General features: G+C 40.8%; 1 protein-coding gene and 1 non-coding gene across 2 annotated transcripts; one reads left to right on the top strand and one right to left on the bottom strand.

Annotated features, from left to right (window-relative positions):
• The first annotated feature begins 5,048 nt into the window (after positions 1 to 5,048).
• Positions 5,049 to 5,156, top strand: LOC113938776. Its single transcript, XR_003524983.1, has one exon. It is a non-coding gene; the product is annotated as a U6 spliceosomal RNA (small nuclear RNA).
• Positions 5,157 to 43,736: 38,580 nt separating this feature from the next.
• SLC9A4 (solute carrier family 9 member A4) lies at positions 43,737 to 109,621 on the bottom strand. The gene is made up of 12 exons (XM_027623685.1): positions 109,366 to 109,621; positions 103,094 to 103,557; positions 76,729 to 76,988; positions 75,353 to 75,570; positions 72,259 to 72,461; positions 71,597 to 71,683; positions 68,160 to 68,230; positions 63,014 to 63,175; positions 57,556 to 57,652; positions 52,847 to 52,978; positions 51,513 to 51,600; positions 43,737 to 44,092 (listed from the first exon to the last, which is right to left on the bottom strand). The coding sequence occupies exons 1-12, from the start codon at positions 109,619 to 109,621 to the stop codon at positions 43,737 to 43,739; spliced, it is 2,394 nt and encodes a 797-aa protein (XP_027479486.1).
• Between the last annotated feature and the right edge of the window lie 28,648 nt (positions 109,622 to 138,269).

Below are 138,269 nucleotides of genomic sequence, written 5' to 3'. Positions count from 1 at the left end.
CTATCATGAGCCTCACTTCCTATGGTCCTAGAGAGGTGATATTATAGGATTTTGGCTTCTAGGAGAGACAAAGAAAACCTAGAAATTAGCCATCAAAGGGAAAAAAAGGATTAAGTCCATTTATCTAAAAGTAGTGGCTAAGCTGTGTTCACAAGAACACGTTATGTGGCTTATATTTACATCATTCTTCATTTTTAACAACTGATGTGGCTCACTGCCTGAGCCATAGTTATATTGTGAAGACAACCAAAACATATGAAATCTTTTGGCTCATTCACCTTGTGTATAGTCTACTCAAGGTAAGAGGTAGTTTACTCTTCAGAAATGCCTGTGGTACAATCTAGCTTTCACTATTTAAGAACCAGTTCTTATAAACCTGTTTTTAAGACCTGATGTTTACTTCACAGACATCAAACAAAGTTGTAAAACCAGTTCCTCTATTAGGCTGTACCAAGAAGAGCCTACTTCTTGTCATTAGATTATGTAGTTGTCTCTGTTAAGTGGACCTACACTCTTCTAATAGTACCTGGGTTCCACCTTTTATAACTAAATTGCTCCTGTTGGGTTGATAAGGATGCTTTATCATAACTTATTAATTTATTTTATCTTTTAAAGATTTTATTTATTTATTTGAGACAGAGAGAGAGCTAGAGAGAGCACAGTCAGGGTGAAGGGCAGGGGGAGAGGCAGGCTCCCTGCTGAGCAGGGAACCCGATGAGGGACTGGATCCCTGGACCCCGGGAGCATGACCTGAGCCGAAGGCAGACATTTAACCGACTGAGCCACCCAGGCACCTTCATAATTTATTAATTTAAAGACATACTCATGGGGGAGCCTGGGTGGCTCAGTCAGTTAAGGGTCTGCCTTCGGCTCAAGTCATGATCCCAGGGTCCTGGGATTGAGCCCCGAGTCAGGCTCCCTCCTCAGCAGAGAGTGTTTCTCCCTCTCCCTCTGCCTCTCTACCCACTTGTACTCTCTCTTTCCCTCTCTCTCTCTCAAATAAATAAATCTTCTAAAAAATAATAAAAGTATACTCATGTTTTCCACCAACATCTCAGGACAGTGCTTCTGTCCTGAGATGTGTTACACTCTGGGAAGTGGGAATCTGCTTCATCAGGCATGGTTGTACCTTGATTCAAAAGACTGTGGTTGAAATTTACTATTTAAAAGTGTATCTCTTAATTAGATGCCTTAACACATAAAATGTGATCCATACGGATTTCTTTCAAAATGCTTAAAGTATCATGGTAAATTACCATACATACAGGATATGCTCGTAAAGTACTGGGCATGGAGAATAAGCAAATAAATTAATAAAGTAAGCAAATAAACTCACTTTGTTCATTGAAGTCACCTGAAAACAAACATAAGAATATCAACAAGAGATTGAGCAATGGAATGAACATTGTTATGGAAAGCCCATTTTTATTTCTTTACTATTGACTAAAAAGTATTATTTTTGAGAAGCTGATCAAAAAATAACTAAAATTCTGAATTTCTCAATCACATTTAAGAAAATTTTAAAAATACAAAATAAGGAGTTGGTTTTGAGCAAAACAAACCCAATATCCTCAAATCTCTTGTTCCATCGTCCTTCTGGCAGGTACTGCCCTTGACTAAGGGAGGCAAGGTAAAGTACATTTTTATTCTGCATAGTTAAGGTGCAAAATATCCCCACCTCCCTTGAGAAACAGTATCATACAGTATCATACCTAAAACATTTTGATGAGCACTGAATATTAAACCATTATATGACACTACATAAATTGATTGAATAAAAGTGAATACAAATACATACTCTTCAATTTTTTAATATGCTAAGAGTATATCACAGCATTGACAATAGGAAAACAAATATTTGGATTTATTTTTAAATTCAAAATTCTTCTGGTTGTTCTTCACTGAAGGGCCTTAAAGGTGAAAAGGTAATCAGGTTACCACCAAAGGATATGAGTCTGGCATGTTCTTGATGTCTCCCCTCCACCTGAGTGAATCAAGCCAAACGTCTGCTTTCTTTTTATGTGCTCCCAAACACTGGTGGAAAACAGCAAGGTCATTAAGATTTGGGACATGATAAATTCACAGTGCCCCACCACTCCTGGGACCTTAATGCTGCTAGGAGAACAATTAAGTTTTCTTCATTTTCTCTCCTATTTTTTTTTTCAAACCTTGTCTACTTTCCTAAAGAATAATACTTCACCTCCTTCCCATACCACTCTATCCTCCTTGAAAGAAAGAAAGAAAGAGAGAGAGAGAGAAAGAGAGAGAGAGAAAGAAAGAAAGAAAGAAAGAAAGAAAGAAAGAAAGAAAGAAAGAAAGAAAGAAAGAAAAAGAAAGAGAGAGAAAGAAAGAAAGAAAGAAAGAAAGAAAGAAAGAAAGAAAGAAAGAAAGAAAGAAAGAAAAAGAAAGAAAGAAACCATCAACAAGAACTCTCTCACTTACACCAGATCAAGCATTTATTTGCTTCCATACCATCTCTTTCTCTTCTCTTACTGAAGAAGGCCTTGATTCCTACCTAAACTTTGTTCTTCCATCTGAGCTTCCAATGTCATTCTCTTCGTCTTTTAAGGAACATCCCCATACCAATTATTCCCTTGCTCTTCGCTATTCAGTCTCTTCATGCAAGTGGGCATGAACATTTCCTCCATAGTCTTCCTTCCTATGGCTTTGGCTGCGCATTCTTAGCCTCCCAGGCAAGAGATCCTCGCACCCGTCCACCCTTTCCTGGTTGACCTGTTGACTGATACTCTTCCCCATTCTGCCCTCCTACTTTGTGTATTTCCCATGAGCATTTTTACCCTCTCCCCTGGTGTTCAATCCTGACAATACTTGTGACCTGTAAATCTACCATCAGCCCTAAATTCTCTACTAAACTTCAGGTTCAAATTTACTGCTATCTGGAAGACAATACCTCCCAGGTATCTCACAAGTGCTAAAAATAAGACAATAGGCCCCAAACAGGGTCCCTTATGCTAAGCCCCATATCACCAAACCAAGACTTAAATTAATTACAGTTCTAGTTCTCCCAGAAATGGGATCTTAAACCAGTTGATCAGGAACCATCTCATCAGCACTAATTAGGTAATCTTCCAGAGAAATCTCTGTCATCCCCCAAAGGAAAGTAACCTTGCCATAGCCTTGCCCCTGTTAATGTGCCTCTTCTCCATCTTTGTTCCAACTCCTTTCTGCCCATATAAGTCTTCCATTTTATACAGTTCCTTGGAGCTTCTTTCTGGCTTCTAGATGGGATACTACCTGATTTGAATTAATTTTTCCTCATATAAACTCTTAAAATATTTAATATGCCTCAGTTTACCTTTTAACACAGGTAACTCAATATTTTGGAATAAAAGTTATCTGTTCCTCCCATCAACCCAGTGTGACCCTTTCCTCTAAGTCTTATTTCATTAAATGTAAAATCATCTATTTGATGAGTCAAGAAATTTGGGTGTTATACTTGACTTCTCACTCTCCCTTCATCCTACATAAAATCAAACTCCAAGCCCCCTCACTGGGACTATAAGATGTCACTGGAATCCATCCACATCTCTCTCCCCCTGCTGCCTCTACCCCTGATTGTTGGACTGTCACCTCTAGCTTAGACACTGTAGTAGCTCCCCTGCCTCCTGCTTCTCCATGTCTTTGATGCACTCTTCACTCCTTGGCCATAGTCACCTCTCCACTCAAACTCTGGGCTGCATCTAACTACTTTCACTTCCAAGTCAGGTTGCCCTCCATCACCTCTTGCACAGGCTACTACACCTCTTCTCCACCTTTGCCTTTTTAACTCATGTGTATTGGTCAGGCTTTAGCTTAGATGTCATTTTCTTTGTAAAACCTTCCTTCACACCAGGATTCTGGGGAAACTGCCCTTCCACTGGATTCCCATAGCATCCTACTGAATGAACTTTCCTACTCAGTTGTTCTGAACTTCATAATTTCTTTTTTTTTCTTTTAAAGATTTTATTTATTTATTTAACAGAGAGTGTGACAGCGAGAGAGGGAACACAAGCAGGGGGAGTGGAAGAGGGAAAAGCACACTTCCCGCAGAGCAGGGAGCCCGATGCGGGGCTCGATCCCAGGACCCTGGGATCATGACCTGAGCCGAAGGCAGACACTTAACAACTGAGCCACCCAGGCGCCCCTGAACTTCATAATTTCTGCCTGTCTTATTCACTGTTGTGGTTCTAGAATCTAACACACAGTACCTGGCATAGATAAAATATTCTAAATAATTATTAAATAAATTCATGAATTCACAAATGAATGGTTGTAGGACTAGTTGAATACTAAATGGAATAAATTGGGCTGAAGGAGGGAAATCAAACACTCAGCAAGACAGTGAATGAGGGCAAAATATTCTGTGAATTATTCCTAATGTCTATTTTCTATCATAAATTCTTTAAAAGTGCATTTATAAACTTGTGACTTTTACATGTTTGCAACAGATTTCATTAAGTCCCTTTCTTCCCTGCTCCCCGTATCTATGCCATTTGTCAAGTAATTTTGCAAAGGTCGCTAACTGTGGGCAGGGCACACTTCTCACTTCAGCTCTGGTTTCAACCAGGACAGATGCTTTGGTCCACAGGTGAAAGTAACACAGTGTTTGTCTGAGTCTCAGACTCTCGAGGCCTTGCATCTTTCTATTGGTCCTTTTGTGCCTCAGCCATCGCCATTAGAAGAATATGGCTGTGCCCACCTACTGATTCCAGGAAGAGAATATGAGACCCATGGAGCAGAAAGAGCCCAGCCAAGACACTTCAGCTGAACCCAGCCTAGATCAGCTGAGCCCAACTGACCTCTACCCTTGGTTGCTATATACATATGCTTATTGTTTTAAGTCACTGTGTTTTAGGATAGTTTTTTATACCAAATTTTTATGATGGCAATAACTGCCTGGCATATTTGTCACTTGAATATTTGGGTATAGCTATTCCAGAGAATGGTTATGATATGTACTTGCCCCAGCTCATTAAGAAATAATAGTTTGGGAAAAAATGTTTAGAGTACATATATCTAACTAAAGAGTTGAATCCAAAATACATAAAGTGCTCACTTCGGCAGCACATATACTAAAATTGGAATGATACAGAGCAGATTAGCATGGCCCCTGCACAAAGATGAATGCGAATTTGCAAAATACATAAAGAACTCATAAGAAAAAATACAAACAACCCAATTTAAAATAACAGAAAAAAAGCCCACACTTGAACACATATTTTACCAAAAAAGTACACAAAATAGCCTATAGGCACATGGAAAGGTATTCAATATCATTAGCCATCAGGGGATGCAAATTAAAACCACAGTAAGATACCATTTCACACACACTAGGGGGGCTGTTATCAAAAAAAAAAAAAAAAAAAAAACCCTGACAAAACGAATGTTAGTGAGTATCAGAAGCAACTAAAAGTCTCATCTATTGCTGGCAGGAGTATAGAAATGTCCAACCATGCTGGAAAACTCCTTTGCAATTTCTCATAAAGTTAAACTTACCCCATGACCCCAAAATTTCACTTCCAGGTGTTACACCAGTAGAGTAGTATAGACTTTATGTAAAGTAAAGAAGTAAAGACTGTATGTCCACAGAAAGACTTAGAGAAGAATGTTCATAGTAACCTTATCCATAACTGCCTCAAACTGGAAATGACCCAAATAACAATCAACAGGTGAATGGATAAACACACTGTGGCAAACTCAAACAGTGAAATGCTTCTTAGTAAAAACAAATGAACTATTGACATACACAATAATTTGGATCAACTTCAAAAACATTATATCAAGCACCCCCACTAAAAAACACAAATTTTATGATTCAATTTATATGAATTCCATACAGGCAAAACAAGTCTATGTGTTAGAAACTAGTGTTTCTCTCTCTCTCTCTCTTAGTGGAAATAGTGCAAAACTGACTATAAAGAAGCTTGAAAGGATTTTCTGGGGTTTGGGAGAATGTTTTCTATTTCCACAGATAGTTAAATAGGTGTATATGATTAACAAAACTCTTCAGAACAAATATTTAAAATCTATGTATTGTATGTAAATTATGCAGCTACATCCTTAAAGATTGTTCTGGCCAAAGGGGATGGGGAGAATATATACATAGATGAAAAAGAAAGAGACACACACATACAGAGAAAGAAAGAGAAATAATCAAAACTTAAGACTACACTTCAAGTTGCAGTGTTTTACAACCATTTGATAAGGGAAGATGCTCTCCATACACACAATTTAATAACAAAAAGAAATCGTACTTTCTACAGGGACCATTTGGTGTTTGTGAAAGAATGGCTGCTACAGATGGTCCTGAGGTAGCCACAGTGAGATCTCCTGAGGACCCACGCTGCAGTAAGAACACTGAAGCCCACAGAGAACACAGGAGACCACAATTTTGGCACAGCAAGACATTGCTGTACAAGGTAGCATGTGATAGGCAGACCCTTGAGGCCAACATGGCACTTTCCTGCCTAACAGTGCACACACAGAACTGTCAAGATTTCAGGCGTCCTTGAATTGAATGGCTTTCTCCTGGACTCTATACCGGACAGAACATCAGACCATGCGCATCTAGAGTACCTACTTACTCAGCAGATATGTTTATTTGGTACCGTCTTTGGTGCCAGTGTTGGGAAGGGACAAAACCTTTTCCCCTCTAGCTTCCTAGGTTTTCCAGCTGGAGTCTGAAAATAATCTGACAAAATTCAGATGAACAAGAGAAAAACAGAATTTATTAACATGGACAGCATACATGCACATGGGAGATACTCAGTGATGAGTGACTCAAAGGGGTGGTTTGAATTTGGGCTTACGTGGCTTCTTAACAAAGAAGGACAAATTTGTAGGGAAGTGACAAGACACAGGGAAAAGGGTTTTCAGGCTTCTAGAGGAAGGTGACTACATGGGAGAAACTAAGAGAAAAAGGAGGGCCATCTTAGCAAAGTTTGTTTGTGCAGTTTCAGTTTGGTGCCAGGTTTCCATCTTCTCCTTGGCCATAGAGCTTCCTTGGGAGAGGGCACTTGGGGCAGTTTTCATTTTCAGAAGCTTCCGCTATGAGTCAGACAAGAGAAGCTCTGAGAAGCCTTCTTTCTGCATCTCTTGATTCTCCTTATACCAAAGCTATATATCTGGGGGTGGCATATTCTGATCCTCCACACTAGCTAGTAAGCCGAGATGAAAGTATTTATTTTTAGGGCTAAGTCCTTATTTTTACTAATCTTGGAACCCGGAGATCAACAAACTTCAGTTCTCCTCACTATGTTCCATGTGCCAAAACTGAATACCACTTCATACCATGGTATAACAGTTTTGTTTAAAAATGCACCAGTCTTTAACGAGAGCTGATAATACTGCACTCTAGATGGGTTCATGCTAATCAATTTTTTTTGTAATTTAGATTTAATACTTTGCATAATACCATAGATGAATTCCTGAGGAAACTGTATATGTCATGATCAAATCATGTTCATGCACTGGAAAGACTCACTATTTAACAGATTCAGTAGAGGAAAATTAGATGGGACCTCTCTCTATACAATTGTGCCAGCGTCCCTGATTTCAAGCAGAAGGAATACATTGATTTTCTCCAAGAGGAAATGGTTGCATTGGAGAGATAGCTGGGGCTCAGGGCAGTAAAAGCTTATGTTCCAAACCAGACCATGGCCACAGAGCTCTGGAGTGTTGTGTGGTAAGAACCACAGTCACAGCGCAAGCACCAAATACTCACACAGCAGCTCCCACCAAGACAGCTGTGGCTTCAACCAGCGCCCTCACTCTTGGGTCATTCTCCTAAACATCAGCGTCCCCCAGAATTTCCAAATGTCCAAAGGACTGTCATGGTACCCCCTGCATGGGACCCCTTGCTTTGACCCCACAGTTTTCATAGAGAGATGTGGATTCTACCACCTACCCCAAAGACGCAGGAAGGTACAGTTCCCCAAAGGGCAATCCTTGGGTGCCTGGGAAAGGTGAAAAGGACTGACAATGGGGGCTGGCAGCCCCAAATTGACAAATGTCAACTACAATTTTGTTCACAGTTGAAGAGTTTCAAGTTGATTCAACATGAAGATATGGTTTCTTTTACCTATAAGACTGGCAAAAATTAAATCATCCACAGTGAGTATTATTACTAAGAGTGCTGGAAAGCAGTCTACCCTGAGGGTTGGCATGTAAACTGATAAAATTTATTTAGGGAGCAATTTGGCAATTTCTATCAAATTTCACTCTAGGTATTCTCTTTGAATCCACAGTTGACTTTCTAAGACTGAAAAGCAATCCTTTTTTTTTTTCGTCAAGTGTCTTTTTATCACTAATTAATGCTTTAAAATGCATTTAGAATATTTTACTAGGTTCTCACATTCCACAGGATGGGTTGGAAGCTCTGTTTTAAGATAATTAATCTATGTCAGTGTCCAATCATTTTATATGACACCAAACCCAGAAAAAATAAATAAGTAAAATCACTGATATTCCACAAATTGTCTGTAGGGGAGCAGTAATCACCTGCCAATACAGTAGACTTACATGCATTTTTAAGTAAAACCTCTTCTAGTTCTTAATGACCCTGAAAAGGATTTTCCCATCAAATATTTCAATTTTTAAGCTGGGTGAATATTTCTCCCCTAGATACTCAAGAGTTCTAAGCTATAGCACTGATCTTGCCCATGGCTGGTGCCTGAACCCTGTCATACATTCTGATCAGTATTATCAACATGCACAGATGTAGGGATTTGCATTTCTTTCTGAGGCCTTCACCCTGAGTTGTCAGATTTTGCAAATAAATATACAGGGTGCTGAATTAAATTTGAATCACAGACAAACAATGAGTAATTGTTTAGTGGAAGTATGTCTGGCTTGTTTATCTGAAATTCAAATGAAACTGGGCACCCCATCCAGAGGAGTATCCTAAGGAAAAGTCCTATGAAACTTTGTATTAAGATATTGTTGAGGACATTGCTTGTTCTATCACTTAGTTTCTTTTTCACAAAGGGACCAAGCCTAAGTGTTTTTTTTGTTTGTTTGTTTTGTTTTGTGTTTTTGTTTTCTGGTCTAAATACCAGGAAGACTTGGTTGTCTTCTGTGAAATTCATTTGTTTTTATCTTAGAGAGTCTGTACAGGAATACTTGACCAGGCCACTCTATTCACTGTGGCTGCTAGCAGGTTAAAGCCACATTTGTGGCCCATACGCGTGGAAGAGAGCACATCGATACCGTGTTTATGCATATTTTTAGCCTCTTTTCTGGCTCCGTTTTCTGGCCCTATCTTTAGTTTCTTTTATTCTGTTGCTTCTGCTTTATTATTGTTATCTTCTTGGGTTTTGTATCATGTTTAGCACTCTTTAAAAGTCTTGGGGACAGGGTGTGTGAAGAAAAATAAATAGAGTAAACCTGCAGTCTTACAAAAATAGTTTGGTAATTTGATATGGAGTTCTTTGTTTTGGATTCCATCTAAAATGGTTTTGTGATGAAAGGTTTATTTATTGCTATTAGGAGGTCTACAATGTAGGCCCACTATGAAGGTGATCCCATGGTCGAAGCCCCCAAAATGTCAATGGAGTGAGGATCCAGGGTGTTTTCATTCTTCAGGGAAGAAAATGTTCTAATTCTTCACCTGGCTGTTGTATACTCTTTCCTTTATTACCACCTCTAAAGTTATCATTTTGTTCAAAGAAGATTTGTGTTAATATCATATTTCTATTCAAGTAAACAGCCTACCTCCTGTTTTTTCTTTAACCTCTAAGTTATCAGTATGCAGATAAGCAATTTTATACCTTGTTGTTAGAGGGGGAAATAGGGCCACTGTCCATATGGGATGCTTTATGTGTAGCCTCATCCGAGAGCTGAGTTAATTAGGCAGAAAGTTAATTGATTCAGTGGGTGCAAAGGTTGAAACTGAACCCTGAGTTTAGAGCTAGAGTCTCCGGGTTAACTTTTAGCTGGCTGACCCCCAATAGCGTAAGTGTTTATGATTTGGTGATAGTATTCCCATTTGTATTTGCTTCAGAGGATCACGTTTTCATTTTTTTAATTGATTTATTTATTTGAGAGAGAGAGAAAGAGAGAAGGGGGGAAGGGTGGAGAGAGAGACGGGGAGAGAGAATCTTAAGCAGACTCCATGCTAAGCCCAAAGCCTGACTCAGGGCTGGATCTCATGACCCTGAGCATGACCTGAGCCGAAACGAAGAGTCCAATGCTCAACCAACTGCACCACCCAGGAGCCCCTAGGATCAAGTTTCCTTGCCTTTAATTTCTTAACTAGTTATCACCTTGACCATGGCATCAAAAGCTGTCTCTTTCATTTCTTCTTCCTTCTGAGTTTACGCTAAGTATGTATCAGTACACAAACAGTAAGAACAAATACAAACTAAAGGTAGGAACAGTTAAAAAACAAAACTACTCTAAAGCACTGTGACTTTGTCTTCTAAAATGCAGTACGAGATTTTTTTAATTGCCTTGATTAGAATGCCTTGGTGACTCGTGAAAAATCGATCCATAGCACAAAACATTTAAATCTTTGAATGCTCAAAACCCAGTAAAATCATTTAAAAGAGTGCACTTAAGCTTGTGCCTCTGGGATATGGACATGGAGGAAGAAAAAGATTCAGACAAGTTAAAAAAATGCTGGGCCAGGCTACTTACGGAAACAGACCAACCGTGCTTTTCTGCTTCCCATTTGCCCTAAGCTCCTTTGATATTATTTCCCCCCTCAGTTTTGTCCAAGACTGGGACTGCCTCACATTTCAACCTCAACTTGACTGTTGTTACAAGAACTCCTTTCTGGAATGCCTTACTGCACTTTCTGGTTTCATCAAGAGAGGTCACTGTGGTACTGCTACTAATAACAGCCTATGCAGCTGGCAGAACAATGCAAAAATGTAGTCAGTCAACAACCCCATGTACCGGATGGTATCAGGCACTACGGCCAGGCAGTGAGAACAAAGAGGTGCATAAAGGAGGTGGTCTGGATGGCTCTGGAGAGTAGAAGAGTAGGAATAGAGGATGCCGGGAAATATGCTAAAACAGTGAATGTGTGCCAGAGCATCAGTGGCAAAACCATCATTTGGTAGGTGTTCCTTTACCTGCATTTATGTTAAGTCTTAAAACCGAAGAACTACTTTTTAAAAGATCTGATTAACTGGCATCATGTTTATTCTGTATTTCAAAATACCTTGTAGGCATGTCTTCAAACAAGCAAGTAAACAGACAAAACAAATCCTCACGAATCTCTTTTTTTGAGAAATAAACTCACATGTGTTATTACCTTTTTACAAACAGAAGTCGCTACACAGCAGATAACAATGAAACTCTATCCACTACTTTCCCCTAAAGCAGTGAGGTTGAGGCTCTTGATTGAGGCGCTTTTAAAAACCCCCGCTGCCTGGGCTTCATCCCAGGCGGATGACATCAGAACCTTTGGCAAGGGGGCAACATTAGCGTCTATTAAAGCTCCAGGAGACTCCAATGTGCAGCCACGACTGAGAGCCAGTGCCTCAGGATGTCCTCAGCCCCAGTCATCAAACTGGGTTCTTGTCCAACACTGAAAATGAGATTTTATAAATGATTTTTTAAAAATCGATTTCACGGAAACTGCTTGACAAATGAAGGGCCATTGGGTTCTAAAATTTTAAATATTGCACAGTAGGGCTGTTGCCAGTTTGTTGTAAGGAAATGATGGAGCTGTGAGCGGGTACCCTTTTGAAGGCTGCCGCAATTATTTGTGGGTCATGTGAAATGAGTTTTATGTCAATATAGTAGAAGCTGTTTTGTGTGGTTAAGTAGTTTTGCCTGGTTAAATAAGCAAACAAAGGTGGACTAGGGAAAGGAGCAGGGTCTGATTTGCTTTATGCTCCCCAGATAAGTGGCCTCCCTTTCTTTTGGTTTGGTGTAGAATGGAAATGGTCTCGCCCATCTCCACCCCTGGTTTGTAATTAACAAAAGCTGACTGTTAAAGAGACCTTGGTGCATGACTGGATTTTTATGACTTCTCTCTTAATCCGTGACTCTCCTTTGCATTGAAGTGAGCTTTAAGCTATGTAAACACTTACTGCATGATGAGAATTGGTATTATTAAAAAGATTGTTTGGAACATTTAGTTTATTGCAATCTGTGGTGATGGTTTTTAATGCATAAAAATTGCTAAAATATTTTTTTCCGCCACAGTCTGGACACAGTATGTGAAGAGTAAGAGAAAATAAAAATGAGTAAACTGAAAAGTGTTCAACTCCATTTCTAGTGAAAGATCTCAAATGAAAGCAATAATGAAGTTCATTTCCTCTATTAAATTATTTTTAAAATTGTAGTGTATAGTACAGATGAAAATATGAATGGAACTGGTATATCTGTCCATTGCTGGAGACCACGTAATGTGGCAGAAAATGTTTGAAAAATAATTTGACAATACTTATAAGAGCTTTAGAAATATCATACCCTAGGGGCGCCTGGGTGGCTCAGCGGGTTAAGCGTCTGCCTTCAGCTCAGGTCATGATCTCAGGGTCCTGGGATGGAGCCCTGCATCAGGCTCCCTGCTCAGCGGGGAGTCTGCTTCTCCCTCTCCCTCTGCCCATGATTCTGCTTATGTTCTCCCTCTCTCAAATAAATAGATAAATTCTTTAAAAAAATTCATACCCTAAGTAATAGGAATCAAATAATATAGTACACAATGTTCTTAATATTATGGTTAAATACTATGAAAGAGTAACAAATTTTATAACATATGTGATGTTCACTGACAGGAAACTCTACCTTATAAACTTGAAAATGGGTAATCAGGGAAGTTAAGTCACTGAGACATCAGAACCAGTCCAAATTATAGAACCACTTTTAAATATGATAAATATAATAATATATACTATAATATATAAAATATATAATATAAATATAACAAATAGAAAAAATCGTTTTTAAATCCACACAAAGTAATACCTTTCCTGGTGACAAATGGTAACCACACTTACTGTGGTGAACATTATATAATGTATACAATTGTCAAATCACTATGTTGTGAACTGAAAGGGTAGTAAAGTAATACTTTTTCCTTTTTCTTCCCCAAATATTTATTTATTTATTTGAGAGAGAGCGCACGAGTGTGCGTGTGTGTGCGCGTGCGCGCACACACACGCGCGCAAGTAGGGGGAGGGGCAGAGTCTTCAGGTGGACTCCTGCTGAGCAGAGATCCCAGCAGGGGGCTGGATCCCACAACCCATGAGACCATGACCTGAGCTGAAACCAAGAGTCAGTCGCTTAACTGACTGAGCCACCCACGTGTCCTCAAAAGTAATACTTCTTAAAATTAAAATTAGGAAATAGAGCAAGAGTGTATGTTTATTTAAATATCCACAAATGAAAATGTTTGGAAAATAACTGAATCTAAATGCCTAACAATATACTATGTGAGATGTTATATCTATATATAACATATTATTGAGATATGCAGATGTGTTAAAGCCATTACTTTTATAACTTAAAAATGATCTGTGAAGCAACATAACAAAAGCTCATGCCACACATGTGATCAGGAATGAGTCGACACAAAGCTCAAGGAACAAAGATGAGTTACTTAACATCTGGAGCAGGGTGAGAAAAAGTCAAGCAATATGCAAGCCTTGCTCTAATACAGGTGACGGTTAATTACAGGACTTGAGTTGCAGAGACAATAATTTATGTTGGGGGATTAATAAGGCTCTAGAAAGAAGGAGGGGGCATGTAAAATGAGATCTGAGAGGACAGTATCAGCAGGCAGGTGTTTGTGTAAAGTTGGGAGGGTCAATCAAAGGGAGAAATACATGAGTGCAGAAAGCATGTGGGGGAAGTATAAATAAACTATTTTCTTAAGAAAAAAATAGCTCATACCTTCTTACTCAGTAATTAATTAATTAATTAATTCATTCATTCAATCTACCAATATTTATTGAGCAGTTACTTGGAACTTATACTTCCAGGTGTTCTGGTTATAATGGTGAAAGAGACAGTCCCTGCGTTCATGGGGTTCATATTCCAGAGCATGAGACAGGGAAGAAGCGCTTGATTAACAAAAGTGCTATGAACTTATATTGGGTACACTAATAGTGGTTGACTCTGCTTCCAAATATTTATTATTACATTTAATGACAATAATAACCATATGAAGTAGAAATTCTGTCAGGCTCCTTTAGTGTGCTGGAGTTACAATCTGGATATTAACACCCGAACTAAAATTGCATCCTGTAAGTAAATTTCCAACAGAAGAATGTGGATCAGCAGGAGGAGGGATTAATACTTCTTCGAAGATATATATAAACCAATAGTTATTCATTCATGAGATTTTGTGCCCCTCCCATTGCTGTCCTTTAGGATTTTACCTGGACCTTGAGATTTAGTATAAAGTCCTACCTTCCATATTTAAGAAATTCATTTCAGGTGCCTAGGTGTCTCAGTTGGTTAAGTGTCCTCTGCTTTCAGCTCAGGTCATGATTCCAGGGTCCTGGGATCCAGCACCAAGTTGGGCTCCCTGCTCAGCAGGAAGTCTTCTTCTCCCTCTCCCTCTGCCCCTCCCCCCTGCTTGTGCACGTGCTCTCTCTCTCTCTCTCTTTCTCTCTCTCTTTCTCTCTCTCATATAAATAAATAAAAGCTTTTTTAAAAAAAAGAAATTCATTTCATTTAATGAAGAACTATTTGCTTGGTACCTATGATATGCTGAGCGTGCTGTTAAGCCCTCAGGACACAGTCAATAAATCCTGCTCTCTGTCCTCAGAGAGCATGGAATCTAGTGGAGGAGACCAAAGACTGAGTAGATCAATGCTGATAGTAATGCACCCCAAAACCAAATCGAGGAATCAGGACCAGCTTTCTGAGGGAGGTGTTATTTGAGCAGGGTTTTGAGGGGTGAGTAAGAATAAGTATGGCATGGTAGAACACATTCAAAAGGAAGGGCACAGTGAAAATAAAGGCCTTATTATTTATTAAGCTCTTATACTGGATGGCATTCATTTTACATGCATTAATTAAATCTCAACCTTACAAAGTTACAGAGGTCTTACCACTATTACCATTGTCTCTATGTTAAAGATGAAAAACCTGAGGCACAAATCTGTTAGGTGTGACTCTAGATCCTGATGTTTATCCTTAGGAACTAAGTAGACTATTCTACCTCTCATAGTATCAGGGCCATTTCCCCAACCCCAGTGCATTCTATTGGCTATGCTGTGCTTAGTTATCTTCTGTTTGCACGTATGTTCTATCCCCCAACTATACTAGACATTCCAGCTGCACGCCATGTTTCTTGTTACACCATGCACATTACTTTACACATGTGCTGAGGTTTCATTTGACCTGCTGACTGAAGAAGAAATGTCTGGTTTCAGCAAACCAGTAAATTTTTTTTTTTAAAGTAAAGGAAAAAGAAATCCCTTTGGGAGAGATTATACCGGTCTCTTTCAAATGTTAGAGTCATCTGAACATATTTAATTTTCTTTAATTATTTCTTCATATATCCCACATGCACGAATGTTTCAAGAATGTTCTTTAAATCTTTTACGTGATTTATTTGCTAATAACGAGTTGTCTACACTTAATCCATAACCTGTTGGGTAATCTTTTTTTTTTTATCTTGCAAAATGATCTCCTTCAAACTGTGCTAGGTGTTTTTCTCTAGGAGGTAAGGCCACATTGTTTTTCTCTCACGTACATGTTTTCTGGTGACTTTGAACCGAGAAGCCAGCACTCCGTGATTTCTATGGTGCCAACTGGTTCTCAGACTATGGCCCTTCTGGGGAATTTTTGACTTCCTAGATATACAGACTGTAATTATTTCTTTTGTCTCCTATGAAACCTTCTGTGCTGTTTTTAATGTCTGCAGTTTCTTTTCCAGATCTGCTATGTTTTTCTTAAAGTGTGGTAACCACATTGCAGGACATACTTCTAGGTGGTTGTTTCCTCAAGGGTAGGAAGCTTATCCTAGAGAAATGAGGCCGCAGCAAGTGAGAATTTGTTTGCCATGTGACCAGCACTCCCCCTAAAGTCAGGACCTAACTCAAAACCAGGGACTCAAAGTGTGGTGCCCCAGGGCTTAGCTTCCCTGGGAGGGGAGGAGGTGGCACAGGCAAAGGGGACAAAGGACAAAGGGAGCTGAGCACAAGCAAGGCCAGGAAAGAGGGTGAGCATCCAAATCAAAATTAGCTATGTAGTCCTGCAGGTTAAGTGAACCCTGTGGTTTACCCAAGATCAGATTCGTTGTGAATTTCCCAAAATGCAGATTATTGGGCCCCAGCACAGACCTGTTGGATTATCTGGGGGAGAAGTGAGGGAGACTGTGCAGAAATCTGTGCTTTGGACAAATTCCCCAGGTAATTCTCATGCACAATAAAGACTGAGAATCATTAAGATAAAATGTTGGTACAACATTTTACAGGTGATTACCCTTGCTCTTAAGAAAACATTTGGAGTGTGCAAATGTGCAGGAAATAACCTTTTAAACCTTTCTATTTGTCCAATTGCTTCTATTGAAAGACCTCCCTGAAAAGAAAGGCAATTTAAAATTGCATGGCAAGAACAAGATAGCACATTTTCACTTTCTTTTCAACTAAGCTTAAAAATACACTCCTACGTGCTTTCTAGTTTTTACTTCAATAGATTGCTTAAAATGGTTGCTCCAAGTCGGGGCAAATTCAGCTATAGCACTAGTTCAGACCAATTTTTCTTTTGGTCTGGAGTCATACACAGATCTGAGCACGTCAGATTTCATTTTAAGAAGGCCTCCTTTCTTAAAGTGAGTGAGAGGGAATCCTCCTTTTCCCTACAAACCTTTTTCAACCACTTTGATACCTGAAATTAATTTTCCTCCAATGAGGCTTTGAGGACAGTTAGATCTGAGAGCTCTAACACACCAAAATGTCAGGTGCTTCTTCTGAACTTGCCTAAGGAGGCATTTTGATAAAGTAAAGGGGGCAGGGTGAGGCCTGGAGGGGAGGGGTTGAGCAACAAGGAGCTGGATCCTTCAGAAGACCTTGACCCCGTCATCAATTCCCAGGACCAGCCCTACCCTGTCACCACTTATTTCCCCCAAGGGTAGGGAACAGCTGTTTGGAGACAATGGCTGGTGCTCCCAGAAACATAGCCATTTGTAGCTGAAGGACCCACTTGCTTAAAATCTGGCCCCTTGTGTAAAAGAAACAGAGGAAAGATTGTTTCGCTTTAGTCAGATAGTAGATCAAACCAGGGAAAACTGGTTAGTCCATAAAAGCCTTTCAGCCAGTCTATATTTGCTATACAGGAAAAGAAAGGCATTCTATTTTAGCTACTCTGTACCTCCTCCCCGAGCTGCCTTAATTAAGGGTCACTCCAGGATTTTCAGAGTTTTCTTTGGTGGCTTCAGAAGGGAAAGATAGGAGGTGGCTTTGAACAAACAGGAACCTCACCCATAAAGCCAATCTCAAATTTCAACCTCAGTTCTTTTGCCAGCTAAAGCATCCATATAGAGAAGGGAGTGGGCCGTCATGCCAGGGAATTCACCCTTAGGGAAAGACAAAACCCCAACAAGCAAGGACTAACAAAAGATTATCTCGGAAACAACACTTCACCCTGGCTTTCAGAGCGAAACACACTCTAGGTCTTAATTTCTTATCATTGAAGATAACAAGTCCAAATATTGAGACCTGGATCCCTATGGTGGAAGCGTACAGCATGTACTTCGGGTCTAAGACTTTGTGTTCTCCAAACTGTAGTCAGGGGTCAGGTGAAGTCTCTCGAATACTTTCTGATGACCCCCCAGATCTCCTCTGGTTCTCTCAGTTTACAGCCTGGCTGTGCTTACCCATCCGGTAACTCTGGATGATTCTTGGGTGTCACCTAGTGAATCTGTCCCCAAGCTCCCACACTGCCATCCCCAAGTCTGAAGGCATTTTCTAGGAGGATTTGAAGAGCCAAATGGAAATTCAAACAGGCAGAAAGCTTAACAAGAGATTAGCTCACAATAGATATGTGAGTTTGGGTGCCCTGCAGGGCAGTACTGTGCATGGAAAAGCTATTCAGAGGTTTACTTTGGTTTTTAAAAAAAGTTAATACAGGCATTCCCTGATTTTCGAAAGGTCACAGTGTGTCACCTTGCTTTAACAAAAGACCTACATTAGTACCTGCTTTCCCTAACCCAAAGAAATCCAGAAAGGATTTTCACTTTTACAAAAAAGGCCACAAAGTAAAAACAGCATTCATTGTTTGTGCTGCAGGCAGCCACTGTAGATGCAGTGCGCACCTGAGCCCCCTTCCCCAGGAGCCACACTCAGCATCTCAGCATCTCAGCATCTCAACATCTCAGCCTCTCAGCATCACACCGCCAGAGCTCTGACCTGTGTCTGTGAGCATTTGGGCTTTATCTCAACTTGTTCTGTGCATCTGTTAGCAAGATGGGTGCTAAGGTATCAGAAAAAGCCTAAGAGAGATTATTTTTGCGGTCTGGGAATGCTCAAAACTTTTTCCATATAAATGAATAGTAACTGTTTCTTCACTTTATGCCACTTTATGCCAGTCTAGGAGAGATTTCATGGGAACACTCTGCTTTGGGGTAGCAGAAGAAATTTACTAAAGTTACAAATTTAAAATTCAAACACAGCTATTTTTCTAAATTTTTAAGGTCAGTCCACATTTGATGAATCAAACTTATAATTCCATGGCTCTTTGTAATCTTACTAAGATGGCTAGTTAAGAATCTTGGGACTATTTCAATTGCTTAAATATTCATCTTATACCGCATTTATAAGGCTAATCTGTTGTCTGTATCAGTTGAAAATCTGAAACAATATAAATACATAAAGTATCAATCATGCACAGGTTTCTTAATTCCAAGATATCAGTACCAAAGATTAGAGCTTACAAATATTTTCTATATTAAGTTGTAAGTCTTCCCATCATTGAAAGATAGGTATCCGTTAAGGGAAGAATTATGGCATTTCACACAATTTGGGAATTATTTTCCCATACAATTTTAGGCGGTACCTTCTCAACTTGGTGAGCTTTTTTCAAAAAGATTTATTTATTTATTTGAGAGAGAGAGAGTAAGAGAGAGAACATGAGTGAGGGGGCATGGGGTTAAAGGGGGAGAGAGAAGCAGACTCCCCACGGTGAGCAGGAAGCCCAAGTCTGGGCTTGATCCCAGGACCCTGCGCTTGATTCCAGAACCCTGCGATCATGATCTGAGCTGAAGGCAGACACTTGAGCAACTGAGCCACCCAGGTGGCCGTCAACTTGGTGAGCTTCTTAATGACTAGGGATTTTAGGCAGGACTTGACTGATCCTTATCTCTGACCCTAAGAGTTGTTATACCTGACTGTATCTGTGGTGGCTGGATTGATGACTCCATTAGGCAGAAGGAAGCTGTCAGGTAGTCTCAGAGATAGAATTAATTACACGGGGACTAAATATTTGGGAAAGAGCCCCCCAGATGTTGCACTATAATGCAGAGGGCTCATTAGATTGTATGTTTCTTTGGCTCTTAAGATATTAATATTTTTCCATTGAACTCTGAAGACCTACAGACCTGATGGAATGCTCCATTCTTTTTAAAATTACTTCCTCTTTCTTACTGATATTAAATGATACCTGCTTGAATATTGACTCTCCTGTTGTGATTTTGAGTACTTGATCATAATTTTTGCAGTCATTCTGTTAACACTGAGATCAACTTCAGAGTGATGTTGAAAGGCTGCCTGGAGAGCTATTTGATGCAGATTCATGGGAACATACCTGGATCATAAACTAGGCAACTCCTCTGCTAAGGGCTGAACAACTTTTCCATGCACCTTAGCTGGTCATTTCTGCCCTCATTACCTCCCTCCCCGTACGATCCTCATTCTTGCCAGAAATACCTGTATGAAATAATGCAGGTAATAATGAAGGTCATATAATAATGGAGCTCAAAACACAGAAGAGCCCCCACTATTTGGATGGGGAGGATGTGCTATATTCTGAAAAGCCAGATAGATAATAGGAAGTGTCCATTGGGAGCTAAAATTTCCTGCTCATATAATCAGAAAAGTAGTGTTTGGGAGATGTCCAAAGATGGGGTAAAAGTTGATGGTAAGATGTACTTCCAGTATGAAATGGAAGGAAACAACAGTTAAGCAACTAACCAACCAATCAACCAACCAAAATTCTAGCAAAAAATAAAAAGTAAAGTAAAACACTAGTGAGGTCCATCTCAAATGACTGAATTATTTCTGGGTTCCAATCCTTATCCTGCCGCTCACCGATTGTGCGATTTTAGGCAGGTGATAAGTGCTCTGATCCTTAGCTTATTTATTTGTTAAGTGGAAACAAAACCAACCTCCCAGACAGAGACGTATTTCTCACTAGGAAGACTTGTCCCATGCTTAGAACACCAGGGAAGTGTTTAAAACAACCCCAAATTTTGCTTTGTTAATGTGACATTTGATACTTCAAAATAAAAATGATTAATGTGTTATTAAGAAATCATAATTCTGCTGCATTTCCCTACACACATTTTCTAATTAGTTTATTTTAATTATCATCTTGTGTTCACCAGAATTTTGTTTTCTTTCTGATCCATGAGGCCATTAAAGTCCATTACCCGGCTCAGTTCCCAGAGTTATTATGAGAATTATATATGTGTGAAAATTAAAAGTTTGGTAAATATAATAGGTGGCTGATAATTTTTAATGTGAGGGGGACAAAAAGTTAAAGTAAAATAAAAATTTCATAGTTGCTTTACTTCCTCTACCTGCTGGGGAAAACTTTGTCTTTGACTAATGGCATTCAGGCCTCCTTCAGCTTTACCAGCCTTATCCAATAGATTCCTGGGGAGGAAACCTTAAAAAGGGAAAAAGATCACTTGTTGCAGAGAAGAAAGATTCGATATCTAAAGAAAAAGAGAAAGCGTGAAAAAAGAATCTAGACCTTGCATGCATTTGAAACATTTTGGTATCCATTCCTTTTGGAATAAAAGGATGACTTTGGATACCAGCACACTGTGGTGAGTCCTCAGAGTAAGAGAAAGATGTGAAATTATTTTTAAAAATGGTTTAAGGCATTTGTCTCAGAATTTTCTTCATATCTAGCCTTTTCACAAGAGAAAGGTAAAGAACTAAATTGCTTTCCAGCAATTTGTTTTACTGGATTACTAATCCATCCATTACTGGATGGATTGTTGTATCTTTCACCCCCAAGGCTCTGGTGGAATGAGTTTGAGGTCAGAAGAAGCCATTTTGGCTCTGTGCTGGTTATATTATCATTATAATCACCAGCATTATTATTATTTAATTCCAACTATATAGAGAAAAGTAAAGGGTATCATGGAATCCATGTAAGCAAAGAAAGTGAGTTCAGCAACGATGAACAAGGCCTTCCAAATCAAAAGCATGTAAAACATGGTATAAACGAGTTCAACAGATGTGCTGAGCACCTGCTTTGTCTCAGGCATGGTGATAGAGCTTGCAAAGTTTATAAACAAAGGTCTCTCTCTCTCTTTTTTTAAGATTTTTTTTTGAAAGACAGAGAGAGAGAAACAGAGAGAGAGAGCAGGGGCAGATAGAGAGGGAGATGTAGCGAAGCACACTCCCTCCTGAGTGAGCCTGATGTGGGGCTCCATGTAGGCTCGATCTCAGGACCCTGAGATCATGACCTGAGCTGAAATCAAGAGTTGGAAGCTCAACTGACTGAGCCACCCAGGAGGTCTCTCTATTAAGGTCTCTCTTTTAAGAGGATCACAGTCTTGTGGAGGAAATATTCAAACTTCCTGGACATACTAGATACGAAGGGTTATCATACAGAAAAAGCGTAACAAAGTTAAACTGTTACATACAGAATGGAATGATTCACTGTGAATAGAAGAATTAAGACCAAATTCATGAAAGAAATAGAATAGTTCAACCGAAACTTGAGGTGCAGATTGGATTTAGATTGGTGTTGCTGAGAGAGAAGGGGAAAGTTGATGACTTCATCTTGGAGCAGAATATGCTTGTGATAACATTCTGATATATATGAGTAAGATAAAATTATATATATCATATATCATATGTCTGTGGTGAACACAGATGAAAATCCTAACAGAATATCAGCAAAAGAATTCATCAACATTTTAAAAGATAATATGTAACAACAAGGTTAGTTTACTAGCAGCACATATAGTTGGTTTAATACTAGGAAATCAAGTAGTATAATTCACCACATTAAAAAGTAGAAGAGAAAAATTCCATGGAAAAGTTGATAAAATATCATTAATCATAATAAAAATTTCTCACCCATATAAGGAATTTCTGTAATCTGACAAATGAACACTGAGATAACTTATTCAAACACAGTCTAAAACCAAACCATCCACAAGATCACTGGATACAGTAGTAATTTAATTGCCTGAAAGAATAAAACTCAATATTATTTGGAGAAAACTAACAAAATACAGAATCTCTACCACATATCATCCAAAGTGTCCAAATGTTAGATACCCTAGGATGCAGAAAACTATGCCTCTAATCAGAAAAAACACAGTAACAATAGAAGTATATGTAAAGATCTGAAATTAGCAGACAAGGACTTTAACACAGCTATTATAAATATGTAAGGGATTTATGGGAAAAAAGGGGCAGATTTTTGAGCATTGATAATAACAACATAGAAGGAAAGCTATTAAAAAAAGAAGTGGAAATTATAGAAATGAAATATACATTAACAGGGAAAAAATTATAGTATTGACCTAAGGAGAGAGGATACTGTATAGGAAAGGATCACTAGGCTCTAAAACTGGTCAACAACCATCCAAACTGAACTTCAAGAGAAAAAAGAATGACACACACATACAAAAACAGGCCTTCAATGACCAGTGGGAAAATATGAGGCAGTCTAGCATTTGTGTAATTGGAACCCCAGAAGAAGAAGGTATTTTCCTCAGAGAAAATATCTGAAGGAATATGGCCAAATGTGTCTTGAATTTGGGTTAAAAAAATCAACATACAAATCCAAAAATCTCTGTGAAATTAAGCAGCATAAAAACAAAGAGAAACATACATAGTAGAGAAATCATAGTAAAACTGCTTAAAATCAGTAATGAAAGGAAATTCTTAAAAGTGGATAGAAGAAAAAAAGACATATTAAATAGACAAATACAACAGTGAAATTATGGCTGACTTTTTATTAAAAACAATGGAGGCCAGAAAACAATTGAATTGGGTCTTTAAAGTGCTGAAAGGAAAAACAACTGTCAACCTAGAATTCTATGTCCAGTGAAAATATCCTTACAAAAGAGAAACAAATGAAGACATCTTTCCCAGTTAAACTAAAATTAGAAAATTTGACTCCAGGGATGCTAACCATAGAAAATATTAAAAGTTCTTTAAGCTGAGAGGATTTGATGTCTGATGGAATCTTGGATCCATATAAAGGAATCAAGAGGGGGCACCGGCATGCTCAGTCATTAAGCGTCTGCCTTCAGCTCGGGTCGTGATCTCAGGGTCCTGGGATCGAGCCCTTCTTCGGGCTCCCTGCTCTGCGGGAAGGCTGCTTCTCCCTCTCCCACTCCCCCTGCTTGTGTTCCCTCTCTCGCTGTGTCTCTCTCTGTCAAATAAATAAATAAAATCTTTAAAAAAAAATAAAGAAATCAAGAGGACAGGAAATCAAGACAGTGATATTGGCAATAGGGAGAGATAATAACTCAGTGCAACAGAAGGGAGGGTCCAGGTATAGACCCACACATATCTAGTCAGGGATTTGTGATTTCCCTATTCAAGATCAAGTAGGTTGAAGTACAATCTGGATGCACTTATAAATTCGAAGCTACGGAGTTACGGAGGCCTCACCCAAAATGTGAGCACTGGACATTTGGAAGTGCGAAAATAGATTTTAGTGAGAAGCAACAACGTCATTATGTGGGACAGGTGGAAGGTAAGGAGCCAAGAAAAGCCTTTTTCAGAGTTTGCCCAACCGAAGACTCCTTCCCTACCACAGTGTACCACATCTTTTACTGGAAGTGGTTCTATCATTCTCCTGGACAAAAGGACTCCATTGAATTCCAGTTTAGATCGGAGAGTCTTGTTAAAAATGACAGTGTATTAGTTATCAGTATTCTTGAAAGGCCAAAGGAAGTTTGAATGAGGTTCATATTTTGCTTGGAAATGATCATAGCAATTAACATGTGTTGAGCAGTTATCACTGACAAGCAGTACTTTAAACACTTTCCAAGACTTCTGTTTTCATTTCCCAACAGCTCATATGACCATTATTTTTGAGATGAGAAAATGAAGATCAATTACCCAACACCATAAATCTAATCAATATAAAAGCTAATATAAAAACCCAGGTAGTCAGGCTCTAAAGCCTATAATCTTAACCACTATCTGCCTCCAATTCATGCAATAAACACTTTCACACCTCCTTTCCTTGGGACTTATTTACCCACATTTGATCATTGCAATTCTTGTTGCATTTCATACTTGGCATACCATTTTCAGATAAACCCCAGCAGCCATAATGTTTATGGATCTGTGGAAGCTATCATAAGATTGTGTCCCAATGTACTCTAACTTCCTACTCTACAAAGGCTGTGTGTAATTGGATTATTTGCAAAATACTGAGGCACAAGTTCTCTTGACATCACATTAATATTAGAAACACCATTCTCATGTTCTCCAACCTCCTTTAATAAACACTTCCCCACCCTGTAACTCAACCTCTGGGCTTTCCTTGTGACCAGTCTGGGCAAGGATGAATTGCTACATTTTCTGAATACGGGTTGTTACCCCTCTCTTTCTGAGTCATGTTTATCATGATTATTTCTTGGTTTCCTTATTCTCCTTTGTATGAGATATCTAAGTTTCAGAGAAACTCATGCTCATTTTCTTATCTTATACTAAACCAAATACTCTCTCAGAAAAACCTACAGAATTCTTATATTTAACCAACATGAATGGATAAGAACTTAATATATGTGACCTTATCTGAGCATGTTTAAGGCAAAGCTGAAAATCATTTTGCTAAATGTGTTAGCTACTGCACCAGGCTTTAGAGAAATAAAGATGAGTAAGACTTGGTAATTGCCCTCAAGAAACTGCTGATTCAGTGGTAGACTTGTTAATGGACCTTTGTTTAACATTCCATGGATTTAGGGGGCGCCTGGGTGGCTCAGTCGCTTAAGCGACTGCCTTCGGCTCAGGTCATGATCCTGGAGTCCCGGGATCGAGTCGCACATCGGGCTCCCTGCTCAGCAGGGAGTCTGCTTCTCCCTCTGACCCTTCCCCCTATCATGTCATGTGCTCTCTCTCTCTCTCATTCTCGCTCTCTCAAATAAATAAATAAATAAAAAGACTTAAAAGGAAGAAATAAAATATCCAATATTTAAAAAAAAAAAAAGCTTTTAAAAAACATTCCATGGATTTAGACAAATGCCAGAGAAGAAAACCCAGCCAGAGAAGCAAGAGGCCTGACATCCAGACCGAGACCCTACAACTGCAGAAACCACATCTCTATATATAATGATGGAATGAATTGGCCATTTGTAAAAATAATAAATAGCCATTGAATGTCCATCATGCGACAGACATTGTTTTAGGGCCTTTAAGTATAATTTTTAAAAATCACCACAATCTTATGATTACTATTATTACCTTTATTTCATAGATAAGGAAATTGAGGCACAGAAACTAGGGTAACTTGTTCAGGGTCACCCATGTGTCAGGAGCAGAATTTGAATTTTTAACACCAAAATCACATGTCTTTACTAACTGTGTAGTCTCAGGCATGTTATTTTCTTAAATGTCAAACAACAACAGTATTTGGTCAACTTCAAAATAATAATACAATTAACTGAGTAGCTATTATATTTTTAAGCACAATTTAGATTCTAAAAATAACAATAGTAAGCCTTGCATTCATTTGTGTGCAACATTCGGGCCATATATCAAGAAGCCTAGCTAGATATAAATAGATCTATTTATTTCTTAATCTGTTCAGTAATTATTGACTAACTATTCTGGTTTAAACTCTGTCCTAGTTAAAGCCAGCAGATATATCCATGCACATAAAACTTTTAGGCCTCAAGAAGCTCATACTACAGACAGAAGAAGCAAACAATAAATACATAAATAAGCAAATAGATGAAGGTGACTTACTATGGTATACTCTGCTTTTCTACAACAATCACCATACGGTAAATGGTTTTTCATGTTGTAAAGATGTAATGGATCTTTTTATTTTATTTTTCAACACTTGAGGATATATATCATCCTTTGAAAAGCCTCTGTATGTTGGAATATATTCCCATGCTGTGATCGATATCTTCCTTCCTGTGTCATAGACAGAATTCAATATGCACTTCTTCTAGCTGTAACACAGGTGGATGTGGGCTCCTCCAATCAGGTGCATTGCCACTGGATTTGAGTTGGAAAGAGCAAAGGAAGTTGGCTCTGTGAATACTCCTATTTGCTGATAAAGGTGGAGGTAAGGCGTCTGTCTTTTAGGGATTGTAAAGTCCAGTCCCTGATACAAAAGGGCAGCAGGGCTAATAGCAGTGGGACTACCGTGGGCTTCCTGGCATCTGATGTCTGCTAGCCATGATGGCCGCAGCAGGAACAGCAACTTTTAGGCATTTTATGTGGACATTTAGGCCCAGACCCATCTCTCCTTCTCTCCCAATGATACTATGAACTACTGTATGCCAGTTAATATATTCCTTGTAAACTAGATAGTGGATTCTGTTACTTGTGACTGATCCTTAACCTATTCAATAATTGTTACCAGCAGTGGGTGCAGGGAACATGCCTTCACTTAAAGGAGAAGCTAATAAAGGAAAAGCCTGGCTGAAATAGAAAAACACTGATGAGAATAAGAAGATGAGAGTCTGGTAGTCCATTTCACATAATGCTGGAAAAATTTCTTTGTCATCAGCACTCACCCGGAATAACATGCCCAGTGCAGACAAGGCCTTGCAGGACCGAGTGGGTGCTGCCTTAGGGCAATGGGGGAGACACAAGGAACACAATACTAGGCGGGTTGCTGTTTCCTGCTGTGTGGGAGTGTGTAAAGGAAGACAAGGTTAGGCTCAACATTTTAAATTCTCTTAATACAGCAGAGTCAGAGAACCAGAGAAGTTTCTATGATCGTCCTAAGAAAATGTTTTGGACCTGAAGACCTATGGGGTTAATATAGCTAAAAATTGTACAGACTCCTTGACCATGTTAGGATACAGAATTCAACTGAGTAAATTTCAAAAATCTTATTGGCTTTATTCAATGATTCATGAGTCAGGCAGCATCCAGTCTGGCAGATGGAAAGGAGCTCCAAGGAGCTGTACAAATGAAAACTTTTACAGGCTGAAGGGAGCAAGAATAAGGAAGTTATATTAGGCAAAAAAGTAAATTGGTTACGGTAAGGTTACTTTCCTTTAGGGGATGGTAGGGCTCCATCAGGCAGATTACCTAATTAAGTGCTGATCAGGGAATCCCTGATTGATTGGTGTAGGATTCCATTTCTGGGAGAGCTGAAACTGTAACTAAGCTAAGTCTCAGTTTGGTGATATGGGGCTTAGCATACATGTCTTTGAAAAACACTGTAATGGCCGTTTCCATAGACGATAGATATGTTTGGGAGATACTGACTTTGAGGTGGACTTCCAGATTTCAGTGGATGATAAACTCTTGAAATGTGCTTACTAACCACAGGCAAGGTAGCTGCAATTACTGTAGTCATCAGATTGGTTTCTGTGGGTATGAGAATGGTCTGATCTTCAGAGATCTTTGGCAGTCATTGACTAATGATTGGCTTCCCAGGATGAAATAGCAAGGAAACCTTCGAATATCTGTCTTGATCCCTTAAAACTCTGGGTCTGTTAACCAGACATTGGCTTAAATAACCACAGTAGATTCATGGCCACTTACCAATTTTCAGATTTAACTCAGTTCACAAACCCAAAGCTCCTTGAATAAAGGCGAGACCAGGTACTGTTGAGCATCCTGTGAGCATCCATTCAAGGTAATGACCACTTCCTGGGGCAACCCACATCTAGTGATGGGTCCTACTGGAGGTAAAAAGGCCTGGCCCCCTTGCTTTAGTTCAGGTCATCTCTCAAGGGCCATCTCAGCTTAAGAATTCCCTATGAGTTTGGCAGAGACCTTTGATGCAATTCTATCACAGGTAAATCTCTCCTTCTGCTTAATCCCTATCTGCTCTTAGTCCCTCACAGGTGTTCCTGAGAACACCATCTACTAGAATTCCTGCATGCAAATCTGCTTTTCAGAGTCTGTCTCCCAGGGAACCAGGCCTAAGACAGTGTTCCTGAGAACACCATCTATTAGAATTCCTGCATGCAAATCTGCTTTTCAGAGTCTGTCTCCCAGGGAACCAGGCCTAAGATAGTTGGTGCCAGGATTGGTCCCAGGAATCAGACTCAAAATGAGATTTTGGAACTGTATCACCCATCAGTTAGCAATAAGGACCTCATATACAATGGTGTGTGTGTGTGTGTGTGTGTGTGTGTGTGTATAGCCTTTGATATGCTGTTATTGTACAGTTATTAAAACTTTCATTGGTCATGTACTGGGACTATATACTAGTGGAAGGAGATACGAAGGCAGGTGCAATAGCTCAGGTGTTTCAGGGACATATGGAAGTAGTAAATATAAGGAAAATGAGATTAGATGGCTATTTCTGAATGTCATTAATGAATTAGGAAGAGGTAGTGAAATATGAGGGTGATTAATTACCAATTTAATACAAAATATGAAGCCAGAAGCCTCCTCAGAAGCCTATAAAGACACTCTTATCTCCTGTAGTTGGAGAGCAGAAAAAGCTAAGGATCAGACACAGAACTTAGTAATATAAATAGCAGAGTTCCACAGGAGTTGAATTCTCAATCCCAGTAATTCCCAAGATCAGGGTGCTGATTAGCAAAGGTTGGTCCTGAGACATCAGGGTTAATGAACTTAAAAATCTTGAATGGCAGATACTCTGAATTTCTGGGCCTATTGGAATGGCCCACTGTTCTTGGCCAAACTCCTGCACTCCCCTACCTTTGGCTGAAGATGGTGTTGAGGTCTCTGCTTTGCAAGACTACGTGTGCTCCTTTGTGATCTACCTTCATCTCTCCTCCTGGCCACTAACTAGTATTAATTCTTAACATTGCCAAGCTGCAGGAGTGCTAGGCCTGAGAAGGGGGAAAGTGACCACACTCCAAGTAAGCAGCAGGGCCTAGACCACATGCACTGCTAGGAGCTGGTGGAGTATGGATGGGACCAGGTCCTAAGGGTGCTGCATCAAGGTCGTGAGGGGTACAAAAAGTTTGATAAAAGAGATTTATAAATATAGGCACACTCTCTCGTGATTCAGGATTTAACACTCCAGCAAGAATTTTGGGAGATGGTACTAATATGCTAGGTTAGCTTTTGAAATCCCAGAGAAAGTGATGTTCCAAATTAAGTGAAGTAAAAATACCCAAACTTGTATGGCAAATGATAAAAAGGGGGGGGTGTCAAAAGGCTCAAAGAATTGGCAACGTTTGAGTGGATCCATCATGAAAAGCCAGAAATCCACCACCAGCCAACTTTGTTCTTTGTTGGAGTTTCTGGAAGAGACCCATCTACTAAACAATAAAGAATGTACTGTTGAGAGGACAGCAGCAGCACTGAGAAGCTCAGTAGTCATTATCCTTTATAAGGAAGCCTGATGGGAGGGAGACTCACTGATGGCAATGAGAAGGAAAAGATCCCAAAGCAGGAGAGACAAGGTGGAAGAAATGTGATGAGCATGAAGATTGGCAGGCTATGAGTCTGACCTGAAGAGCGCTACAGAGGAGGTAATTAGAAGGGAATCTATCTTGCCTTTGGGTGTGATAGGTGGGTAATGAACAAAGGTACTCAATATTTACAATCAAATACCAAGGGATAAATGATTCAGGAAGCTGTCTACATTAGATTCCTATTGCTGCTGTAACAAATTACCACCAATGTAATGGATTGAACAAATGCGGATTCATTCTCCTATAATTCTAGGAGTCTAAAATGGGTTTCATTGGGTCAATATCAAGGTGGTGGCAGTGCTAGTTCTTATTGTAGGCTCTAAGGAAAAATTATTCCCTTGCCTTTTCCAGCTTCTAGAGGCCACCTGCATCTTTTGGCTCATGGCCGCTTCTTCCATCTTCAAAGCCAGCAGCATTGCATCTTCAATCTCTCTCTGACTTTGACCCTCCAGCCTCTCATCTCTTCCTCTGAGTCTGACCTTCCTGCCTCCCTCTATAAAGACCCTTGTGATTATATTAGGTCCCCCTGCAAAATCTCTTTAGCCATGTAAGGTAACACATTCACAGATTTTGGGGATTAGGATATGGACACCTTTGGGGTCATTATTCAGTTTATCACACCACAAATAAACATGACAGTACTTGCCAGCTTTCAAAATTGAGCCAGATTTCAGAACTAGAACCCAGAGACCGAAGTAGAGGCCAGACCCCCAGAAGGAATTACTTTGTAACCCTGGAGCAAGTATATATGGGATGATTTCCTAGTCCTTCCCTAAAGGGACCTACAGCCATTTACTCAGAGAACCATCACTGAGAAAAGAGGGACACTCAGATGTTTCAAGGACTGTTGGACAAAAGGGTTTGATTTGACTTTAATACCCAGAGATCTGAAGGATCATTATGACCTGTTAAAGTGTGTATATACAGGAGCAATATAATAAATTGATTCTTCACCCATGGTCAGCTGACTGTGGGTCCATTGTCCTCAAAGACCCACCCAGTGGTCATTTCCCTAGTCTCCAAATGTATAATTAAAGTGGACATGTTTGGAGGTTGGAAGAACTCCACACCTTTTCCTTGACCCATGGGGTAAGAGCTTGGAAAGCCAAGGTCAATCCACATCCCCACTGTGGCCAAGATATTAAATTAAAAACAGTATTGTATACCTTGGTAAATGGCAGAGACTAGTTCCACCCTTAAAGACTTAAGTGATATGGTGAGTGTAGTCCCAATAATATTTCCATTTAATTCACCAATCTGGTTCCTATAAAGAGCATATACATACTATAGGTTAATAGTGTATTATTGCAAATTCAAACAAATAATTGCCCCAATTGCAACTGCTACTTGTATGTGGTACTATGCTAGAGCTGGTAACAGGGACTCAGGTACAATGTATGTGGCCACCCATCATTGAATGCATTTATTTTCACCCCTATCCAGAAGGAGAGCCAGAAACAACTTGTATTCTCATGGAATGGACATCAGTATATCTGTATGTTTTTGCCCCAGAGCTATGTTAAATCTCTAACCCTCTGTCATAATCTGAAGATAGCTGGGCCTTATGAACTTTATATAGAACATCATAATGACATCATTCTAATGGCTGGATGAACAAGAAATGGCAAATGTTTTTGGAAGGCTTGATAAGATGCAGAATTTGGAAGATAAACAATATGAAGATTCAGGGATCTGCTCCTTCCTGAACATTTTATGACCCAAAGATCTGGGACATACTGAGGCAATCCCTTCCAATGTGAAGGACAAAATGTCGTGTTTTGTACTTCTCATCACTATAAAGCAAGCCCAAGATCTGGCAGACCTCCCTGGGCTTCGGAGGCAGCATATTCCACATTTGGTAATGTTTCTCTGATCCAGTTATCAAGTAAAACAGAAGGCTGCCAGCTTTGAATGGGACTCAGGTCAGAAGGGCTCTGCAACAGCTCCAGGCATTGGTATAAGCAGCCATGCTTACTTGAGCCATCAGACGTAGTGGACCCTGTGGCGTTAGAGATATCTAGCAATAAAAGGCGCTACATGGAGTTTATGGCAGAATTGTGTAGAAGAATCACAAAATCGACACCTGCAATTCTGGAGCAAGGCCATGCCATCTGCAGCACAAAATTACACATCCCTTTAAAGCAGCTTTAAAAATTTTAGCATGCTCCTGGGATCTTATAGCTTCTGACCATGAGACAAAGTGACTATGTTGCCAAACTGTCTATTGTGAGCTGAGTTCTGTCTGACCCAATTGAACCAGCTTAGGTAAGCCAAGCAACAAACAAAATACCAGATTGGTATATCTGGAATCAGGCATGACAGGGCCAGTGGGCACACATAAACTGCACAAGCAGGTGGTGTGGACCCTTCACCTCTAGGAATCTTTAGTCTAGGGATAGAAAAGACTTCCTTCCTTTGCTAGCCCAAGGGTATTTCACCATCCTCTGTTGATATTCCTAACTCTGTCTTCACCCTTCTAAATAAATTCTTCATTGAGAAATCCTTATTTACCAACATTTGAGGATTTCATGGTTTCTTGATAAAACCTTGATGAATACAAGAAAGAATAACCTGCCTGAGACTACTGACCTGAGAAACCTCACTTACCTGGAGGACCCTTGAATTTTCATTGCAAGAGTCACCTATTCTCTCATGCAATGTATATCTTAACAAGACATCAATGCTTCTTGCTATTTCCTGGTCACCTAGCCTTATCAGCATGTCATCAAGGTAATCACCAATATATTTTATGGGATGGTAAAATAACTGAAATCCCTGTAGTTGTAATTTATGTGTTTGTCGACTCATGCCTTCAATGCTCAGGCAGTTTACAAGTCTGCCATAACCTTTATTTCCCACTTGTGTTGGGATTTAAAGATAGCCAGAGGTAACCAAAATGCTCTCAGGTCTATCCTGCACATGTGTGAGGACTTGTAAATCCCCAGGAATATGTTATAGCTTTTTAAAGTTTCTATGGATGCCTCATTTCTCAGATTTTCCTTTTAAATTGTTGGCTAGTTATTGTTTGCTGTAGCTCGTATCACATAGCCTTAGGCAGCTGTGATATTAAACCATTTCTGCTGATTGTTTTTGACAAACACACCAAGGATAGAGTTTTTCTCACTGAACAAGCTCTGATTCAGACCAAATAACACAAGGCCTGTGAACTGGACTTTTCCAAGGAGCTGTCAGATAATCACAATTCGCTGGTCATGGGGCTTTTTGAGAATAGGAGTAAGTCATACAAAACACCACAAAACCTGCCATCTTTACCGAGATCTAGTAGTTTTTCTTGGATAAAAAATCTTCAGATTGTTGTGAGCTTTCAGCCAATTGTCAGAGCTCTGAAGTTAATTTGGATAATTTTGCCAGTGTTTTCATTGTTTTTATGAAGGAAAAATTTATGCAGCTCCTCCCTCTCCCATTCTCTAGCATGTATTCTGGAAACGAATTTGTTTACCTTGCTTTGCATCCTTCTGAAAGTCATACTATTTATTTATAGTCATGATGTTTACTTATTTATAATCACAAAATTATGACAACATATGACAAAACCCCATATTTTATAGCAAAAGAATTAATACAGTATGCTGAAACCAACAGAATTCACTAGTTTTACCATATGCCCTACTACCCAGAGTAGGGCATAGTCAATTGAAGACTTGGTTATGAAGTCAGCTGGGAGAAACTCCCTTGTGAATTTGGGTAATAGTCTTAAGAAGATGTGGTATGTAGGCTGAACTAAGCACCAGTATGTGACTCTGTGGTAACTGTAACTTGAATACATGGGTCCAGGAATCAAGGATAGAAGTGGGATTGGCTCTTGTCTCTATTAAACTAAATGCAAATATTTTGCACTTGTTATTGCTATACTTGCAAACAAATATGTATTTTCTATTCTCATGTCTTGTCTCTCCTAATATGAATTTTCATTCAAGTTTAATTTAAGGATGAAACTGGGTCATATAAGAACTAGTAATATTGTTTAATAGGAACACTTTGTTGTGGCTGTTTTGTGTCATAGAAGAAGGATCATATTGATGTTGAGTATCTGAGAGAGAAGGGGAGGTACTATTTTCCATTTTTATGGCAGCTCACTATCTTCCAAAAATTTTCATATTTGGGATGTGTTGTCATCATGGAGATACTGTGCTCCCTTTCAAGACAAATTTCTTTTTTTTTTAGAAAGAGAGAGTGGGCGGGGGGAGGGAGGGGCAAAGGAAGAGGGAGAGAGAAACTTAAGCAGACTCCATGCTGAACACGGAGCCTGACATGGGGTTTGATCTCACAACCCTGAGATCATGACCTAAGCTGAAACCAAGTCAGGCACTTAACCAACTGCACCACCCAGGCACCCCTCAAGAGAACTTTCTATAGGGGACATAACTCATTGACAGCCTCCAGTTGCCACACCTTTAGATATATCTTGATGTTCATACCAGTCCATATTTCCCTTGGGATGCTCTCACCCAATGAATGAGCACAACAGGTATATTTGAAAAGTCATTTTTCTGTATGATGAAAGATGGCAATTCAATTCATTTTTTTTTTTCTGACGGGCTGCCAGTTGTCTCATGATCATTTATTGATAGTATGTCTTCAAGTATGTGTGAGTTCATTTCTGAAGTCTTTCAATGTTGTCCTATTGGTCAATGTATCTATCCTTTCACTAATACTATGATGCCTTAATTGCTATAGATTTATAAAAAGATTTGAGATCTGATTTAATTAGTCCTTCAAATATTCTTCCTCCTCCTCCCCTTTCTCCTTCTCCTTCTCCTTCTTTCTTATTCTTCTTCTTTCTTCTTCTTCTTCTTCTTCTTCTTCTTCTTCTTCTTCTTCTTCTTCTTCTTCTTCTTCTTATTCTTTCTTCTTCTTTCTTCTTCTTCTTTCTTCTTCTTCTTCTTTCTTCTTCTTCTTCTTCTTCTTCTTTCTTCTTCTTCTTCTTCTTCCTTCTTCCTTCTTCCTTCTTCCTTCTTCCTCTCCTTCTTCTTCCTCCTCCTCTTCTTCTTGTGTCTTGTCTATCTTGAGACTTTGCACTTTCATATAAATTTTCAAATCTTTTAAATTTAAAAATTTTAAATCTTGATAAGTTCCATATTGAACATGCTTAAGTTTTTATTTAAATTTTATTAAATATATAGATACATTCAGGAGAATTACTATATTTATTATGTTGAATCTTCCTATCTGTCCTCTCACTTTACTTGGGTCTTCATTAATATCTTCCCCCAAATCTAGTACTTTTCTCCAAAGTGATCTGGAACACTATTATTTAAAGGAAAAAAAAATTAATAATACCAAATCATGGTGTACATATGAAATAACAACACATACACTTTCCCTGGATAAACCTAGGGTAAGGGTAGTTATTTATTTATTTTTTTATTAGGGCCTGCTAGGTGCCTTGCCTGGGGTTTTACACACATTATTTTATTTATTTCTCACATCAGTGGTAATATTATTGTTCCCATTTTGTATATCAATAAACAAATTTCAAAGAGTTATAGTCGCTTGTCTAAGTTCCCACAATTTGAATGTTACATGGCTGTAACTTGATACCACGTTAATCACACCCCTAAATCAATGTTTTTTCCAACATATCAAATGAAATGAACAGTCTGAATAATGAAATAGGAGAAAACTTTGTAATTTTAAGACAGTTTTGCAAAAGTTGGGAGTAGCTTAAAAACAAACATAGAGATAATTCATGGGTAAGAGTTTTTTTTTTTTTTTAAGATTTATTTACTTATTTTAGAGAGAGTGGGACAGACAGAGAGAGTATCCTTGGTGGGTAGGCGAGGGGGAGAGGGAGAGGGAGAGAGAAACTTGAGCAGATTCTGCACTGAGCACGGAACCCAATCCAGGGTGGGATCTCCCGACCCTGAGATCATGACCTGAGCTGGATGCTAAACTGACAGCACCACCAAGGCTCCCCTCATGGGGCAAGAGTTTTAAATAGGCAATAAAATGAACTATACCCTAAGATATTTGCTGTCACAATCAGTAATAATCAAATGAAGGCCACTGCTAATCTCGGACTCATGAGAATCAGCTGGATCAGTATACTACACAGATTCTTTAAGTGTCAACTCTATTGAAAGCACAGGACAAAGGATCAGATTTGAATTAGTTGCAAATTTGAACAGTAGGCAATAATGTAGATGGGGCTTATCACCTTTGCCAGAGAAACTGGAACGTTCTGTGTTATACTATTTCCCATGAGTTTTTAGCATGGGAATTTAAGTTCACAATATTAAGGTGCAAAATAAAAAAAAAAATGTCCTTTTCTCTCATTTTCTAGATTAACTTGCTCCAAGCACTATGGTTTTAGGCTTTTGTTGTCTTTGAATTATTTTGTTGTCTCTCAGCTAATTTCAATTCTGTAAGTTGTAGAAAACTGATAACGTTGCAATCAATTGTCTGTAGACGTGCAAATGGATTCTATCAGGTGAAGAGACAACTGATTTCTCTTCCCACCATGTTAAAAACTTGTTTCATTTCTTTTTATTTTTTTTAAGATTTTATTTATTTATTTGACAGAGAGAGAGAGACAGCAAGAAAAGGAACACAAGCAGGGAGAGTGGGAGAGGGAGAAGCAGGCTTCCTGCGGAGCAGGGAGCCCTATGCGGGGCTCCATCCCAGGACCCTGGGATTATGACCTGAGAGGAAGGCAGACACTTAACGACTGAGCCACCCAGGTGCCCGGCTTGTTTCCATTTCTATTCATGATTTCATTTTAGCATTCCTGACTGCCTCTTAAATGTGTGGTATTTGGAATTCTCCTTTGAGACATTGGTTCCCTCATTAATTAATAAGTTAAATATCATCTTTACAAGTGTGCATTTTATTTTGGGGAGTCATGATGTTACCTCTTAAAAAAAGACTTGCCCTTTCACAGGATCTAGGTGATCTGACTCCAGGGCCACATCTTTCACCACAAAACTATGCCAACTCCTTCACTAGGGTACTAGGTAAAATTTATCACACACTAACTATATCAGACCCTCCGCTAACAGCTTGAAGATGGTAAATGTTGCCCAAGAAAAGTTTTACAAAGCCACAGAAAAGGATTCAGATTCAGGTCCATTTTACTCCTGTACTCCAGCTCTTAACCACTGTCTTAGATTTCCTCCTTAAGCCTTTTCACAGCCCCTCAAATTTTCAGCTTGCTCTAGATGGTTGCAGGGCTCCATACTTCAGAGTTCGCTGAACACTTGACCTCATTCCAGAGTCACACCCCCTTCATGAGGTAGGTAGAGTAGATGCTGTCACTCTCGATTTAGTGATATGGAACTCACTGGAGAGGTTAAAGGGCTTAATGGGCATCACCCAAGCACTGAACGATGGAGCTAGTACTCCAACCCAGACCTTCAAATTCCAAATTCTATGTTGCTCTGTTGGAGGAGGTGGCTGTCAGGTCACCCCCAGGAAGTTGGTAATGCCCAGCGGGAAAGAGTCTACTGCCAGGTGAATCTTCTCAGTGTAATCCTGGAGAGGCTTCAGAAGCTCTGGAAGAACTGACTCTGCAGTGTTAAACCAACATTTGACCACACTGCTCTAGGATATTTAGTTCTTACCACTTACCAATTAGGAACACATTAATGCAGCAACATTTCCCAAGGCTTTCTTTATAGCCAGCATTCAAAGAGTTTATGGTCAAGAAGGGAACGGTGTGGTGCACCAAGGCTTGCAAATAATTTATCAAATGTAAAGTTATCTTCTGTGTATGAAGGTTTCCTGAGTCTACCCTGAAAGCAAGGATATAATCATAATCCTATCTTTTTTCCCTTCAACAAACTCATCCTACATCCTCAAGCCATTATAAAACTACTAACCTGCTTGGAGGGACTCTTCAAAAGCTATTTTATTTCATCCTGCCTGCAAGAATTTACTCCAACTCACCACGGACATATTTCACTTTTCAAATATTCGTTTTCATTCTTGCAATATTTGTCCAGATATTTTTAACGAGAGCTGCCCGAAGCTCCATGTGTCAGGGAATGAAACTGCAGAAATTCCAGCTGTATTGTCTAAATTCAGAACTTGAAATTCAGCTCCAGGGTGTGGGTGGAGTACAGCAACCATTGTTTGCTAAACCCCATGCTCTTAAGACTGCTGGTTTGGACTGCACAGCTCTGTGTGCCTTTCCCGTGGGCGTATCCCTGGGTGAGGACCTGTCCTTTGTCCTCTTGTTTTAAGAGTATCTCCTTTTTGGAGGACAGAACATTTATCCTCTTTTTCTCTTTCTGATTGTTTTGTTAACTTCTGCATTTAGAACTCTGGAACATCCCCCCTGCCCATACACACAACCCCTTTGAAAGATGGCATAGTTAGATAATAGGGCTGCCTCCTGAAACAGGTCCAGGACAAGCACAAACTCAAAACAAGGGCAGCCTTCACCAGTGAAACAGTACTCCAACGAAACCCAGAGTCCTAGTTTCACTCGCTCTTAGTTACCCAGAAAAATTCCTGTAAGGAAGCAAAATAAATGAAACACACCGTGGGGCCTTCCTTCCTTTTCCACTGGTCCAGGGCCACAGTGCCAGGTGACCCCTTATTTTGAAAATTTCTGGCTTTATTTCTAGTATTTTTGCTAGTTCAAAGATAAACTCCAATAGGAATAAGAATATTCAAATTATAAAAACCAGTTAAAGGATAATTCATGTTCTCAGTTCACTACACTTATTCCAAGACATAGACTCCGGAAGCAATGATTTGGCCACAGGCACTGTTAGCTTCAATTAGCACATGAACATCAAGCCAAAGAGAAAGGAAACTTGTGGTTGTGGCAGCAGTTTATAAACAAGACGAGAACCATGACTTGATGTAGTGAAGTGATCTCAAGAATTCAAATGATGGTGGTAGACAGTGAATTCATTTTTTAGGTGACTCAGTCAGTGTATTCTTTACAACAGCTATGAAGGTGTTGCTGTAGCCCAGTGGATAGAATTAGTGGCTTTAGAGTCAGACAGCACTAAATGTAAATACACGGCCATTTGTGTGCCCTTGATGAACACTTGGACCGACTGTGTGTCCTTGGTGAAAGCTTTTCTGAGACTCAGTTTCTTCATCTGTAAAATGGGGATAATAATCATAATACCAACTTCATGAGATTGTTATGATAATTTAATTTTTAAAAATGTGTATGAAAAGTTCTTAGTGAAAAGCCAAGCATGTGCTATGTTTCTGATTAATGGTACAGTGCTTACCAGGAATATATGTACCTCTTTAAATATTATATGAATACTTCAGTAGTCAGTCATTCTCCCAACCCCTCTCCACCCTCTGTTGTAAAAAACCAGATTTTCAAAATCACATCACCTTCCACTGTATTTATTTGTCCATTTTAAAGACAAGTTCCTTTTTTGTAGGATGGGGGTCCTCTGTTTCTTCCCATTGGATCTTTCCCAAGTGATAAAAAATTAAATTCTCAATTCTCCTCAGGGAGAAAGTTTAGGTCAATGGTTACCAACCCAATAGACCTGGTTTCCAAGATCTTTGTTGGAAGCGGGGAGACCTTGGACCTATTACTCAATCTCTCTAAAGCGGTACTCTTTAAGATGGGGGGACACCACATCTATGTATGGTAAAACATTTTGAATAGTGCCTGGCATACAGTAAGCACTCTATAAATGTTGGCCGTTATTACTGTTTTATTCAAGACTGATCTCTTAGGACACGGAGTGTATACCTTGATTTTAGGACCATTTTGATTCAAGATCTGTATCACTGTGTCTGGAAACAGTAGTGACCATCATGGTTCAGTTTACAATATGGCTCCAATTACTCTGTTGAATAAGCCCTAACTTGAAGAAGGCTAGGCAATGGAAATTTTGATTTCTGACCTGTCATACTCACTTTGAGCACCCTTGGCTTGGAAGCTTGTTAGAGTCTCAGGAAGAAAAAGAATTTATTAAATCAAATATTGTGCACAGATGAAACAACATATCACTTGCTAATTACGGGAGTGACTAGCACTGATGCAGGCATCTCTTTTATTCCCTGAGGCTTATGGCCCAATTAACAATTAGCAGTGACTGATGTCCTAAAAGGAAGCTTTCTGTCTGCGCTGCTGGGTTTTCTCAGGAGGAGTTAGAAATAAGATACTTGACAGAGTTTAGTCAGGAAAACAATAAAATTAAGGCTACAAGAAACCACCTGTACTACTTGTGGATAAAATATATTTGCAAAAACCCTAGACAACACCAACACATACACTGACTTTATTTATTAAAAAAAAAAAAACAATTTTCCCTAATTTTAGAAAGTTATGAAACACAGTAAAAACTACTTTTTTCCACACTGAAAGCCCTTAAACGCTTATTTCACTAGTTAATATTTATAAGTTAAAAATAATCACTCTTTCAGAGGGAAGCACTCTTACAAAAAAGACTCCAAGCTGAGGAATTAAACCCCATTGAATATTTCTCCAGAACAGAGAAATTTTCCCTTTCTTCACTGGGCTCCTGTCATGATATGCAGAGGTCGGCCTTCTAAATTCATTGTCTCTTTGAGAATAAACCATGCTTAGGATTGGACACCATGGTGACCATTCCCCCCAAACAAGAAAATACAATGATTTTGAAGTAATGACAAAAAAATTAAATAAGCTTTGCTGGAAAAACATGAATCCATATCCAGACCTGATCTCTGGTTTTGCTATGGATTAATGGATAGCCCCAAGTATCCTCTATTATGTCATTCAAACGGCCTCTCAGAAAAGTCTCAGATGTTTGTTATTTATACTTCTTCATGTAATTAAATTAATGTATGCCCTCTGTCATGAGTACATACATTTTTGCTCTTACTGTAAAACAAGCACTAAGCTGAGACTTTTATAAATATTACCTTATTTAATCCTTATCGATGAGGTAGGTAAAATAACTACCTTATTTTATCAATCAGTAAATTTCAGCTTGGGGAAGATAACTAGGTTGCCCAAAGTCCCACAGCTAAAAGTGGCCTGACCTCAGAGCCTAAGCTCTAAACTAGCTATAAAAATCTAAATGATCTGAGTGGCAGACATCTGAATAGGCGAGGAAGTGTTCTAGGAGCTTCCCTGCAGGCTGAAATCAACGATGTAGGCTGAAGACCTGAGCAGTAGTAGTCACCTCTTCTACCTAGGCATGGTAATTCTATCACTGAATTCAAGTGGCAATTCTAGCTCTACTTCCCATGACCCTTTAACTTTTTCTCAGAAGAGAAGCACAGAAGTATCTGGCCTTCACGAGAGAGAAAAGCATGAGGGAAGCACAACAGAGTGTCCAGAATGCCATGCCCCACCTTGTCATAGCAGATTCTTTTCTACAGCCAATGTTTCTCTTTTAGCAGGATGATGAAAGACAGGGGAGGTCCCATAGCATCACGTCAGGTTTGGCCAGGGTGAGTACAAATATTTACCACATCCCAAACACCAGCAAACATGTGGGAAACCTTTAAGGTAGAAAGCTGCTGTATACGATAAATAAAAGGAAATGCTACTTTACCCAATTTCAGATTTTACTAAAACCTAAGTCCACTGAGGTTAAAAATAGGAACAGTTTTGAGAAAGTAAAAAAAAAAAACCAAACAACTTATGGAGGGAAAATAGGATTCTGTGGGTTGTTGTTTGCTTTTTCGAGGTTGAAGATAAAAGGGCAAATTCTGCTTCTGGTGGAGAAGGTGTGATGCTCAGTGGACCAGTAGCCGGGCCCAGGAGAACACCCTCATGGGATTCCAACCCCTCTCCGAGCTTTGTAGGGAACAAGAAGCAGAACTGTCTCAACACTCAAGAGGGAACTTTCTCTGCTACACTCCTTGGTGCCTGTTGGAAAAACTCATGATATGAAACCCAAACCCAAGAGCATTCTTGGGGTACCGATCACACCCTCAACCAATCCCCAGAGTGGGCTGTCGCCACCGGAACGAAGATCAGATCAAACTGCATTTGGAAACAATCCTGGATGACTGAGTAAAGAGGCCATTTCCACCATGAGCTCACCAAGTCTACCAGAGCTACTAGGACCACAAGGGCCCTCAACTTTCCAGGAAAGAACTCCAGGGCCACTTTCCTGTCCCAGGCAGCCAGGGTCAGACAGTGTCTAGATGAATAAATGGCCTCCAGGCCAATGACTCCCTTATGTTTTCTACCAATAAAAGGGGAGCATTCCCATCTATTCACTAAATCCCACCATCCCCTTCTCAAAGGGAAAACAGAAGAATTAGATAAATTCCACTAGTTCTTAGACTTTGCTGGCAACTGGGAAGGGGTCTTCACAGTTTGGATTTCTGTTATGTGGAGAATCCAGCAAGGAACTCAGCGTTCTCTACCTCTCAAGAATCGGCTTTGCATATGGCGTTGGAAAGGGGATTTCTGATGCCTCCACTCTCTGTATCCTCATCTACAGTTCGAAGATAATGACTCACTGACTCCCTGGCATAAAGTTTCTTCTGTTGCTTTGACTGCTTGTTTGTTTAAACAATAATAAAGAAGAAAAAAAACCCCAAAACTCAGAGATGCCTGGGTTTTGTATATACTTCTATCTCTTTGGGCTGACTACTATTATTTGGTAGTATATAATTTAAAATATTTAGACAACCTAGAAGCAACCTTATATTTCAGATTCAGAAGCAAAACAAAAAAGGCCACTGTTGCCCCAACATTTATAGATAATCTACCACGTACAAGGGCACTGTAATAACTAAGACAAAAAATGGATAAAAGTTAAAAAAATAGAAAAAGAGTAAAGCCAAGAGATTAAAAAAAACACACACACAATTGATGAGTGGATAAAATTTAAAATGAACAGACTATCCTCTCTGTCCTTCAGCTCGTGGCAGATGCACACACAACATGTGTCAGTGTAATTCCCAGATAAGTTCTGTAACACACCCAGTGCATTGTGGGGGCACCCAGGAGGAAGCGGATCACTTCATTGCTTCTGAGTAAGGGGATCAAGGCAGGTCTAGGGAGCTGGATGCATCAGAGAGCATCCTTTAAAGATGTACAGGATCAAATCAGTTGGGGATGGTTAGAGATGTCAAAAATAGCAATGATAAAGGATAATATGGTTGTTTATTATAGATCAGCCATTTGGCACAATAAATAGCACTTAATAAATATGTGTTCATCTACAAGTGGCCGGAAGAGTGAGAAAAGGAAAAGAGGGCAAGGAGGGAGGAAAGATAAAGTCATCTAGCAAAGTTGGTGAGCTAGAGTGTGAGGTTCAAGGTCAAGTCTGGGGGTGATGAGGATGGAAAATTAAATTGGGAAATAGTTTCCAACCCTAGGGCACAGTATCACAGCCTACAACTGCACATCTAATAAATACCTGTTGTTCATGTCATTGCTATTAAAGTCTGTTTATGTCTATTTTGTTTTTAAAATAAATATTCCAATTATAAAATAGACTACGAGCCCATTGTTCCACAGATTAATTCTCTAGTATATATCACATCCATTTATTATTGCTACTGATTAAATATAGCCATGTTATGGCAAATTTTACCTTTCCCCAAAAGTATAATTATCACATAGTACATATCAAAATGAAAATTGGATGCATTCTCTTGGGAGAGAGGACAGCCAGCTTGTGAAAGCAACAACTCACCACGTGACCTTGGGCAAGGCATCCTTATTTGAAAACACAGAGGATTGGGCCAGATGATTTCCCAGGCCCTTCCCAGTTCTAATTTGATTATAAGCTGCACAAGCATATAGTCAAGGTGAATCACTGACCAATCATGCTTGTATCTCAATAAATTTCATGGATCACACACTCTTAGGAATTTTAGTAATAACTCCTGCGATGATTAACATTTATCACTCACAGGGAATTCATCTACAGAGTACACCAACCAAGAATGTAGCAGAGCCTGCAAATTTGTTCCAAGTTGTTCTCCAAAAAAATATCTCCCTTCCTCTAATAGATGCATGTCTAATAGCTTCTGAAAAATAGACTCAGTAGCTCTCTTTGTAACTCTGAAAATCTTTCTTCCACAACAATAAGAAAAGGGACTCTTGAAATACATGGAGACAATCGTGTGGATGATGAAACTATTTTCGTTGGAGCAAAGGACTGTGAGACCTGTGGTGTTGCCTGCTGGGTCTGTGCTCCGCTGACCATCGGGACCCACTTGCGGAGGCCTCCTCCTCACTCTCCTCTCCAGATTCAAACTCCTCATCTACTGCATGGAACAGTGGTTTGGGCCGTAGTGCCTCCCTTCTGCCTGCGCCAACGTGCTCTTCTTGGTTTGTGTTTCTTGGATACCCGAAGTGGCATGGCTTCCCTCCTCTGGGTAAGCTCTTCATTGGGATTAGCTCTTGTGTCAGCTGTCTTTGTTGGAGTGTCCCTGTTCGAGGATGTGCTTTGAACATGAGGGACAGGAGTTCTGAATCGCTGCTGTCATTACCTAGGGAAATATGACAAGAGGAGGAAAGAACACGACTTAGGATCAGAGAGAAGACTCCATATCTGGATGGCAAGAACTCAGAGTGAAAGATAGTCCTTCTTGAGGTTCCAGATCTTACATTTGCCAGTCTGACTTTCCCTGCCCCAAGGAGGGCAGAGAATAGAAGTATATGTGCTGTGCTAGAAATGCACTGAAACCTGTGTATCAGCCTAGACTCCTTCAGGTAAGTAAGGGAGTGTTTTTTACAAAATCAGAAGAGCTGGCCACAGGCATTAGGCCATAAGGCACAAAGATGCTTTGTGTTGTCGAAGACCCTTGCTTAACTGAGGGTTCCATGGTAATTGTGATAGGAACATGGGAAGTTTGGATTTTGGTTGTTGTTCTTTGTTTTTGTTTGTTTGTTTGTTTTTAGATTTTATTTATTTATTTGAGAGAGAGAGAGTACGAGTGGTGGTGGGGGGGAGGGCAGACGGAGAGGGATAAACAGACTCCCTGCTGAGCAGGAAGCCTGATCCAGGACCCTGGGATCATGACCTGAGCAGAAGGCAGACGCTTAACTGATTGGGCCACCCAGGCGCCCCAGTTGGTTTGCTTTTTAATCAGTGGTTACCAGAAAGCATTAAATCTGAGTTTCATCCCTTGGGCCTTGAAAGAGCCAATCTTGGAGAAACAGGGGTGAGAGAGAGCTATAGCAGGGAGCCATGTGTGGCAAAACCACTGTGACTAGATGTCCTCCCTCCAAAGCAGGTAAGAGGTGGACAGATTTCTGCTGCCATGTAACAGTCATGATAGCGGTGGGGTGTCCACGTCTGGAGAACTCACTATGCACCTGTCACTGTGCTATTTTACACCATTTAAGCCTTACGACAAGCCTTGGAGATGAGTAAAGTTACCATCTCCATTTCATAGGTAAAGAGGCTGAGGTTTCAAGAGGTTAAGTGACTTTCAGTATTACAGTGAAGATGGGACTGCAGTTTAGCAGAGTCTGTCCAGCTGCATATCTGGTCTCTGCCAGACTATGCCTGGCTCCCTGATACATGCCATGTGCAGGTTGGGAGGCTACGCCAAGAGCGGAGGGAAGCCACTGGGTATCTACGTAACATCCTCTCTCAGATGACCTTCCAAAGACCTCATCCATGCCTAGGACATTGCCTTTTCCCAACTTCACTGTGCACACATCTTCAAAGGAGTAGTTTTCACAAATCTCACCTATTCTCATTTCTTCAAGTTTTAACCTTATGAATTTATTTTCCCTAAGACAAGTATCATATGATCTTGCTGATGTGAGGAATTTGAGAAACAAGACAGAGGATCATAGGGGAAGGGAGGGAAAAATGAAACAAGATGAAACCAGAGAGGGAGACAAACCATAAGAGACTCTTAGTCTCAGGAAACAAACTGAGGGTTGCTGGAGTGGTGGGGGTGGGAGGCATGGGGTGGCTGGGTGATAGACACTGGGGAGGGTATGTGCTGTGGTGAGCGCTGTGAATTGTGTAAGACTATTGAATCACAGACCTGTACCCCTGAAACAAATAATACATTTTATGTTAATAAAAAAATAAAAATAAATTTATTTTCTCTTTAAATATTCTCCTGAGAATTTAAGTATTTTAAGAACTTTACATTTAAATCTGAAAGCAGGATTCCTTTCCCACTCTTTATTCCCTCTTAAAAAGCCAAAACACAAAAGAAAATAAAAACCCCACAGCTGGAACTGATATGCACACCTGTATACAGAAGGCAAAATGTGTTTAGTCATCAGAAAAATTTTAAATAACCTGTTCAATAATGTTTTTCTAAATGTAATTGAATTGTCCTCAGAAGGTAGCCTGGAAGTTGTGGGGAGTGAGGGACAGGAATCAACTGCTTTGAATTAAAAAAAAAAAAAAATTAGTTCAGATTATTTGTCCATTTTTTCTTTACTTCCCTTTAATTTGTGCTCCATGATCTGGCCTGGAACAAGAGTTCCCCTTGATCCTTTGGTGCTTGGAATATTACCTAAGGAAACAATGGCCTGGATGCTTCTGCCCCCAAGAGCAGTCCTTTGGCCCATACCCTCCTGCCCCCTCCTAGTTTCCAACCCCTCCTTCTGAGCATAGCATATGCTACCCATCAGCACCCAGATTATAGCTGATGTTTCCTGACCATCTCTGCTTATTGAAAAGTAGGTTCCAAACACTAGGAAGAGGCTTGAGCAGGCAACTTGCAAGATTCCATGCAACTTAAATCAGTAGATGTGTCCAAAAGGGGAGGAAGAAGCCAGTGGAAAGCGGAAGAGGAAGGAGGAAGGGTGGGGGCTGGGCTCTGTCCCAATTGCACAATGTCCTGCAGGTCAGCACCCAGGCAGGCAGTTCCAGGGAGAGATCAATGGAGACCTTGCAGCAAAATCTGAACATCTATTCTTCTATCTTCCACTTTAACTTCTGGATTTAGGCACCCAGGGGCAGGGTGGAGGAGAAACAGGAAGTGCTTCTGCACAGGGCAAGGCAGAGCCTGATACCCAGGGGGTGACACTGGACTACCTAGTACAATATACACTGTTTAGAGACCTAGACCCTGGGTGCAACCGTCCCTCCTCCCTTTCCTCATGGTTTTGTTTTAAATCTGATAAAATTTACCATTTTAACCTTTTTTTTCATTGTCACCATTTTATTGTATAGTTCTGTGGCATTAAGTATATTCACATCTTTGTATGTCCATCTGAGACCTCTTTCATCTTCCCCAATCCACATGGATTTTCAGCCGCCTAAGAGCAGAGGAGGTCGGTGTCTAGGAAGGAGCTCTCTACTTATAACACCAAGTGAGCCTTGGCTCCATGCAAAAGAGCCTTGGAAGAGAATGTGGAGCCCCCCACACATCTAGAGTAAGGGATGCGCCAACACTGGAGAGCAAGGGGACAATGAGAAAGGAAAATGTTCTCCAAGTCACAGCCTGGTTAGCCAGAGACTGCCTGCTGGATGCCATCTCTCCCCCCATATTCTCCCGTAGAGGCCCTCTGGCCACTCCTTGACTTGTCCTGGTGCAGAAAGACTTCAAGTTTGGAGAGAATGTGGATTCAAATAATTGTGTCCAGAGACTCAGTGAGAATGATCTCAGTCTAACCCTGATTATTATAATGCTTTAAAACTTATTAAGGATAACCAATAAATTAAGTCCCACTTCGAAAGGATATATGCACCCCTCTGTTCACTGCAACATTATTTACAATAGCCAAACTATGGAAGCAGCCTGTGTCCATCGATTGATGAATGGATAAAGAAGGTGTGGTGTATATATATACAAAGGTATATTATTTGGCCATCAAAAAGAACGAAATCTTGCTATTTGCAATGACATGGATGGAGCCAGAGAATATTACGCTAAGTGAAATAAGTCAGTCAGAGAAAAACAAATACTACATGGTTTCACTCATGAGGAATTTAAGAAACAAAACAAACAAGCAAAAGGGAAAAAAGAGAGAGAGGCAAACCAAGAAAGAGACTCTTAACTACAGAGAACAAACTGATGGTTACCAGAAGGGAGTGGGTAGGGGGATGGGTGAAATAAATGAAGGGGATTAAGAGTGCACTTATCTTTGTTTTTAAAGATTTTATTTATTTATTGAGACAGAGAGATAGTGAGAGAGAGAACAAGCAGGGGGGAGAGGGAGAAGCAGGCTCTCCACTGAGCAAGGAGCCTCATGCTGGACTCGATCCCTGGACCCTGGGATCAGACCTGAGCCAAAGTCAGACGCTTAACCGACTGAGCCACCCAGGCGCCCAAGAGTACACTTACTTAACTTGATGAACACTGAGTAAGGTATAGAATTGTTGAATCACTATATCATATGCTTGAAACTAATACAACACTGTATCTTAACTATACTGGAATTAAAATCAAAAACTTAATAACAATTTAAAAAATAGTCCCACTTCATTTCTTTCCCTTCTCAGATTTCTAGGTTAACCACTATTTTTGCTCATCTAATAAAATTTTGAACTAGTTGTGCACATTTGAAAGAAAAAAATGTTCATTGGGCCAAGATTTCATTCCATGCCTAGACTGAAGTGTTGTCTTTCTTTCCAAGAACACCTCTATCTACCCACATCAAGTCTTCTTTGATGTTCCTCAGTAGTACTAATTATAATGGGTAATATTTCCTGCTCATTTACTTGATTCCAGGCACTGTTCTAAGAGTTTTGTATGCATTGCCTGGCTTCACCTTGGGGCAACACTGCTGTATGTGGGAGGTACCAATATTCTCTTTACAGAGAGAAAATGACAGCATGGAGAAGTCAGCTTTTATGTTTTCTTCAAATAAGTCCTAAATATATTGTCCTAGGATTTTATTATTATTTTATTTATTTATTTATTTATTTATTTATTTATTTATTTATTTATTTTTTAAAGATTTTATTTACTTATTTGACAGAGAGAGACACAGCGAGAGAGGGAACACAAGCAGGGGAAGTGGGAGAGGGAGAAGCAGGCTTCCCGCCTAGCGGACAGCCTGACTGGGGGCTGGATCCCAAGACCCTGCAATCATGACCTGAGCCGAAAGCAGACGCTTAACCAACTGAGCCACCCAGGCACCCCAGGATTTTATTATTTTAATAGAAAATATGAGTGAGATGCCTTTTAGGGCATATATTCAAAGAATAGGATCCTTTGACCTATTCATCTGATGAATGTTGTAAACACATTTCCAAATGTTAAACAACCCCCACTTCTGGAATAAATCCCACCTTGTAAGGTGTGGTATTTCTTTAATGTTCTACTGTATTTTGTTAATAATGCTTTATTTAAGATTTGCAATTTGTGCTCAAGTAAGATTGTTATGTGGTGATCCCCTGTTACAGGAGCATGCGATGTTGATGTCCATCATAAGAAATGACCGTGAGAATTTCATGTTTTCTATTCATTCAAACAATGTAAATAGCAGCAAATTATTTGTACCAGGAAAATTTTTGGAAATTAATTTATTATACACCCTACAATGGCACTCTTTTGTTTTGTTTGTTTGCTTTTGTTTGTGGATTAGCTCTTTTATAATGTAAAATGACACTGCTTTCAAGAGGGTGCTCTGGGAATAGATGGTTAGCTCAATGAAACAGAACTGAGAGCCGAGAACTCTCTCAGGGTAAGTGACTTTAAGCACAGCAAAGGTAGCATCTTATCCTGGAGGAAAAGATGGGGTTGGGACAGGTGCACAGCCATTGGAAAACAATCTGAAGCATAGCTCTGTCTTAATCTACACAAAGATAAATCTCAAAGGGTTGAAATTTAAATGGAATCATTAAACTAGTCAACTTTAAAAACATTGGGTAAATGGTTTTCTAATTTTTCTGTGGAAGATGGAGCAGATTTGATTAATCAGAATAAAAATTTCTGAATGGCGAGTATATCTAAAAACTAAAAGATAAATGTGAAACTGGAAGAGAAACCATTGGCAACAAACATGAGACAATGCATGCTATCCTTGTTATACAGTGTTCTTCCAATTCATTTTAAGAAAACAAACAACGGAATAGAAAAAAATGGCCAAAGGCAGAAACAGAAACTTCCCAAAAAGAAATACAGTTGCTTCTAAAAAATATGAAAAGACGTTCAACCTTACTAAAAACCAGACTCAGATGAAAATTAATATGGTATGTAAATTTTATCCTATCACATCAGAGGTCACTCAAAAGTCTGAGTGATGGTAAAGAGTTTGGCAATGACCTTTCTCACAGACTGTGGGTGTGAGGGTAAATTTAAATATGTGTAGTTTTTGACCCCCAAATTTTGCTTCCAAGAAAATGTACTAAAGGAATAATTGATTATTTGTGCAAAAAACAATCACAAGTGATCTGAGGTGCTTATTATATATCATTGCTCATATTACATATAAAGGCACAATACCTTAATATTTATTAATAAGGATTTAGTTAACTAAGCTAGGATTATTTTATATAATTGACTATTATTTACTCACAAAAATGATTATTTAGTTTATATCAATTGAATGGAAATATGTCCACAGTACATGGTTGAGAGAACTAGGCAATTTATAAAAATTCCAAAACAATGATGATACAATGATTTTGTGGATAACATGATGCTGTGTGTTTCTTTCTTTCTTTTTCTTTCTTTCTTTCTTTCTTTCTTTTTCTTTCTTTCTTTCTTTCTTTCTTTTCTTTCTTTCTTTCTTTCTTTCTTTTCTTTCTTTCTTTCTTTCTTTCTTTCTTTCTTTTTCTTTCTTTCTTTCTTTCTTTCTTTCTTTCTTTCTTTCTTTCTTTCTTTCTTTCTTTTCTTTCTTTCTTTCTCTCTCTCTCTCTCTCTCTCTCTTTCTTTTTCTTTCTTTCTTTCTTTCTTTCTTCCTTCCTTCCTTCCTTCCTTCCTTCCTTCCTTCCTTCCTTCCTTCCTTCCTTCCTTCTTTCTTTCTTTCTTTCTTTCTTTCTTTCTTTCTTTCTTTCTTTCTTTCTTTCTTTCTTTCTTTCTTTCTTTCTTTCTTTCTTTCTTTCTTTCTGTCAGGTACAGATAGGGTAGAGATCAGGATGGTGCAGAGAGAATTATAGAAGAATGCTTACCAGAATGTTCTATAGTGATTATTTCCTGGTGTTGGGGTTTCAAGTGCTCTAACTTTCTTATTTTATGCTTTTTTCTACTGATTGATTTTTGGTTTTATATCAAGCATGTTTTTAAATCAGAAGAAAATAAAGTTCCATTTTGAAGAATAATTATATTCACTCTTCAAAGATATAATTCTAAAATCCTATATGTTTAGCTTATTTGAATTTCCAATGTGTTTTTAAGTCTTAAAAATTTGGGAAAATTAAAATAGATAATATGGCATATTATATATTATCTATCACCTTTTGCTAATAGAAAATCATTTTATATATACATTTTAAAAGTAATAACGGCTTTTATTAGAATAGGCAGCTTCAATAATTCTAAGAATTCTACTTAAGAATTCGATATTAAGCGGGAAACAGTTAGTCAGTAAATTTGATGAAATTATTTTAGTAAAATTTAACCAATTTTGGAGAATCCTGCTAATTTTTAAATATTTCAAACATTCAATTTGAGTTAAAATTTTCAAATATTTTTAAAAAGTACCCATTTTACATCAGCAAATTATCTCCCCTGGGCTATATCTAGCCTGTTGCCTCTTTTTGTATGGCTTATGAGCTAAGAATAGTTGCTACCTTTTTAAGGGGCTGGAAAAAAAAATTAAAAGAAGAATATTTTATGACAGGTAAAAATGACATGAAATTCCAAATTTCAGTGTCCGTAAATCAAGCGCTGATTTAGATTAATAAAAAAGTTGTTTACTCTTTTTCTGGTCATGTAAGTACCTACATAATATTCTTGATTTTGCCTCTTGGCCCACGAGCTCCCAAACACTTGCCGTCCGACCCTCTACAAGAAAAGAAGAACAGCCAGGCAGGCAGGTTACCTGTGAAATCAGCAACCCTCGGGTCTCTTCTTGCGGGCTGAGCGTGGCCATAGGGAAAGGAGAGGTAGCGGATATTTTTGGTACCAGCCTGTGGATAACAAACAGAAAGGAAAAGCAGAGGTGAGTCTGCGATTCAGAGCCTCCCGTGGGGAACAGTGGGAGATACAGGCCCACACTGGGCACCTCACATAAGTTCCAGGCTCCTTTGCACTCCTGTGACTCTGGTTTAGAGACAGCAGAATGCTTCAGCCCTCAGTATGTGTTTCCTTTCCCTCTCATGATAAAATAGACCATTATGAACCCCTCACTTGACTTTATTTTGGAAGCCATTTGTTTTTTCGTAAGAAAAACAGAATTATGGATTATTGGGATATATTGTTATAGGAAAAAATAAAGAGTATTTAGTGCATGGCCAGGAGATCTGTATTCTATTCATTGGAATAATTATGATTAAGTGGGACAAGCCAATTAGCCTTTTTTATGCTGGAGTTTCACTGTCTGGAGGAAAGCGGTTAAAATGCCTGTGTTACGTTGTTCACAGAAAGAGTTTGAGGATAAAGTAAAACACTAGAAAGCACTTGTATTCTTTGCAAACACAATATGAATGCTATGTCACAATATCACTAGTAGGTTTACAGGTACCTCTTAATGTTGGCCCGTCAGATGTGTGCTTAAGGTAAGCATTCCTACAAGACCACAGGTTGAACACTTAGTTTGATTTTATTTTGAAAATGATAAATTGTGAAACTACAATGTTTGAACAAGGTCACTTAACCCTCTGCTCAGCCGGTTAGTTGTTATTACTATCCTCCTCATTACCATTACATTTTAGCCACTGAGACTAGGGTAGAAATTAGAATCTACTCCAGACGTAACTTTCGTCCAGAAGTTCCAGTGAGATTGGTTCGATATGGCCTCAAATAGAATTGTTCAGATGCACAGTGGGTAATATGAAGATGAGACTCCAGAGTCAGGGCAAGAACAGATCCTTTCCTAGATCTTCCTGGGAGAGAAGGAAGCTTCTAGAGCCCAGCGCCCCAGTCCATGGAGGCTCCCCTGGAATGGTCAGTACCTGGCCACCATGGCACTTGGTCTAGACTCACAGCCCGGGGAGTGTGTTCCTGTCGCTCACTGGATCCTGGAGGCGCATCCTAACCATGGACCCTAAGGCTCCAGACCCAGAGGGAAGTTGTCTCGTGTCCTGCACCCTCTTGCTTTGGTTTACTCTGGCTACAAGGTGCTGGTTTTGTGTAACTACCACTGGCAGTCACCCGAGGAGGCCCTGTGCAAGGGACTGTCCCAGCTCCCGGGTGCGTCTGCAGACTCCTCCATACCGGCTTTCCCCACGGCAGGCTGTGGCCTTTCCTCATGCTCTCCCTTAAGGTATTCTGGCGGCGGATCAGAATCTCTTTAGCCTGCTTCTCGCTTGTTTGGGGTTTGAGGTTGTATTTGTTGTAGGACAGGGTCTGCGGAAAGAATAGAATGTCAAATACGTAAGGACATCTCCATACAACCAAGGAAATATCACATACTAAGACTACTAGAGAAAAGACAGCGGAGAGGCCACCTAAGCATTTGCCTCAATTACAAAGGAGCAAGCGGTGGCCCCTGAGAAGAATCACGGGTGACAGAGGCCACCCTACCAGGACAGACCTGAGGTTTAGAGCCTGTGCCTTCTGGCTCGCACTGCCCTGCTGTCGCCCTGCATTGTCTCTTTAGTATCCTTGCAGTGGTCCTGCCCTGAGATACCCATGGACTTCAGCTGCCCCATACCCACACACTTTCCCAGATCATGTTTCTTATGCTTGGACAGTGGTTACTGAAAGTTTGGATCTAACGGGTCAGGAAAATGACAAAATTACTTTGGGAATTTCATTAAGGTTGCTATTTATACATTTTGCCAGTTAAAGCTACATTCAAAAAAATCAACCGATTACTATCACCATTATCAGTTCAAAAAGGAAGAGGGTTTTTTTTTTTAACCAAAATGTAGGAAGTGCATAATTGCTGATTAAAGAGCTGTCCCTCAAACTGAATCAATTATCTTTATAAAAAATTTTCTTCCTTATTCTTACCAGGCCAGTGATAACCTGTCTTGAACCATAGACCAAGCTTGGTCCTCAAATGTTCATAAAGTGCTTAACTGGAAACTCCTTTCTCCCTACTTTTCACTGTGCAGCAGTAAATATACTGGTCCCACTGGATACCAGATTCAGGACTGGTTAACGGGTATTGTATTAAGGATTTCAAATTCAATAGCAAAATAGCAAATACTCTATGTGTCAGGTGCCATGGTAGGTGCAGGAGTTTAAAAAAAATGGATAAATTTGAAGAATGGTCTTCAAAAGGCTCATGGCCTATTTGGGTCATCAAACAAGCATATTCTGTTATGTGCTTAGGAAGTGATAAGATATTGGGGTCTGCAGGGACTTACAGAGTTTAGGCAAAGGGCACTGATCCAGTTTTGGGTGGGAAAGGTGCATTGCACTGGACTGAGTCTTGAAAGATGAGTAGATGTTCCCTTCACGAAGAGGGAACACATGAGATAAGACATAGCTCTGGAAAAATGTGATGGGAGCTAGGAGGATCTACTGGAGCAGAACTGGAAATTTGTTTACCACAGGAGAATTTAGTACTTTATTCAAAGTATGGTAAGAAATGAGACAGGGGCAGGAGTGGGGGAGCATCCTAGGGACAACCTGCCAAGAGAAGAGACTCCATCCTCCAGACCAAGGGTCCCTTAAGTGGGTTGCACACACTATAAGAGATGCCAGAAGATGATCTCCAGTGTAAGGAAAAAATACCAATACCTATGTTTCCATTCATTTTTATAAAAAATAAAAAAGAAATTAAGCTTTCTTTGTACTTAATATGGAGATTTATAACAGACCCTTGCTTGGTCGATATAGGAGGTGGTCCAGTTCCCCACCAGAACAGAAGAGGGTGTTTGTAACAAGGAGGGGTTGACAACAGTGTACTCACTGGTTCACTGGTTTTTAGTTTATTGCTTGTGTTTTAGTGTATATATAGCCAGTCAAGTAGATTTGTGGCTTTCAATAGACAATTGTCTAAAAGAAGTTCCATAAAGAAGGTACGAGTTGGAGGCCAAGGGAACAATGAGGAATTTGCAAAGCCAACTTTCACCGTCTCCTGATAGGAGCTCTTTACCAGCCACTCTTGACAAATTAACCAATCTGATAAAAAAACTCTGGCAAAAACTTAAATTTTTGAAATATGTTTGAAATAGGGATTCTTATCCACCATCACTAATGATGGACCTCAACTTCAGTGCACTGTATACATGGAGATATTAAAGAATGACATATGACACTATCACAGAAAACATTTTTAAATTAAGTATTAGGATACCAAGACCAACTTTTACAACTTTTCATCAACGTTAAATTCGTGCAAAAGTGAAGTCGGTGTGCGTGTATGTTTATATATACACATGTATGTATGTGTGTCTGTACATATATATATACACGTATGTGTATATGTTGCTGGTAGGAATTTCCTACACCTTGACTTGAGGGCTCTACTTTAAGGAACACTTGCACCTTTTGTGTTCTGTTTCACCTCATATCACACCACCCATGTAATTATCCTTGCCTATCTGCAGGGAGCATAGTAGGTCCTATGTATATAATGTATGTGCAATTTTCTTCCCTCTGTTTCTTTCAGTCCAGTCCTTTAATGAAGGAACTGGTGATTGCTGAAAGACTGTATTTGCCCCTAGAACTTGAGCTCTATGGGACAAAGCTCTAGATGTACATTAAAAATCTGTGAAGAGAACTGAAATTGAATAAACTGTTTTACTCCTTTGAATTCCGAATGTGACCTGATCATTTGGGCCACCCCAGGGGGCTGCCCATCAATAATCTCTGACTTATCCTTAGAGTCTGAGCAGAGGTCAGTTTCTTCCCTTGTACAATTAAAGAGAGTGTTTCTCCATCTCCATCCCCAGTGTGTTGCAAAGAGCTTCTGCATCCCAGAGGGCTGTCCCACTGGGAACCTCTGGAGGCTAGCTCTTCAACTTGCCCAGTAGTGACAATCTGATACTGGACGTGCTGATGGGAATGGCTTCAAACAGAAGTGGCCAGAGCCCTCCCAGGAGCAACAGATCGGGCAAGACCAGCTCAGTTTCAGATCAGCTATGAATCAGGATCCCCCAGTCAAACCCGGCACTCATCTCACCCTTGCCCTGAAATGACTCCTGACTCTTCTGAGATGAGACTGTGAGAAATGCCCCAGCCATCAGCGCCACACCGTGTGAGGTCCAGTGACTATCACCCAGGCCAGAGACTATAGATGTCACCTTTTGTGACAGTCCTCAAAACTGTAGATCACTCACTAGAAACCAAGGAGATAGTCGTCCTGCATTGCATCTCTAGAGCAGGTTTTCTTTCAAGAGGGCAAGAGGGCCACAGGGCAAAGGGGAGTCACATGACCTATGTAAAAGATGAGGTAAGAAAGGAGACAGGAAGGGAAGGGCTGGTGAGGCTCACTCCGTCAAAGTAACAAAAAGTGGAGGTAAAAGCCATCTCAGGGGCTTGAAACGCCCTTCTGTTTATTATTTATGTTCTCCCCATGTGACCTTCCATGACCCATCTGCTTATTTGGGGGCAGTAAGAAAGGTAGATGTTATATAGCTTAGAAGGGAGAAATCTGGAGGACAGACGGCATAGACGCCCTCAGGAAAGAAGAAATTGTGGCTATCTGGGAACCTGAATGGAAGGAAAGAAAGAGGGAATCGGTAGTTAACCTCATTTTAGACTGAGTTGGAATCCCAGGATCTCCATCTCCATTTCTGGACATTTCCTTAAATTCAATCTTCGTCCACATGGGGAAAAGGCTGAGTTTCAGGCCACCTTTGAGCTCTGGCCCCTAAGAAGCCAGCCGACATTCTTCAAACCAGGAAGCTTTTAACAATTTATCTAACTATTTATCAGAATGTGATAGTCTTACTGAAACAGTTTCACTTGGAATGATTTGAAAGCTCTTGAATTTACTCTAAGCTTGCTATAATTGATGCTGACCTATATTCCTTCAGCAGGTGCAGAGCCTTTTGCTGACACATTCCCCTTAATCACTGACCTTTCCAAAACAGGAAGCCAGAGAACATTCACTTTAACTGGATCGGGTAAGGCTGGAGTCATGGAAAGAGCGCTGGGTAGGCAGTTGGAAGACCTGGGTTCTTAACTTGGATTTTATTGTGTGACCTCCAACAGGTCAGATAAACAACTTCTGAACCTCAGCCTCTTCTACTTGAAAGCAAGTAGACCTGATGGATTTTTTGGCCCCATCAAGACCGTGATCTATAACATAGTCACAAAAAGCAAGGCCCTCACAATGAATTTACTTAGAGCCATATCATACTCCAGCATTGGCATGTTCAACTGAACCCTCAAACTGAAAAAAGAAAACTCCTATTTAGATTTCATAAGCTTAGATGTCATTTGACTATATCAAAATTTCAGAAGGACTCACCACCGCCCCCAGGAATGTTCTTACTATTCACTTTCCACCAGTTCCCAAGTGGTAGTATAGACTCCATACCTTTTTCCAAAATTAAAAAATAATACGCCTAATATGTCTCCTCTAATACAGGTTTTCAGCATTTCAATAACCATCTCAACTTTCTAAGCTCTATTACAGTCAATCAGATTGAGCCTATCATTGGTGTCCTGGTGCCATCTTTTTCTGTGGTGCGGTGAATGAGCTCCACCACTTGTTCATCTTTGGAGGGAGAGGGAGACCTGTTGGTTCTGAAAGTACCAGGCTGCAGGGCTAGGGCAGCCTGACCCCTAGGGCCAGCAATTGGATCTGCATTCCTTTTTACACCGCTTGTGCCAATTTTTTTTTTTTTTTTTTTTTTTTTTTAGCAAAAAGGTAACAATTAACTTTCTGTTCTCCAAATCAAGCAGAAAGAAATGGTTTAGCCAGAAAGCTGCTTTAGAGGAGATAATGTGAACAAGAATGGATTCCTGAGTGACTGGTTCCAAGGCCAGGCAATGGGACAAGTCAGATGGCTTATACACACCCTTTGTCGAACTTGGTACATGTTGTGTGTCAGAACGTCCCTCATGGACTCCACATCTTCCGGGGAAAGCCTTCTGGTTCTGTGTGTCCTCTGGGCCCTGGAAACATCATTGGAGGGAAGCCAAGCATTATTCTTACATCCTGGCAAGAGTGCCGCAAAAGTATCTATATACATGTGGGAGTTCTAAGTTCCAGAACACATAGTTTAACATAATTTTTTCTACTGTTTTAGTATGTTCCTGTGAAATGTCAGTACATGTGTCTTGACTTCACATTTTGAAAATATGGTTTTCTTGCCTATAGCTTTTATGTGGGAATTATTCTAACTCACTTTTAAAAAGGGGTTTAAGGTGGTTACACACCAGTTATTTTTTCCTCCATATTTGTTATGAGCAGACACGTTGGTAAAATACAATAAAAATCAATTGCTAGAAAATAAATTTTTAAAAAGATACTATAAAATTAGAACCAAACGTTTTACTGTTAGATTAAATGGAAATAAGAGTACTAAGCAAGATGACTTGTGGTTAGGTCTGCACTCATCCCACTGCGACAGGTGACAAACAGCTCATGGACAACACCATTCGCACACCACATTTTGAATAGCACTGATCTAAGGGGGTATTAAAATTCTGTGAGTACCTTTACCTTGGAATTGTCCCTTTAGGGATTTTATCATTGGTTAAAGAATAATGGTGAGAAACTAGAATCATAATTTATGAGGACATTTAGACTATTTCTGTTCTGAAAGCCAGCCCAGCTCTGAGACACTGGGCACTCTGTGAGATTCTAGAAGCAGTTGACTGCTCCCTGCCTCCGCATGACCAGCTCCCCAAGGCTTCCTTCACCATGAGCCCGCCCCCTCCTCCCCCCCCCCACTGCGCCCCCAAATGGGTTTAAAAATCAAGTCATGTCCAGGTTATCAGTCAATGCACAATTGTCTTCTGAGGATTTCAAAGTCATGACACTGTTATGGGCAGAATTCTCATGTGACAGATATATTTGATTTCAATCATTTCAATCCAGTGGCAGGAATTTCTAGAAAAGGTGTCATTGTATGAATAATATATGTTCACTGTAGAAAGTAAGAACAAAAAAGAGAGAACTAAAGAAAATTAAATCCATCTTTCAATACTCTCACCTCCTGTAATATCTTGGTATAAAACCTTACAGAGTTGATTTTTTCTTTCCTCGCTGGAGCTCTTCTCAAGGCATAAAGGCACGAAGATGCTACTATCTGCTTGCAAAGGTCTTAGGATAATTGATCACAGAGATCAGTAGTTGTTGGTTTCAATACAGGCCACTTTTTAAGTATTTTTCCCAAACATTAGTAGCAACATAGCCATACAGAGCAAGGACATTTTGTGAGTACTTTTTGTACATTTGTAGGTACAATTGTTAAAATATTTTTAAGGACTTGGATACGGGGGATCACAGTATGCCAGAATTTATTTAGCAATCCTACCTGTAGACTGACTAATGCCCTTTCTACAAAATCCTTGAAATCAGAGTTTCCATATCTCAGAGCTGCAAATGTCAACACTATTGATATTCAGTTACCACCCTTGGTGATCTAAACATTATTATCAGGGCATTTCAACCTTACTATTTAAAAGTCCTTGAAATAAAATTTATTCTGATTGAGATACACCTACACATTCCCACAATCTGAACACATTCCTTTATTATGGTAGAAGCAATCTCTTGCTGAGCAGAAACAACAGCTAATCAAAAAGTTACATTTCCTATGTTCATAACGATATTCACAACCAAATACGAAAAAAACCATAAGATAATGTTAAAGTTAAACTCAAGTTAGCAGTAGGTCTAACTTGGCACTCTTCCCAGTTTGTAACTGGCCACTTTGGGAAAGACTAGACTTAATTAATGTTCATTCAGGTTGTTGGCTGGATGCGTAATACAGGGATCCCAAAGGCACTATCTCGCACTGATCCACGCTGAGAAGTGACAGCTATGAAATTATACAGAGGAATTGTTAATTTAGGCAAGGTGATACCTGGAGTTTTCTACATGCCACTTCATTAGCAAAATCATCCCTGAAATGATCATATTGTGAGCACAGGACAGATACAGTCCTTAGAAAAACTGAATGTTAAGAATCTCTAGGTAAAAAAAATAAAATTATAAGCTGAGAGATGCTTGTCACTGGAACATCCATTCAATATCCATAAAGGAAATTTCTGTCACCTCAAATAAAAGCCCTGTGATAATTTCATGACTATGAAAATCAAACTGGGAAAATCTGAATCCGAATGTATTTAAATAAAAGTTTCACATTTCTCTTAACTTTTTTTAATCAGATGCTATAATAATGTAAAAAGATGCTTCAGTTCTAAACACAACAAATATAAATATGAAATCTAGTAGTAGATGTTCTATTCATGTCATGATATGAATTCCTAAAAGATCAAATATTACACCCTGGTTCGTTTGAAAGAACCCATTCTCTTGTGACAGCTTTGCACCCAAAATCCATGAGAAATGTATGCTAAGGCAAATAAAAAATGTGCCCACTGATTAACCAATGGGACCCAACTGCTCTTCTCAGTGTGTGGGTTCCTTGTGTCTTTTTAGAGAGGTCACCAAGATGACCAACATTTAGGATGAGTGAAGAGTGGCGAAGGAGAGGGCCTGGCTCCGCACAACACAATGTTCCATTGTGGAAGTGAAAATGGCACCAGAATCTTCCTTCCAGAATCTTCGGTGTAAGAATGCATAAATGTAAGCCTTCGGTGTAAGAATGCATAAATGTAAGCCTCTACCTGCCAATGGGTGATCAATTAAAAAATTCTTAAACTACAATAAAGAAATTTGTGTTTTTTTTTAATAAATGACATGTTAAAATTATTTGGGAGCTTTTAAGGATGACGCTTTGAAGTTATATAGTGGTAGTTTGTTATGCTCCTAACTTTATACACACTTCAATATCTCTTTAATAGTAACCAAATATTTTTTAAGGGTTTGACATTTTAATCATTTGAGCCTTTATCGTCTGGTATTTCTAAAAGCTTACTACTCATTGGTAAAACGAGGTGCCTCTTATTTAAAATAATAATCCAAGTACACACTCTACCTATCCCCTAGGGTTGTTTTGAGGGTCAAATAACATAATGCATGCAAAAATAAGGGCATTCCGTAGAATCACCAACTGCACTGTGCTATCGACAACTTCTGGTGGTAGTGTTCTCCTGAAGTTCACAGAGTCTGGAAAGCTAACCCTCTTGTAGAACAATTGCTTAAACTTCTAAAGAAAAAAATATATGTGCATTTTGTTGTTATCATCTCATACAGAATAATAAAAAGCGAGCTGAGTACACACTTCTTTTTCCTATTATTGTATAAAGGTTTGTTTTGAAGAAATTAGCTGCTTTGATCTTGGGAGAGGAATTCCTTTTTGCTTGATGTCGTACAGATTTCTGATGAGATCAAATGAATGCAATCTAAGTACCATTAAACTTGTATTAAATATCAGGTAAAAGAATCTCCTCTCCTAGCCCAGTTAACTAACTGGTTTGGGCCGTTAGAGGAAAAAAAGGGTTTCTAACCTCGAAGGCTCTCTTACTAATCTTGAATCGATGTCTAAAAACTAATGAACTCAACAGAAAGGCTTCCTCCAAATAAAGCTGGCTTGAAAACTGCCTTGCGGTTAGAGACTGGGGCCGCTGCTTACGACCAATGCAACATAATACAGAGATTGCAAATATGTTCTAGCACATGACAGACTGAGTCTCATCTGAGATAAGCGCCCTTACATTCTTAGACCCAGAGCTCACAGAACTAGTAAGCAAATGGATTCAGGAAGTTCCTAATGGTCTAAAGTGCCTGAACCTATCCAGCCCTCCTGCAAGGCATTAACTCCCATGCACCCAGTGAGCAGGTCAAATGCCTGGGGACCAGAGGGGCACCTCTTATACTCTCCTAGCTCCCTAGACTTTACGATTGTATGTTTGTCAGAAACTTTTTTATTAATGCCATGACCGTGCTAGGGTATAAGCTCCATGAGGCCAGGGACTGTGTCTGTTTGACGCCCCTGGCACATAATAAGTGCCCACAGAACAGGGTTGGGCCCAAGATGATGCCAAAAAAGCTCAGTCAAGTAGGATGCAAATGCAATATTTTAGAAAACAAAGGTCAATGCAAAAAAGAAAACAATCCACGATGAATAAAATATCCACATTTTAAATAAAGACAGGATCAATAATACTGATTTTTTTCTTCTGCCTTAGGCTCTAATATGGCTCCGCATGGCATTACCAATAGATATTTGTTAGCACATTGCCATTTTCGCATCAGAAGTTTCCTTAAAGCAAGCCATACAATGGGCAGTACCAATACAAACAAGCAAACCACAGAAACAGTCTGATTGAGAAATAAGGCAGAAAGTTCTCTGTTTACACTGAGATGCCCTCAGGGACCCTACTTGAGATTTTTCTCAGGCCTCAGAAGAAAGGAAAGGGTGTTTCTGATTCATTAGCAAGTAAAGGATGCGAGATAACACTCAGGTATTAGTGACAATTTTATTGCTATCTGTTCTTAGCTCTTATCTCAACCTGCTTCTCAAACGTGAAGACACAATTGAAGCTCATGATCAATGTCTACCTACCAAGATGACAGGATGGAGGTGTTCCTTGCCCTAAATATGTTGTGAGTAATTTTCTCAATTCATAAACTGCTTTTTTCTTTTTTTAGATATTTTTTAATTTGTCAGAGAGAGAGAGAGAGAGTGTGTGTGCCCAAGCAGGGGGGAGGGTCAGAGGCCGAGGGAGAAGCAGGCTCCCCGCCAGCAAGGAGCCAGATGCAGGACTCCATCCCAGGACCCTGGGATCATGACCTGAACCGAAGGCAGACACTTAACTGATTGAGCCACCCAGGGGTCCCTCATAAACTGCTTCATGAAAGAAACCTGGGCATCCTTGGACATCCTTGAGGTGGGGGGCAGGTAAATTTAACTAGCCTACCAACCACCACACCTGTTACCACCACTCAACCCCTAATCCCGGGTAGCATCACAAGATGCTGACCGGGTTTCTCCTCATACAAGAGAGGAAGAGAAATAAATGACTTCCGGGAGAAATGCATATTATTATTAGTGTACAATTAACAAAATCAAATGAACCGGGGTTGAAGGGTAGAAATTAATCAAAAAGAGAAAGTCTTGTAAACTATGCCATCATTCTATAAATTCACTTGCCCCTCCTTCCCAAGGAAAGGTGTCATACAACTATAGCACGCAACTTTTGCTAGAAAATAATGTTCAGAAATGAGGTGAGCGTGGGCCAAAATACAAATGGCCAAGACTTAGGGCATCCTTTTCTCATGATTCCTCCTTCAAATCTCTGCCCCTTCATTCCTAGTATTATCTCTAAATGGAACGATGAGTTAGTGCCCCTAGGAATTCTGACACGGAAAGTCCAGATCAAAGAGCATATGGGACTTACTGGTGGGGTACAGAAAAGGCCGTGGAACTGAGGATCCCAGTTTCTACCATCTCAATAGCTTGTTTCATTTCCAGCTTCTTATACAAGGAGACAATGCTGGATTTGGGCTGGTTCTTTCGGATTAGGATTTTCCGTAAATATCTGTGATCAAACTTCTTAAACCTAAAAACAAAAACCAACATTTTGGACATCTTTAATCTCTGTACATGTTATGGAAGTATGTATTTTTCTTAAAACAAACTACTACCTCACTTTGTTCTGAACACCAGGATGGTGCTGAGAATTCAGTCTTGGAACACATTTAAAAAAAAAATCATAGGAAATATATATATATATATATATTTTAATAAAGAAAGAATAGCCTACTAGCCTGAATACATTGAAAATCAACTAGACAAAAGGGAGGGACAAGCTGCAATCAGGGCCGAAAGTATGCATAAGCAGGGAGCGGGGGAGGCCCAGCCCAGCTCAGCTCCAATTGTAAGAGAAGAAATGAGGGGTTGAGGCTTTTGAACAAATGTTCCATTCTAATAGCTCCTAACAGTGGCAGTGGCACTTACAGTAATACTGGCCTATTCAACCAGAACCCAATAAATTTAAATGGCCCAGTAGTTACAGTAGTTTCGCCCATTATGTTGCAGATCATTTTGATTCCTGACAATGAAGGAAGGGGTAGGGGGATAACCCCTATATCCTGACAGTCTGAATGATGGAGAAGCTGAATAGGCTAGGTGCTGATGGCCGCTGACTATTGTAACAAACCTCTGGTTGGCCCATTAGACTGAGCTGCCCGTCGGCATATGGAGCCTTCGGAGTCGGCCATTTGTTTGGAGTAGGAATTTTCAACACTTCCAATCATTTTACATTCAAAGAGTAATTTGTGTGCCTGCTTTATTTTCTGGAGGGGAAAGAACTCCCAGGGCTGCTGCCTTATTATCTGGTGATTGGTCTCCTGGTCTGTGAGGCAGAAGGATGCTTTATCAGTCAAGTCTCCTCCGGGGTCAGCAGGCTGTGATTCCTTAGGATCCGTGTTTGGCTCATGCCTTGCCTGCTCTTGCTCCAGATGGGTCTACCTCTCAGCCTTCTTGTTTTCTGCCTTTCTTCAAGAGAAGCTGTTGTTCCTGTTTATTCCTCAGTCCCCTGCATTGCTCCCCATCCATCAGGACTTCTCTGACACTCTTTACCTTGAGCTCACCTTGACCTTTACTGTTCCACGCTGGTGGGTGCCCTACGTGCCACCTGGCTCCTCTCGATGTGCCACCAGGTCATTTCCTCTGTGCCCACCACATCGTGATCTACACCTGCGTCCCTTCCAACCTCCCTAAAGGCTTCTTTCCAAATCTCTTCCTCTTCCTTACCTGCCCCAGAGGAATGGAAGCTTCTCAAGAGTCCTGTCCTCACTCAGCTTCCCCTCTCCATACCCTGGTATTATTTAACTGGACATTCTTCTATAGTCTATACATTTCACCTTGGCATTGTTATCCCCCTAGACTCGCTATCTGGAAATCTGAGAGTCACTTTTATTGTCTCTTTCCTCACCCTCTTCTCCCTATACCCCTGGCCAGTCCCCATGTCTGCCTCAGAAATACGCCAGTGCCCCTTCTGCTAGTTCCTCATCGCTATGATCCTGAAAGCTCTGTAGTTCATTGGAAACAGAAGGGGCACTAAAGCCAGACCTGAATTCAGTCAAGTTTCTGCTGTAGGTTAGTTGATACCCTGGAGCTGGTTTCTTCATCTTCAAAATGAGAAAAATAGTGCTAACACAGGAGATTCAGGAGATCATGTACGATAGAATATATGAAAAAGCTAGCATAGTATCTGAGGCTTATTTTATGTTTACAGGATGAAATTCTTATGTCCATGTGGATATCCCTTACAGGTCTCTCACACCCCACGGTATCTGTCTCAAATTCAGCTTCCATATCGCTGATGTTGTTTGCCTTCCAAAAGCCAAGTATGGTCATGCTACTCTCCTATTTGTTTATTTCTTTTTTCTTTTTTTAAATTTATCTTATTTTATTTGAATTCAATTAATTATCATATAGTGTACCAATAGTTGCTGATGTAGAGGTCAGTTATTCATCAATTGCATATAACACTCAGTGCTCATTACATTATGGGCCCTCCTTAATACCCATCACCTGGTTACCCCATCCCCCCCACCCACCTCCCCTCCCACAATCCTCAGTTTGTTTCCTATGATTAAGAGTCTCTTATGGTTTGTCTCCCTCTCTGATTTTGTCTTATTTTTCCCCTCCCTTCCCCTATGATCCTCTGTTTTGTTTCTTAAATTCCACATATGAGTGAAACCATATGACAATTGTCCTCCTCTAATTAACTTATAATACCCTCTAGTTCCATCCATGTCATTGTAAATGGTAAGAGTTCATCCTTTTTGAAGGCTGACTAATACTCCATTGTGTATATATACCACATCTTCTTTATCTATCCATCTGCCAATGGACATCTGGGCTCTTTCCATAGTTTGGCTATTGTGGACATTGCTGCTATAAACCTTGGGGTGCAGGTGCCCCTTCGGATCACATTGTTTGTATCCTTTGGGTAAAATACCTAGTAGTGTAATTGCTGGGTTGTAGGGTAGCTCTATTTTTAACTTTTTGAGGAACCTCTTTACTGTTTTCCAGAGTGGCTGCACCGGCTTGCATTCCCACCAACAGTGTAGGATGGTTCCCCTTTCTCCGCATCCTCGCCAACATTTGTTGTTTCCTGACTTGTTAATTTTAGCCATCTGACAGGTGTGAGGTGGTAACTCATTGGGGTTTTGATTTGTGTTTCCCTGATGCCAAGTGATGTTGAGCATTTTTTCATGTGTCTGCTGGCCATTTCTTTGTCTTCTTTGGAGAAATGTCTGTTCATGTCTTCTGCCCATTTCTTGACTGGGCTATTTGTTTTCTGAGTGTTGAGTTTGATAAGTTCTTTATAGATCTTGGATATTAACCCTTTATGTGATAAGACATTTGCAAATATCTTCTCCCATTCTATAGGTTGTCTTTTGGTTTTGTCAACTGTGTCCACTACTCTCTTATTTAAAAGTCTTCTGCTTTGAGCAGTCAAGGTCAAACAGAATTTTATAGCATTAATGACTGTATAGAGTTCCTTAGCACTGTGCCATAGAAGCATATCTCTGTCTTTCCAACTTGCCTCACCGTGTCCCTCTCTCTGTGTCCAAACCATGCTGCACTATTTCTTGCCTTTTCATTTTGAAATAGACTGCTGCTCCTGCTGCTGCTCAGCATGTTTTCCATTCTTTGCCTGGAGAACTCCTCATTTATTTTCAAAATGTACTCCTGTCTCTGTACTATTATAGTTCTAGCATTTACCTCTGCTCTAGGATTTCTTATATGGATCATCATTATTCATTCAGGCTCTTTCTCTCTTCTTTCCCCCAGGACCTTGTCTACTATATTGTGAGGACTTGGAATGCATTGAGTGTGTCTTACTGCTCTTGATATCTGCCTTAGTGTCTGGAAAATTTGGTATAAATTTGGCTAAATGGAATAATATTAAATGATTTTTCACTGGGTGAACTATAGGGTTTAGACTTAAAAAATTCACGACCTAGGTTTTAGATTGGTGGATATTTACATAAATTAAGTTCTATTTTAACACTATGAGGACTGTCCTTCTTTTTGCTTCATAAAAAAGAGCCCACTTAAAATGCAAATTGGTGTAGCCACTGTGGTAAACAGTATGGAAGTTCCTTAAAAAGTTAAAAATAAGACTACTTTACAATCCAGGAATTGTACTACTGGGTATTTACCGCCAGAATACAAAAAACACTAATTCAAAGGGATACATGCATCCTTATGTTTAAAGCAGCATTATTTATAATAGCCAAACTATGGAAGCAGCCCAAGCATCCATCGATTGATGGATAAAGAAGATGTGATATATAAAATAGAATATTACTCAGCCGTCAAAAAGAAGGAAATCTTGCCATTTGCAACAACATGGATGGAGCTAGAGAGTATAATACAAAGTGAAATAAGTCAGAGAAAGACAAATATCATATGATTTCACTCACATGTGGAATTAAGAAACAAAACAAAAGAAAAACAAAAAGAAGAGAAAGAGAGAGAGAGACAAACCAAGAAACCGACTCTTAACTATAGAGAACAAACTGGTGGTTCCCAGAGGGGAGGTGGGTGGGAGGATGGGGGAAATACATGACAGGGATCAAGGAGGGCAGTTGTCGTGATGAGCACCAGGTGTTGTATCACCCACTATATTGTACATCTGAAACTAGTATAACACTGCATTTTAACTAACTGGAATTACAATTTAAAAATAGATTACCCACAGACTCACAAAATAAATAAAACATAAAATTTAAAAAGCCCACCCAAAACCTCTCAGTGTCTCATTTAGGTGCCACTACCCCTCTCATCAGCTAGAGTTTTTAAGATCTAGTTTCTCTTGGCATCACCAACATCAATTTGTTGTCAAGCCCTAGAGAGAAAACTTCTACTGTTTGGTTAACTCAACTACTGCTGATTCTTACATTCACTAAATTGCTATGTTTAACTCCCAAACTCTCATCTTCCTTATCCTGAGTGCATCTCTCCTCAGGGCCATATAAGAAATATGCTGTAGACTAAAATTCAGGAAGAGAATGTGTTCTGAAATGTGAGATGTGGTGGAGAAGAGAGATTGTGGCATTTTTATAGAATCATGTAGAAAGGACCCTTGAAGGTCTTCCACTGCATCCGCCCTCCCCAATGGAGGACTGTCTTCCCCAGGATCCCTGATGATTCACCAAACTCCCTCTGTAGCCTTATGAAGTCAGTCATTCCATGGTTGAGCTTCTCTCTTCATCGGGAAACTTGTCCTTGTTTTAAACTTAGGTCTGACTTCTCTAATTTCAATCTGAAAATTGCACTAGTTCTCTCTGACACAACCTAGCCCAAATCTACAGCCTCTCCACCTGAGAGCTCTCCATTCACAGGCTGGGCATTCCCATGGTTTCCACCTGCCCCTTCTATGCCATGGCTCCCAGGCCCTTTATATCCCTGGTCCCATTCCTCTGGATTCTTTCTAGTCTTATGCTCAGTTTCCAATGTAACATTTTGAGGTTCCTCATGCCACAAATATCCTTCCTAGCCAGTGAAACCCTCTGCCTCCTTACTTGTCTCTCACTTGGTAGTGACTCCATTGCCCACACACATCTTCAATTCCAGCTTTCAAGTGATCCATCAGCTGCCAAACCAAATACAGGAAAATGATTGCTGGTGAAATGTTAACTCTAAAAGATACACAAGGAAAGCTAATACACTTCGGAAAACAAAGGAGGTTTTAATTTCCTGGAACATGTCCTCTTTTCCATCACTCTGTTCATGTAACTGAAACTTATAATTCCATAGTAATTCAACTTAGTTTCATGATTCAAACTCTGTTGATAAGCTCCTTAATAATGCACATAACTTTCAATGAAAAAGTATACCTGCCATTTGCTTTGAATAATATTTTTCTAGAATGATTTAGAAAATGTCTCATTACTGAAATCACACGACTGTAATAGTTAATTGTTACTTTTAATTTCAGCACAAAAGAAAAACATTGCCAGTATCCAATCTATAGTTTCTGAAAACATAATTCTACAGATATCCTATAATAATAATAATAACTAACAACAAAATTTACCTATTTGCCTCATTTTTTATCTGATTATTTTGTTTCAGTATTGCATTTCACTATCCAAGCCAATTACACTAAATAAATTTGCTTCACCTGAATCATTTACAGGAATTTCAGAAAAAAGCATAATCTCTTCAAAATTTATGAATTAGTCTTCATAATTTAAACTTGCAATCATTGAAGTTTATGCTGTCCTCTAAAATATTTCCAAAATAGACAAATACTAAATTAATTCTGACACATTTAATTTATGTACTTTCTACCAATAATTATAACTTTATTTGAGAAAAAAAATAAGAAAGGAGTAAAGTATCTAAGTTTTATTGTCTTAGGTATATTATTTAATTTCTAAAAATAGTGCATAGAGGGTATAAAGATAGAAACAAAAATCTTCAATCAGGTTAAAGCACTTCTTTTTTTTTTTTTTTAGGATTTTATTTATTTATTTGAGAGAGAATGAGCACAGGGGAGGGGCAAAGAGAGAGGGAGAAGCTGTTGAGCAGGGAGCCTGACACGGGGCTCGATTCCAGGACCCTGGCATTGTGACCTGAACCAAAGGCAGACGCTTCACCAACTGAGCCACCCAGGGTCCCCAAAGCATTCCTTATTTTAAAACACTTGCTCCTTAGCCCCATCTGTTGAACATTTTCAAATGGCCTTGAAAATTTTTGGTTTGGGTTTAGATGACTTTGGCCATAAAATCCAGGGCTGATTTTGAAAGACTTCATCAGTTTCTCCAGCATTAGAATCATGAACTTAGAGGGATAAAAGAAGTTTAAAAATTACCTGGAACAATCATCCCCTCAGGGCCTAAAGCTCCTGTACAGCAGCTATGCCAAGTGTCCCCAGTCACTGTTTATACACCTCCATTGCACCTTTGGGTGTGCCATAGGAGAAGCAATTGCCAGAATGCTCTTCATTAACTGAGCTGAAGTCTCTTTCCCTCTGTCTTCCATGTATTCCTTCTCATTTTTATTCCCTGGAGCCATACAGAATGGCATCCCTCTAATATTGTATTGAAGTTAAACCAACAGGTAGAAACCATGCTCAATTTCATTTTCATCTTTGTCAGAATTGAATGTTTTCACTGAAAACTGCTACTAGGCTATATCTGCAGAAGTAGTAGAAGTCTTTACCCTTTCCTAATGAAAAGTTCAGAAAAAGCAGAGGGCCCCATGTTCCATTGGAACAATGATTTCAGAGGCAAGTAGGGCAATTATGAGCATTAGTTACGGTGATCGTTTTTTTGAGGTGTTATCTAGGCAAGACTAGTCCCCAGGTATTATTAACACTAATCTAGATGTTGCTGTGAAGGTATTTAGCAGATATGATTAAAGTCCATATTCAGTTGTCTTGAAATCAGGAAGATTATCCTCGATAATCTGGGTGGGCCTAGTTTGATCAGTTCAAAGGCCTGGAGAGTAGAACTGAAGCTTCTCTGATGAAAAAGAAAATTCCAGTTGTGCACAGCAGCTGTGGCTCGTGCCTGAGAGTTCTGGTCTACCTTTCTTGAAGGGCTGTCATACAGTTTCTGGGCTTGCCTAGTCAGCCCCCACAGTAGGTAAACCAGTTCCTTACAACGAAGCTCTTAAAATATATCTCCTACTGGTTCTGCTTCCCTGTTGAACCCTGACAGGAACACTGCCAACTTGAACCAAATGGCAAGGAGAAAAGATAAAATGAAAGCGGGGGTTTGGACCCCAAAGTTCTATAGGCAAGAAACAGGCTGATCAAAGGAATAAGCTGAAAACACAGGCCATCTTTCATAAAAAAGAAAGGATGACTCCGAGAACCTGGAGTTGAGAACCCAGAGGGTGGAACCCATATTGGAGTTCCAGTCTGAGGGAACAGAGGCTGTTCCCAGGCCTTGGAACCAAGTAGTTTTCCCAGTCATTGGAAATGACTCCCTTTTCCTTCCATTTCCCCCTTTTTGAAAGGGAATATCTATAGCCCTTGTCCTATGACTGCCCTACCAGTGTGTTTTGGGAGCAGATAACTTGTTTCTTGAGTTCCACATGTTCAGCATTGGAGACGAGCTGTGCCTCAAGATGGATAATACTCAGAGGCTCAACCATCCCTGATTTAGATGATTGAGATGATGAGATTTGGGACTTTTGAGCTGATAAAATTTTGGTGAGGTTTTGGTCTTTGAGTTGACACTACAATGGATTGAGACTTTGGGGATGCCAAGATAGAGTTAATGTATTTTGCATGTGGAATAGATACGAATCTTTGAGGGGCAGAGAGCAGACTGATAGGCAGAATAATGCCTGAAGGTGTCCACATTCTAATCCCCAGAGTCTGTGAATATGTTAGTTTATATGCAAAGGAAAATTAAGATAGTAGTTGGACTTCGGGTTGCCAACCTTAGGATAGAGAGAATATCCTAAATTAGCCACATGGACCTAATATAATCATAAAGGTTTCTAATGTGGAAGAGGAAGGCAGAAAAGTTAGTATGCAGCATGAGAAAGACCTGAGTGGCCATTGCTGGTTTTGAAGATGGGAGGGGTCCATGAGCCAAGGAATGCTAGAAGCTTCTAGAAGCTGGAAGAGGCAAGAAAACAGATTCTTCCCTAGAAACTCCCAAAAGAAATACAACAACCCAGCAACATCTTGATTTTAGCCCAGTGAGACCCATTTTGAACTTCTGACCTACATAACTATAAGATAATAACTATGGCTACATAACTATAAGATAATAACTATGGTTTTTCAAGCAACTAAATTTATGGTAATTTCCTACAGCAGCAAACAGAAACTAGTACAGTTACTCTTATCTAGCTGGCGAGGGAAGAGACTCGTAAACACATCACTGTTTAGTGATATGTACACAGCATCTCATCATTTAGATGATAGATTACTCCTATCGGTGACAAATGGAGAACATCTTATTAACTTACTAATTATGACAAAGAGATAACTTACACGAATATGAAGCTCTTCATTGATGGATTCTTTTTTATTGGTCTTTTTAACACCCAGGTACCTGACCAGTGGGCCAATTGTGATTCCCTAGACCACAAATGACAAAATAAAGAGTTTTGTTGTAGTGAATATTGTCATTATAGAGAGAAAGTCTATTAGCAAAACTATTAGAGCTTCCAATTTTCATATCTTTGTTTTGTACTAGCATCTACTGGATAAATGCTCCAGTGTTTACTTTAGTTCTTGTTTAAGTCTTTTAAATTCTGCAATGAAAATAGGCATTACTTTAAAGCAGGAATTTAGTGTCATCCCTTAAAATAACCTCTCATTAGTTTGCTGAGAAAAAAACTCCAGCTAAAATAAAAACTCTTGCTATCCAGTACTAACTGGAATCTTGTTTTCAGTAAAACACACTAGCGTAACAATTGTTCACCTGCTACCCAGGAATATTTTGATTAATATGTTTTATTAATTAAAAAGCAACATATTTTAGAGGTTAAAGGATGAACACAAACATGACCTAGAAGTTTTTGGGAATTTAGTTTGACTATTGAGCATATGTTGAAAAATTAGATAAAGCATCCCTTTTTCGGTACTATACTAATTTAATACACCATCCTGAAAGAATCTACTTATTTCAGATATGAAAGAAATCTACTAACCTGAATAAATACAGTAAAATATATAACTACTAGAGTAGCAGTGACAAACATTTTCTTCCTAGGAAAAAGAGACAGAGGAAGCAAAAATGCAAGTGAAAAACTTCCAGCTCCTCGGACACCACTGTAGAAAATTATGCACTGGTCCTTGATGGAGAAGGGGAAAGTCCGAAACTGGTTACTGACATAGAAGAGAGCAAATACGCCTAGAAAGGGAAAATACGTATTAGAGCAAAGGGTCATGAATGAGTAGATATACAATGCTAGTGAACCCAAGTCGTGTGCATGTGCCCGCAAAACAATGCAACCTAATTTCATCACACCCATGATTGTCCATCCCAAACAGAATATCTTACACAACTTCATTTCTTGGGGCCTGGGTGGCTCAGATGGTTAAGCGTCTGCCTTCGGCTCAGGTCATGATCCCAGGGTCCTGGAATCAAGCCCCGCATCAGGCTCCTGTCTCAGAGGGGAGCCTGCTTCTCCCTCTCCCTCTGCCTCTACCCCTGCTCATGCTCTCTCTCTCTGTATCTCTATGTCTTAAATTAATAAATAAAATCTAAAAAAAAGACAAAACTTCATTTCTTGAGTAGTTGTGAACAGTAGTGCTTCAGGTTATTGGCCTCCCAGCTTGTGTGTGTGTGTGTGTGTGTGTGTGTTTAAAGTAATAAAATCTTGATACTTTTTGATATAAGACAGGGCATATACATTCTAATTTATACTCACAATTTTTGCTCTGCTTTTCAAAACTAGGTAAAGCAAGGGTATTACTTGGTGGATAGAAACATTTTTGTCACCTCATGTTCACAATGAGTAACCAAAGGAGGTGTATAATTTTAAACATAAGAGGACTCTTTTAGTGATTGTGGTCTCTGCTGGGTAAGCAAAATTTTTGTGGTTGGTTTGGTTCTTCTTGAGGTTCAATGCAAACAAGAAAGTTGGCAAGGGCCCAGAGGGGGGTTTCTTACTGTCAGTAAGTGGAAGGGGGAGGGTGGCAGAGCTTGTTTAAAACACAGAGGTGTGGGGCGCCTGGGTGGCTCAGTCGGTTAAGCGTCTGCCTTCGGCTCAGGTCATGATCCCAGGGCCATGGGATTGAGCCCCGCATCGGGCTCCCTGCTCCGCAGGAAGTCTGCTTCTTTCTCTCCCACTCCCCCTGCTTGTGTTCCCTCTCTCGCTGTCTCTCTCTCTTTCTGTCAAATAAATAAATAAAATCTTAAAAAAAAAAAAACACACACACACAGAGGTGTTTTCTACCACACTGACTTTCCATCCCTGAGTGGCCCACATGACCTAGCTTACCACCAATGCAGTGCTTCCTGGTGGGAAAGGCCCTTCACTAAAGCTCTGACTAAAGAGGAGGTTTTACTACAGAATAAAGCTCAGTATCCACGTGTGACTTCTAATCACACAGATTTCACAGCAAGCAACGTTTGGTGACAGGCACATGGATAACGTGAGAGATGGTAAAGTCTAAAATTTTTCATTTTGTTTTTTGTGTTCTGGCTCCTCCACATACCAGTCATGTGACCTAGGCTAAGGTTCTGATCTTTTCACGTACTCAGTCTCTCTGGAGGAGATAATGGTAGTATCTACCTCAGAAGGTAGATGGAAGGTTTACATAAATTTAATATCTATATATAACAGAAATCAGGGACTTTATGTTATAAGCCTTCATGAGTGTGAACTACTATTAGCCAACGAGTCAGGCTGGGCATGAGAAGCGACTGGGAGGGAGAACTGGATTCTGCCAGCTGGCTCTGTCCCTCACTGTGACATGGCCCAGTCAGCCATTCTCTCGATGACTCTCCCCTCAGCTAGAATATGAAGGAGTCAGGTTGGAATGTCACCAAGGGCCAACAATGTTGAGGTACCCACAACATTAATCCTCTCTTAGATGGTTTATACTACTATTGGCTGGGCTGAAGTTCAGTAGTGTTACTTCTCTTGACATTAGAGAGTATTAGAACTGAAGGGAACCTAGGAAATTTGTTCATGCCTCCCATTTTGTGGTTGAGGAAGAAGATTTTGAGTATAGCTAGTTATTAGCAGTGCTAAGATTTGATTTGAAATTATAAATTTATATTATTAAATAAGTTTCCTTAATTCTTTTCTCCCCTAAGAAAGTGAACAGGCACATATATTCAGAGCCAGTTTTATGAATATTTTAATATTTCTGCATTCTTATTATTCTTCCCAGATTTAAAACCCACCCTAAATTAATTTAGAATTGATATGTTCAAGGTAAGTTCTCAGTCATTTCCCCTAATTTCTCTTTAATTGTAATTGGCTTGAAAATATTGATCAAAGTCAATTAAGCAAATGCTTCAAATCCTGGTCAAAATCATTTTAAAATAAAACTGTTTCTAATCAAAAGCCAGCACATATAATGTAGTTCAGTACTTAATGTTCTTGCTAGCCCCAGAAACATAAATGTACAAGATAAATAAGCAGCCATTAGTCAAGACATCTCATTTTTTTTTAAAACTTAGGCATATTTTATAGGGGTAAAGTCAGTTACATTATAGAGTTGCCTTTACTGATTAATAATAAGAACTTTTAAAAATAAAGATTTACTTCCTGGTCCTTGGTTTTCTATACATCAAACTCAACGCTCAACTAAAACCACCTGTATGTTTTAAGGGAATGTTTTCTAACAGTACTTGCCTTACATAGACTACACTTAGTGAGATCTCACTTTTCCTATAATAAAAGTGTAAATGCTCACAGTGTATAATCTGTATCTGATTTAAGGTGCAAGAAGGTAAAAATTGACAAAGAAGTGAAGAGTAAGGGATAAATTTACTGAGTTATATTTACATGTGTAAATGTGAAAGTTCTCTGTTCAAATAAAAAAGAAAAACAAACTCCTTGCACCAGCCTTGCTTCAGTGCACAACCTTATCAGCCTCTAATTGCTCTGAACTGAGTGAGGGAGCACACAGACAACATTCCTAGTCACTACAAGGTGCCTATACTCCCCTAACTAGTAAAACCAGTTAGTGTCATTTCACTACTTAGGCTATTACATTGCAGAAAGGGATAAGAAAAATTTAAAAAAGCAACAGGCAGGAGCCTTTTTGGGTCCTGCTGTCTCTTACTAATGGCTCTCCAGATCTGGCAGAAGACCAGGGTGAAACAGATGAAGGCCCAGTTCCACTCATGGTTCTTCCCAATGGTGGACACGCCCATGAAGATGAAGATCAGGGTCTCACTGACGCTGCTCAGCATCTTCATGAAATACTTGATGGTCGTGTAGGATGTCTGGGACACATTTTCCTCTACATACTTTTTCATTGTTACCGCACAGGCCGTGATTCTGCAGAAGGAACAGAGTCTCAGGAGAAGCCACAAGATTTTGCCCCTCCATGAAAAACTCTGTACTGGAGATGCCACAGATACATAGGTCCTGTTTCTAACCAGAGAGAACATCTTCTCCATTCCCCTTTCCTTTTCCCCACAGGCTTTCTTTTTTCCTCTTCTCCCTCCCCAAAGGGTTTGCTCAAGTTGAGTGTGTTGGGAAAGGTGGGCATGGCATGGCTCTCTCAAAAGAAAATAGTATCAACCATGCACAAACCCAAAGCAGAACTGTTTCTGGAAAGAATAATCCAGCGAGGCTCTCATTTCCACCACCTGAGCAACATTTCTTACAACAATTTAATGAGATATTTTTCATTTAAAATGTTTTTGTTCTAGAGACACTAGCAAGTCTGGGGGAGAGGGGCAATTGAGGGCAGGGGAAGAGAAAAAACTGCCTCGTCTAAGTAATTTAGATCACTTTTCAGGTGGGACAATAATGAGAATCTAGATTTTATACTATTATATTTAATTAAAATAGGTATTTCTATACAGTAAAATTAAATATTTCTGCCTGAGTAGCTGGGTATGAGGATAATACCATAGAGAAAACAACATGACCCTATATAGCAAGCCAAGTTAAGAAGCCTCATTCCAAAATATAAGGAAGGATAAATATTTACAAATATTTTCATTAGGAAAAAAAATCTGGACTTCTGGTCTTATCCCATCTACCTAGTTTCATTCCACCCTGGTGTGATGTGATTTAAGGGAAATAGAAGAAGGCAGAGCTCAGGAATGAGAGTCCTTCATGGCATACTGCCCTTTACCTTTAAAATAATGAATTTTTTCAAGGGGAAAAAAAAAGCTATTGAAATGAGACTTTAACCTTGAACTTCTAGTTCTTCTATGCATCAGGTCTTCTGAGCCTTTTAAATTGACCTTATAATTGCTCTGCTCTGCTAAGGCCGTTCAGGAGAAGAGCAGATTCAAAGGCTGGGGAGAACATTTGTTTGGCAAAGCCCCCGAATTGGATTTTACAAAATTTAAAAAACCTGAATCCAGCAACACCCTTGCAGATTAGTGTCAGAAGTTCTGCCTTTTGCAGATGCTAGTCCACACCATGTGGTCCTGCATTCTCTTGTATTGCTATGAGATTTGGTCCTTGGTTTGTACTCACGCCAGGATGCCGGAGAGGTAGAGTGTCTCCGCAGCTAAGTAAGACAGATAACTGAACATGAAGACGATGAGTGGTTCGATTGCAGAGATATTCTGAGTGAAACGTGTGATAAACGCAGAAATGAACCCAAAAATGACGCCGAAAAATACTCCCCCAACCCCCACAATAATGAATCTGGCACATCCAGCCAAAATGTCGACAGGCTCTATGTCTTCAAATTTATGCATCTTTGTGAAGGCAATTAATATATTGTATAAGACCTAGACGAAAAGAAAATGAAAGAAAAGAAACATGAATTCGAAATGAGAAATATTTGACACACAGATTCTTAACTTTGTGTCTAGTTGAGTAATACACAACAGTGAATTACATGACCATAAATATTAATATGGCTAATACCTAACTTTAAAATTATTCCAAATAATTTACTCTTATTTGTTTACACTGGGTAAGAGTCTAATACAGCTTTCAGTCACTGAGCACCCACTCTGTGCCAGTCTCTTTGTGAAGCTGGGTCAGTTATCAACTTAATTTCCTCCCAGCTCCGAATGTATCTTTCAATACGGGCTCTATAATAAACAATGGAATGCCTTCAGCCCAATTTTTCTCCTTCAAGGGAGCCGCATGTTACAGCTCTCGGCAGAGGGCGCTGAAGGGACATTGCAGGGGAAAGGGGCTTTCCAGCAACTTCTGGTGGGAGGGGCAAGAGTCAGACAGGTGATTGGGAAGACTTCCGATAGGTCCTTTGGGGGGTGGGGGGGAGGTGCACAGGCGCTGGAGGTAGTTGGTCTGTAACCTACAGCTTTGACAGGAGATAACTTGTCCGTGGACCTCCTGACATGGAAAAAAGAAACCCTGGCATAGCCCTCGTGCAGCACGCCTGTCATCAGGGGTCCCCCTGAGCGGCCTTCTGTGTGGAAACCCTCTCTTCTCCCCTGTCCATGCAGCCTGCTCCTCGGAAGGCCCTGTGCCCCCTCCTAAGCCCAGGCTTCCACTGCACGCCTGGTGCCACCAACTACTGATGCCCTTTCCCTGCCTGCCTTCCTGAGGGTGGCCTGTTGTTTGCAGAGCAGCTCCAGACCAGCTCCTCTGGCTAAACCACACAGCTTCTCTGCTGCCCAGTGGTCCATCCACACCTCCAGGGAGATCTGAACCCCTTTCAAGTTTGTCCTTTAAGGGGGGGATCCATCCCTCAGCCTTAGGGTACCAGGAAGAGTTCTCATGTCTTACAGCTAGTCCTTTGTTATAGTTGATTAATTTGATATTAAATTTCTCTGTTTAATCTGTGTGGTTTCTCTCTCTCAGTTGGACCCCACCTGCTACACTTTGCATATATGTCATCTCATTGAATCCTCCAAACCACTCAAGCCCATGTGATACACACTCCCAATTTTCCTGCTATTTCTCTACTTATTTCAACATGTATAAGAAATTACGGTGGGGGCACCTGGGTGGCTCAGTTAAACATCCGACTCTTGATTTTGGCCCAGGTCATGAACTCAGGGTTCATGGAGTCTGCTTGTTCCTCTCCCTCTCCTCCTTCCCTCACTTTTGCACTCTTTCTCTCTCCCTCTCTCAAATAAAGAAATAAAATCTTAAAAAAAAAAAAAGAAAGAAATTACAGCGATCTAGGGATCACTACTTGATGTGCTTCTCAGCCCAGAACTGAGACCGAACTTCTGAAAAGTGGCAGCTGCCGCACAGTTAAGGAGACACACAAAACAGGTAAAGTAAGGTTTCTAAGGAAATTGAAGACCTTTGAGGATATCAGGCCCTGAAGAGTCCTGATAAACCACAGCATATACCTATTGGCCTTTGTTTGCCTATACTAGGAAAAATGGAAAAAAAAAATCAGAACAGGAGCAGAAGCTAAAACTCAAGGAAATAAGGTCAATGATTATCTGCTGTATGTGGTAGCACAGGAGTGGATGGACCCTCCAGAATAGTTAGGTCTCTACCCCATTCATTTCTCCCGCTCACACTCTGCTCTCACCTTACTTCTGGAATGATCCCCCACTCTTCGACCTGCAAGACTTGCCCAGGCCTGAGACTCCTGTGTGACTTTAACTTCTCCATCCCCAATTTGTCTTTCCTTACTGAGACACTCACCTGTTCTCTTCAGGGTGCCCTGACAGCGTTTGGATACTGGCTTTGGCTTCACCCATGGGGCTTCCCAGACGTACTGGCTGCTTTGTGTACACACCGACCCCTTGACCATGGTCTTCAATCGACCATTCCCTCCCCAGCCCTTTGCCCTGTCCTGCCCCCTCCAGATCGGCTCCGTGAAGGGCCTCTGCTGACCCCCAATGACATCATCTTCATGATTAAAGTTTGTTGTTCTCTGACAGAGATGGTCAATGAAGAAGCCTAGGCTGGCTTCTTGTTACATTCACAATCATAAACCATCAAGGTACATTTAAAGCAAAGCCCCACTCCATCTCATTTGCATTTTTTTCCTAAGGAGTGCCTCACATTTGTTTGAGTGAGGTTGTTCTCCAGTAGCAGAAATAGAACAAGCAGCTGGTCTATGGCAATGAGTGTCTCTGTTTATGGATGCCCTAGAGTCGCTGTATAAACTGTTAATACGCTTTGCTATCCATTTCTGTGTGGAGATCAAAAATTTTATCCAGGAACACTGGGTGGCTCAGTTGGTTAAGCATCTGCCTTTGGCTCAGGTCATGATCCCAGGGTCCTGGGATCGAGCCCTGCATCGGGATCCCTGCTCAGCGGGGAGCCTGCTTCTCCCTCTACCTGCTGCTCCCCCTGCTTGTGTTCTCTCTCTCTCACTCTCTCATTCTCTGATGAATAAATAAATAAAATCTTTAAAAAAAAAGAAAAGAAAATATATTTTTCAAAAAAAAATCTTATCCAGCTCTACACAAGGGTATATGTCAATTATATCTCAATAAAGCTGGAAGGAGAAAGAAAAAAAGTTAGGCAATATGGGATTTGCAACAGGTTTTAAATTTCAGTTGGTATATCTGAAAACATTTTCAGCAGAATTTTTTTTTAAATTTTATTTATTTGAGAGAGAGCGTGAGAGAGAGAGCAACCAACTGCAACCAACACTTAAATACTGGTCTTGGTTCTGGCCCCCCTTCCATGGTCTCCCACACCAAGCAGGGTGCACCTAATCTGGCCCCATGTAGAGAATTTCTTTCTTACAATGATACTGCAGATCTTTCTCCCTGCCTCCTTCTCTTGGAAATCCATTCTGTTTTTTCTTAATCTTGTTTGGTTCCTTAGCTGCCAAATATAGCTGCTCATTGGGAAAATGCTCTTGTCTGGCCTCACTTTTCCCTACAGAGCCTCTGGACTTGAATTTCCTTTCTGAATCACAGACTTGTATATTACCTTCTTTAGGATAGGGTTTGGGGCACCTGGGTGGCTCAGTCGGTTAAGCATCCAACTCTTGATTTGGGCTCAGGTCATGATCTCAGGGTCACAAGATCCTGCCCCAAGTCAGGCTCCACTTCCACTTCGGCGCTGGGCATGGAGCCTGCTTAAGATTCTCTCTCTCTCCCTCTGCCCCTCCATTCCCACTGCACACATGTGCTCTCTCTCTCTCTCTCTCTCTCTCTCCCCCCCTCTGCCCCTCCATCCCACTGCACACATGCACTCTCTCTCTCTCAAAAAAGATATTAGGGTTTTGCTACAAGATATTGCAAGAGTGGTGACTTTTCACATTTAGTCTTTGTATACCAACTTACACAGAAGGAAAGTTAAAAAGAAAAACTTCAATTCAAAAGATAACAATAGGTAGGGGAAAAAAACCCACAAATGTTTCTGTTTTCCTGGGAATTTGTTAGTTAAAAGCTGAAAGTCACTTGTTGTTTTTGGGTTTCCCTAAGAATGGGTCTTAAAATATGATGTTACCTCTGTGTATAAGGACTTCTCATGCATTCACAGTATGCCATTTTACAGCCTCCAATTTTGTTCCATTTAATTTTCCCTTAAAGATCCTTTTGGACTTTTTTTTTTTTTTGACTCTTTTATATTGCCATGATGTTACGGAAATGACAATGTGTTGTGTGGTTTCCTGTTCCTGCATGACCCTCACAGCTGTGAGCACTTACCTTTAAATGGAAACTTCAGTCTCTGCATCCTCTAGCCTTAGGAACGATAATACCTTTAGTAAAGAGTATTTCAAGAAAGAAAAAAATCTTATCCAGTACAGAATGGCTTTGGCTTTGGAATATGAGTTGGCAGAAAGGTCAGTCCTTAAAGTAGCTCGGTTGTCACCACTCCTCACGTAAGAAACTATATCACTAATGGACCATGTTGGATGGGGAGAGGAGACACAAGAAGGGCGTCCAGTAGCCACTCTGCTCACAGGTCCAATGCACCTCCCCTCCCCAGTGCAGCTTTGTCACATTGCCCTCTGTATGAGTTTCTTAGAGCTGCTGTAACAAAATACCCCAAACTTGGACAGCTTAAATCAACAGAAATTTATTCTCTCTCACTGTCCTGAAGCCTAGAAGTCCACAATCAAGGTGCTGAGAGGACCACACTCCATTGAAGTCTCTAGGAGAGGACAGTTCTTTGTTTCTTCTTGGTGTCTGGTGGTTGTTGGCAAGCCTTGGTGTCCCTTGACTTGTGGACATACCACTGTGGTCTCTGCCATCTTCTACATATGCCCTTCCCTCTGTGTCCCCTCCTCCATGTCTTCACATTGCCTTCTTACAAGGACACTAGTCATTGGACTAGGACCCACATCAATCCAGTGTGAGCTCATCCTAACTAATTGTATCTGCAAAGAACTATTTCCAAATAAGATTACATCCTGAGGTCTGGGTGGACATGAGTTTTGTGGGGAAAATATTCTATCCAGTACAGCTCCTATAACCAAAATGACCTTACAATGAATTAACTTGTATTATAGACTAGCAGATTTTCATTGTACATCTCAGGCTACAACTTGATTTTGAATTTCATAAAGTCCTAAACTGTGGCTTCCTCCGGATGGATCAATTTTATTTCTTTAGAGAGCCTAAGACACATGTTTTCTGCGTCTGGATTAGTTCTTGTTTTTTTAATGTGACTAACAACCAGTAACCCACAAGCTTAGTTAGATGAGGGATATAGACAGAAGACTGTAAAGAGGCTCCCTTCCTCTCTTAAAGAGATGTTTCTAGTGCATCATCTGGGAGAAGGAGAAGAAGCTGGGGAAGGTGAATAAGAAGCAAAAAGGGGTGCCTGGGTGGCTGGGTCGGTTAAGCAGCGGACTCTTGATTTCAATTCATGTCATGATTTCAGTGTCCTGGGATGGAGCCCTGCAGTGAGCTCCCTGCTCAGCAGGGGATCTGCTTCTCCCTCTCCCTCTGACACCTCGTGCTCTCTCTCTCTCTCTCTTAAAAAAATAAATCTTAAAAAAAAAAGAAGCAAAAAGCTTTGTGCAAATTGGCTCAAGCAAGGACACACATACTCTCACATGATGAGCACTGTACATTTGCACTCTATACATCTGTGCACTTAGGAAAGGGATTGCCTTAAAAAGAGAGAGGTTTGCTGAAATTTCACACTGGATTTGCTTAAGAATACACATGCTGATGCACAGAAATTTTAGAAAATATAAAAATACAAAGGAAAATTCCCGCAATTGTGTCCCAGTCCTTCCCAGAGAAAGCCACTCTAAATATTACATATAGATACTGTATATATATTTATAAATACATATGTAAATATTATATAAACACACACACACATATATATCCTTTCTAATCTTGCTTGTCTGTCTATCATCTATTTATCCATCCATCCATCACCCATCTATCAGCTATCTATCTACCTCTCCATCTGAGGGAATCAGGACCCCTCAGGTCTCTGACTACAGGTAATGAAACTGAGCAGCCAACTGCTGCACCTTGATTCCCATCGCTGTCCTCAGCCAAGTACCTGGTGTGGCAGGGCCCTAAGGCAGGCCCAATCTTGGAAGGTGCAGGACTCCTCTGATGGGTGTTCTTAGCCCGAAGACTCCCGCTGGGCTGGATAAACTCTCTCAGAAATGCAGTCAGACGGACCCATCTGGTTTCCCTTCAGCCCCCTCTCCTTCGTATGGGGTCACTCTGCACAATGGTCTGAGGCTCCCCATTTCTCCGAGCTCCTTCCCCATCTTCTCTCACAGGAGTTTCCCTTATACATCTTTTGTGCTCTAAATGCCCTTTGAATGTCTGGCACATGGCTGACCTGGACAACATCTACCAATCTGTCCATTTGAGTACCAAGCATATTTTACAAAACTGTTAAAATATTGGTCTCTTTTGTTTAAGCGAAGTGAGGCCAGATTTTGAGAAAAATCTTGGCTGAGTGTTTGAAAGGAAATTGTGACATAAGGTTTCAAAATGAACGCAAAAGAAGTTTAGTGGTTGTATCCCAACTCAGTGAGTTTACTTAGTCCCATTTTACCTTCGGCCTGACCTTGGAGCAACCCACATACAGATCCTAGAAGCATTGCATGTTGCACCTTTGCAGATGTGCTCATATTCCAAGGAGTGAAGCCAAGATGAGGAGCCAGACATTCCACAAGGCCCCAAAAAGGCAGGTTTGAGTGAGTGTTAGTGGGAATTTGACTCTCAAATCCAGAGGAAACACAGGAGATATGATTAAGACTCAAAGATTTGCATGTTGTTGCCACAAACAAAAACTCCTCTGCATAACTCTCCAGGTTATAAGGAGCTACCCAGTCTGTTCCCAGGGCCTGGGAAAGTCAGTTGGGCCAGCCCTGTCCTGGACACCAGTATGCACTGCCAGAAAGATGCCATGCTAGTTTGAGAAGCTAAAGTCGTACCTATAATTTAAGAAGACTACACTTACAGACACAGTCCATATGACTACATGAAAAACAATTCTTATCTTTCAAATTACATGGCTCTGGATGTCATTAGAGTTGTAAAAGATTTTCTTTGGACTCATTTCAATCACAATCATGTGGCTATTTCTCACATATTGGAGGGGAAATGTCAGCCAATGCTAAATCTCATACATGTCCGTGGCATTCATGGAAACAAGATTAGATTTACTCTCTTCACTCCGGGTGGAGGTGCAGTATTGTGATATAACAAAAAATATGGATTTATTGTCTTTGTCCCTAGTACCTTGCACAGAGTTCTTAAAGACCTTGCCATTTCCCGAGTGAGAGGAGCATCCTCTGTTATTCCTAATAGACCATTTCCAACCACAGCTGAGTTTCTGCTAATGAGGTAACTCTTGCCTGGGTCCCAGAGAGCTTCTGGAGGTGGGCTGGTTGCCAGAGGAACCAGCCAAGTGATTAGAGGGGTGTAACTTTCATCCCCACCCCATGACCTGCAGGGGGAGGAGAGGGGCTAGAGATTGAATTCAAGAACCAATGGCCAATGATTTAATCAATCATGCCTATGTAATGGAACCTCCAGGAAAACCCTAAGCTACCAGGGTCAGAAAGCATCCAGGTTGGTGCCAGGAGGGTAGCATGCCTGGAGAGGACATCGAAGCTCTGCATCCTTCCTTCTGTTCCTTGCCCTATGCTCTCTTTCATTTGGCTCTTCCTGAGTTTCATCCATTATAATTAGTTGGTAACCAAGGTAAAGTGCCTTCCTGAGCTCTATGAGGTATTCTAGCAAATTATCAAACCTGAGGAGAGGGTCAGTATGGGTGGCCCAGACTTGCAACGGATGTCTGAAGTGGGGGCAGTTTTATGGGACTGAGCCCTCTTCTCTGGGGTCGGTGTTAATTCAGAATTAGTGTCAGAATTGAATTAAACTGTAGAACACCAAGCTGGTGCCTGGAGAGTTGGAGAATTGGCTGGTATAGGGAAACACAGCCACACATTTGATGTGTCACAAATGGTGTAAAACGAAACAGTTTAGAAAAGGGGGCTCAGGAAATGGTCCTGTTATGTTCCCTTTAAGAAGTTCATGAAACTTCCCAAGATCATAATAATGTCAGCCCTTTAACAGAAACCATTGAGGGATGCCTGGGTTGCTCAGTCAGTTAAGCGTCTGCCTTCAGCTCAGCTCATGATCCCAGGGTCCTGAGATCGAGCCCCGCATCGGACTCCCTGCTCCGCGAGGAGCCTGCTTCTCCCTCTCCCTCTGCCTGCCACTCCCCCTGCTTGTGCTCTCTCACTCTCACTCAAATAAATAAATAAAATCTTTAAAAAAAGAAACCCCAAAACAGAAACCACTGCAAATTTTGCAAAACCCTTTCAATACACAAAACAGTGGCTAAAGACACCAGCCCACCCACCAAGGCTTAGCAGAGGTGGAGGGCTGATTTCAAATGTGCTGATATTTTTTTTCTTTGTCAAATTTATTGAGGAATGATTTGCATATGATAAGTTACATCTAAAATGAATGAATTCTGACCATTGTATATGCCTGCAAAATCACCATCACAGTCAAGATCCAGACAATTCCATGAACCCAGAAAGGTTCTTTATTACTCTTTTAAAGTCCATCCCGACCCCAGGAAATCACTGATCTGTTATTACCACTGTAGATTAATTTGTTTTTCGTTTTTTGTTTATTTTTAGGGGGTGGGGAGCAGGAGGGGTAGAGGGAGAGGGAAAGAGAGAATCTTAAGCAGGCTCCATGAACCTGACGGGGTTCCATCTCATGACCCTGAGATCATGACCTGAGATGAAATCAAGAGTCGGACACTTAACTGACTAAGCCACCCAGGCATCCCTAGATTAATTTGTGTTTGATATATATTGAATAATAACATATGGACTCTTATGTGTCTGGTTTCTTTAGCTCAGCATAATGTGTTGGGGAGTTGCCCATATTGTACAAGTATCAGCGGCTTATTCCTTTTAAATACTGAGAAGTATTCCATTATATGGTTACAAGCCATTTTGTTCATCCATTCACCTGTTGAAGGACATGTGTTCCCTGCTTCCCCCACCACCCAGTTTCTACTATTGGAATATTACTTCTATGAACATTTACGTACAAGTCTTTTGTGTAGGCCTGTGTTTTCATTTCTCTTGGATATATACCTCGGAGTAGAATGACTAGGTAGTGTGGTACATACAAGTTACAATTTTAAGAAAATGCTTAGTCCACATGGGCTGCTCTAAGGGAATATCATAGACTGGATGGCTTATAAACAACAGAAATTTACTTCTCACAGTTCTAGAAGTTGTTGAGTCCAAGATCAAGGCCTTGGTGTCTGGTAAGAGCCTGTTTCCTGGTGCTTACACAGCTATTTCCTCAATGTGTCCTCACATGGCAGAAAGGGCAAGTTAGCTCTCTGGGGTCTCTTCTATAAGGGTACAAACCCCATTCATGAGGACTCCAATCTCATGCCCTTATCACTTTCCAAAGGCCCCATCTCCTAATACTATCCAATTGGGGATTAGGTTTCAACATACGAATTTGGGGGAGGACATGAACATTCAGTCGACAGCCACTGCCAAATTGTCTTTCAAAGTCATTGAACCATTTTCCATCTCCACCAGAAATGTATGAGATTTCCAGTTTCTATATCCTTGTTGACACTTAATACTGTCAGTCTTTTCAATTCTAACCACTCTAAGGGGTGTGTAGTGGTATCTCATTGTGATTTTAATTTTCATTTTCCTGATTACAAAATATGTTGAACAAATTTTCATGTGTTTATCTTTCCAAATCTTTTACCCATTTTTGAGTTATTTATATTCTTATTATTGAGTTATAAAATTCTTTATCCTGGATGTAAGTCTTTTCTGAGATATATGCTTGGCAACATTTTCTCCCATTCTTTGGCTTACTTTTTTGTTTACTTGTGTATTTCAAAGAGCAAAATTTTTTTCTTTTGATAAAATCCAACTTATTACTTTTTTTCTTTCTGTTGTTTGTTTTTTCTGCCTTTGCCCACTCCAAGGTCATGAAGATTTTTTTTTTCTTCCAGGAGGCTTGTAATTTCAGCTTTTATATTTATTCTATGACACAGTTTGTGCTAATTTTTGCATTTGGTGTGAGGTATGGGGTAATTTTCATATGTTTCCACATGGATACCCATAGTTATTTCAGCACAGTGTCTTCCTTTTCATTGGTTCCTTTGCCAAAAATCGATTGACCATGTATGTGCAAGTCTATTTCTGGCCTCTCTATTTTTCCTCCATGATGTCATATCTATTGTTTGATCAATATTGTGATGTTATTGCTTTATTATATTGTGGCATTGTAGTAAGTCTTCAAATAAGTCTTCTATCTTTGTACTTACTTTTTTAAAAATTGTTTTGAGCATTTAATGTCAATCAGATTTTCATTTGAACTTTCAATCAGATTTTTAAGATCAGCTCGTCCATTTCTATGGAAAAAATTCTTGGATTTTGATTGGGATTTTACTCAATCTACAGATCAATCAAAAGAAAGTTGTCCTCCCCAATAATAATGGAATCATCCATTAACAAATATGATATTATTTAGGACTTCTAATTCATGTCAGCAATGATCTATAATATTCAGTGAAAAGTTCTTGCACATCTTTATTGAACTTCTAAGAATTTCTATTTTGACAGTACTTAGAAATGGAATTTTGAAATTTTCTTTTGCTACTAGTATTTAAAGTCATTTGCCACTACTATATTAAAGTGCTGTTGATTTTTGTACATTAGCCCTGTATCCTGTGACCTTGCTAAATTTACTTTTTAATTCTAGTAGCTGTTTTGTCTTCAGGATTTTCTACATAAACCCCCACGTCTTCCATAAATAGGGACAAACACACTACTTCTTTAGTGATTTTGTCTTAATGCTTTCTTATTTTTTTGCCTAATAAAAAGAAGCATTGAGAGTGATATCCTTAAGTATGATGTTAGCTCTGGTTTTTCATAAATATCCTTTATCAGGTTGAAGAAGTTACTTATTCTTTCTACCTTGCTAGGAGTTTCTTATCATAAATGGGCACTGAATTTTGTAAAATGATTTTCTGCATCTATTGATACAACCATTAATTCTATTTATAGTGTGAATTACTTTGATAGATTTTTTTCCAATGTTAAACTTGCATTTCTGGAATGTACATTTTGTGGTTGTGATTTATTATTCTTGTTACATATTGCTGAATTTGATTTGCTAATATTTTGCTTAAGTATTTTTAGTCTATATTCTTGATGGATATTGGTCTGTAGTTTTCTTTCTTTGCATTATCTTTGCCTGGTTTTGGTGTTAGTGTAAAGTTGGCCTCACAATGTAAGTTGGAAAGCAATCACTCCTTGCCATTTCTATTTTAAATGATATTAATATAGCCATACCAGCATTCTTATGCTTACCATTTGCTTGGTGTATCTTTTTGCATTCACCTATTTTCAACTTATTTGCATCTTTATAATTACATTGTGTTTCTTATAAACGGAATATATTTGAATCTTGTTTTATGATTAGTTCTGGTAATCTCAGTTTTCAACTAGAGCAATGCTCCATTAACATTCAATGCAATTATTGTGATGAGAGGAAAAACTCTCTAAAGGCCTCATACACAAGGGAAACTATTTTAGATTTTTTTTCTTAGTCAGCATGACTGTAAATAGACTTTGTTCCAACCAAAAGCCTGATTTATCGCCCACCATGCATGCACTGTACATCTGCTTTGTGAATGAGTAGCTTAAAGGAAAACCATCTTGTCCTTGAAAGATTGACCAATGTTCTTGCTCCCTGCATTCCTTTATGATAAAACTTGTGATTCCTGCCTATATGCTAATCTATAATCTTTTGAGCTTTTACAATATTTAAAAAAGTAAATAAGCCTGTAAAAATGGTTCATTCTCTGGAGCACTTTTTTCCCTGTGAAGAGTATGTTTCCCGGGCAGGTGTCCTAACTTGGGCTTGAATAAAACTCTTTCTTTCTTTTAAAGATTCTAAAAGGTCTGTTCAATTTGCATTGACATTGTTATGGTTAGATTTAAATCTACCATTTTATTACTTATTTTCTCTTTTCTTTCTCTTTTTTTTTAAATTTCCCTGCATTCATTTTGATTATTTGAATACTTTTTAGAATTCTATTTTAATTTTATTATTGTCCATACCTCTTTGCATTATGTTCACTGGCACTCTACAATATAAATTTAACTTTTTCTTTGTGTTAACATTATACCACTTCACATAAAATAAAGAAATCTTATAACCATCTAGGTCCATTAACTGTACTGACTTTTAACCATCCTTTAGAATGAGAAAGCTATTTGTTTCCACAATATTAAATCTCCTGGATTCCTTTAACACTGATAGCTGAGGACTTAATGATAAGTTATTGCGTATTTTGTGACTACGAACCCTTCTGGACATTGTAGCCATATTCCCCACCATGCTATGGTTCCTTGTAAGGGTAACTACTATGACATTGAATCTAAGGAAGGGGTAGCCTCATGTGGCTTTCAACATGAGACTTCCCATTCAAGAACAGGAGTAGACAAACTTGAGAAGCCTGTCCATAGACTGGGGACTGCCAGTGAAACCTTCTGCCTAGTTATGAGCTATAGCAACTATATTTTCTGAGAAATACAGGTAGACTTGACTAGGTGTGGATGAATAAATACCATGAGACTAATTAAGAGATGATAAAGGGCCACAAAGAAGTATGTGTTATGAGGACCAAAAACTGTATAATAAACACTGAGAAGTAGGGGGAAAGATACTGAGTAGATTATGTTGACTCTAGTTGGAGTGAAACTGGAAAGATCTATAAAAAGCAGCAGATTCTGAGCAACTGACCCATGTTGCATCCATGGTGGGGCTCTGGAGTGATGATGTGATAGTTATTAGCACTGTTTAGGCCATAGTTCTTTTCCTTCTAGGCGCCTGGTAGGATTGCACTTTCAGCTCCACCATATGACTAGGCCTGGCCAAGTTTTGAGTTTGAATGAGTTTTGAGGAGTGCTATATACCACTTATGAGATGGGGCACTTGCTTGCTGAGATGAGTTTCCATAAATCTTTTGCCCTCTGGCAAAGTGCCCAGCAATGCTCAATATGGTGTCTGCTCTATAAGCCCAGGGTCCTGAGTAACCATGATGAACAGAGCATTTTGCTGGCCAGTGAGAAACCAGTACTGTAAACAAGAAATACACCTCTGTTGTTTCAGGCCAACAGAGGTTTAGAAGGATGTTTATTACCACAGCATAAGCTGGCCCTTCCTGACTATCAGAGAAGATTATGAACTCTTGCTTCTGTTAAAACTAAACACAAATGGAAACCAGACTTGAACATTTCCTGAGCAGACAAAAGCAGTTTAGTCAGCAACACTTAATTTACCTTGTTTTGTGAGACAAGCCAGGCTAGCTCGACCTGCATCTCTTTTTGCATATACCTCTGAAAATCATTAGCAAATCTTAAAGATTTTATTTATTTATTTTAGAGAGAGAGAGAGAGTCAACAAGCGGGGGGCGGGGTCAGAGGGAGAGGGGAAGAAAGAATCTCAAACAGACGAGAGAGAGCGAGAGCGAGTGAGAGAGAGAGAGAGAGAGAGAAAATCTCAAGCAGATGCCCAGCTGAGCATGGAGCCTGACTTGGGGCTTGATCTCACAACCCTGAGATTATGACCTGAGCCGAAAACAAGAGTCAGATGCTTAACCTACTAAGCCACCCAGGCGCCCCTAGCAAAAATTAAATAGTTCCCTAAAATTGATATGAAGTGACCACTAACCAATTCCCTTTCATTTAAGAAAATTCTAATATTGTAACCAATCACTATAAAGAACAGTCCCTGCCTTCACACTAGATAAGCTGCTTGCTCACAATATATCTATGATCCTCATTTCATGTTTTGGTTTGAGTGTTCCCAGTTTGCAAACATCTTTTTGGGTCTATGCACAATAAATTTATACTAATGACCACTTTAGTGATTCATTGGTTTTACTTTTCTGGTTTTTTTCCTGAACTTTTGGTACTTCTGAAATCCCTAAAACCAGCTTGGTTCCAGGTACAGCTTTCATGAGACCTTCCTGAGGGGTTCCTGATGGGGTTTCTCTGAGCTGAATTGTGTCTCCCTCAAATTTATGTGAAGTCTTAACCTCCAGTACTGCAGAATGTGACTGGATAGGAGATAGGGTCTATTGAGAGGTAATTAACTTAAAATGAGGTCATAAGTGTGGGGTCCTAAACCAGTAGGACTGATGTCCTTATAAGCAAAGGAAGGGGTACCAAGAGGGTGCACAGAGGAAAGGCCACGTGAAGACACAGCAAGAAGGCAGCCAGCCACCAGCCTGGAGGTGAGGTCTCACCAGAAACCAACCCTGCCAGGACCTTGGTCTTGGACTTCTCCTGAAGTGTGAGAAAATACATTTCTGTGGTGTAAGCCCCCCAGTCTGTGCTATTTATTATGGTGGTCCTAACAGATTACTATGGGATCTTTGTCTTCCTGATTGCTTTGTGTATCTTTTTAATTAATCTTCATTACTTAAGTTTGCCATAAACTCAATTCCTTAAAAACAAAAAGCCTAACTAATTCCTATACTCTACACATGTGTAAAAAGCATTGAAATTTCAGAATCACAGTAAAGATTATCCTTACTGTATGTCGGACACTGGAAAGGTACAGAGAATGTCAGAGGGAGCTGTACCCATCGATCTTACAGGAAATTAAATAATAAGCACAGCTAATTTTCTCTTTTGTTTGAAGGGTCGTGGACACATTAAACTCTGTCATAGAACCTTTCCTTGACAACCACTGGCTCTGACGGGTAAAGGAAATCAACTAAGAACCCAGCAATGACCTTGTAGTTACCGCATAATGATATAAAATAAAAGACAGAATGGAGGAAGCTTTAGCCTCACTCTTAAAGAACGGAAAGAGACGATCTACAACCCCGGACAGGACATTTAACATGGAATTTAGCGACTCTCCTAGGCTGGATATCGCGGAATATGTGTTGCTTAGAACCTCAGAGAACAGAGGCCAGGAAGATGACCTGAACAGATATCAGAAAATTTAATAAAGAGAAGTGTGAGCAGTAGGATTTTATCGATGTAGGGCACAGCAAAGAAGCTTCTTTGAGAAATTCATTTTCAATGTAAAAAGCTTGAAAACTCTTCTCAGCTTGAAGAATGGTAAGAAGGAGGCTGCCAGCTTTCAAAGCTACAATTACCACCTACCAGCCAATGGCTTCCAAATGTGCACATCCGTTAGATCCTGCCCCCACCCTCCAGACTCCTATTTCTAAAACTAGGGAAAGATTCTTTTCAATGGCTTATAGATATCTCAAACTCAGCAGGTCAAAACTCATCTAGTAGTCATCACGTGGCCCCCACCAACACCTGTTCCTCGCCCATAATACGATCCAAGGAAGGTTCCAGCCTGGGCACGACTGAGTCTACATCATATTGGCCTCCCCCACCTTCTCATCAGCTTAGAGCAAATGCCCACAGGACTATCTTTCACCATCTGGTGTTAGTACACCAACATGGCAGGAAAAGTCATTTAAAGGCTATTAACCTCAGAACTTTTATTAACTATAAAAGCACACATCAGCTCTGACCAGTAGATTTAAATTCACTGAAGAATAGCTCAGTGATTTGTGTCTTTGGAGAAACTGAACTTTCAGAAAACAAAAGGGGTTGCCCGGTAATATTTTTTTTGTGAATAAATGGGTGATTCAGATTCAGGGGAATGCTGGCTTAATCAAACAAGACTGAACTTTAATCTTTAAAATAAAGGCACTGGATTTCATGATCTCTCTGTTTTCTCCCAGGCTGTGAGTCTCATACTCACTAAGGACCACAGCTGGTCCTGGGTGGTGAGGGGTGGAATCTGGAGAACCAAAGCCCGGAGAGAATCTGTGGTTTCGCCTCTCCAACCCATGACCTGGATATAATGTTACAGTGCGGGCTTGTACAACAGGTTCTGCTGGACCTACTGTTCACTTTACATAATCATTGAGGAAGCTATAGGGAAACTATTTGTCAGCCAACTCATGGGGCTTTTCACCTGACACTGAGCATGTTTTTTCCGTACTGCCGCCTGACACACCCAACTCACCCTTGAGAATGCATGCACACATGCTGTTGAAGAGGGTGGGCTCTATTGAAAACCACTGAACTAGGAAACTCTCTTGGCTCTTTGTAGTTCTAGGCTTTTCTCCCAAGTCAATGACTTTTATTAATGAATTATGTAATCTCCTAAGAAATCTCTATGGCTTGAAAGGGCAATAAGAAAATACAGAAGGGGGCACCTGGGTGGCTCACTCAGTTGAGTGAACAACTCTTGGTTTCGGCCTTCCGGTTTCTTGGTTTCACGATCTCAGGGTCAGCTCAGGTCATGATCTCAGGGTTGGGGGATCGAACCCCACATGGGGTGCACACTGAGCAGGTAGTCTGCTTGAGAGTCTCTCCCTCTGCCCCTCTCCCCACGTGCTCACTTGCTCTCTCTCTCCTCTCTAAAATAAATAAATAAATCTAAAAAAAGAAAAGAATATACAGAAGAATAGCCAGGTTCGTGGTTCTAGGGTAAGAAAAAGAATTTACAGATGAAAAGAAACAAGGCAAGTGTTGATAGCTTGTGGCTCATCAAAGTCGGGGGCATTGCTCCTTTGCTTCTGCATCTGAGCAATTAGCGCAGTCGGTGTGCAGTGCGTGGTCGTAATGGTTTTGAAAGAACTGCTTCCACACACTTTTCTGTGATCATTCTGATTGTTCTCTAAAGACTTAAAGAGTTTGCTTTTCTCCTCAAGTGTTTCTTTTCCAAATCCATTTCCATAGCTGCTCAACCCTCCCTCCTGACAAAGGAAGAACAACTTGATAACCAGTGAGGCTTTGTTCTTTTTTCCTGCACTCGTGAGCTGGAGGGAGTTCTAACCACCCATAAAGGGCTCACAGCTTAGGCTGGTTGAAAATCGATTTATACAATTCCCACTTCAATCACTTGTTTCGTCAACCCAAAGAAAATGAATGAAACAACTGTTCGTGAATCAAATTTAAGGAATTCCAGTGAAATAATGATTGCAGTGTCCCTCTCTGGCCCTGTACTGCTTAAGCTCCTGAATTGTAACATGCATCTAGGGGACAGATCTTTCAGGCTGCTGGTGAACAAGAGTCTACAGCATATTTGGGAGTAAAAGTGTCACCCAACTGGGGACATTTAGGAGTCAGATTTGTCCCCTCCAGGTTGGTGAATCTCTGACCTCTCCAACATCCTGTTTGCATGGGAGTGTCCTCTGCCCTTTTGTTTTTCCAGCTCTTTCCATCTCTCCAGCCTGCTCCAAGCATTATCCCAAGCTATTCCTGTGGTTGCATCGCACCTGGGTGCATGTGCGTGCATGTGCGTGCACACACATGATCCCTTCAGGCCCCCATAGCCGGCACCATACTTCACTGTCAATGGCAGCTTTGGGCTAATGGCCAAATGTTTTGTTGAAAGTGCATGTCTGAAGGAAAGCACTTGGGTCCCAGGCTAGGTAAGCACCAGACACCTGCCCCCCACCCCATGGTGGGTCAGAAACAGCTCTGGGAGAGGTGTCTCACAGCTCAGGTGCACATGCTGAGCCCTTGGGCTGGGGGTAAAGTTCACTCCCCAGACAACTAAAGCCAACCAGCCAAGGCTTCATGGCCCAGTTTGTTTGAGGTTTAGGCCTTATCCCCATTTTTATGCCAACAGATGTCAACCAGATTGCCTTTCTTGTGTGGAACCACCTCTCAAATAAAGGAAGGGCAAAGCGTCATTGATTCATCACCTACCATGTCCCAGACATCTAGGTGTATTTTTTCACATACTCCTTGAAACTCTCTGAGGTCAGATTAATCGTCCCATTGTACACATAGGAAAATGGAGGCACAAATGGATTGAGTCACCTACTCAAGACTGTACAACTTGTAAGGTTCACCTCCGCCTTATACCCTGAGCTGCCGACATTCTTGTCCAGAGGAACTGTCTACTTGTATGTGGAGCCTTTCACCTCCTATCCTAGGAGCCTGAATAAAATGAAAGGAAATGAGGTAAAAAGAGGACAAGAAAACGTTGCCTACCACACCCACTGAAGAGTCAAGTTTGTGCACAGCACTTCTCTAGGAAAAGCTGAGATGGCCTGATGGACCAGACGATGTGGCATCACTTAGGAGGTGTGGCGATCTCTGGCTCAGAAGTACTCATGTAGGTGGACTTGTATTATTACTAACACCCGACTCTGACACCAGTATCGATGTGTGTGATTTATCCTACAACTCCGAGGATTTAACTCATTGGAGATAGAGTCAGACCCCACAGGTTAAGGACTCAGTCCCACAAGAATGTCCTCCCTGCTCACACTCCAGATGTCAGTCACAAATCCAGGTTGTCACCTGTGCCTCTGATATAACTGGATATAGAAAGGAGGTTCCAACGAACCCTTCCTCAAATTCAATTAATTTGTCAGAATGGCTCACAGAACTCAGAGAAGCATTTTACCGACCAGATTACCAGTTTGGTATAGAAGGATATAACTCAGGACCAGCCAGATGGAAGAGATGTGTAGGGTGAGTTATGGGGACAGTGTGTGGAGCTTCCATGCTCTCTCCAGACACACCACTGTCCCGGAATCTCCACGTTCACCAACCCAGAAACTCAGAACCTGGTCCTTTTGTGTGGTTTTTTTTTTTAAAGACTTTATTTATTTATTTGACTGAGAGAGACACAGAGAGAGCACGAGCAGGGGGAGCAGCAAGAGAGGGAGAAGCAGGCTCCCCACTGAGCAGGGAGCCCGATGCGGGGCTCGATCCCAGGACCCTGGGATCATGACCTGAGCCGAAGGCAGACGCTTAACTGACTGAGCCATCCAGGTGCCCCCCTTTTGGGTTTTTATGGAGGCATCATTACATAGGCACGATTGATTAGATCATTGGCTATTGACCAAGCAGAGTTCTTCTCTGCTCCCTGGAGGTCTGGGGGTGGGACTGAAATTTCCAACCCTCTAATCACATGGTTGGCTTCCCTGGCAACAGGTCCCAAACCTTAGGTGACCTAGGGGCTTTCCAAAAGTCACCTTATTAACATAAAAAAGACACCTTCACAGCTGTCATCCCTGGAAATTCCAAGGGTTTTATGAACTCTGTGCCCTGAATGGGGATGAAGACCAAATATATATTTATTATAAATCACAATATTATAAAGATCAAATCTTCTGTACTTACTCTATGCCAGGCACCATTTTCATGTTTATGTGTATCAACTCACTTTAATTGCCACACAACCTGATCTTCATTTTACAGAAAAGAAACTGAGGCCCAGAGGAGTTCAGTAACTAGGGCAAAGTCACACAGCTGCAAGTCACGCTACCAGGAATTGAACTAAGGTCTATGGCCTCGCCATCCATGCTCTTGGCCACACTTTTCTGCCTTTTAAATGATGTCACTGGAGCTAGGACCCCTTGAAGGGAGGAAAGTCATAAACTAGAGAAAATCATAAAAGAAAATTCACCTCCACACAACCGGTTTTAAAAATCTTTCCCAGATCCTGGGACGCCTGGGTGGCTCAGTTGGTTAAGCGTCTGCCTTGGGCTCAGATCATGATCCCAGGGTCCTGAGATCAAGCCCCGCGTCGGGCTCCCTGCTCAGGAGGGAATCTATTTCTCTCTCTCCCTCTGCCCCTCCCCCTCTCCTTGTGCTCTCTCTCTCTCTCTGTCAAATAAATAAATAAAATATTAAAAAAAAAAAAAACTTTCCTTGATCCAGTGCGGCTTCCTCTGGCAAGATACTCACTACCGTCCTAGTTTGGTTTAAACTTGCCATCTTGTCCTCAAAACCAGCAAGGTCGATGGCTGCCCCTCCTCCATGAAGAGATTGCCCTAAGGGTCAAAGGCCCACCATTCACGTTCATGTGCCCCGTGCCCAGGGCAGCCCCAGCGTGAACAGGGGCTCCCTGAAGGTGTGAGAAGGAAGGACACCGAGACACTAGTATCTACCCACCTCAGGCACTTAGGCTCAGGGAGCAATCCTGCCGTTCAGTGTTGGAACAGTGTGTCAGAGGGGAACACCCCAGTTTTCTCGAAGCTTCCTTTACAAATCCAAGTTCAAACTGAGTGTCACTCTTGGGAGTCGGGGAGGGAGAGCCGTGGTCCTGGACATGGCCAGAGCTGGGCAAGAACAGCCTCTGCACAGTCTCTCCTAGTCCCCACCCCCCCATCCATTGATTCACTCTTTGTGTGGCCTTCATTCCTGCATTCCAGCCATTGACTCAGCAGCGCTTCAAGGCTCAGTGCGGCACTCTGGTCCCGGGAATGATGGCAGGAGCTGCTCGGAGAGAAATCACAGGGGGTCACCTGGCAACTAGTTTGCCAAGTTAGGCCGGCAAAGAGATGCCAGGATGAGACGAGAGGAGGGCAGGGAATTCTAGCATAAGGGGTCTGGCAATTTAGGATCTAAGGCCAGCAACAAGCATGCATAATAAACAGAGGGGTAAACTGAATGAAAGGTAGAAGCTCTCTGTGAAGAAACTGGTGCTACGGTTTGCCAGCTTAGAAGAGCATCCTGGAAAAGCAGTGGGAGGGCAACTTTTCACTATATCTTTTGGATCCTGAGCCACAGAATACACCGTATCCAACAGACAGCTTCCTGACAATCTGTGTCTTTATAATAAAAATAACAATGAAGAACCATAAGCACCTGGTGATCTGGGAACTCAAAGGCTCAAAGAAGCGAGAAGAGCCAGCGGGAGATGTGAACCCAGATGTTCGAGTCCGAGGTGGGGGCTGGGGTGTCTCTGCTCATAACCCCTACATACTGTCCCTTCACGCCATGGGGACAACAGCCTCTGCCACATTAGGTTGTTGTGAAGCTCGAGGAAGGAAATCTCCATGAAGCACCATCCATGTGAGGGGCCCAAGATCTGGGCTCAGTCGGACATTTTCATTTGCCTCCCTCTACTACTCTCTCATTCACTGTTGTCCTAGAGGGTGGACGCCAGCACAGCAAGATGCCAAATGAATATAAAACTAGGAAAAGGAATGAAAATCAGAGGGAAAGAAAGCACAGGTGGAGAGGGAGAGGTGAGGGACGGCATGGAGTACCAGTCAGGAGCCAACATGCTCTGGAGCCCTCTGCTCAGCTCAAGTCTCAGTCCGGGCCCATGCTGGCCTCTTGGGCGTCTCAGAGAAGATGGAGGAGGGGGAAGATGGGGAGAGATGGGACCCCAAAGAGACCTTGGTAGCATTTCTGTTTCTTATTTAGCAAACTGACTCAGGAAAACCAGGGAGAACTGTCTGCCTACAGTAAACGAAGTAGTGCCATATTTCAAACCAACTGCCCACTCAGAGCAAGCCAACCACCATGCTGTGTCCAGGAGCTGTTGTGACACAATATCAGCCAACCGTCACCGAGTAGTCACTGCATGCTGAGTACTCGTGACACTAAAAGTTTAGTATGAACTTTCCTGTGACCCTATGAGCTAAGGAATATCATCAACCCAATTTTACAGAAATGAGGCACAGAGATGATCAGAATCTTTCCTGGAGCCACACGTTGGACTCTGCCCAGTGAGCCAATTCTGAGAAAGAACACTGGCTTCACTGCTAAGTGGACGTGAGCCCAGTGCACTAGGACGTAACATGCGGATTCTCTCGCATCCCTCCGGGCTCCAGGAGCTGAAAACGCGAAAGGATGGGGCGCCTGCCTGGCTCAGTGGGTAAAGCATGCAACTCTTGATCTCAGGGGTTGTGAGTTCAAGCCCCATGTTGGGTGTAGAGATTACTTAAAAATAAAACCTTTACAGAGAAAGAGAAGGAAAGAAAGAAAGAAAGAAAGAAAGAAAGAAAGAAAGAAAGAAAGAAAGAAAGAAAGAAAGAAAGAAAGAAAGAAAGAAAGAAAGAAAGAAAGAGAGAGAGAGAAAGAAAGAAAGAGAAAGAAAGGGAAGGAAGGCAAGAGGTAATAATTCAAGGAAAGAGATTGGAATAGGACAGAGCTGTGTGTCTGGTCCAGACTGTCCTTAGTCAGGCAGCATGCCCTTGTTCAATTTAACTTCCTTTGCCTTGTTTTCTTCATCTGTGAAATGTGGTTATTAACTCATGTGTCATAGTAAAACACAAGAATTTAATAAAATAGTAAGGGTTGAAGTGACCCCACACAGGGCCTAGATATAGTAGCTGGATATAGTGACCTGCTGTGACTTTGGCCATGAGATTCAACTGAGGATACTAGTTATCATATTAGAGTTATTTGGGTTTTGTCTCTGCTCCCTTTGCCCACCATTAAGGGTGTGTTCTGGTGAAATGTTCAGCAAGAGGGAGAAATACGTGGGACAAGAGACCTGGAGAATCCAATTCAGTGGTATTTCGACAGTTCTGGAACAGCTCCTCTTGACTGAGAAAGCAGCTCTTCAGTGGATAAAGATCTGTGGAGTTGTCACATGTAACCCACAAATCACAGATCACTTTCCAGATGAGTCAGACTTTCTGCTACAAGAGCATGCTTATGACTGCAGCCTTTGGGAAGGCCCCTTCCTCAATGAAAGGGTGAGTTCAAGGCCCTTCGCTCAAAATACAACTGGACTGCATTAAATACCAGTTGCTTTCAAACTGCTTTCTAAATCTGGCCGTGGAGCTTCTCTGGTTTCACATTGAGCCACAGAAGTGCCCCAGCACACACTTAATACTCACTGTGCTGTGGGTGACCACAGTGACCCGGGAGTGACGTGTGGGCGACCCCCCCAAAGCCAACACAGCAATAGCTTCGCCCATTGGAGGTCACAGCAGTGCCCTCAGCAGATACTCTGGTGGGTTGAAAATTATAATTTTATTTTGAAATGATCATTAAAAAAAACAGTCCAAGTGGAAACAATTAAACTTTGGGAAAGTCAAACAAATGTTGCTAGCCAAGAAACCCCGACCAGAAACCAAGCTGTGATTGGCTCTAGATGTAAAATCTAGGAGAAAAACCAGGGGGACGTCAGATTCTCAAGTTCAGAGGCAACACCAAAGACGTAGCAGAGTCCAGTGTTATAAATAGCCATTCTGGGAAAATTACAAGGGGTGGTATTTAGAAAGTCACTAGTGAAGGAAAGGTTGAAGAATTAATTACCTCAGAATGGGCTGCCAAGAGGTGGCTTTGATGTTATCACAGATAAGCCTCCTCAGTGACGCTGCCGGGAGTGGGGGGTTACACTAAGCAAGTAACAGCAAATAACTTGGATTTAAGTGAAATCGCTGGGAGACGAACTGTGAAATGAACACATCATCCTCAGAGGGGCCATCTTGGGAGTGGATAGGTTCCCGGCTGAGGTCGCTTTCTCCACTGTAATAACACAGAGAGGATGAAATATTTAAAGACAGGATGGGCTGAGGAAAGCGGATCTCAGGGTCAATCCGGCCCAGTGTGAGGAGAGAGCAGCCCTTGTTCCAAACATAGCTTTGCTTTAGGTCAAGATACATCAGCTACTCTCAAGTTAAAGGCAAGAAGCCATGAGTTCTCAAACGTCAGCAATCATCTGAGGTGCCTGTTAAAATACAGATTGCCAGCTTCCATTCTCAGAGAGTCTGGGATGGAGTTTGGACATCCAAATATTCATGAGCCCCACTGAGGTGATTCTGAGGCACATGGCGGGAGTCTGGAGTCTGGAGTCCCAGGCTCTCCTCCCAGTTTCTGACAAATTGGCTTCCTGTGGAACTTGCCCAGAAGAAGAGAATGTGGAGCCTTGATGAGTCTAGCATCTTGCTGAACAGTTGGAGATTCGCATTATGAATCAATAAATTGACTTCCAACCTCATGTATGGGTCTCCTTCACTTGGTGAATCCACCCTAGATATCTTGGATTACTTTTTAGGAGCCTTTTGCCCCCTGTACTATCGTTTTTGGGTTTTTTTTGCATGAAGTCCTCACTATAAAGTATTGTGTGCCAGATGAATTAAATAGCTAATTGTAAAAGGGGAAAAAGAAGAAAACATAATGTTTGTGGGGCGTCTGCGTGGTTCAGTCAGATAAGTGGCCAACTCTTGATTTCAGCTCAGGTCATGATCTCAGGGTTGTGAGATGGAGCCCCGTGCCAGGCTCTGCACTTAGCAGGGAGTCTGCTTAAGATTCTGTCTCCCACTCTGACTCCCGTTGGCACTCACTCTCTCTCTCTAAAATAAATAAAATCTTAAAAAAAAACATAATGTTTGCATTTCCCTTGGTTAGATACAATCTCTGCAAACAAAATATGAAATCCAGGGGCAATAAAAGAGTACATTAGGTCTGAGCTCATAAAAATTTAAAACTTCTGTAGGATAAATAATACCATAGTTTAAAAAATTTTAAGTTACAGAATGAGAGAAAGTATTTGGTTTGTATGTAATACTCAAAGGTTTAAAATTTAGATAATTTAATGAGTTTCTATGAATCAATTAAAAAAATTAAAAAACAGCAAAGAAAAATGGACAGGATGTGATAGTTGCATACAAAAATTGGGACATACTTATAAAAAAATTCATTGTTTATATGAAATTTCAATTTAACTGAGTGTCCTGAGTTTTTTTTGTTTTTTGTTTTTGTTTTTTTAAGTCTGGCAACCCTAAGAGGATATGAACTTCCAGTTTACAGAATGAGAAAAACTAATGATCCAAGACCATTGAAGAGACATATACAAATTAAAACAAACATGCCTAACTTGTTTTTGCTCATTCGATTGGAAAACATTAAGAAGCAGTGTCCCTTGTGGGCTTCAATAAAGAAAATATTTACTATATTAATATTTAATGCACTGTCTATAGAAAATGTAAGACCATAAGGAGTTTCGGAAAATTCTAGCAGCTATGGTATAAGACCTAAATTTAAGGTCCAATGCTATGTGCTACCTTGACATTTGGTAAAGCTGGGAGGGTCCTGAATGACATAACTGCAAGCTCTCTTCCCCAATCTGATCGCTTGCTGGCCATATAGCCCTCCTTACCAATCGGACCGGGCGCAATACCTGTTCATCCCTGAGTATTAGGGGTCAGTCTCCTGACAGCCTGTGGAATTATGCAAAACAAGCCAATCACATCATCCTGTGGGAACCAGGAGGCACCTCTCTTCTTGTTACTACAAAACCTTAACCCCATACCCCTCATTTTTCTCTCTGTTCCCAAGTGCAGCACCCATGTGGCCCTGTGTCGTGTGTGGTGTCCTCATCCCCTGGGCTGTGAGTGTATGTATCTAATTGGTGTCACCCCTTTATTGTCAGCTGTCCCTCCTTATCCCTGAGGCAGGAATCCTTCCCTCATCAACCCGATGAAGAGGAGGTGATTAAAACAGCAGCATCTTTCAAATTTTTGAAGGTATCCACTTTCGAAATTTCACTTCCAGAATATTCATCGCAACATTGCATTTTTTTAAATTAAAAAGTTGGTAGCAACCTGAATATCCATCCGTCAGGAAATGGTTAAATAAATTATCGTCAATGTAATCTGCGAAATACTACCTAACTACCGAAATGATATGGAAGGAGTTCCAAGACTTGTTATACTTAAGCAATACGTATACCCACACCCAATTTATGCAAAATAATATACACCTACATATACGTGTGTGTCTGTATGCCTATATACATATAATAAAGACAGGGAAGGAAAATGCCAAACTGATCAAAAAGGTTGCTTAGGTGAGGAGAGGGACAAGGGGAGGCTTTTGTATTTTTATGCTGTGTAATTTTGTACCGTTTGAGTCTTCTATGCTGAAAATGCATTCTAGTATCACTTATGTGATGTGATAGAAATTTAAAGGTAAGGAAACTAAATCAAACTATATAAAGTCTCACAGACTAACACATGGCAAAGGTTTGTAGTAATGTAACACAACTAAGCAATGCGAGTGGCTAGTCTGAATATTCCAGCACATTCCAAGACATCTTCTGGGCCTTAACGCTATGTGTTGACTTAGCCCGTTAAATTTTTCTCAGCTTCTCTCCAGAAGGAGTCCTAACGCAAAAATGCCTCATTCACATATTCGGGAGGAGTCAGGTAATCAAGACTGATATGCCAGCCAACACATTTTTGCAAATCCTTTTCAACTCCCTTCCTACCCCATTTTTATTTAACTTCATCATCTGATGCAACATGTTAAAAACAAAACAAACAAACAAAAAGTATAGAAAGAGAAGGAGGATGAGGTCCAGTGAATGAGAGAAAAAAAAATGGTTAAGTACTGTTTATTCCAGTGTGAAAACCAGATGAGCCCTTGGCAACAGTTTCTCGCTTGCTAAGTGAAAAGCTGAATTTAACTAAACGATGATAGATATGACCTCTCCTTTATCTCTCTTTAAAGAAGCCATTTATTTGGCTCATGAATGACAAGCAGCATTAGTGAGCAATCACGTACTTGATGCAGATCCTAAGGGAAGTCACCAGAACTTGGGTCACACTCCATTGACCAAAGCCTATCCCTGCCCTGCCAAGGCCGAGTCCCGCTCAGCCTTCTCCATTTGCCCCGAGGACAGACTCCTGTCTCCAGGCCCACCCTGACCCCTGCTCTCCCTGGGGACATTCTTTGACATCTCACCACACTAATGCCGTCATTGAGAAGGGCCTCCCCGAAGATCATCATGTAGAGCGGCTCGTTCACCCGCGCCTCCTCGAACACAGCCAGCACGGCCACGGGGTCCACGGCTGAGATCAGGCTGCCAAACAGCAGGTTCTGAAGCAGGTTGACGTCACTGAGGCCAAAGGCTTTGATCTGGCAGATGAGGTAGAGGGAGAGGCCAATGCCAAAGGCATTGATCAGGGCCCCCAGGCCTGCCCACCACAGGATGGACCCAATGTTCTCAAAGAAGGGCCGCGTGGGCATGAAGTAACCACCCTCCAGGACGATGGGTGGAAGGAGGTACAGGAAGTAGATGCTTGAATCCATGACGGGAGGAGATTTATGGTCGGTGCCAAAGATGATGGCGCCCACCAGAGCCCCAACGATGATGAGGAGGCAGCTTTCTGGCATGAGGCCTGGCAGTCTGTGGTAAAGATGGAAGCCTAGGGAAGAGCGGAGAACCACATTTAGATGTTTGCAAATAAAATGGCTCTGGCCAAGAAGATGCCAGGGGACTGGTGTACAAGAGGCCTTCTAAAACCAAGCAGGGGGGACCTTGGGTAGGCTGGCTTGCGTCCCCGAGCCTCAGTACCCCATCTTTAGTGGAGACTAGAAATGTCGTGGGGTCTTTCAATCAGGTCAGATACTTAACATGCCAGGCCCAGTGCAGGTCTCAGAGCAGTCCTCAGCCAGCTGCCCCCTCCCCCTCCCCCTTCTTGCTCCCCCCACCCCGCCCCCAGTACAGGGTCTGAGAGGGCAGTCGGGAAAGAGGAGCAAGGAGGGTGGAGCTCCTTTGCATTCCTGCAGAACCCACCTTTGACGCTCATTCAGAGTCAGTAACAGTCACCTAAACATCAGCTTCTTCCAAACTTCCAAACTTTATTGGTTTGGTGAACCAAAAAATGAAAATTCAGTCCTTCATTGTATTTTCCTTATTTAACCAATGACACGCCACCTGGTCAGCCATGTAAGAAGCAAATCAAGGTGGCTCAGTTGGTTGAATGTCTGACTCTTGGTTTTGGCTCAGGTCATGATCTTATGGGTCGTGGGACGGTGCTCTGAGCATGGGGCTCCATGCTCAGTGGGGAGTCTACCGGAAGATTCTCTCCCTCTGCCCCTCCCCCCACTCGTGAACTCTCTCTCTTTCTAAAATAAATAAATAAATCTTTTTAAAAAAGGAAGGAAATCAAGTCGCATTCCCTGAACTCCCATCACTTTGCCCTCATGCAATTCCCTTTCTCATCATCTAGGTCTCAGTAGCTGTCCCTTGAGACCATCTCCTCCTTCCTATTTGTACAGTTACTGCCTTTATGTAGGGGCTCCCCATTTCCCATCCTGACTTCTGCACTGGCTTCCTGACCTCGTATCTCACCCTCAACCCCCCAGCTCATTCCAAACTTCGGCTGCCAGATGACTTTCCCAAACCACGTGTATCTATACTCGTCTCATTCCCCACCTAAGACCTCTGAAGGCACACAAAGCATCTCACAGATTTTAAACTGAGGGTTATTTGTGAAGCTTCCTTGGGCCAAGACCAGCTCACTGCTAAGCACTGTGTGCGACATGGAGAACCAAACATGTTTATTACAGTTCCAGCTATTGCTGAAATTTCAGAAATAAGACATTAACAAATAAGAAGACAAAAACAAGGCAACACATAAGAATGCAGTGAAGTGTATACTGACTATATCAACAAACAGGAGAAGAGATCAGAGCACAGCAGGCCACTCTGGGGTTCTCTCCAAGTCAGTATCCCTCCCACCCGACACTACCCATATGCATCCGATGTTATAGCCCACCACACACCTTTTCCCTGTGGCTCACCTTTCCTGTCCTCATTTGTTCCTGCCTGGATTGTTCTTTTCTTCAACTTATTTAGGTCCTGCTCGATCTTCAAAATTAAACTTTTCCCAACCACTTCCCAAGGAAATCATATGTCTTCCTCTGAATTACTGTAATATTTTATCAGTATCTGTCTGACAACAATGTTCTCTTTCTATCGTTTTCTGTGCATGGCTTATCTCTCCTACTAAGCTCCAAATTCTTCCAACTTGGACAGAATGGCATACAACTCTTTATCTCCCCAAAGTGCTTAGCAAGGTGTCTTACCCACGACAGCTGGTCTATTTGGTGAAAGAATCTGTAAGTGTGTACATGAATGATTGATCCGGTTCAATGTTTACCAGAGAAGCTTTTATATGGGAAGTAGAAATTGAAAAGGTTGATGGGGGATGGCTAAGACTTATGTAGCAGAATGGAAGAGATTTTAGGTGGGGAGAACTCTAAGAGAAAAAGTAGAGAGACAGGAATGGCCCAGCCAGATATGTCCGACATTCCTTGAGGAGATCCACCTGGCTGGAGCAAATTATGAATTAAGAAGAATATTGGAGGAAGAGTCAGTAGATGATTGAGCCAAATAAGAGAGGGTTTTGAGTTCAAGGCTAAGGAGAGAAGATTTCTCCCATAGACCACAGGGAGCCACTGAATGTCTCCTTAGGAATCTTAATTTTAATTCCATTTTAGCCATTCTGACAGGTAGGAGGTGGTATCTCATTGTGGTTTTGATTTGTATTTCTCTGGTGATGAGTGATGTTGAGCATCTTTTCATGTGTCTGTTGGCCATCTGGATGTCTTCTTTGGAAAAATGTCTGTTCGTGTCTTCTGCTCATTTCTTAACTGGATTATATATTTTGGGGATTTGGGGAATGCAAATTGGTGCAGCCAAGCTGGAAAACAGGATGATGGCTCCTCAAAAAGTTAAAAATAGAACTACCTTATGGCCCAGCAATTGTACTACTAGGTATTTACCCAAAGGATACAAAAATATAGATTCGAAGGGGCACATGCACCCCAATGTTTATAGCAGCATTATCAACAATAGCCAAACTATGGAAAGAGTCCAAGTGTCTGTCAACTTATGAATAGATAAAGAAGATGTGGTATATATATACAATGGTATATTACTCAGCCATCAAAAAGAATGAAATCTTGCCATTTGCAACAATGTGAATGGAGTTAGAATGTAGTATGCTAAACGAAATAAATCAGTTAGAGGAAGATAAATACCACATGATTTCACTCATATGTGGAATTTAAGAAACAAAACAGATGAACATAAGGGGAGGAAGAAAGAGAGAAGCAAACCATAAGAGACTCTTAACTCTAGAGAACAAACTGAGGGTTGATGGGGGGAGGTGGGCAAGGGGGATGGGCTAAATGGGTGATGGGTATTAAGGAGGGCACTTGTGATGAGCACTGGGTGTTATATGTAAGTGACAATTTAAATAAAACTTGAAATTAAAAAAATTACAATAAAATAAAAGGGATTTTAAGTACAGCCATCCAAAGAGCATGTAGGTTTCTGGGATCACAACTTTGTATTTCCTTTGTTATCAGCAGGCAGGTTATTATGATAGAATATAATTAGTATCAAGGGACATTGTCCAAAACCACAAGGCTACCCACTGGCTTCAAGACCATTATAAGGCCTCCTTCAAGAGTTTGAGAGTCCTGCTCTCTCCATTTCCTAACAACAACTTTCCCTTCCTCCTCTCTGCCCTCCTCCTCCTTCTTCCTCTTCTTCAGTTAGTGCTTATTTTAACTACACTGAATTTTTTAACATGTAAAAGAGGTGGAAGAGCCTATAGTGTGATTTTCTCTGGCCCCGTATCTCCCCAGTTTGGTCCTTCTTCCAGGAATTGAGTTTCCTGAAACGCATCCAACATGCACCTGTCTTAAGCCAAGTTACACCTAGGCAGTGGTAGCAGGAAGAGGTGCCATGCACTGTAAAGCAGGGCGTTGTAAGGAGAAATGCCGTGTGCATCACACTCTACAACTCTCCTTCCCTTTCCTGATGGACAGCAGAGTCAGTCACTTTAAGAGTCTACAACTCCAGTGCCTGAAATTTAAATGGCCACCAATAACAACGTCTTGCCCGAAAGTCAGAGAGGGCCCTACAATTCCATTCTGCCCAATGACTCAAGGAACACCCTTCTGTAATGTGCCAAGAAGCTGAACTAAAATAAAAGATAAACAACAAAATCTGAGGTGACTCTGTATTATCATTGTTCTATAATATTCTTCTATAACACACATAGTTGGCTGTTTTAAAAAGGATTGGAGGAGAGTCATGATGTTCTTGTGTCCAAATGCCTACCAGGCAGTGCTAGATTCATCTGTTTTCCCCATTATGCTAAGCCCCTTGAGGCCAGGAACCACGGTCATTCCCACATATGGTAGGGGCATTCAATAAATGTGTCTTGACAGAATGACTGATGAAAGAATGAATGTTAAATGTAATGATTATTAATTATGTTTTGATTCAAGTTTTACAATATAGAATCTTAAAAAAAATCTATACAGATTCCTTATGTGTGAAAGTTTTATGTCTTTTTTTTTGCCCCAGGCAAATGAACCACCATCTATAAAACTACAAGCCCAGTACTTGACACATAAGAAATAATAATCATTGAGTATAGCCTTCTTTTCACGTGCAACATAGAAATAGTATAAGTTCTTAAAGACTAGCAAATATGAAATTGTATTTGAATAAGCATGATCCAACTGATAACCTACTGAAGTTTCTTTTTCTAAAGTATGTTGAATTTCACCAAAATGAAAATCAAGAACATTCAAGCAAGCAGTCCTGGAACAACAGTGTCCTTACCATCCTCTGAGCTTCTAGACATAGTGGGTCTGGGTACATGCAATACTCTAAAAAAACAATCTCTGTATTATGCTAATATAAAACCAAGATAAAATATATCCTTTCTGTATTGAGCCTTTTAGTGACATAGAATGTAAACCTCTTTGCCACTAGAAAATCCTTATTTGCACCAAAAGGAGCTCTTAGAAATAATTTCACAGCTGGGTACACGGAGACTTAGAAAGACAAGGTGACTAGCCAGTCAGTGGCAGCTCTAGTTCCTTGACTCCCAGACCAAGTTCCGCCATTACTGTAAAGAGGGAAGGAGTGGGTGGGGGCAGTATTGTTCACAAAGGAAAATTCAAGATCCACATAAGATCACTTTGAATGATCTCATTACCCATGTGTTTGCATGAAAGGTGGTAGAACCCTAGCTCTGAACTGAGAACGTTAACCCATTAGAAAACCATTTATCACCTGAGCACTTTTTAGAAATAACGTGAGACCCTTTGTGTAATTTAATGCTTTGACAAATCACACAGGAGTTCTTCAAATTAACAATTTCCATTCACTCTTCACACTTTACTAGCTCAAAATGAATAGCAATCGTGAAGGACCGTCTAGTGAATACACCAGTACCCCCGTCATCCCTGCGGAGGGAGTTAGATGAGTAGACAGAGCCCACAGTCCTGATCCCCGGGAGTCACCTGCCAGATCCCATGGATCAACACTTACTTCACACCCAGGCTAGAGGAAAATTATAAAGAAGCATCAAAATGAATCATAGATTCTATGCCGATAGGACAACTTATCTACTCAAGTAACAAAGATCATAACGGAGGCAAAGGAGATGTCATGTTTAATAATTGAGATAACTGTATCAGTTTTTCACTTTGGAATAAGCTGGTTTTAGGGAGACAAGGGGGTGGAGTTAGGGATTAAATGATCACAGAGTGTAAACCATTATTTTGATTAGAATTTAATCCATGAACTCAAATTCCCTTTATTTCACAAAGGAAACCTGAGGTGCCCCAGTAGCGCCACTTGGCTCAGGCGTAAACCAGTATGTTACCAACATATTCTCTCTTATGCCCCCACATCCCACCACTGAGTGATATAATAGTGGCCTGTGATTGTCTTGTTCCTTGCTTTCTGTCATTCTGCAAGGAATACATGTCACTTTTAAAGAATAAACAAAGGGAGTCATTGATGAAGCCCATAGTTGCATGGCCAAGAATAAAGGAAGAATATTCTACAGAAGAATATTCTGTAATTTCCAATGGGCATCATTCCGAGGTCTAATGCCTTATGCTCTAGTTTTTATGGCATAGAACTTGAGATTTCTACATGCCAGTAAGGTCACATAGGTGTCACCCTGAAATAAGAAGAAATCAAAACAACCCAGAACCCAGAAGTACGCTCAAATTTCAAAGCACAATCCTGAAGTATTACGTGACTTTATAAAAAGCAGTTAGGACTTCCCCTTGACTCTAAGGAACAGATTTTTTTTTTGATGTAATAGCAGTAACAGTTAAAATCTGTAGAGTTCACCACCTATGAGGCACATGGAGAATGACTCCCCCAACCAGGTGTTTGTGGGACTTACCTATTTTTGCAAGGGATGCTAGAAGTATCCAGAGGGTGACCTCATAAGGAATTTGCACGTAGTCATAATCCAGGGCAAAAACAGATATCTTCTCATTTACCTCTGAACTGGCAGCAGCAAACCAAACATTAGCTTCATGCTGGGCAGTGGAATTTGTGGATTCGTTCAAATCTGAAGATGCTTCAGAACACTTGAGGGCCACCAGCGGTAGCACCCAGTTCCAAGGACTGAAAGGCATAAGCATCTGAAAACCCATGCTGTGGGCTCCTGCTACCCCGTGTGTGGTTGTGTGCCAGACATCAGCCGTGAGGAGGGTTTCCAGAGAGCAAAGGCGTCTACCTGGGTCAAAGGTAACATACGCACAGTCTATGGGTCATTCCAAGAAGACTCCGAGCGTGTCATTGAATTCTGAGTGTCGATGTTTTCAAATCACCTTTAAAGGATTTGTGTCCAGATAACTCAGCTTCTGGCTCAAAGGCGTCAGTCATTCAGTAGACCAGTTAAAGCCCAAGTCACCTGTGTGACCTTCATCCGATCATGATTTGAAGAACAGTTTAGGAAGGGGAAAAACTTGTCTTCATCCAAAGCTGTTTCCTCACTTCACTGCACACTGGTTTCATCTTGTGAGTGAAAATTAAAAAGGATACCACGGTGTGCATTCCAGATATCACTGGAGTCCTTCCGACTAGGAAGGGAATCCTTCCCTCTCCACCGGGTCTCAGTAAGGAGCTACCTGTCCTGCACCTGCTCCTTCTCTCCTCCCCCTGCTCTCGCACTTGTTTTGAATGGGCAAGGCTGCAGGTAGCTCCTGCACTTAATTATTTGCTCTGACAGGACTCTTGTAATGTAATGCTCTCCTTGAGCGTTTTCTGGGGGTTACGCTGCTGACACCTAGTGGGAAGCCGCAATATGACACCTCGGCATGTTTAATGAATGATTAAGGTGGTCTTGTAATTATCACACAAGGGCATTTTTGAGAGTAGAGAAGAACGATTGATAATTATGCCAGGATTATCCTGGAATCATATGGTCTCTGTAAATTGGGAAGGAAGAGGAGGTAGCATAACACATGACCAAACTCATGTGCAGTAACTCAAAGAAAGTTCTAGGTTTCCATGAAATTTACACAGAAAAAAAAAAAAAAAGCAGAAGAACAAGTTTCATGAAATACATTTAAAACCTAGTTTAAAAAAAATCTCCACAGGGCTCCTGGGTGGCTCAGTTGGTTAAGCGACTGCCTTCGGCTCAGGTCATGATCCCGGAGTCCCGGGATCGAGTCCCGCATCGGGCTCCCTGCTCAGCAGGGAGTCTGCTTCTCCCTCTGGCCCTCTTCCCTCTCGTGCTCTCTATCTCTCATTCTCTCTTTCTCTCAAATAAATAAATAAAATCTCTAAAAAAAATTAATAAAATCTCCACAGCACATCCAAATTTTTCATTTTAAAGAATTTTGTTAATTACGGTCTATTTGTTCAAAAAGAGCAGTACCACACAGAGTGTTTATGGAAGAATTTGAAATGGATTCCAGGGATCTACTTCTGCTTCTTCTACATCTGGCCAGGTGGCCTTAACCCGAATAGTTACCTTTCAAAGCATCCTTTTCTGAAAACAGGGAGGATAATAATATCTACCTCATCGACTGGCTAGAAGCATTAAATGAGATAAAGCAAGGAAAATCTCTGGCATTTAACTGGCACTTAATAAATGGTTTTTTTAACTTTTACTCACATTTCTTATGCTACAGGAAAATAAGAACTCTGTTGCAATGCGGAATAGCGCTCAATAGAAAATGAGAATTATTCTCCATAAATAGTCTCAATGCCTCTTCCATATCAAACTGAAGGGCAATTTATATACATTTTTTGTTAATGTTAGTGAAAGTGGATCACTCCCACCCTCCACCCCATGCTCAGCAAAGATCACTGGAAAACAGAGCTACCTCTGTTGAGGAAGGCTAGCATCTAGATGCAACTTCTTAATAAGACAAGGATTAAGAGTTCACATAAGGATTTTTTTTCTCATTCCTTTGCAATTTGGCTCTAAAAATATATCCAATTTAGTCACTAAAATGAGAGGTTGACCTCAAGCAGGTCACCATATTGGGTCAATATTTTTTCCAGAAAACTTGACATGCATAGCCTTATAATGGAAAACTTCTTCAGAATAGATATTTTATCTTTTCATTTGCACCTCTGTTTTACTTTTATTTTCTAAAAAGAAATGGGAGAGTATTTCCCATGGTGCTCCATGACAAATTCAAAACTAAGGATCAGAAAACCTCTGTTCTCCAGCATTAATTACCGTTTCACTCTGGGAAAGACACTTTACCTGTTTTTTGAACAATTTTATCATCTATAGACTGAAGATGCTGTCCACTCCAGGTATCTTTCCCTGCTCTAAAATTTCAAATCTTTCTGAATATATTATAACATGTTTTGCCATACAATCAACTGATAACTGAGAGTACAATCACTATGAGAGAAGTGATGCCAAGGTCAGGGGATAGTGAGAGGAAAACTTGAATTCTACAGCAGTCGACCACCTGTCTTCCAGGTTGAGGTTTGCTGTCCCACGTTCCCCACCCCGCCCCCCCGCAGAAGGGTCAACCCTTGGTACCACTTCCACCCATACAATAGTGCTTCCACACAGCCACCTGAAATATTCTTTCTAAAATTGCCTTCTTAATCCTGGTTCTCTAGAAAACAGTGTAAGACAAAGCTTATATGAGTGGTGCAACCAAAGGTAGCAAAGTGAGAGAAAAAAGGAGGCAAGGGAGAAATGCTTCTAGAATGGTAGTGTGGGGAGTTCTATAGACCTTCTCCCTAGTGTTAGGGAGACACCCATAATTGGGAAGATCTATTGAAAATAAAGAGAAGAGCTTTTCAGTCTGTGGAAATTGTCCTATGGGCATACAGCAATTAAAGACAGTCTTCTTTTTTTTTTTTTGACTTTTTTTATTATGTTAATCACCATATATTACATCATTAGTTTTTGATGTAGTGTTCCATGATTCATTGACGGCGAACAACACCCAGTGCTTCATGCAGAACGTGCCCTCTTTAATACCCATCACCAGGCTAACCCATCCCCCCAACCCCCTCCCCTCTAGAACCCTCAGGTTGTTTCTCAGAGTCCATAGACTCTCATGGTTTGTCTCACCCTTCGATTTCCCCCCCTTCATTTTTCCCGTCCTGCTATCTTCATCTTCTTTATTCTTTTTTTTTTAAATATATTGCATTATTTGTTTCAGAGGTAAAGATCTGTGATTCAACAGTCTTGCACAATTCACAGCACTCACCATAGCACCTACCCTCCCCAATGTCTATCACCCAGCCACCCCATCCCTCCCACCCCCCACCACTCCAGCAACCCTAGTTTGTTTCCTGAGATTAAGAATTCCTCATATCAGTGAGGTCATATGATACATGTCTTTCCCTGATTGACTTATTTCGCTCAGCATAACACCCTCCAGTTCCATCCACGTCGTTGCAAATGGCAGGAACTCATTCCTTTTGATGGCTGCATAATATTCCATTGTATATATATACCACTTCTTCTTTATCCATTCATCTGTCGATGGACATATCTGCTCTTTCCATAGTTTGGCTATTGTGGACATTGCTGCTATAAACATCGGGGTGCACGCACCCCTTCGGATGCCTACATTTGTATCTTTGGGGTAAATACACAGTAGTGCAATTGCTGGATCATATGGTAGCTCTAATTTCACTTTTTGAGGAACCTCCATACTGTTTTCCAGAGTGGTTGCACCAGCTTGCATTCCCACCAACAGTGTAGGAGGGTTCCCCTTTCTCCACATCCCCGCCAACATCTGTCGTTTCCTGACTTGTGAAATTTAGCCATTCGGACGGGTGTGAGGTGGTATCTCATTGAGGTTTTGATTTGGATTTCCCTGATGCCGACCGACGTTGATTTTCTTTTTCACGTGTCTGTTGGCCATTTGGATGTCTTCTTTGGAAAAACGTCTGTTCATGTCTTCTGCCCATTTCTTGATTGGATCATTTGTTCTTTGGGGGTTGAGTTTAAGAAGTTCTTTATAGATTCTGGATACTAGCCCTTTATCTGATATGTCGTTTGCAAATGTCTTCTCCCATTCTGTGGGTTGTCTTTTGGTTTTGTTGACTGTTTCTTCTGCTGTGCAAAAGCTTTTTATCTTGATGAAGTCCCAATAGCTCATTTTTGCCCTTGCTTCCCTTGCCTTTGGCAATGTTTCTAGGAAGAAGTTGCTGCGGCTGACGTCGAAGAGGTTGCTGCCTGTGTTCTCCTTTAGGATTTTGAGGGACTCCTGTCTCACATTGAGGTCTTTCAACCATTTTGAGTCTATTTTTGTGTGTGGTGTAAGGAAATGGTCCAGTTTCATACTTTTGCATGTGGCTGTCCAATTTTTCCAACACAATTTGTTGAAGAGACTGTCTTTTTCCCATTCAACGTTCTTTTCCGCTGTGTCGAAAACTGGTTGACCATAGACTTGAGGGTCTATTTCTGGGCTCCCTATTCTGTTCATTGATCTATGTGTCTGTTTTTGTGCCAGTACCATACTGTCTTGATGATTACAGCTTTGTAAAAGAGCTTCAAGTCCAGAGTTATGATGCCACCAGCTTTGCTTTCCTTTTTCAACCTTCCTCTGGCTATTCGGGGATCTTTTCTGGTTCCATACAAATTTTAGGATTATTTGCTCCATTTCTTTGAAAAAAGTCGATGGTATTTTGATAGGGATTGCTTTGAATGTGTAGCTTGCTCTAGATAGCATTGACATCTTCACAATATTTGTTCTTCCAATCCATGAGCATGGAACGTTTTTCCATTTCGTTGTGTCTTCCTCAATTTCTTTCATGAGTATTTTATAGTTCTCTAAGTACAGATTCTTTGCCTCTTTGGTTAGATTTACCCTAGGTATCTTATGGTTCTGGGTGCAATTGTAAATGGGATCGACTCTTTACTTTCTCTTTCTTCTGTCTTGTTGTTGGTGTGTAGGAATGCCACTGATTTCTGTGCATTGATTTTATATCCTGCCACTTGACTGAATTCCTGTATGAGTTCTAGCAGTTTTGGGGTGGAGTCTTTTGGGTTTTCCACATAAAGTATCATATCATTTGCAAAGACTGAGAGTTTGACTTCTTTGCTGATTTGGATGCCTTTTATTTCTTTTTGTTGTCTGATTGCTGTGGCTAGGACTTCTAGTTGAATAGCAGTGGTGATAGTGGACATCCCTGCTGTGTTCCTGAACTTTGGGGGAAAGCTCTCAGTTTTTCCCCATTGAGAATGATATTCACTGTGGGTTTTTCGAAGATGGCTTTTACGATATTGAGGTATGTACCCTCTATCCCTATACTCTGAAGAGTTTTGATCAAGAAAGGATGCTGTACTTTGTCAAATGCTTTTTCTGCATCTATTGAGAAGATCATATGGCTCTTTTTTTTTTTAAGATTTTATTTCTTTATTTGGCAGAGAGAGACACAGCGAGAGAGGAACACAAGCAGGGGGAGTGGGAGAGGGAGAAGCAGGCTTCCCGCCGAGCAGGGAGCCCGATGTGGGGCTCGATACCAGGACCCTGGGATCATGACCTGAGCTGAAGGCAGGCGCTTAACGACAGAGCCCCCAGGCGCCCCTGGACCATAGGGTTCTTGTTCTTTCTTTTATTAATGTATTGTATCACATTGATTGATTTGCGGATGTTGAACCAACCTTGCAGCCCAGGGATAAATCCCACTTGGTCGTGGTGAATAATCCTTTTAATGTACTGTTGGATCCTATTGGCTAGTATTTTGGTGAGAATTTTTGCATCCATGTTCATCAAGGATATTGGTCTGTACTTCTCCTTTTTGATGGGGTCTTCGTCTGGTTTGGGGATCAGGGTAATGGTGGCCTCATAAAACGAGTTTGGAAGTTTTCCTTCCATTTCTATTTTTTGGGACAGTTTCAGAAGAATAAGTATTAAGTCTTCTTGAAATGTTTGGTAGAATTCCCCTGGGAAGCCCATCTGGCCCTGGGCTTTTGTTTGTTGGGAGATTTTGGATGACTGCTTCAATTTCCTTAGTGGTTATAGGTCTGTTCAGGTTTTCTATTTCTTCCTGGTTCAGTTTTGGTAGTTGATACATCTCTAGGAATGCATCCATTTCTTCCAGGTTGTCTAATTTGCTGGCATATAGCTGCTCAAAATATGTTCTTATAATTGTTTGTATTTCTTTGGTGTTGGTTGTGATCTCTCCTCTTTCCTTCATGATTTTGTTGATTTGGGTCCTTTCTCTTTTCTTTTTGATGAGTCTGGCCAGGGGTTTATCAGTCTTGTTAATTCTTTCAAAGAACCAGCTCCTAGTTTTGTTGAACTGTTCTACTGTTCTTTTGGTTTCTATTTCATTGATTTCTGCTCTGATCTTTATTATTTCTCTTCTCCTGCTGGGTTTAGGCTTTATTTGCTCTTCTTTCCCCAGCTCCTTTAGGTGTAGGGTTAGGTTGTGTATTTGAGACCTTTCTTGTTTCTTGAGAAAGGCTTGTATTGCCATATAGTTTCCTCTTAGGACAGCCTTTGCTGCATCCCAAAGATTTTGAAGAGTTGTGTTTTCATTTTCATTGGTTTCCGTGAATTTTTTTAATTCTTCTTTAATTTCCTGGTTGACCCATTCATTCTTTAGTAGGATGCTCTTTAGCCTCCATGTATTTGAGTTCTTTCCGACTTTCCTCTTGTGATTGAGTTCTAGTTTCAAAGCATTGTGGTCTGAAAATATGCAGGGAATGATCCCAATCTTTTGGTACCGGTTAAGACCTGATTTGTGACCTAGGATGTGATCTATTCTGGAGAATGTTCCATGGGCACTAGAGAAGAATGTGTATTCTGTTACTTTGGGATGGAATGTTCTGAATATATCTGTGAAGTCCATGTGGTCCAGTGTGTCATTTAAAGTCTTTACTTCCTTGTTGATCTTTTGCTTAGATGATCTGTCCATTTCAGTGAGGGGGGTGTTAAAGTCCCCCACTATTATTGTATTGTTGTCAATGTGTTTCTTTGCTTTTGTTGTTAATTGGGTTATATAAGTGGCTGCTCCCATGTTAGGGGCATAGATATTTACAATTATTAGATCTTCTTGTTGGATAGACCCTTTAAGTAGGATATAGTGTCCTTCCTCATCTCTTATTACAGTCTTTGGCTTAAAATCTAATTTGTCTGATATAAGAAGAATTGCCACCCCAGCTTTCTTTTGGTGTCCATTAGCATGGTAAATGGTTTTCCACCTCCTCACTTTCAATCTGGGGGTGTCTTTGGGTCTAAAATGAGTCTCTTGCAGACAGCGTATCGATGGGTCTTGGTTTTTAATCCAATCTGATAGCCTGTGTCTTTTGATTGGGGCATTTAGCCCATTTACATTCAGGGTAACTATTGAAAGATATGAATTTAGTGCCATTGTATTGCCTGTAAGGTGACTGTTAACTGTATATTGTCTGTGTTCCTTTCTGGTCTACGTTACTTTTAAGCTCTCTCTTTGCTTAGAGGACCCCTTTCAATATTTCTGCTAGGGCTGGTTTCGTGTTTGCAAATTCCTTTAGTTTTTGTTTGTCCTGGAAGCTTTTTATCTCGCCTTCTATTTTCAATGACAGCCTAGCTGCACATAGTATTCTTGGCTGCATATTTTTCTCATTTAGTGCTCTGAATTTATCATGCCAGTCCTTTCTGGCCTGCCAGGTCTCTGTGGATAGGTCTGTTGCCAATCTAATGTTTTTACCATTGTAGGGTACATATCTCTTCTCCCGAGCTGCTTTCAGGATTTTCTCTTTGTCTCTGAGACTCGTAAGTTTCACTATTAGATGTTGGGGTGTTGACCTATTTTTATTGATTTTGAGGGGCGTTCTCTGTGCCTCCTGGATTCTGATGCCTGTTTCCTTCCCCAAATTAGGGATGTTCTCTGCTATAATTTGCTCCAATATACCTTCTGCCCCTCTCTCTCTTTCTTCTTCTGGGATCCCAATTATTCTAATGTTGTTTCGTCTTATGGTATCGCTTATCTCCCACATTCTGCCCTCGTGATCCAGTAGTTGTTTCTCTTTTTCTCAGCTTCTTTATTTTCCATCATTTGGTCTTCTATATCACTAATTCTCTCTTCTGCCTCATTTATCCTAGCAGTTAGTGCCCCCAATTTTGATTGCACCTCATTAGTAACCTTTTTGATTTTGACTTGGTTAGATTTTAGTTCTTTTTTTCCTCCAAAAAGTGTTTCTCTATTATCTTCCATCCTTTTTTTAAGCCCAGCTAATGTCTTTACAATCGTCATCCTGAACTCTAGTTCCAACATCTTACTAATGTCTGTATTGATTAGGTCCCTGGCAGTCAGTATTGCTTCTTGTTCTTTTTTCTGAGATGTTTTTTTCCGTCTTGTCATTTTGTCCAGAGGAGAATAGATGAATGGGAGAATAAAATGTTAACAGGGTAACAACGACCCCAGAGATGTATACACTAAACAAATCAGAGGAGACCTGAAACCGGGGAAAAGAAAGGGAAAGTAAGGAAAAAGAAAAAGAGAAAGATAAAAACAAACAAACAAAGAAAAAAACAAAAAAACAGAATATGATCAAATATGATCAGGCTGGTGCATAGATCAGTGCCACACACTAGATTTCAGGCATATTTTGGTCTCTTAGAAGAAAGTGCCTCCCAAAATTTTAAAGAAAGAAAAGCTTATATATGTACAGAAATAAGGGTAAATATGATGAAGGGATGGAATATGACTGTAAAGATGGAAATTATAAAAGATTTATGAGAATGTGATCAGGCAGGAGACTAGAACAAAGCCATACACTAGAGATTTAGTGTATATTTTGGTCTGTTAGAAGAACCTGTATCCCAAAATTTTAAAGAGAGAACAACATATATATATATATATATATATATATATATATATATATATATATATATACCAAAAATAAGGTTAACTATTATGAAGGGATAGAATATGAGTCTAAGAATGAAAAATAAAAAAGATTTTTTAAAAAAGGGATTGATAAGATGTTGGTTGAAAAAGGGAAAAAGAAAAATTAAAAAAAAAGAAAGTTAAAAAAATAAACTTTGAAAGACTAAAGAATATGGGGAAAAGGCCATGAATTCTATGTACAGTATTCCCCCAGTGCTGGAGTTCTGCCGTTCTCATTGATCGGTAAACTTGGTCTTGGCTGGCTGTTCTGGCTGCTCTTCTGGGGGAGGGGCCTGTTGCCGTGGTTCCCACATGTCTTTGCCGGAGGCGGAATCGCCCCGCCCTTGTCAGTCCGGGCTAAGTAATCTGCTCGGGTTTGCTCTCGGGAGCTTTTGTTCCCTGCAAGCTTTCCATACAGCTTTGGAGGACGGGAGTGAAAATGGCGGCCTCCCAATCTCCGCCCGGAGGAGGCAAGAACTCGGGGCCCTGCTCCTCAGTGCGCCCCCAGAGAAAAGCAGTCAGTCACTCCCATCTCCCTGGTGTCCGGCCGCACTCCGTGCTCACCCGGCCTGTGACCGAGCCTTTCCATCTCTGGCACCCAACCCCGTGTGGAGTCTCCAAACCCAGCAGATCCCTGCGGTGCGCTCCCGCGCCGCTCCTCCCGGGGGAGGAAGGGGAGTCTCCCCGATCTGCCGCTTGTTGGGTCCCTGCTGGAGGAGCAGTGGCCCGACTGTGCCGCGGATCACGGTTTATGGCAACCCCGAGCTGAGAGCCCGTCCCTCGGCTCCGTCTCTGCAGCCGGTTTCCCCGCTCCGATAACTGGGAGCTCTGCCGCACTCAGGCACCCCTGGTCTTTCTGTGACCCCATGGGTCCTGAGCCCACACTGTCCCGTGAGGGTTCCACCCCCCGCTTAGTCACTGGAGGGACGTCCCTCAGCAGAGCCGACTTCTAAAAGTTCCGATTTTATGCTCTGCGTCTCTATCACTTGCCAGAAGCGGCCGACGGAGGCCCCCTCCCCCGCCGTCTATCTTCCCGAATATCGCCTCGGATTCCCTTCTCCACACTTCCTACCTTCAGAAAATGGTCACTTTTCTGTTCGGAGAGTTGCTGCTATTCTTTTCTTCAATCCGTTGTTGAGTTTGTTGGTGTTCAGATTAGTTTGATCCCTATCTAGCTGATTTCCTGGGACCAGATTAAATTTAGGTTTTCTACCCCTCCGCCATCTTGCTCCTCCCCCCTTAAAGAAAATCTTCTAAATATTGGTAAAACCTGCCAGCGTCTGTGGCATGACCTGTTTCTGCCCCCCCTTCCCACTCAATATGAGGGAAACTCTACTCTGGGCAGGCACAGCCAAGAGGATGGGGCTCTCTCTAACCCCAGCTCCTAGTCTACTCAGAAAGTCAGACTGTCAGTATTTGTCATCAGTACCACACCACTCCACCCCCAAGCAATGTATTATACAAGCTGTATTGCAGGGAAGTGTGGCCAAGAGATCCCTTCTTCTATACAGGCCCACTCACTTATAGGCTTCAAATTCTACCACAAGCATGGCAGGCCAAGATTACTGGGCCCCAGCCACTCTCAACCCCACTTACTCAGAGGTATGAGTTTCTACACCAGGGAAGACAAGGCAAGAAGACTGAGAGCTACTGTCCCTATCCAGCACCTCATTCACAAAAGCAAGAGTGTTACTGCAAGACAAGCAGGTTGCTATCCCTGTATCCCTTTCCAGAGTGTTGGAGCAGAAGTTCTGTTAAAGGGGAAGGCAGGCCATAGAACAGAGAACTCCTTAAGGATCTCTAAGGGAACTGACTTTATTTGGAAAAGAAAGTAGGGAAGTTCAAGCCTAAGGGCACTGTCAAAAACAGTGGAGATTTAGGTAGAGCACAAGTAAGAAGAGCCAGTAGCTCCATGATATCAACACGCGAAAGGTAGACCACTTAGAAGTATTAACAGAAGAACTAGGGAAAGAAACAGACAAGAAGAGTCATCATGGAGTCAGAGAAGTGTCAAAGACTGGCCTCAAGGTTTCCCTGAAAAGGGCCTGATTGTATTTGGATCAGACTGTGGAACAATTTAAGGCCTGTTGAAAACAATAGATCATTCAGCTAGCAATTACTGGAGCCTAAGACCTAGGTGTAATGTTCATAAAGACAACAGACGAGCTAAAAGCTTAACAGGGAGATCAGGGAAAGACTTAAAGAGAACTGTATTCAAGGCATTGTCATCCTGGGTGAGAGAGGAAGAGGACAGGGGGATTATGAGTATGCCCAAGACCGTATGGGCTGAAGGGCAGTATTAAAGCCTGCATAGGGAAATGGACTTTACTGAGATAGTCCATCCAAGTCACTAAACAAATAAATAGACAACCAAACCGCAGTAACAGCTGGAGCTGGGGGAGGGGAAGAATCAGTAATAAGAATCACTACAAGATATTAAAATGTCTAGTTTTCAACAACAACCAAAATGTAAGACTATATATGCTATCTCCAGAAGATAAAGTTTTTTTTTAAAGATTTATTTATATATTTTAGAGAGAGAGAGTGCACAAGTTGGAGGGGGGCAGAGAGAGAAAGAGAATCTCAAGCCAACTCCCTGAGAGCATGGAGCCCAACGACCCTGAGATCAAGACCTGAGCTGAAACCAAGAGTCGGTCACTCAATGAACTGAGCTACCCAGGCACCCCAAAGATACACTTTTAGATTCACAGATACAAACAGATTGAAAATAAAAGGATGGAAAAAATATACCATAAGGCAATAAGGTAAGAAAGCTGGAGTGGCTATACAAATAACAGACAAAATAGATGTTAAGACAATTTTACTAGAGATAAAGAGGGGCATTTTATAAAAAATAAAAGGGCGAACTTATCAAGAAGACATAGCAATTATAAACTTCTCTATACCAAATTGGATTTGTCCCAGGAGTATAAGTAAGTCCAGCTAACCATCCAAATGTCAGTTAATATAACATATCAAAAGAATAAAGGACAAAACCACATGACAATTTCAGTACACTAAGTAGAGGCATTTAACAAAGTTTAATACCCCTTCATTTTAAGAATACTCAACAGACTAGGAATTAAAAGGAACTTCCTCAACATGATAAAGGCCAACTAAAAAAATCCACAGCCACCATCATCCAAAATGGTGAAGATTAATGCATTCTCATAAGATCAGGAACAAGACAAGGATGCTAATTCTTGCCACTCACATTCAACATTCTCCTGGCGGGAGAGCAGAGCAAGATGGCAGAGGAGTAGGAGACCTGGATTTCGTCTGGTCCCAGGAATTCAGCTGGATAGGGATCAAACCATTCTGAACACCTACGAACTCAACAGGAGATCAAAGAAAAGAATATCAACAACTCTCTGAACAGAAAAGTGACCACTTTCTAGAAGGTAGGACATGCGGAGAAGTGAATCTCAGGCGATATTCAGGAGGATAGATAGCGGGAGAGGGGGGCCTCCGTTGGCCGCTTCTGGCAAGTGATAGAGACGCAGAGCATAAAATCGGAACTTTTAGAAGTCGGCTCTGCTGAGGGACGTCGCTCCAGTGACTAAGCGGGGGGTGGAACCCTCACGGGACAGTGTGGGCTCAGGACCCATGGGGTCACAGAAAGACCAGGGGTGCCTGAGTGCGGCAGAGCTCCCAGGTATCGGAGCGGGGAAGCCGGCTGCAGAGACGGAGCCGAGGGACGGGCTCTCAGCTCGGGGTTGCCATAAACCGTGATCCGCGGCACAGTCGGGCCACTGCTCCTCCAGCAGGGACCCAACAAGCGGCAGATCGGGGAGACTCCCCTTCCTCCCCCGGGAGGAGCGGCGCGGGAGCGCACCGCAGGGATCTGCTGGGTTTGGAGACTCCACACGGGGTTGGGTGCCAGAGATGGAAAGGCTCGGTCACAGGCCGGGTGAGCACGGAGTGCGGCCGGACACCAGGGAGATGGGAGTGACTGACTGCTTTTCTCTGGGGGCGCACTGAGGAGCAGGGCCCCGAGTTCTTGCCTCCTCCGGGCGGAGATTGGGAGGCCGCCATTTTCACTCCCGTCCTCCAAAGCTGTATGGAAAGCTTGCAGGGAACAAAAGCTCCCGAGAGCAAACCCGAGCAGATTACTTAGCCCGGACTGACAAGGGCGGGGCGATTCCGCCTCCGGCAAAGACATGTGGGAACCACGGCAACAGGCCCCTCCCCCAGAAGAGCAGCCAGAACAGCCAGCCAAGACCAAGTTTACCGATCAATGAGAACGGCAGAACTCCAGCACTGGGGGAATACTGTACATAGAATTCATGGCCTTTTCCCCATATTCTTTAGTCTTTCAAAGTTTATTTTTTTAACTTTCTTTTTTTTTAATTTTTCTTTTTCCCTTTTTCAACCAACATCTTATCAATCCCTTTTTTAAAAAATCTTTTTTATTTTTCATTCTTAGACTCATATTCTATCCCTTCATAATAGTTAACCTTATTTTTGGTATATATATATATATATATATATATATATATATATGTTGTTCTCTCTTTAAAATTTTGGGATACAGGTTCTTCTAACAGACCAAAATATACACTAAATCTCTAGTGTATGGCTTTGTTCTAGTCTCCTGCCTGATCACATTCTCATAAATCTTTTATAATTTCCATCTTTACAGTCATATTCCATCCCTTCATCATATTTACCCTTATTTCTGTACATATATAAGCTTTTCTTTCTTTAAAATTTTGGGAGGCACTTTCTTCTAAGAGACCAAAATATGCCTGAAATCTAGTGTGTGGCACTGATCTATGCACCAGCCTGATCATATTTGATCATATTCTGTTTTTTTGTTTTTTTCTTTGTTTGTTTGTTTTTATCTTTCTCTTTTTCTTTTTCCTTACTTTCCCTTTCTTTTCCCCGGTTTCAGGTCTCCTCTGATTTGTTTAGTGTATACATCTCTGGGGTCGTTGTTACCCTGTTAACATTTTATTCTCCCATTCATCTATTCTCCTCTGGACAAAATGACAAGACGGAAAAAAACATCTCAGAAAAAAGAACAAGAAGCAATACTGACTGCCAGGGACCTAATCAATACAGACATTAGTAAGATGTTGGAACTAGAGTTCAGGATGACGATTGTAAAGACATTAGCTGGGCTTAAAAAAAGGATGGAAGATAATAGAGAAACACTTTTTGGAGGAAAAAAAGAACTAAAATCTAACCAAGTCAAAATCAAAAAGGTTACTAATGAGGTGCAATCAAAATTGGGGGCACTAACTGCTAGGATAAATGAGGCAGAAGAGAGAATTAGTGATATAGAAGACCAAATGATGGAAAATAAAGAAGCTGAGAAAAAGAGAGAGAAACAACTACTGGATCACGAGGGCAGAATGTGGGAGATAAGCGATACCATAAGACGAAACAACATTAGAATAATTGGGATCCCAGAAGAAGAAAGAGAGAGAGGGGCAGAAGGTATATTGGAGCAAATTATAGCAGAGAACATCCCTAATTTGGGGAAGGAAACAGGCATCAGAATCCAGGAGGCACAGAGAACGCCCCTCAAAATCAATAAAAATAGGTCAACACCCCAACATCTAATAGTGAAACTTACGAGTCTCAGAGACAAAGAGAAAATCCTGAAAGCAGCTCGGGAGAAGAGATATGTACCCTACAATGGTAAAAACATTAGATTGGCAACAGACCTATCCACAGAGACCTGGCAGGCCAGAAAGGACTGGCATGATAAATTCAGAGCACTAAATGAGAAAAATATGCAGCCAAGAATACTATGTGCAGCTAGGCTGTCATTGAAAATAGAAGGCGAGATAAAAAGCTTCCAGGACAAACAAAAACTAAAGGAATTTGCAAACACGAAACCAGCCCTAGCAGAAATATTGAAAGGGGTCCTCTAAGCAAAGAGAGAGCTTAAAAGTAACGTAGACCAGAAAGGAACACAGACAATATACAGTTAACAGTCACCTTACAGGCAATACAATGGCACTAAATTCATATCTTTCAATAGTTACCCTGAATGTAAATGGGCTAAATGCCCCAATCAAAAGACACAGGCTATCAGATTGGATTAAAAACCAAGACCCATCGATACGCTGTCTGCAAGAGACTCATTTTAGACCCAAAGACACCCCCAGATTGAAAGTGAGGAGGTGGAAAACCATTTACCATGCTAATGGACACCAAAAGAAAGCTGGGGTGGCAATTCTTCTTATATCAGACAAATTAGATTTTAAGCCAAAGACTGTAATAAGAGATGAGGAAGGACACTATATCCTACTTAAAGGGTCTATCCAACAAGAAGATCTAACAATTGTAAATATCTATGCCCCTAACATGGGAGCAGCCACTTATATAACCCAATTAACAACAAAAGCAAAGAAACACATTGACAACAATACAATAATAGTGGGGGACTTTAACACCCCCCTCACTGAAATGGACAGATCATCTAAGCAAAAGATCAACAAGGAAGTAAAGACTTTAAATGACACACTGGACCACATGGACTTCACAGATATATTCAGAACATTCCATCCCAAAGTAACAGAATACACATTCTTCTCTAGTGCCCATGGAACATTCTCCAGAATAGATCACATCCTAGGTCACAAATCAGGTCTTAACCGGTACCAAAAGATTGGGATCATTCCCTGCATATTTTCAGACCACAATGCTTTGAAACTAGAACTCAATCACAAGAGGAAAGTCGGAAAGAACTCAAATACATGGAGGCTAAAGAGCATCCTACTAAAGAATGAATGGGTCAACCAGGAAATTAAAGAAGAATTAAAAAAATTCACGGAAACCAATGAAAATGAAAACACAACTCTTCAAAATCTTTGGGATGCAGCAAAGGCTGTCCTAAGAGGAAACTATATGGCAATACAAGCCTTTCTCAAGAAACAAGAAAGGTCTCAAATACACAACCTAACCCTACACCTAAAGGAGCTGGGGAAAGAAGAGCAAATAAAGCCTAAACCCAGCAGGAGAAGAGAAATAATAAAGATCAGAGCAGAAATCAATGAAATAGAAACCAAAAGAACAGTAGAACAGTTCAACAAAACTAGGAGCTGGTTCTTTGAAAGAATTAACAAGACTGATAAACCCCTGGCCAGACTCATCAAAAAGAAAAGAGAAAGGACCCAAATCAACAAAATCATGAAGGAAAGAGGAGAGATCACAACCAACACCAAAGAAATACAAACAATTATAAGAACATATTTTGAGCAGCTATATGCCAGCAAATTAGACAACCTGGAAGAAATGGATGCATTCCTAGAGATGTATCAACTACCAAAACTGAACCAGGAAGAAATAGAAAACCTGAACAGACCTATAACCACTAAGGAAATTGAAGCAGTCATCCAAAATCTCCCAACAAACAAAAGCCCAGGGCCAGATGGGCTTCCCAGGGGAATTCTACCAAACATTTCAAGAAGACTTAATACTTATTCTTCTGAAACTGTCCCAAAAAATAGAAATGGAAGGAAAACTTCCAAACTCGTTTTATGAGGCCACCATTACCCTGATCCCCAAACCAGACGAAGACCCCATCAAAAAGGAGAAGTACAGACCAATATCCTTGATGAACATGGATGCAAAAATTCTCACCAAAATACTAGCCAATAGGATCCAACAGTACATTAAAAGGATTATTCACCACGACCAAGTGGGATTTATCCCTGGGCTGCAAGGTTGGTTCAACATCCGCAAATCAATCAATGTGATACAATACATTAATAAAAGAAAGAACAAGAACCCTATGGTCCAGGGGCGCCTGGGGGCTCTGTCGTTAAGCGCCTGCCTTCAGCTCAGGTCATGATCCCAGGGTCCTGGTATCGAGCCCCACATCGGGCTCCCTGCTCGGCGGGAAGCCTGCTTCTCCCTCTCCCACTCCCCCTGCTTGTGTTCCTCTCTCGCTGTGTCTCTCTCTGCCAAATAAAGAAATAAAATCTTAAAAAAAAAAAGAGCCATATGATCTTCTCAATAGATGCAGAAAAAGCATTTGACAAAGTACAGCATCCTTTCTTGATCAAAACTCTTCAGAGTATAGGGATAGAGGGTACATACCTCAATATCGTAAAAGCCATCTTCGAAAAACCCACAGTGAATATCATTCTCAATGGGGAAAAACTGAGAGCTTTCCCCCAAAGTTCAGGAACACAGCAGGGATGTCCACTATCACCACTGCTATTCAACTAGAAGTCCTAGCCACAGCAATCAGACAACAAAAAGAAATAAAAGGCATCCAAATCAGCAAAGAAGTCAAACTCTCAGTCTTTGCAAATGATATGATACTTTATGTGGAAAACCCAAAAGACTCCACCCCAAAACTGCTAGAACTCATACAGGAATTCAGTCAAGTGGCAGGATATAAAATCAATGCACAGAAATCAGTGGCATTCCTACACACCAACAACAAGACAGAAGAAAGAGAAAGTAAAGAGTCGATCCCATTTACAATTGCACCCAGAACCATAAGATACCTAGGGTAAATCTAACCAAAGAGGCAAAGAATCTGTACTTAGAGAACTATAAAATACTCATGAAAGAAATTGAGGAAGACACAACGAAATGGAAAAACGTTCCATGCTCATGGATTGGAAGAACAAATATTGTGAAGATGTCAATGCTATCTAGAGCAAGCTACACATTCAAAGCAATCCCTATCAAAATACCATCGACTTTTTTCAAAGAAATGGAGCAAATAATCCTAAAATTTGTATGGAACCAGAAAAGATCCCCGAATAGCCAGAGGAAGGTTGAAAAAGGAAAGCAAAGCTGGTGGCATCATAACTCTGGACTTGAAGCTCTTTTACAAAGCTGTAATCATCAAGACAGTATGGTACTGGCACAAAAACAGACACATAGATCAATGAACAGAATAGGGAGCCCAGAAATAGACCCTCAAGTCTATGGTCAACCAGTTTTCGACACAGCGGAAAAGAACGTTGAATGGGAAAAAGACAGTCTCTTCAACAAATTGTGTTGGAAAAATTGGACAGCCACATGCAAAAGTATGAAACTGGACCATTTCCTTACACCACACACAAAAATAGACTCAAAATGGTTGAAAGACCTCAATGTGAGACAGGAGTCCCTCAAAATCCTAAAGGAGAACACAGGCAGCAACCTCTTCGACGTCAGCCGCAGCAACTTCTTCCTAGAAACATTGCCAAAGGCAAGGGAAGCAAGGGCAAAAATGAGCTATTGGGACTTCATCAAGATAAAAAGCTTTTGCACAGCAGAAGAAACAGTCAACAAAACCAAAAGACAACCCACAGAATGGGAGAAGACATTTGCAAACGACATATCAGATAAAGGGCTAGTATCCAGAATCTATAAAGAACTTCTTAAACTCAACCCCCAAAGAACAAATGATCCAATCAAGAAATGGGCAGAAGACATGAACAGACGTTTTTCCAAAGAAGACATCCAAATGGCCAACAGACACGTGAAAAAGAAAATCAACGTCGGTCGGCATCAGGGAAATCCAAATCAAAACCTCAATGAGATACCACCTCACACCCGTCCGAATGGCTAAATTTCACAAGTCAGGAAACGACAGATGTTGGCGGGGATGTGGAGAAAGGGGAACCCTCCTACACTGTTGGTGGGAATGCAAGCTGGTGCAACCACTCTGGAAAACAGTATGGAGGTTCCTCAAAAAGTGAAATTAGAGCTACCATATGATCCAGCAATTGCACTACTGTGTATTTACCCCAAAGATACAAATGTAGGCATCCGAAGGGGTGCGTGCACCCCGATGTTTATAGCAGCAATGTCCACAATAGCCAAACTATGGAAAGAGCAGATATGTCCATCGACAGATGAATGGATAAAGAAGAAGTGGTATATATATACAATGGAATATTATGCAGCCATCAAAAGGAATGAGTTCCTGCCATTTGCAACGACGTGGATGGAACTGGAGGGTGTTATGCTGAGCGAAATAAGTCAATCAGGGAAAGACATGTATCATATGACCTCACTGATATGAGGAATTCTTAATCTCAGGAAACAAACTAGGGTTGCTGGAGTGGTGGGGGGTGGGAGGGATGGGGTGGCTGGGTGATAGACATTGGGGAGGGTAGGTGCTATGGTGAGTGCTGTGAATTGTGCAAGACTGTTGAATCACAGATCTGTACCTCTGAAACAAGTAATACAATATATGTTAAAGAAAAAAAGAAGATGAAGATAGCAGGATTCGAAGAATGAAGGGAGGGAATCGGAAGGAGAGATGAACCATGAGAGATGACGGACTCTGAAAAAAACTGAGGCTTCTTGGGGGTGGGTGGGAGGATGGGTTAGCCTGGTGATGATGATATTAAAGAAGGCATGTTTTGCATGGAGCACTGGGTGTTATACACTAACAATGAATCATGGAACACTACATCAAAAACTAATGATGTAATGTACGGTGATTAACATAACAATAAAAAAACACTTTCTACTGGAGGTCTAGCAACGGCAATGGGCAAGAAAAAGTGATAAAAGATTTACAGACTGGAAGCGGAAGAGTAAGACCATCTCTATTTAAACATGACAGGTCCTTTTATATATAGAAAATCCTAAATAATTGAATAAAATACTCCTACATCTAGTAAGTAACTTGAGCAAATTTGCAAGAAATGACATCAATATACAGTAACAAATTGTATTTTTTTAAAGATTTTATTTATTCATTTGACACATTGGGAGAAGGATCACAAGCAGGGGGAGTGGGAGAGGGAGAAGCAGGCTCCCTGCAGGGAGCCTGATGAGGGACTCAATACCAGGACCCGGGGATCGTGACCTGAGCCGAAGGCAGATGCTTAATGACTGAGCCATCCAGGTGCCCCAATAACAAATTATATTTTACAGTAACAATGAATAAACTAAAATGAAATTAATAGCATCAAAAGCTAAATTTCTTAGGAATAAATTTAACAAAACAGTCTAAAGCTTATAGTCCAAAAATATGCAATGTTGAAAGTAGTTAAAGAAGACTTAAATAAATGGAGAGATATCTCTGTTCATGGATCAAAAGACTTAACGTTGTTAAGATGGGAATATTCCCCCAAAATGATCTACAAATTCCACACAATGTCTATCAAAATCCCAATTGTCTTTTTTTTTCTTTTCAGAAATTGACAAGCTGGTCCTGAGATTTATATGGAATGTGTCCAGAAAAGCCCCTCTCCAATAAAAAAACAAAAAACAAAAAACAAAACCAAAAAACTTTAAACAAGAAAAACAAAGCTGGACAGCTTATACTTCCCATTTCAAAACTCTTGCAAAGCCTGGGTGCCTGGGTGGCTCAGTCAGTTAAGCATCCAACTCTTGATGTCAGCTTAGGTCATGATCTCAGGGTCGTGAGACTGAGCCCCTGGTTGGGCTCCACGCTTAGCCGGGAGTCAGCTTAAGGATCTCTCCCTCTGCCCCTCCCCCTGCTCACTCTCTCTCTCTCAAATAAATAAATAAATCCTAAAAAAAAAAAAACAACTCACTAGAAAGCTACAGTAATCAAGATAATGTGATATGGGCATCAGAATGGACATACAGATAAGTAAAGAGCAGAATTGAGAAAACAGAAATCAGTCTTTCCATTTACTGTCAATTGATTCCTGACAAGTGTTCCAACACAATTAATTCAATAAGTAAAAAATACTTTTTTAACACATACTGCTAGAAAACCTGAACATCCACATGCAGAAGAATGAAGTACTCCATGCTTATACCATACATAAAAGTTAATTCAAAATGGAATATGGACTAAATGTAAGAGCTAAACCCCAAAACTTAGCAAAAAAAAAAAAAAAAGGAATAAATGTTGATGATCCTGAGTTAGGCAAAACTTTCTTATATACACACCCCAAAGCCACAACGAACAAAAGAAAAAACAGATAAACCGGATTTCATCAAAATAAAAACCTTATGCTCCAAACTATCCTATCAAGGAAGTGAAAGACAATTCATAGAATGGAGAAAAAAATACTTGTAACTCACATGTCTGATAAGGGACTTGTATCCTGAATATATAAAGAGCTCTTACAACTCGATAATGAAAAGATAAATAACCCAATTAAAAAATGGACAAAAGATCCGAAAAGACATTTCTCTGGAAGAGATAAGTAAATGGCCAATAAGCATATGAAAGGGGGCCCAATACCATTAGTCAAAAGGGAGATATGACTCAAAACCACAATGAGATATCATTTCGTACTCACTAGAATGCTGGAATGGCTAAATAGTAATGATAATAATAATAGCCCTGGGGGAAAAAAGAAAAAAAATAATAATGGGAAGAAGGAGGAGGAGGAGGAAGAAGAGGAGGAAATGATGATGATTTGTGCAAACCAATGCTGCCAAAGCTGGCAAGGATGTGGTGGCAATATAAAATGCTAGTGGAAATCTAAAATGAGTCAGTTTGGCTGTTTCTCAAAATGTTAAACACAGCGTTACCACATGACTCAGCAATTCTACTCTTAGATATATACCCAAGAGAAACGAAAACACATATCCACTCAAAAACTTATCCGTGAATGTTTTTAGCATTACTCACAATAGCCAACAAGTGGAAACAACCCAAATGCTCATCAACTGTTGAATGGCTAAATCAAATGTAAAATATCTATACGATGGAATGAAGTCCTGGCATGTGCTCCAACATAAATGACCTCAAAAAAATTATGCGAAGTTTAAGAAGCCAGTCACAAAAGATCACGTATCGCGAGACTCTTTATATGGTGTGTCCAAAACAGGCGAGTCTGTGAGATGCAAAGTAGATTAGCTGTGGCCCTGGGCTGAGGTGAGAGGGATATGGGCGCAGGTGGAATCCAGAGTGACTGCTCAGGGTAATGAGGTTTTCCCTGGGTTGAGAAATCTTCTACATTCATGGCAATGATTCCACAAGTCTGTATATATCCTGAACACCGTCAAATGGTACTCTTTAAATGGGTGAATTGTAGAAAATGTGAGTAACGAATACTCAGCAGCCATAGCTTCACAAGAAAACACAACCCGTTGCTTGGTCACATGAGGTATCTTCCAGAAAGCGTGTGGAATCACGGTGCTTTGGAAAAGTCTATGGGAGGTGGGTGAAATAAGAAAGGATATAACTGGAGGGTCCTTTTTGGCTCCGATCTCTTATTGGTCCCCATTAGGCATTAACTCCTTCTGCTTCCGGATGTATTTACAGAGTACCCATGGGAAAGGCAGTCCATACACTTGGAATTAAGAAAAGGAGGCATAGCCTCGTTGGGTCCAGACAAGCTGACACCATGGAAGGCTTAAGCTTGCAGAAGCCACTGATGATGCTGCAGCCAAAGACTGTAGAGAAGCTGCCAAATGTCTTAGTATGTCCACCCCCAACCCCATGCCAGAGCCAGGGAACTGGGGAAACGGGATGGCTTCAGTTTGGAAGCCCCGCCTACCACCCTGCAGCCCACGGGGCAAGAACTGGAGGGTGACCTGCAGGTCCTCACGTGAGACAATAGGTAGCTGCTCATCCCTGGTTGTGAAAGCTGACCGCAAAACACGTAGGAAAGTTTTGAGCATTCTAGCTTCCTAAGACTATAATCCGTCTACTGGATGAGAAGCCGCTGTTCCAACGATAGCTGCTCATGCCCTGGCTGAAGGGCATCTGCCCAAGAAGACCAATCTGATGTGGGACCGGTAGAACAAACAAGGTTATGGGGGCCAGAGCAAGTGGTCGAGACCCATGCAGCTGGAGCCAAGGAAATCCTGGATCAGGCAGGGTTGGGGTGTAGGGGGGAGGTAGAGGAGGTGGTAGAGGGATAGAAGGGAGGGGGCAGAGATGGTGGGACTTAAACAGGGGTCTCGTAAAAAAAAAAAAAAAAGCCTCTCTGGTCAGTTTATTCCTTAGCGTAATGTAAGTGACTTGCAGATTCTAACCCCTGATGACACTTCTAACTCCACTCACTCAAATTGCTTATAGTTCCTTCGAGTCAAAGTCCCACCCTCTCCTTTCAAACCTGCATCATTGTAACTACCCTTTGACTGGAATACCTCAACTCTACATTCCACTGATGCCCTTCATATGAATGATGCATTCTGGCCCTTTAGGATTCAAGCCAGGAGCCTCTTAACTCCCTTCTACTCTCCAAGAGGGTTTCTCTTGGGACTTATGTTAGCCTGTCTCCTCCCACCAGATGAGGAGCTCATCGGCACAAGTACTTTGATGTTTATCTTTGAGTTTGCGGTGCCCAGCGCCTTGTCTGGCACAAAGGGGCTGTGCTTGATGGACAGATGTTGCAATCCATGTTGAAATGAAAAGTGTTTCCACTAATCTGTTAATCCACAGTCCGATTTTCTAAATAAGGAAAAACTAACCTCTTCTTTGGAAGTTCCAGAGCAAACTCATTGTCTTCTAAAAGTCAAAACTAAGGACGACAATGCTAAGAAGTCTCGCTGGGAAAGCTGCATCTCGAGAAAGCTTCCTAGTGAAGCAGGACCATTGGGTGGTTAAGAACACAGGTTCTAGAGCTAGGTGATCTGCTTTCAAATCCCAGCTCTCTTATTTCTTCCAAGTGACCTTGCAAAAGTGACTTAACCTTTTTGCACCTTGGTTTCCCCATTTGTAATGTAAAGAGAATAATAAAGATAAAAGTATTTGAGTGTTAGGTGAGCTGATATTCATAGTGCTTAGCACAGTGCCTGACACTTAGAAGCACTAAGTAAGTCTTGCTTAAGGAAAGGGTGGGGAGAGGGAATGGGGAGGAGGAGGGCATTTCATCATTCAACAAACATGATGAATTTGCTATCATATGTCCTGAGGATAACAGGAAGGAAGAGATACTGTCTCAGGAAGAGAATGTGATATTTCAAGAACACATTGTGCATTCTGCAGGTTTCCCTGAGAAAGCTCCCCTAGAGCTGAGAGGATGTAGACACTTAGGAAGGGTTCCAGCAATTGACAAGAAGGAGCCTTTTAGTTACATCCTCATTGTTCAGTTGAAACAAATTCTTCCTTATATATGTACTTTGTAACAAGATCCACATGATAATTATCAGTTTATTTGACTCCTTGAGAAAGATCAGTTGAGAAGTTTTCGGGGCACTGTAGGACACTGGACACTTACCCATCCATTGTTGTACACAGAAAGAGTTTTGTTTTGTTTTGTTTTGTTTTTGAAAGAGAGAGAGCAGGAGAGGGGCAGAGAGGGAGAGAGAGAATCCTAAGCAGGCTCCACACACAACACGGAGCCAGATACAGGGCTCCATCTCACAACCGTGAGATCATGACCTGAGCGGAAATCAAGAGTCGGACGCTTAACCAACTGGGCCACCCAGGCGCACCCACATAGAAAGAGATTTTAAAGGGAAGGGGAAAAGGACCAGCTTTCACTTGCAAGATGGAGAATTAAAGGAGTTATTCTGGAATTTTAGGTCAGCAGCAAGCTACTGAATGATGTGATGCTTTGGGTCTAATTATCCAGATAATTGAATTAGCAGTAGAAACCTGGCCTGCTCTGATCTTTGGTGCCTAGGTCCCAAGGATCCTTGTCATCCGCTCTTGGAAACCCATCTACTCATACAGTCCAGTGGTGGGGAAGGAATGACCTGCTGTCCTCTCCCCAGTGGATCCCTTATAATTTAAGTGACCATATCCGGTCCACCCTCATGGGACTAATTAAGGGTGTTGCACCCAGAAGAGGGATCACCCATCCCCCAGAGCTCCAGCTGTGCATAGCTGGAAACAGAGTTCTGGGGGTTTGGTCTTCTTCCCTTTTTACCCTCAATTTTGTTTCCCAAAGGCAGCTTTTGTCTTAAGAGAAGCTCCAAAAGAAACAAGGGTAAAACTGACACCATATTCTGCGCCTGCACGTGATGAGTTAGAAAGTCCTCCCTCCAAGAGCAGTTTTAAACAAAATGATCAACACCTCTTTTCTTCCTGCCCACAGTGCCTGGAGTAATTGACTTTACCAGAAAATATTTGTGCAGCACTTCTGGGACTCAAAAGATATGCTGCTTACCCCTGAGCCCTTGATTTTTTTTTTTTTTTTTTTTCAGGAAGAAGAAGAACAAGAAAGCAGTGATAGAGAACTGGTCAGTGTTGTCCAGAAACATGATTTGCTTTCCAAGCCCATAGCTAGCAATTAAGCTGGATGGCCTTGGATGGAGGTCTGGCATATCATACCCCTAAATTGAAAGGCTACATCCCACACTGGAGTGAAGTCAAGAGCTTTGACCCTGCTTTCAGGACAGGAGAGCTGAGCTCTGTTCCTGCTCCCCAAAGTCAACCTTCTACTGCTCAGAGAAACAGAGGGGGCAGCTCAAATGTTTAATCAACCCTGGGAGATTCCCAAACACGATTCCCTCTTGAAAGCTACAAGACCAGACCTGTTTTGAGGATATTTACCGAATGCTCAGTTCAGGTATAAGAGAAGGGCTCTTACAGGGAAGTAGCTTTTTGATAATTGAAGCAACTTGGATGGGATTATGTCTTTTTAAAGTTTATTTTGTTTTATTGAGATATAATTAATGTCTAGCATTATACTGTTTTCAGGTGTACAAAGTAGTGATTGATATTTGCATATATTGCAAAATGATCACCGCAATAAGTCTAGTTAGTATCCATCAGCACACATAATCACACATTTTTTTCTTGTGATGATAATTTTTAAGATTCACTCTCTTAGCAACTTTCAAATTACAAATAATGTTGCAATAAATATGGCATGTATATATCTTTTTGAGTTAGTATTTCCATTTCTTTCATATAAATACCCAGAAGCAGAATTGCTGGATCATATGGTAGTTTTATTTTTAATTTTTTTTAAAGATTTCATTTATTCATTAGAGAGAGCACAAGCAAGGGGAGCGGCAGGCAGAGGGAGAGGGAGAAGCAGGCTCCTGGCTGAGCAAGGAGCCCGATGCAGGGCTCGATCCCAGGACCCTGGGATCATGACCTGAGCCAAAGGCAGATGCTTAACCAAGTGAGCCACCCAGGCACCCCATAGTTTTTTTTTTATTTTAATTTTTTAAGGAATCTCCATACTGTGTTTTCTGTAGTGGCTGCACCAATTTACATTCCCACCATCAGTGCAGAAAAGTTCCCTTTTTCCCACATCCTTGCCAACACTTGTTATTTCTTGTCTTTCTGACAATAATCATTCTAATAGGTGTGCAGTGATATCTCATTGTAGTTTTGATTTGCATTCCCCTGGTGATTAGTGATGATGAACACCTTTTCATATACCTGTTGGTCATCTGTATGTCTTCTTTGGGAAAATGTCTATTTGGATCCTCTTCCTATTTTTTCATTGCATTGTTTAGATATTCTTTGCTATTTAATTGTATGAGTTCTCTCTATATTTTGGATATTCACCCCTTATCAGATAGATGCTTTGCAAATATTTTCTCCCATTCATTAAGTTGTCTTTTCAATTTTTTTGTGGTTTCCTTTGTTGTGCAGAAGATTTTTATTTTGGTATCCCACTTATTTATTTTTGCTTTCATTTCCTTTTCTTTTGGTGTCAAATCCAAAATATCATCGCCAAGACTGATGTCAAACAGCTTACCACCTATGTTTTCTTCTAGAAGTTTTATGGTGTCAACTTTTATGATCAAGTCTTTAATCTGTTTGGGATCATGTCTTAATGTAGTCAAATGAATTTGTGCACATGATTCTTAGTCCAAAGTCATTGCAGAACCACCCGGGTAGGAGAGATTTTAATCAGAGTTAGGATGTTCTCTGTGAGAGGCAGAAGAGGACTCCTGAGACACAAGAAAGCAAAGGCAGAGGTGAATTTAGGGGCCCAGACATGGTCTCCACCTTCTCCCACTTATGTTCTGGCCTAACAAATGTTGAATTTGGTTTGAGAACTGACATGCAAGGTTTGTAAATCCCTTCAACAGAAGTCATGAATTGTCAGTGCAATTTCATGTGGAATAAATGATATAAGCTCTGAGGACCAAGGCCAGTAGGGTACCATGAACAGTGCTATTTTGTCAGCTACCACTTTCTAGTCTGACAGGCATCTCATTGCATGGAGAAAGTGACTGGTTTCTGTGATCAATAGCCAGCTAGAAAGCTGGGGAAATGAGCCACAGACAAGCTGCATCTGCTCCTTCTGGGGCAGCCAACTTCATTCCATTGAGTTCAGGATTTGTGTGCATGCACACACTCTGTGTGTGTGTGTGTGTGTGTGTGTGTGTGTGTGTCACAAAAGAAAAAGACTGGGGATGTGATCTTTTCAACCAATTAAGCCCACTTTCCATGGAGTACCCATATCTACGCAATCAAACTGGATCCCATTTTATTGAGAAATATGCTAAATGATGGATTGTGGTGTGTTTGAGTCTCTTTGAGAAATATCTATATTCCACTTACCCAACAAAAGAGGAGAGTCATTTAGTTAATTTTAAGAGGAGGGAAAAAGACAGGCTTGGGAAAGTTAAAAAGAGCTCCTGTCAGGGGCACCCGGTGGCTTAGTCGGTTGAGTGTCTGCCCTCAGCTCAGGTCATGATCTCGGGATCCTGGGATGGAGTCCTGCATCAGGCCGCCTGCTCGGCAAGGAGTCTGCTTCTCCCTCTCACACAGCCCCTCCCCTTGGCTTGTGCTCTCTCTCTCTCTCTCAAATAAATAAAATCTTAAAAAAAGAAAGAAAAAAAAAAGCTCCTGCCAGAGTCAGTTGTAAATAGCTCTGGGAGTAAGTGGGATGGATGATGGATTTCTTCATCAGCCTTTACTAAAGTAGAGCCCCATAGCTCAGTTCAATTCAACCACTATTGACTGAACTACCCTTTCACAGGGGCATTGTCCAGAACCAGAAGGCAAAAGGAAGAAGTCACGGAGGAGAAATGAGATGAAAGAACATGGAGGGAAATCACAACTCTCCCCACCAAAAGAAACTATTTCGGTATTATTTTCTTTAACTCTGGAAACCATGACAGTTTCAAATGGCAAACCCCAAAGCGAGGACTCAGATATTAAGGAGAACAAAACTTTTTGTCTATTAGTCAAGACAATTTGGGCTCTGCCATAGTAGTCAATCATCCTGGAACTTCAGTGGCCCAACATAACAAGTTTAGGTCCCACTCATGTTATTCAGCTCAGTGTGGGTGGGGAAACCCTTCTTAATCACACACCAATGCCATCCCGGGCATGTGGACTCCAGGGTCACAATGGCAGGAGAGAGAGTGTGGAAACTTTATTCCTGAATTTATTTGCCTCTGTCTAGAAATCACATATCATTTCCATTCATCTTCTAGAAAAAAATTGTCACGTGTCCTCATCCACCTACAAAGGAGGCTGGACAAAGTGGCCATCCTGTGCGTTTGAAAAGACGAAATGATCTTGAAGAGCACATAGCAGCATCTACCACACTCTGCAGTTAGCTCTAATTAGACTCAAGGTGCAATTCTGTAAGTGATCATCCATCCATAACTGGATGACGATTTGTAAACATCTTCCTGTGCGATCCGAGCAGGGGATGTGAACGAGACTCTGTGGGAGGTGGTAGGGCAGGGGTGGGAGAAGAATGAAGCCATTTCCTGGGGGTATCTCAGGAAGTGCAACCTGTTCAATAATCCACTTACAGCTGAAGAGGCTCATGAAAAACTTCTAGACATGAAAAGAGCCAGATTAGAAAGGTAAGAACAGCCGGTATGTGCTATTTAAATGTGCAAAATTATGGTCAGAAACTTGCCTCTGTGTAACTGGCTTTGAAGAGGGCCCCATAACTTCCCCAGGGTGGGTGCAATGAGATGTCCCATGGAACTTTTCTGGTTGACTTTGCATTTTGGTAGACATCACAAATTTAAGGACTTTGAGTGACAAGTGCCTTCCTGGTCCATACAGAGGTGTTAGACAATACCCCTGCAGGAATTGGTGAGGGCAGCCAAATTGCCAAATTGCAACCCTTAGCAACCAAGAGGAGAGGCACTTCAGCCACACCACCAGGGAGACAGCTCTAAGAGAACAACTCAGAGCTGGGGCTTGTCTGCTAACTGGGGAACTGACATTTGACATTTTCTGCCCCATGCCTGGCTGAA

The sequence above is a fragment of the Zalophus californianus genome, chromosome 8 (genome assembly GCF_009762305.2).
Source record: "Zalophus californianus isolate mZalCal1 chromosome 8, mZalCal1.pri.v2, whole genome shotgun sequence".
In the NCBI taxonomy this organism is placed as follows: Eukaryota; Metazoa; Chordata; class Mammalia; order Carnivora; family Otariidae; genus Zalophus; species Zalophus californianus.
The sequence above is the reverse complement of the archived record's forward strand: the minus strand, read 5'-3'. Positions and strand labels throughout refer to the sequence as shown.

Coding starts and splice junctions, on each gene's coding strand:
- SLC9A4 (XM_027623685.1), bottom strand. CDS start 109,621: ATGGGTTTTCAGATGCTTATGCCTTTCAGTCCTTGGAACTGGGTGCTA. Junction 103,558..109,365: donor AGCATCCCTTGCAAAAATAG/GTAAGTCCCACA, acceptor GCTCTTCCCTAG/GCTTCCATCTTTACCACAGA. Junction 71,684..72,258: donor ATTTTACTGTATTTATTCAG/GTTAGTAGATTT, acceptor TTTGTGGTCTAG/GGAATCACAATTGGCCCACT.